At 39.1% G+C, this 122957-nt stretch overlaps 1 protein-coding gene and 2 long non-coding RNA genes across 8 annotated transcripts; 2 read left to right on the plus strand and 1 right to left on the minus strand.

Annotated features, from left to right (window-relative positions):
• Positions 1-53483: 53483 nt before the first annotated feature.
• PIK3R1 (phosphoinositide-3-kinase regulatory subunit 1) lies at positions 53484-112546 on the plus strand. Of its 6 annotated transcripts, XM_084504296.1 has the most exons (17): positions 53484-53795; positions 57980-58742; positions 67009-67056; positions 86542-86634; positions 87359-87433; positions 90315-90446; positions 91338-91539; positions 91664-91743; positions 101449-101551; positions 102271-102369; positions 102483-102663; positions 103142-103267; positions 104204-104346; positions 104614-104790; positions 104962-105030; positions 107300-107470; positions 107926-112546. In XM_084504296.1, exons 2-17 carry the CDS (start codon positions 58409-58411, stop codon positions 108113-108115), a joined length of 2223 nt encoding a protein of 740 aa, XP_084360422.1. In that variant the 5' UTR covers positions 53484-53795; positions 57980-58408; the 3' UTR covers positions 108116-112546. The 6 variants fall into 6 exon arrangements, with proteins under 6 accessions (XP_084360422.1, XP_084360423.1, XP_084360426.1 ...); XM_084504297.1 differs by lacking the exon at positions 67009-67056 and having other exon boundaries at positions 53486-53795; XM_084504300.1 differs by lacking the exons at positions 53484-53795; positions 57980-58742; positions 67009-67056; ... (1 more) ...; positions 87359-87433; positions 90315-90446 and adding an exon at positions 91129-91239.
• Positions 111769-116368, minus strand: LOC311427164. The gene is made up of 3 exons (XR_014687230.1): positions 116018-116368; positions 115225-115926; positions 111769-113122 (listed from the first exon to the last, which is right to left on the minus strand). It is a non-coding gene; the product is annotated as an uncharacterized lncRNA (long non-coding RNA).
• Positions 116264-118362, plus strand: LOC311427167. Its single transcript, XR_014687235.1, has 2 exons — positions 116264-117236; positions 117904-118362. It is a non-coding gene; the product is annotated as an uncharacterized lncRNA (long non-coding RNA).
• Positions 118363-122957: the final 4595 nt, after the last annotated feature.

The following is a 122957-nucleotide window of genomic DNA, read 5'->3' on the forward strand; positions in this document are numbered from 1 at the left end:
TCTTAATCTATACATAGCTGTTTTTTGTGCCTTTGTCTGGCAGTTCCTATTAAAATTTCAGACTGTTTTGGTTTAATAGGTAGTTCTTGTTCATGGATGTAATAATAATAATAATAATAATAATAATAATAACAATAACAACAATAACAACAATAACAACAATAACAATAACAATAAACAACCATTATGCCATATCTCAGCGCAAATTATTGTGATTATGAATCTGAAACGTATTCCCTCTGAATGTTCTCAATAATCCCTTAATATTTAATGCTTTCATGAGTATTTCTGTGTACAAGTTTACTTGCTAAAATATTCATGGAAAGTAGGTGGAAAAGAGATAAACTGAAGCACACAGTAACAATTTGAAAGATTACCTATGAATATTTTTTGTTGTTGTTACCGTTTTATTGATTGAACATTATGTATACTCAAATGTGTATTTGATCTAAATTGCCATCTAACATATTCATGGAATAATGTAATCTTTTACTTTTTTATCAAGTCACTAATATAAATCACTAGTAATGAATATCAAGGGAATATATCAATGACAATAAATTTATTTCATATAATGTGTGATTTTCTGTTCTCACAACATTTACCTTTTCCCGTTCCCAGATCACAATTGACTTTTGAACATATGGAGAAGCAGATGTGTCAGAAGTATCCCAGGGTACACTAAAAGAGAGGGAAAAAATTATGCAGTCCTGTGAGGTTTAATAAGGTTGATGTGAACATGAATATCCACTGGATTAATAGCTTTAACTAAAAGCTGAGCATCATAGTTCCTTTTGTCTCCTGTGCTGACTTGCCCTTTTGCACAGATTTACTGAAGTTGCACTAAGTTTTGTATTTCAGCACATTCCCACTGTGTATTAAATAAAGCGGAGATGTGCCACATGAAGATATCCGATATACAGAGAAATCTGGGCAAAACTTTTTGGCTAAAACATTATTCCTGTATGACAGTGATTCAATTATGGTCATTTTTGTGAGCTGCTTAAGGAGAAAATAAAGTCTTAACAGTGGAAAAATATCAGCTTTATAGTCTTGAGATACTTTGATTTTTATTTCAAAGCATTTGGAAATCAACTTTAGTTTTATGAAAGAATGAATAAGCAAACAAACAGTCCCTCCCAAACCCCAAACCTTGTTCTCAATATTTATTTTTTTTTTCCCTGCTCTTTATTTGGCTGAGTACTTCATTCCAGCTTGATGCAAAATGAATTCCTATGATCTGCCAGTGATCCCCCCAAACCAATTATTTACCCAGCTCTGGGTAAAAAAGTCTGCTTAGAAGCAATTCTTTGGCAAGAGTGCCAACAGTAATTTTTGTGTGAGTGTCGAACTCCTAGGTTATTTACAGATAAATGAATGGTATGCTTTCAAGTCACTATTCTTCCAAACATTCTCTGTTTGTTTGTACTTATTATGCATCAGTAGTTTTGCTTTCACATTGACAATGCACAAAGATACAACTTAAGGTCTTGAAGTTGTTCAAGAAAGATGCTAGCATGAAGCTAGAAAGGACTTTGGATATCAGGTTTTGAATTGACAGCAATGAAAGTATGAAGGCCTTGGTGTCTTAAGGGGGATGACAGAACTTTACGCTTCTATTTTGCTGTTTTGGATCCTGGATGTGGCTCCCCACAACAGAAGGGTGAATGGAGCATGTATCACATGAGGACAGGCTGAGAGAGCTGGGCCTGCTTAGCTTGGAGAAGAGAAGACTAAGGGGAGACCTCATTAATTTGAGGGGAGGGTGTTGAGAGGATGGGGCCAGATTCTTTTCAGTGGTGCCCAATGACAGAACAAGTGGCAATGGGCACAAACCAAAACACAGGAAATTCCAGATGAGTATGAGAAAACAAAGCACTTCCTTACTGTGAGGGTGACAGAGCACTGGAACAGGGAGGCTGTGGAGTCTTCTTCTCTGGAGATACTGAAAACCCGCCTGGATGCAACCCCGTACAATGTGCTCTGGCTGACCCTGCTTGGCATGGAGCTTGGACCAGATGATCTCCAGAGGTCCCTTCCAACCTCAGCCATCCTGTGACTGTGTAATTCTGTGAACAGAAGAATTTGTAAATAAAATTTGTGGAGACTACCATTATAATATCAGTTGAAATAAAAATCACAGACTATCAGGTGCCTGAAGCAAGATATGTACTAACATCTCAGTTACATAAAATCCTTGTTCTCCTAACAGATGTCAGCAGCAGATATGAGTGCCCTTCTCCTCTGAAAATCAGGACCAACCCTTGTTCACCGATACCAATCCAAGATGCCATGGGCCTACACAAAGCTGTTCCAGTTTTCCAGGGCAGTGCATGTTGTTCGTTAATAGTGATGGGGGAAATGCCACCTATCTATACAGCCAGAAAGTCAGCATGTGTGAGAGATGAGTCACTTTGTGAAAGGTAAGTGTGAGCATTTGTGAGAAGTGACAGGGGCCTGGACAATTTCCAAAGATACCTTTTCATGGAAGAGTGTTGCCAATAATGTTTTGAATATTACTCACTCTATGGAAGTGCTGTAGTGATTCTCCTCCCCTCTGCCCAGCTGGAGAATGTGGCAGAACCCAGCAAGATTCTAGGGGTGGAAGAAAAGAGATGAAAAGAAGTTCAGATGCAGGTTCTGCTATTCATTGCAGAGGGTGGCAGAAGTCCAGTCCCGCTGAATTCAAAGCCAAATGATTTCCCCATTGCAACAGAAAGTAAAGCACTGCACACAGACATGGACTGGAACACAAAACTCTGGACAAAACTATCTTCATGTTCCCAAAATATACTATTCTTTTGCCAAGGACAGAACAATCACTTAATCATTTGTAATGAAAGCCGTAGAAAATCTTCCTTGCTGCATAGTAAGTGTTTTTCACGCATACCGAGCAAGTTAAGTGCAGCCAAATAGAACTAACCAACAACAGCAAGTGTCATGCATGCCTTTCTGGGACCTCCCTGAATCCTCTATCAAAGGATGAAGAGAGTGCTAAAGTTACTTAAGAATAACTTTACTGTGTCAATATCAGGAGCAAAAAGATTAAATGTATTTTTTCTAGCAATGGGGCTGACTTTGTCAAAGCTATAAAGGTGCCAGGTTTACCCATTAATTGTGTTTGACCCATTGTTTGAAACTACTGGTATAATTTTTTATTTTTATTTTCTAATTCTCCTAAGTCCAGACAACACCTGCCAGGTGATGAAAGGAACTAGCTGCCCATTTTCATCTCTTCCTCAGAGGAAGATGAGTTCTTGCCAATCCTTCCCTCACCCCTCCCCGCACTCTCCTCCTTTCCCCCCAAAAAAAGGTTTGTGAGAGTAAATAGAACAAGATGTACAAATAACATGAACCCCACTTTGTAATCATCTGTAGCTTCAAAACCTCATAAAGGTAGTTCAAATGGCTATTGCCACCATGGGATGCAATATAGTAGAAAATCCACTGCAAGATCTGAGCTCTGATATCATCTATCCATCTAAAGAGAAGTGCAGTTTTGTCACCAGGATATTTCATTTGAAGGGCACCTGCCTGTTTTTCAGTGTCCTCAATGGGACATGCAAGTTTTCATGCAAGAATCTCAAAATTCTCTTGTGTTCATGTTGCCCAGAGAAGCTGTGGATGCCCCATCCCTGGAAGTGCTCAAGGCCAGGCTGGATGGGGCTTTGGGCAGTCTGGTCTGGTGGGAGGTGTCCCTGCCCATAGCAGGGGTGTTGAAACTTGGTGGGCTTTAAGGTCCCTTCCATCCTGAGCCATTCTGTGATTCTGTGATTCTGTAATCCTTTTTCTCCACTGAGGGAGGAGGGGGGAAGGTAGAAGCTTTGTAGTTATAGCTTCAAAATTCTGTATTTTTGGTGTGCACAAAATAAAATGAGCAGGATACGAAGTCATACGTGAAATTTAAATAAACTGAAACTGAAGTGTAAGGTGCCATTTATATGGTGTGCATGCTTGCTGTGTGCTCCCATTTATAGGAAAAGTTCATGGCTACATAATGTATCTCTGTGCCAGAGAAGCACCAGCATAATGGCAGTAATTGAAACAGAAGCACTCGTAGTAATTATTACAGGGCTAAAAGGGATGACATGTGAGGTGAGCTGAGAACAACTGGATGTGGATATGTCAAAAAAATGAGAGCTTAGTGCCTTAGGAGACTGCAGGTCAGAGCAGCCCATGCTTCATGGTGGGAAAAGGTTAAATGTGCTCTTCACAGCCAGCCCAGCTCTGCTGCCCCATGCTTGGGTCTTTCCCCAAGCCCAGGAAGAGCACAGAGGCTGAGCTTGGAGCTTGCCTTGCTCTTGTACCGTGCAAACTCTGTGAGTTTGTGCAAATGGTGACATTGAAAGGATCCTCATTCTTCTGGACCTCGTGCACAGGGCTGAGCAGGGGAATGTGTCCAATGCCTGATGTACCAGCCACAGGGACCCTACACTGCAATATATAATTCTGGTCCCTTCCCTGATAAATCACTTGGAGAAACTGCATGATGATTCTTTTTTCCCCTATCTTCCTACCATTTTTGTTTGCTTTTCGTTTTGTGAATTAATGGTAGATTTATTGCCTTGGGTGAGATTTTCAAAGCATTCACAGTTGGCCTAATCCTGTTTCTGTTGAAGCCACTGGGACTTTTGCCAATGCATTTAATGAGAACAGAGTCAGGCCAGTGCTGCAAGCTTTGAAGCCCCCGCTTTGTGTGTACTCATATGAAGGTGGGGAACAGTGTGCAGATAAAATGAGAACCAGTCTAAACTTGGATCCAGCAAGGGAAAATAATGCAAACAAAACCTTTCTTGTGGTTCAAAGGAATCTCTTCTGCCATTTCTTGTTCCATTCCCCAAAAGCATCAACCTGATGCTGTAATCAGCACCCCGTTCTGTGGGCATGCTCCCCTCTGTGGGGCCATAGCATGGTTTAACACTGATTTCATTCACTTGTTGAGGCTATCTGCTTTACACTGGGAGCAGCACCCACCTTTTTTCTTAAAGTGCACCAGTGAACAGTTTGTTAGCAATTAGTCAGGAATTTTAAAACCAGAATGGACCATCAGAGTCATATAGGTGGACCTTCAGCATAATACTGTTTATAGAGTTACAGTCAGAAATTTCAGTATTCACCCACAACTTCTGTTTGAGTTATAATAGCATATAGAATGTTTTGCTCTGTGTGTGTATTTTCAGTGCTATAAATAGGCAAATAAACATGTAATCTACCTGGGTTGGATGTGCCACAAAGAGAGAAAGTATTACCTAGTTTGAAACAGGCAAGCAGTTCAATTAAAAGACAAATTTAAACAAAACAGGGTGTTTTTTGTTGTTGTTGTTGCTACTTCTGAATTGCAGCAATATTTTCTTGTTGATTTTGAATACATAAAATTTATTGATTTTGATTGGCATTACCTTCTAGCATTGCTAGATTGAGCAAAGATTATACCTATTAGCACAAAATGTTTCCATAATTTCAATTTCTTCATCTGCATATGAGATTAATACTAAAAACAACATTTATCCAGAATACGTTACTACACTGTGCAGACTTAGGCGCTGCCAAGAGAGATGATAAACAGGCTTCAACTTGCTTCAAATGCTGTTGCCAGTATTAGCATTGCACTCAATAAAGCAATGACAGATTTCATAGATTATAGCATTTTTCATAAGCTATCAAAGGCAGTTGGTTATGAGATACTGTTTTAAAAACCCTCAAGCCCTAGAGAATCTTTGCTAAAAAAAAAAAAAAAAAAAAAAAAAAAAAAAAAAAAAAAAGTAGTGGAAAAGTACAGTGCTGGAATAAGAAAACTCTGAATTCAAACCCTGCCCCTATGATCAGATGCTCTGTGACCTGCTTAGTGTGTCCAATTTTCATGATAGCTCAGTTAACTTCCTAAAGCCTTTGCTTCCAGAGCCAACGGATTTCATGAGAAATATGGCTTTCAGTTCAAAAAAGTAAAAAGCCCTGGCCCTCATGGCAGTACAGAATATCTTAAAAATAAAAACTCAAGGCTCAATGTTCTATGAGGAGTTAAATCTTCTCTTGTTTTTTGAAATTGTTTTTCAAATTCCATTAACGGTGCAGAGTAGAACTGGTGCATCTCTTGCACATATTTAGGCAAATCACAGCTCATGCTCAGTTTCTTTTATGTATAGACAAGTACTCATGCTGCAGAAGCAATTAAAGAGAAGAAAATAATCTCTGCCTCAGAAAATCCTTAGGCACAAAGTGTTAGGGTATAAGAAGGGAAATAATGCTCTCTGATCAGTTTGCTAATTCTTACGCTCTTGCTCCTATGCTCTCAGCCTAAGAAGTTGGGTATAGTGGTGCTGGTGGATAAATACTGGGCTGTGTGGAACTTCACCTGATGCAGCTGATATGTGTGTGCAACTAAACACTGGGAGCACAGGGAACGATGACACAGTCTCTGGAAAGAGGGCCTGTGACTGATCAAAGTAATGCAAAGAAAATGCAGTGCCAGAGTAGATATTTATAGGCTGAAATTTGTGGTAATTGCTGCATGCCTTGGGGTGTAGAAAGAAGATATGAGAAAACACTAGAGGACACAAAGGCTGATAGGACTGCATTCAAGGACCGTGTGCTGTGGAGGGAATGAACTCTGATATAATGCCTCTACACTGATGTTCAGTCCCTCATAGCAGCTGACCCTAGAAGTACGAGTAGCTTTGCCTTGGACAGTGCTAGTCAGAATGGCTCAAACAGAACAAAGTGAATCCGTGTGAGCAATCATGAGGACAACACTCTTGCTTTCTTCCTTGGACCTTATTTATTTAGCAGAGCAAACATAGCCAATGTGGCTTTTCTTACAGGTGTGGGGAAAAACACTTAACTAGGAATTATATTGTGCTCTATCACCATAAAGAATTACTTAGTGTTATGCAAAACTAGAAAAGAAAAAAATAAGTTCTCTAAAAAATGGTTCTTAAAGGTATTCTTACAATGTTTGATTGTATTATGTTCAAGACCACTCTCTGCTCTGACTTGCAGATATCTTCCTTAGCTTCATTCAAAAGCCTAGAAGGGTGTCTCTTTGGAATGTGTTTTCTAGTCTATTTTAAACCATGTTTTCTTTTCTGCTTTAAATGTAATATTTGGCTGTGTTTCTTTAAAGATTTTTTTTTTTTTTAATGTACTCTTACTGTAAGGGCTTTGAATGCGCCTCTGAAAACCACGAAACAACAAAGTTGTTGTTGCCATTGCTGCTTGATCTTTCTGGGAGGCCAGTCCCACACAAACCTCCTTCTCTCTCCAGAATACTGCATATTGTAAATACAACAACAACTTTCAGTTTAGTCAGAGGAGAAAAATGTAGTTGCTTTCTCCTCTGTCGTATTATGAATTATTTTTTTGTTTCATGAATATCAGTTTCAATAGCTGCACAGCCATTTACGTTAACCAAAAGACAGATAACAAAAAGCACAAGTGGTGTTGTGAGATGCTTTTTCAAATTTGCTGTTCTGGGCCTGAACAAAGCATTATATTTAGACATGCTCTCAGATTCTCATTTCTTTTGACACTTTTAGAGCTCTTCATGTGCTCTAAATGTAATGACAGGTATTGAAGAGAAATGGTTGAGAAATTACATAAAAAGCTTATTCTCATCATATAGCCAGAAGATTTTTGCTTTCTGTCTGTGTGAGTCAGTGAACTCTTGACACTTCATGCTGTGATAGCTCTAGCCATAGTCATGTGACTGAAGAGAAACTAAGGGAAAGGCAAACTAAAATAAGAGTCAAGAATAATATTATTCATTTTATATCTGATAAATGCAGACAGAAAATTATTCTTCCATTCCACAAGAGTTTCTGACATTTTGCAGCTTTTCTCTGATGCTAAATGGGAGGAGGAATTGAAAAGGAGGAAAATATCATAAACTAATACACTAAAAATAATAATAATAAAAAAGGGCCAGATGAAGTATATCAGTTTATTTTGTCATGTTAAAAATCTTTCATCTTGACTGTGGCCTTTTATATGCAATTATGTATTGTTATAAACTAGTTCAAAGTTTTTAGGAAAAAAGTAAAATGAAGGGGTAAATAGCAAGTTGTGTGTGTTTGAAATGTCTGAGAATGGTGTTAACCACTTCCAATAGATTTGGAAATTCAGGGTAGTTTTTGAATCAGTAAACTTGTTGAAATAGCTCCTTTCTTCCTGGCAGCTTAATTTTAACTATCTGCCATGAAAAATCTTAGAAAGCTCTTCTCTGTCTCTACCAACATCTTCGTTCGGTCCACTTTTCTGCTATTTTCCACCTCTGGTCACCTTGCTTAAATAAAAGGTGATTATTTTAAAAACTGTGCTAAACCTTGCAGCTATGCTGTTCTTTTTCTCATCACCACTCTGCCTGTTGTGCTGCTGCACAGCCATTCCCCTGCTTTAGGCATACGCAACGCTTCCTGACAGCCGGGGAGAGGAAACACTGGCATGCAGCTGAGATCCGGACAAGCACAATGCTGAAAAAGGCCAGTAGCTGAACATGGAGAGACAGGGCAAGGAGAGAGCTGCAGGAAACATGTCTTCTGTTTCTCTGATGGCTGTTTAGATGCTCCATCCAAGTACAGATGAGGGAATTGAGGGCACAGGAGGAGACTAAAGCAGGTTGGAGATGCATGGCAAGTCACCTGGGACACCAAAAAAAAAATCAGGAAGCTGGATCAGAGGTTTGAAACAGTTTGAAGACAGCTAAGAACTAATCCAGATCTGTAAATAAAAAGGGCAGATGACTCCAACTGTATCTCATCTCCCATGTTTCTGCTCAGCTAACTGTGGCTTTCTGTCCTAATATACGTTTAAGAACTAACAATTTTTTTTAGGATGGAAGATGGATAACAACTATTGGTGCTGTTATTTCAGGCTTTTTAGCTCCAGTTCAACTAGACAATTAAGCATGTTATCATTATGTTAACGTTATCTGTACAAGCCAGAAGGGACTGCAAAACTCAGAGCAGAACTGCCCAATGGATTTGACTGAACAATGCAAGTAAAAATGCCTAGGAAGGAAGGAAGGAAGGAAAGAAGGAAGGAAGGACGGAAGGAAGGAAGGAAGGAAAGAAAGAAAATCTGGAAGAATTCCCTAGTTTGTGTAATGCACTGTTGCCTTTGGCTGCACTTGATGACTCTGATGTCCTTCCAGTCTCCAGTCAGGTGGGGAACTATCTTGGGAATTAAATCATTTTCAGAAGAGGTCTTCAGAGAAAACCTCCAAAAAGTTGGATTTTCTAAGAATCTCCTTCCAGCTCATTCAATCAGATTCTGAAGGCCTACTGCTGTTGGCAGTAGGGTGTACCATGCCCATTGCAGTGTGCCTCAGGACAGAGGCTCCAAGGCAGACAGGCAGCCCTGCCATGGAGCTGCCTTGGGATCAGCAACCTCAGGGCTTAGGGTTTCTGACACAGAGCCAAAAATTTAGAAATTCAGGGCTTCTAGGGTCAGCAGCTGTAGGGCAGCTCAACTGTTTGGACTGTGCACATGGCCAGCACTTCTCAAGTCTGGATTAGATCCATCCTGAACACTACCCCATTCATCACTGTTGGAAGGGTTCTTTGTTCTTTTGGACTACTATCGATTCAAATGGCTTTTAAAGCAAGGAAGAGGAGCGAGATCACCTGAATTAAACCACATTTTTTACCTCCCAAAAATGGCCCTTAGTGAAAACATTTTCAGTATCTTTTCGTTCATGAATGAGAGATAGTTTTTCCTTTCTGTAGGAAAATCTCTATACATGTTGCCTATCTTTCACTTTAAAGAAAGATTTCTAAACGTGTTAGGTTTATCAGCTACTGTGCTTCCAGTTTTAGCTATTTTCTGAAGGCTGAGTCTTGAATACCCTATCAACATTGATCAAAATTCATGTAATATGAATATGTTTTTTCATCTGATTTTTCCACAAGATTTGACTCAGAGTAAGAATGAGGTGGAAATGGTGTATTTGCTATTACAGAGGATACACAAAACAGTTCTGGGGCTACTGGGAAGTGGAATATATTGTAGAGCAAAGGGAATCATGGTGCAAATCACTGCCTCCCAGTCCTGTCAGGCAATATGTAAGTATGTTTGCTAACAAGTGCAAGTGCAAGGAATTTTTCCTTTCTCACATTTTCATTTTCTCACAAATGTTTATCCTCCAGTCTGGGCAAAGAATGAAATCTTAGGGAAAAGAATGTCTTGAAAGTTTCAGAATAAGAAGGAATTCCAATTTGGAATAGGGAAAATATTAATTGATAAGCTAGAATTTCCCACGAGAAACATATTACAGTGAAAAAAAAATAAAAATAAAATAGTTCTTGATTCTCAGTTTGGTTTCCACAGCAGGGCATGCTGGATTTGACCTCCTAAGTGCTCCTCCTAAGTGCTTCCACTACTGCATGGTACTGTTACTCCCAGAATTTAACTTATCACCAGTTTAAGGATTGCTTAGGTGGTTTGCTCCATAGCTTTGTTTGAAAGAACCTCTAAATTTAGTGGCTAGGAGCCATCTACTTCTGTTTGTGCCAATGTCATCCCTATTAGATACCACTCCTCTTCATCATTGCTACCTTTAAGAAATTATCATACTCCTTCATAGTTTGCATTTTACTACATGACACAAACAAGGCTCTTCCAGTGTCCTATAGCTTCCTGTAATCTCCCCTCTCCCCTCCATCTCTCCCTCATTATAATTTGACCTAATATATCTCAAATATGGTAAACCAACTTTGAATGTCCTTGTATAGATAACGTTTCACGAGTTCTTGGTACACTGACTATAAAAGTATTTCATATCTGTTCAAGGTATTTCTCCAGATCTAGTATCATGTTTGCCTTTTTTTCCTGATTGCATTGCATTGGCAGTTTACAGCTGCTATTTAATCAACTTCATACTAAACTCTTATTCTTCACAAGTCATTTCCAACTGATGTTTTTGCTATGAGTCACCACAAGGTCAGATTCTGAGATGTCTTCATAATCCAAGTTCAAATAATTTCCATAGGGAAAAAAAAATATTTTTTCTCCTAAAAATGTGGAGTAGTTTCATTGCAGTGTTCATGACAATATGATGTGCTAAGAATTTATAGCTTGGATTGATTTACAACGTTCCAAAAAGTACTCTGAGACTTTGCCATGCACAGAAAATGCCTAACAGTTGTGTCAATAAAAGGATGATTGCATATCAGAACTTTGCTATTACAAATTGTATATCATTCTTTGGATCTTTTCACATCTGAGTCAGCACCAAAAATATAAAAGATATTTTGAAAAGCATCCAACTTAAACTAACAATGAATTTAAAGAATTTCGTAAAACTCTCTTAAGGTTTAGTTCTCTAAGTGTAAGAACCTTAAGAAAGTATTGAAAATTAAAATTACCAAATCACTTCTTTGCCTTTATTTTTGGTTCCTCATCTTATTATGCTAGCACATGCACTATGGTCGTATCAATAAATTTTGCAAATTTTTAACTGTAGTACAGAGAAGTTATGGTGTATTACTTCTTCCACATTAAGGAACAACCTCATAGAAAAAAAACTGCCATTGTCTGGTATCATAGCACTGATACTCCACTTTTCCAAAGGAGAGTGACTGCAGTATTTGTCTAGTTTTCAGAAATGCCCATGGTAAAAAACTTTACATTGAACAATCCTAGGCAGTGGAAATGGCAGAACCCGTTATCATGTGTAAAAGAACATTTCAAACATCGATGTATTTTGTAAAAAGAAATTTGCATATTGTATTTTTTGTATTCATCTTGGAAACAACAAACTGCTTCTAATTATGTTTTATATCTTCTGTTGCAGGTATATGCAACCTTACATATTTATCAATTCCTTATATCTCCAAAATCACTTTTATTCACCAGCTTTGTCTCTCCATGAAACATAAAACAAAAATAACACTTGATAAGCAGCAAAATGTTTACACTTCTAGAAATACGTTTATGCAAGTTATATGGGCATCTAAATTTTACTACTGGATGACATTTTTTCATTGATAAATCCAGAGGGTTGGAATGTCATTAGAGTTCTTTGCCATGGAGCAAGTGGTGATTTTGCCATTCTTTTCAAAAACAAAAACAAAAATAAGAAAAAAGAATAAAAAGACAAGTGGTGGAGTTGATATGATAGAAGGAATCAATGCCATCCAAAGAGGCCTGGACAGGCTGGAGAAGTGGGACCATGTGAGCCTAATGAGGTTCAACAAGTCCAAGTGCAAGGTGCTGCACCTGGATCAGGGCAATCCCAGACATGAGCACAGACTGGAAGAAGAACTCATTGAGAGCAGCCCTGCAGAGGATTTTGGGGTTATGTTGGACAAAAAGCTTGACATGAACCAGCAGTGCACACCTGCAGCCCAGAAGGCCAACTGCATCCTGAGCTGCATCAAAAGAAGTGTGACCAGCAGGTGGAGGAAGGGGATTGTGCCCCTCTGCTCTTCCCTTGTGAGGCTCCATCTGGAGTGCTGCATCCACATATGGAGACCCCAGCACAAGAATGATGTGGGGCTGTTAGAGGAGAGCCACAAAGGTGATCAGAGTACTGGAACACCTCTCCTATGAAGAAAGGCTGAGGGAGCTGGGAATGCTCAGCCTGGAGATGAGAAGGCCCCAGGGAGATTTCATTCTGGTCTCTCAATACTTAAAGGTGTCTTACAAAAAAGGATGGAGAAGGACTCTTTACTCGGGTAGATAACGATAAGCGGAGGAATGGTTTTAAACTAAAAGAGGAGAGATTTAGCTTAGAAGTTAGAATGAAATTCTCCACTCATAGGGTGGTGAGGCACTGGCACAGGCTGCCCAGAGAAGCTGTGGATGCCCCATCCTTGGAGGTGTTCAAGGCCAGGCTGGACAAGGCACTGGGCAACCTGATCTATTGGGTGGCGTCCCTGCCCATGGCAGGGGGATTGGAGCTAGATGATCCTAGAGGTCCCTTCCAAGCTGAGCCGTTCTATCACTCTATGATTCTGATCTAGTTCACAAAATGCTAAAGATAATACTTTTAAAATAATAAGATTTTAAATAAAAATGCATGCAGGGACTTGCTTCTTTACCTAAAGATATTTGAACCTGCAATGTTCCTTTGTAAGGTTTTGTTGAAAAGACCAGTTTTATGGACTGTTATTTATATATTTATGTTAGTGGGAGGGGCTTTTTTATTTATTTTATTTTTTCCCCTTTTTCTTTTTTCTTTTAGCAAGAGCTGAGATTCTTATGTAGTTCTTAGCTCCTTAAAAGAGATGTTAAACTGAATGATGTCAGAATGGTGTGTAAGTCTCATTGATTTGAGAATATTTTATCTAGTCTTGGGACACTTGTGTCATTTAGAGAAGATTTTTGAAAGTACAGTAACAACTGTCTGTGCTTCTTGTCATGTCAGAACTAGGACAGGTACAAAAACATACCCACTAAGTAGCACACCGACATTGCTGTGGAATGCAAGCCTACTAGAGAATTATGCACATAGTGACTTATGTGATTCTGGGATTTTATTCGTGATAATAGTATGGGTATGTGGGTAACTGGCTTAGCATTAAAGCAGATGATCTCAGCTACTGACACAGAAGAATTAGTTACGGAAAGCAGTAATGGGAACGCTTGCCCTTTAAGAAAGCAGAGTCTCTGAAACAGAGTAGTCCAAGATGATCCAAGGTTATGAATCTTGCTGACAGAAAAGTTCATCAGCAGAACTGTTACCAACAGCAGCAATAGAATGCAAAAAGGAAATATTGAAGTTTGGCTGCTTCCTGATGGCCAGGTAGCTATTTGTCAAGAATGTCTTGCATTGTTTGTGGTAGGCAATGAGTCTGCCTGTTTACCCCTGAAATACTGGTCTTTTCACACTTTGGCATACATTTGTCACCTGGATTTGGATCCTGAATGCTGGCTAATGGGCTTGCAAGAGGGTCACAAACACCAGGTCAAAGTCCTGGGAGACTCCAGGAAATCATACTAGGTGCTGGAAGCTACCAGAAGGTACTTTTGCTAATAATGCTGATTGTAACTATGGAGCATGTGCCATGTTAGCCCGCTGATTTTAAGCAGTTATTTAAGGCATAAATTTGGTGCATACAGTCTTAAATTATTTATATACTTGCTCTACAAGTTCCTCATGTTGTTGAATTCATGTGATTTTATAGCCTGCTTGCCTGACAGTTTTGTTTCATTTCATCCTCTATCCCCTCTCTTTCCATATTGTATTTTGAAAATTCTGAAATGCAGAACAGTTTTAAACCAAACAACTGGTTTTAAACCACTTTCTTTTAACCTCATTCTGACAACAGAGGATGTTTTGACCAATTTTTGAATTGGGAGATTTTTAAAAAAACAGTTCTACTATCAGTTTTCCTTTGATTGAATGTGTATTTTGGCATATGAGCACCAAGGATTTCTCAAATAATTACTTTCTGTGAGATTTGTATTTTTATATCTGAAGCTACTGATCTGCAGTGTTGGTATAAATGTAGATAAACTGTAGTAAGTGACCAATTATAACCAATCAGCACTAATCAGTAATAGAGTGATTTTAGAAGTAGCCTGCTTGTAAGACTCACAAGACTGCTCAAAGATAGACATGGTTTGCATTTTTATTATACTGGACACTGGTGCAATAAGGCATACATAAATCTCTAGGCATGTTTTATCAATGCAAGGCAATAAAGAGGAAGCCAGTGTTGAGCTTTTTTCTTCTACAGCAGCATGGTTTGGTAAAGCCAAAATGTATTTCAAGTGATTCAGAGGCACACCAAGAAATGAGAATAGCTGCCTTCCTGAGTAATAGTAATTCATTCTGAAAATATTAGGTAAATTATGTCAGCTGGATCTACTCTGCTGCTTGGAACATGGGCACCTTAGATTCAAAACTTCATATTGTACCAAGAACTACTTACATCGGCAGTTAGACTGCTCGCAGACAAGCCACTGCATACTGCTGATAGCCCGGGATCTCCAAACCACCCCAGGCTCTGGTGCTTTGCCAATGCAGTAATTATGTCAGCTGCACACACAAGCGCACATAAGTTGTGCATGTTGTATACAGCCAATTCTATAGGTGGTTACATTAGTCCCACATGCAAAATACCCACAAATAAAGAAAGATTCGCTACCCGTGTTTCTCTGAACCCTGCCTTAGGGACAGAACAAGGAGTGGCACCCAGGCAAGCCACTTTCAGCCCCCACTCCCAAGCAAATTGACACTAATCAAGGAAGGGCACCAAGGAGGTAGACGATGAAAGCTGTTCCCAGGCTCTTTTGAGCTGATTTGGTTCAGCAGCCACTTCAAAGGATGTGGTCATGTGCATGCCTCTTGGTTTACATCTCGGGAGCTATACCTGCGAGTACTCCTCTCCTCCTCCTCCTCCTTCTCCTCCTTCTCCTCCTCATGCTGTCCTTAGGCTGCCAGGGCATGCTGTCACCTGGCTGCATGGCTTTTCACATGGAAAGACACAACTATACCCTACCTTTGTTCCAAGCATACCATTTTAGGAATATTCTAACCAACATTACACACAACAGCCAAAATCCTGACCCAGCCAATCATAGCAAATCATCTGAAACCTGCAGTACTAGTCTTTTATAAGGAAATTCCCATCTGTTGCAGCTCATGGGTGGGAACTACATTACAGTATTTTGATAGCTCAGTGGGCTGTATCTGGCTCCACTTGATAAACTCCCAATTTTTGGTAAACTCCTATTTGTTTACACTTACCTTCTGCAGTTGGAATAAAGAAGAAAGAAAGAAAGAAAAACAAAACAAAAAGAAATGAACAAACAGAAAAACAGAAAAAAAAAAAAGTATCAAGCTGAACATCTTAGCCGAGCCTTCAGGAAACGTAAGAGAGATTAAGTCACCTGCTGCCATTTCCCACTGTCTACATGGTCTGTGTTGCACACACTTTGAATTTTCAAAGTCTCTGACAGACCTGGAGACTTCAGGGTTGCTACTATTTCCAATTCAGCTGGAGCCTGATATAGCTCTGCAGTTAATGCTAAGAATTTTTGTCGGTCTATGGGAAGGGTGGGTCTGAGAATATTGACAGAGATGAGAAAGAATAAAATGTGGGTTCTTTTAAATACTTGTACTTAAATGATAGGCTGTAAGGACCCCAGATACCATCCTGTTCAGATTAGATCATTTCCAGGATGTGACAAATAACAAATAAGGCCTGAGTATCTGGGATCGTGCTCCTCTTCCAGCTGCTGAGTTTTGCCTGAGCAACAACAGCACGGCATGGTTCACAGTAACAAGAGATGCATCTGTGAGAACTGGCTATTTCACTGCACACATAGACATTAACCAAAATTATACATGCTTTTAACTGTTTTTAACTGTTGCTTTGCTGCATGGTAACAGCTGATATCACTCAGACCTTCCCCTCTCCTTTTGGGAAATTTCCCTCGAGTGCATGGTGCCTAATGCAATAGCCAAATATGGTTTAACTGTGTCTAACTCTGGTGTTGGTTGGTGACAGTAATATTCGAGATATAAATATCCTAATTCTGGCTTAACCTTGGGCCACCAGACAGCATGACAAATATGCAGGGGACCAAATATGTCCTCGGAGGACTATAACTTATAGCTGCCACAGTTGACAGGCATTCCTGTTCAGATGGCCCCTCAAGATTCACACAAAGCTAACACACTGCCCCCTGAAATATTTTTGGCAAGGACTTGCTTGGTTTTAGAACCACTGATCTTTTTCAGGCCACTTGCATGTCTGTCTTTTTCTTCCCACTCCCACCAGTAATTCCCTTTTTTATTGCATGGTCCTTGAAAGTGTCAGTATCAATAACCAGTTAAAGCTCATACATGATTTGTAGCTGAACAGAGGATTTTTGCATGGGATTAATGAATTGAAAACTGTTAATCGACCTCATTAATAATTATCTGGATAGTAACCCTGATATCACTGATTACTTGCTGAAGAAAGGAGAAATGATGCTTTGCTTTTTAGGAAGCCAGTTAAAACTAGCAAGGAAATTACTTAACTCCTTAAATATGTATGGTTTCCTATAAAGGGAAATATTAGAAGCACCCAGGTATCTATGGGGGAACCTAAGGTGTTGGAGCAGTGATTTAGAAAATGAATTACTTCTTCTGGACTACTTGCAACTAACTAACTAACTAACTCTCACTACATTTACAGCTAATAAAAGGCAGCAAGTGGGACTAAAACCCTGTGAGTGCTGGAGAGCAGGAACTGCTTTAGCACTAGGAAAAGAAGCTGCTGAGTTGCACTGCACGAATATGCCTAAGATATGAAAACCAAACATTACAAATCAGACTAAATTTAAATGGTGCTTACAAAATGACACACATACACAGACTCTTCACAAGTATTTCCCTAACACTGGAAACCCCTCAAGGACTTGCATAAAACACACACACTGAATGACTAATAAGAAAAACTCATCTGTCAATGGATTTATTTGCAAACATCATACTTCATTGTCTCTGTCTTACAAATCTACACATTACTTCATCCCACTAATATCATTATAAGGTTGCATGGTATTGACCAAGGTTAAACATCACTCATTTTATTTCGATCTATAAACTGAAGCCAATCAACGTGCCTTGATATCACTACTCAAAATTCTCAATAGGATTGAATAATAGAGAAGAGGTAAATCAAAGCTAACTACTTTAGCTCCAGCCAGTCTGTCTCCACTCAGAGCATCCATTCAGCTGGGAAGCACATCAAAATTTATAGCATAGACATTTACTGTGAAAGGCTTTAACACTATGAGGAATCCTACACTCGTGACTTGAAAGCCAATAACATGACGCAGAGCCTATATTTGCACTGTTCTACAGGAATGCTCAGTGGATGACAGCAACAGCAAACAAAAGCATTTATTAGCCTGTGAATTGTATTTCATCTATGTACAGTGATACTGGATTTGAAGCTGAAAACAACAAAAGATTAGAAGTCATAACAACTCCCAACCTTTTTTCTTGTACTTCTAACTGAAAGTCCAGAATCACAGAAGATTGATTCGATCCTCCATCACAAGCGTGGGCAACATAGCCCTGTTTTTCCTGCATCATAACTAAGCAGTACAGAACGTTAAAATTCTTCCACAGTGAATAGAGTAAATATATTTTCCTAGAGTGTAAAATTAATCTTCTTTCAGGCTCATGAAAAGAACCGAGATTACAGAATCACAGAATCACTGACACAGGATGGCTGCAAATACTTCAGTTGCCAGCAACTTCATGCCTTCATTCTTGATATTAGTAGTGATGATAGAAAATAGATGAGCATCTAAATTACACTCTCACTGTGGAACAGCAATCATCTTGTTTGGACAAAATCTCACATCTTTTAAGGAAGACCACTGAATGGATCTGAGATAGCAGGAAGATACCCTTGTTTTCTCTTTTGACTGTAAGTTTAATTTTGTTGCATATTCCTCATGCGAAACATACATGGCTAAAGAAATGTGCAGGATATGTCTGTTCCACTGGGTTTCCCTTTACATTTGGGCAAAATGAAATTAGGTGAATTAGTCCAACACCATTTTTCCAGATCAGGTCCCAGCCAGATGTCAAAAGTATTTGCACATTGGAGTGGAGTGAATGCCCTTTGCAACATCTGTGTTGCTTACAGTCTGTTTGACAAAGCCTGAATATTAGTAGAAGAGATTACTCTTTCCTTCATGAGTGTTACACAGTACAGTTTGGCAAACAGGAAGGACAGGAGACAGGCTGACATTGAAAGTCTCTTGATTTAATTAGTGATCTAGGTTTTCTTTTTACTTTGAAAAAGAAGAATTTATTTTAGACCCATAACCTTCAGCCCATGCTTCTAACATTCTTTACAGCCAAAAATGATGAAAAGCCATTACAGCTGTGATCTACATTTTGTACAGCAGTGAAATGCTTGTAGAACATCCATTGCTTAATATTGCATTACAATAGGAATTAAAATTGCAATATTGCAGAAGCAAAGATCTTTGCTGTCACTCTTTTATTTATCACTCAATAATATATGTATCAGATTTGTCAAGTCAGAAGTCTAACCTACCAGAGAGATGCTCAAAGAATAGGGATGTTCCCAGATGCTCAGTGTGCATACAAACAGGAAAATAACCTTGCTTTAATGAAGGAAGAACCTCCATACATTCATAACTAATCAGCTCACAACGTGTTATGATATGGATTGTATGATTTTGCCATAAAGAACTAATAGAGTTTGCAAAGGTTTCTGCTTTTCTAACCAAAATAGGACCATGTCATTGGTTATGTAAACAATTTAGGGGGGAGCTGCCAGTTGTAGCTATGTTCACATAGCATTTTACATTTCACTTGGTTTGTTTCCATATTTAAAGTGTCAGTATTTAAATCTGTGAGATTCTTCTGTGTTTGTTGTTGTTCTTGTAGTTATTAGTTTTTTAATCTGATTTAGTAATATTTAGTTCTCTTCCTCACTTCCCATCCAGAAAAGTTCAGTCATTGAATCCCCCCCCTTACTTTTTGTTCTCTAAATCTCCATAAACAAATCTAGGAAAAAAAGTTTTGCTTGAGACTTAAAAATACACTATCTGTTAATGGGTGAAAGATTTAAGTGAGTTAAACCATCAAAGCATACTTTCAAAAGCAACTTCTCTTCCTGGCTTACATTTATCCTGAACAATTCACATTTTTCCTATTCTGGTGCCTTTGTCTTTTCTTATGTTTACTAATTGCTTGCCAATGGTTCTGCATTCACTTCTCAGGAAGGTTTTAAATCTGACATTACCACTGCATATTAAGTAAAAAAAATTAAGTGAAAAGTGGAAACAAAATGCTACCGTACAATACAGGCAAGCTATGTGAAGTCAAGCAAGGCCTGTAGTGCTAACCCTGCCATGCTGATTTTCTGATACAACTCCATTTTGTTGCTAAAGAGAGTGAAGGAGCATTGGCAGTTCTGTTACACAAGTGCTAGAGCTGATGTACACAGGTGCTAGAGCTGATGAAATAATTTGTTTTCTATTGAATATCATAAAATGCAGAGGGAAAGATGTACTACCTGGTTCCAAAATGTCTTCAGAAATTCTAAAGCTTTTTGGAAAGGGGGAATTTCCATGGCATTTTATTTTGAAATCACACCAAGCATTTGATTTCAGATATCTCTAATCCACCTAGCAAATCTGAAACCCCTCGGCCTGCTGTTCACGAGGGCAGCACACAGGAAGGGCACTTCCAGGGGTGCCAACCCCTTTATACTTAGGTCATGAAGCTAAGGCTGCATTACAGGTGGGTGGCCAGGCATACAGTGAGGAAACTGTCAATCTTCTGAGAGAAATCTCTCCGTCAGGCAACTTTTGTAGCCTACCTTGTAGGAAAAGTTCATGGATTCCCAGACCAGTACTTTCGTATGAGATGATTTCATGCTCTAAATTTAATGTTTTTAAATAACAAAAGAAGATCATGTTGGAAACTTCTGAGAAGTTCTAGAAAAAATGTTACATAAAACCATACCTTATTCTCATTTCTTTTTATCTCAGATTGCCTTGCATGTTTTTAGGGTGATTTCATTTTCATTTCAGACAACCAATTAGATGACATTACCTCTCACATGACTTAGCATCTCATATTGATCTTGAGTTCTGAGACCAGTTCTTCATTTCTTATCTGTTTGCTCTGTCTTTAATGACCGATACTCCTTTCCTCACTAACCTTCAAACTAACTCAGCTATTTCCTAAAAATACTAACTTCCTTTACTGTTGTGAGGTCGTTAATATTCTCTATGAAAGAAGCAGAAGAAACACCTACCTCACAGTCATATGTCAGAACAGTTTGTGCTATATACATCTTGTTCAAGCAGTGCTGAAAAATATTCAGAGATATCAAACTGGGAAAGATCCATCTCCTAGCTGACCACAGTGCACTGTGCTATACAGGACTATGGTCTGAGCTGGCTAGCATTACTAAAAAACTGAGGTCCCTTTGAAGTCCTGACACAAACCATTTCTGGTTATCAATAAGTTGCCAATGAATGACAATGGTGTGTGTTGTTTTTCTGTGTTAATGCAGCTTTAATCCTCACCCTATATCAGTAATCTTACCACATGTGGGTGAAATTTTCTAGCTGTCTCTCAAAGCAGCTGTGGTGGTTTTAACCTTCTGGGCAGCCAGACTCCACCACAACTGCCTTCTCGCTGCCTGTCCTCAGAAGACGGGGCGGAGAAGAAAGTATGATGGAAAGAAAAAAAAAAAAGGCTCATGGGTCGAGATAAGGACACTGGAGTGATACCAATGCAGTTCTAGCTACAGGTGCAGAGCACAGAACTGTATGGCCACTGCAGGGAAAGTTAACTCCATCCCAGCCAGAACCAGTACAGCATCTCATACTGCATAAATGTGAAACACCAAACATTTATTGCTGTCAGATATACAGTTTGTTACATGATGAATATTTTGAGGTGAAAGTTTTACCTCTTGCTTGTTGAAACTCCTTTCTACTCTGAAATATATTTAGGACCACATGTGCACGGCTCCTATCATTAGTCACGGATGACCTCTGAAAGGCATTAAGTTTTGCTCAGACATAAGCTTCCTCAGAGGGTCCAGCATTTACACCACTTCTGTTCTCTGAAAATATTAACTGGACATACTTTCATGACTGCATTATTCTAGATATAGTACTTTCACTCAAGAAATGTGTCAGCCTTCACTCTTTTTGAAGGAAGCTGGCTGTCTATATGTACTCTCAGCATATTTGCATCATAGGTCAGACACCTGTAACTCAGATACTTCAGGGTTTTGGATAATCCCTTAATGAATTTGATTTCATAGGAAAAACATGAGCTACATGTAGTCTAACTTCCATATGCTGTCTGACTGCGTTACCTAAAGAGAAACTCTTCTCACATGTTTCAGATCAACATTTGATAAGCAGCTCCATGGGAATCCGTAAGATCAGAAGAATAATTTTGTGTCACCTTGAGAGCTGTCAAGCACAAAGGATGACCAAAATAGATACAGCTCTCTTCCAGCATGTTATGGTTACCACATGTGTTATAGGAAGTATACAATAATATTCCACGACAATGTCTAGTTTAGCACAAGCAACAGGAACCTTTATCATCAATGTATTGTACTCATACAATGTATTGTACTCATACACTAATTTCTCAGCAGCATTTGCAACATTTGCATGTTCTTGTTCCATGTGTAATCAGACTCTTGCCTTTAGAGACAAAGATATTAATTAAAAGTGAATCTGTGGCTCATTTACTGGAAGGCTGCTGGTGGTGGTGTTTTTAATGCTGTTATCTAATAGTAGGATTTCAAATATGGCACAGGGTGGATGAGTTCAGTTCTGTTGCCATGGCATAACCAGGGTGAAAGCTCTTAAGGCTACAGACCGAAGGGACAAGGGTCAGCTGGGAAAGGTCACAATCAGCTGGTGCTCATTAGCCTCCCAGAAAGCAGCCTGTGACATCAGAAAGTGAGAGAAAGTGGAAAGCTGCTCCTGGTGAAATTCAAAGGATATGGTTTTATCTTACACAGTAAAGACAGCGTTTCTATAGATTTTTATGTTTCCTATTTTTTCCTAGAAAAAAAAAATATCCATAAAGAGTGTTCTTAACTTGCTGTGACTTTCTGCTAACTCAGTAGGAAGGAACATGGACAACAGGTTTTTTTCTGTATGGATGGAAAAAATTATGGGATCTTACAGTTTTGTTATTCAGGAATATTACTACTCTTACCAAAGTGGATCAAGAAGAATACAAGGATATTTACATTTATGATTAAGCGGATAGGGGAGGTAGCATATAGCAATCATCTCTTCAACATGAGATTGTTACAGAGGAGATCCCATAACAAAGTCAGAACAATCAGTTTTTGTAATGAACTAGTCCTGCAGAAGCAGACTGCTAATTTCCCACAAAGACCAAAGATACTAGTGGACTATGATTAGACTGCTGTGTAGGATGTCTTCTGGGGGTGATTTCTTAAGAGGAGAATGGATGAAGACATTTCCTAAGAACAGTAGAAGAATGTTCCCTCTTCTACTCATGCATTGGGTAAAATGCACAAGTAGGTTTCTTCTTCTACTCATGGGTAAGATAAACAAAGATCAGAGATAACAGAGTCACGGAATGGTTGAGGCTGGAAAGAATTTGACTACTCAGCTGCAACTGGCTCTTAGCTGGTGTGCAGCACTGGTCCATAGCAAGTCACATCATGCTACAATTGCAAGCAACAGCCTGATAAACTTTTTAGGATGATGGTTCTGTTGGCAGCCTGCTTCAGATAGCTTTGTACCCAGCTGTAGAAGAGGTATGTCATGCTTTTCACCCAACCGTGCCATGCCACAAAGCAGATTAGAAAGCAAATGCTAACATTGATAAATTCCACAGGCTGGCATCTACCAGGAGCATAGCATAACTCCTGCCAGAGGTATATTGTAAGAGCTGGAATGGGAAAGAGAGGAATTGTGCTCATCACAGTCTGTGTTTGGCCTTGATATGGTGCTCATACAAGGCTCAGAGACATGGACTGGGAGATATTCACAACAGAGTGGATGCAGTTGCAAATGGTATCTGTAATTATTCCTGCAAAATTTATCATAATACTACTGGCATTTTGATTTTATTGCAGTTCTGCCTGGAACAATTACAGCAAGACCAGTGTGCAACCTCCCAATAAAATAAAAATAAAAAGTCCTGCATATGTGGCCTGCTCCCACCTCCACTAATAAGGGTCCTTCTTACTCACTCCCTTTGAGACCTAAGCTGTCTTTCTGGCTTCAAATATACTGTGGCTGAATAAACACTTCAGCAAAAGCTTCAGTGGCCACCGTGAGTCCTCAGCAAGTGCTTCTGCAGACACATGAAATGAGATCAGAGCCTACACATTCAGCAAGCTGGGGAACATAGGTAAAAGATGAAACGAACCAAAACTTTTCTATTATCTTGCTAGGAGACTAGGAAGGCTCATGAATAGCATGAGGCTGGACTGCCAGCCTTCAGCCTATGGCACAGACCATGTGGGTACCTGTCTGCATGCTGTGGTACTGGACAGTAGGGTGGTACAGAAAGACTCGGGTGGTTTATGTGAACGACAGCTTTTACTCAAGTGAGAAATCTGATCTCCACAACTGCCTTTAAAGACAATAAATGTTCTTATTTAAGACTGTTTTGGGAACTAATTACACTTCCTTATAGGACAGAGAGAAATACATCTAATCCTACAGAAAGCTTTAAAAGAACAAGCCCAGCAGAGGAAAAGGATCAAGCAACAATTCCTACCAGAGTGGAATAAGAGCAAAGAGCAGAAGAAGAGGGATGATCCAGAGGGTGGGTGCCAGGATCCAGTGTGGAGACCTGGGGAAGCAGCAGGAAATGTGGAAAGCAGGATGGAGCTCTAGGCCAGGGTTCACAACATTTCGGGAAAAATGGCCTTGCCCTGTGCCACAGCTACCACAGGGATTTAGAAAAAAGAAAAAAAAAAAAAAAAAGAAGAAGGAAAAAAAAAAAAAGCAGCATTTGTAGCATCCCCCAGCCATTAACTGCCATGTTCACTATTATAATACCTGATCAACGACCCGTTTGATTGCAGCTGGATTGGGAAACCAGCTGCCGTTGCAGCCAGTTGAGATAAGTACCAGGACTCAAGTGGAGCCGCGTGGCTGCCTGCTGCTGAGGTGTGCTCCGAGGCCAGTGGGCAGCTGCTGGCTGTCGATAGGAAACCCACAAAATGAGAAGTGTTGCATCTTGGGTATTGTCACAGCTGGCACACGAGGAGAACAAAACATCAAAATGCCTTGGGGAGGAGGGCATTGCTTTTGGCTCTGTGCAGTATGCTGCCAAACAGCAAACTGAAATTTAGCAGAAGTGATTACATCCAGAATTGCCTTAGCTTGATGCACGTGAGGCCAATTCCAGTTGGGAGCTCTCTGCAGAAATTTTCATCCTCCATGTCTGAGTACCCGATGAAGGAACTTTGTGTAATTTATCTACTCACGAGATGTAGAGCAGGGAGAGACCCCGTGAAACCATTCAATGGAGACTGACTCCTAGGTTTCTAGGTCCCAGCTCAAGTTGTCTGCTAAACTACACTGTTTGTAATAAACATTATCAGCTCCACAGCAGCAAGAAAAATTCCAGATAAAGTAAGGCACGGATCTAAAAAAAACCAGTGACTTGAGCATGGAAGGAAGTTGCTAGCACATGGCAAAAGCACTCACTGTGCATTATCAGTTGGGTTTGACACCTTGCTTTGCAAGTACTGCTGGGCACACTGCAGGCATGAAAAGCCTCACCTTGCAACAGGTTTCTGTTCAAACATGTGGACCTGTCACTTGGTGTGGTGAAGGAATTGATAGCTTTACGAGGTTAGGATTGGTTTGTTTTTTTGGGGAGGGGAGGGAAAGAGAAAGGGGGAGGGCATGGGAGAGGAGAGAATAAAGTGTACAGGGAAGAAGGAGAATGGAAGGTTACTTTACTATTCAGCTGAAAGTTCAGGATTAGGGCATGCTTTGTACTTTCTGAATTGTGTTCCGAGTTGGGTACTGGAGTCAACATTATGCAACACAAAATAGATCTGAGAACTTGGGTCATTCTACAAAGGAGGGAAATTCACTGTACCTGCAATCAACTGCTGGCACTATCCTCCTATTTTGACAGCTAAGAACCTTACTATGGACTACATAAAAGGAAAGCATTAGAAAAATATAATATCATTCTTGCATTAACAGGAGATGACTGAGAGAGAGAGAAATTTTTAGAAATGTTAATAATTTATGTGTGACATGAAGTGAGGAGGAACACTTTGTATTCCATCCATTTCTGCCTGAACAATTCTCACATGTTTATTCTTCTCCCTGCTAAAATGAATGCTAAGCACGTCTAATGGCTAATAAACCTCATTGCTTTGTTCTGTGCATTTCCAAAATCCATTTTGCACTTGTATCAAGAAGCGGTGGATAAAATTCTACACTCAGTGGGTTGTGAGGCCCTGGCATAGGTTGCCCAGAGAAGCTGTGGGTGTCCCATCTCTGGAAGTGTTCAGGGCCAGGCTGGATGGGGCTCTGGGCAACCTGGTCTGGTGGGAGGTGTCCCTGCCCATGGCAGGGGGGTGGAACAGGGTGTTATTTAAGGTCTTTCTAATGCAAACCATGCTGTGATTTTATTATGAACCCTTTTACAGGAAAAAAATCAATGATTTTCACAGAGAACACCCCAAAACCTGTGTAACTACTATTACTACAAAAACAAACAAATAAATAAATAAATAAGGAACATATGATGCTGATGAACTATATTGTAAGTCACCAAGAAATTATAAAGCAATGACTAGCTGAGGCAATGCATTATTCATGCTGTTTTTGCAATTCTGCATTAAGAAGTACATTAAACAGACAGGGAATGGTGAGAAGCTGACAATATTGGGTTACTAGATTTTTTGTAACATCTTGAAAATAAATAAAAATGAGTGAAATATTTGGAAGAAGGTAGGAAGAGCTATGTTGGTTTAGGAGTGTGATAAGCAAATTGTATTTTGGTTTGGGGGTTATTTTGTAATCAAAGATCTACTTAAAATGCCATCATATGAAAAACAAAGCAACTAAAAGTTTCAGATATACTCTTATTAGTCAGCTTTCAGAAGTTTCTTGAAGAAAAGAGGGGTTAATGACATTTGCCCAAATGTCATTTACATTACAGATGGTGAGAAGAGCATGTGAAAGCAATATGGATAGAAAACTTTCAATCAGGTCTTCTTTTGGTCAATATCTTTGGGCTTAGAAAACATAAAATATTTTTCTGGCAATAAGCAACTTAATTTGTTATCTCTAGTGAAAGATCTGAAGTGGTTTCAAAGTACTGTGAAGAAGTAACAAACTGAGTGTTAAACAAAAAATACTCACTTGATCTGCACTGGGTTAAAGGACAAATGTCTAAAAGAAAACACGCTATGAATCTCATACCTGAATCTCAAAGTTATTTTGGTGCTCAACTGCCATTACTTCTAACCACTGACAAAACAGTTAATGTGGATTTGACATGTGTTAACAACCTAATTCAGAAGTGATGCTGCTGGATTGATTCAGTTATCTCCATGCATATTAAAAAGGGTGTCTCTTCTGGTTTTGGTCAGGGTAGAGAAGGTATGCAAACACTAAAGTCAGCTGTACAAAGGATGCAAACTTAAATAACCTATTTGGCATAGGCTTTGTGCCTTACTCACATAAATGGATTTTGCTGCAACTCCCAGTTTGGTTGATTTAGGCCCAGAAACCCAGACCTGTAAGTAACTAAGTAATTTATGTAAGTATCTGCGATCTAGGATTTGTGTCAAGATACATACATTCATCCACTTAGCCATGTAGGTCCTGTAGATTCAAGCCCCAACGTGTCATTCATGGAGACTGAATTTGATGTAGCAGTTCCTTAGTTATCTATGGACAAGGTTGAGGAGCAAGCTAATTTGGGACATTACCTCAGAACTGACTAAGCTAGGGACTCAAGCCATTCATTGTTACTCATTCAGCTGGGAAAGTTAATAAGATACAAAGTGTACTGGATGGTGTCTAGCTGTACTGCCTCCAACAGCAATGGGATGCTCGCCAATGACTTCAGTGGGTGGGGACTGGACCCTGAACCTCCATTCTCCAGCTCCAACTTCTGTAGTTGCACTTAGAAGCTCTGCCTGCAAACAAACGAGTCAGGTTCTCTTTGACTATTTACACTTTCTGTCCACCATTCTGGTTAATTGCAAAGGGAAGACACACGTGTCACACCTTGCAGATAACGGGAGTTCTCTTGCCATTACAAACAGGGTTTTAGACACTGGAAACATCCACACTGCAGGGAGAGAGAGACTTATTTGTTGTAGAACATCTTAACCATTTTGTAAGAAATTAATTCTGATAACTGGTGCTACACAGGGCAAATACACCATTACAAAAATCACTGCAGTTGGGAAGCCTGGTGTTTGGTATTGCTGAGGGAACGTCTCTCCTTCTGCACCAATTTGCTGTGGTGTCAGTGATACCAGTGACAGTGAAGTGAAAGGTGAGCTTCTAAATACTCCTACAGTTTGACTTTAAAAAGTTACTCCAGCTAAGGTAGTAATCAATTTATAAAATGGAGGAAATTTTGCTTTTTGGAGCTTGTTATTTACAGATGCAAACACGTGTAAGTACTCTGATACAGGAAAAAAAAAAAAAAAAAAAAAAAAAAGAGAGAGAGAGATTGAGAGAGAGAGAGATGCTAAACAGCAGGCATATTCGTGCCTCTGGCTTTTAGGGTGCATAAGACAAAAATGACTACCAGTACAGTGGCTATTACAGAAGACATGAAACTTCTTCATGGATTTATTTGCTACCAAAACATGCTAACTCAATAAAAGCAAAACACTTCATTTGGAATTCATTATGTTTCTACAGTTTTCTATTGTAACAACTGGATTTCTTATTAAAAAATATCCTATTTTACATTTAGGAAAAAAATAATCCAAATTACAATTAAGTATTTTGATAATCCTGAAACTACCACAGTGATAAAAAAAAAAAGAAAAATCCTTTGGGGTTTAAGAAATCATTCCATAAGAAATTCTGCATGTTTTGTCTCATTTCATTCTAGAGTCTGATTCCCACCCTCTTGATTAGCTGTGCTGCTGGCCTCTGGCCATTGTATTTGTATTGGGAATGTTTCCAAACTCAATCGGAGAGTAAGCACATAAAAAGCCATCTTCTACTTGGTTGGTTAGTACATTTCATATTGCCATATGTGTCTCTAGTAGAGAAAACTCCATAAACTTCCAGTCGCTGTGTTGCAGAAAGGAAGAAGCATTGGTCTGCTTCGCTTTGAAATTCTAATTCTAAACTAATTTTATTTTTTAGTGCCAATAAAGCATAGATATTTTTCAAATAAAATTTTAAAATGCAAGCAACTTTTTTTATAAGTTGTATTTCTAGCATCTGTATAAACCTATCAAAGCCCCATTCTTCCACCTGACAAGTTTGATGGATTCACACATTCTACGTGTCCTGAAAGCTGAATGTGTTTTGAGGCAGCCTTCTGCTACGGACTGAAAATGGAAACTCCTGAAGACAGGATCAAAGCCAAAGTAAAAAAAAAAAATCTTAACACAAAAGTATCTGCTTATGAAACAGTAGCAAATCTGAGTCAGAAACACTGGCAGCAGTGGACTGAGCTGTAGGATGCCCTGCAGTGGGAGCTAAGATTCAGTCTTGTTCCATTGCTGCTGAAACGTGTTTGAAAGTGCACTGAGGTGTATTGATCAATTCAGATTAGAGAAAAATCTGTTTTTTGTAAAAATGCTTCCCTCTGAGCACAAGGGCTGGGTAAACAGGATTTACATCTTCCTGTACCCTGAAACCTGCCTGGCAGCACAGCCTGTACATGTGTCCAGCCCACCACACTCCCAGATCCAGTGGCTTGCCTATGCCCTGCAACAGGATCTTGAAGACTTTATAAAGTAGAATCTATAATCATGCTCAGAAAAGCAAAACAATTCAAGTAAACTGGTTGTATGACTTTTCTAGCTGAAAATTGTTTATTTGATTATTTTTTAAAAAGCTTTGGTACAAAATTAGGAAAAAAAAAAAAAGAAAGAAAGAAAAAAGTGGTCCTATAAGAAAGAGGCTTTCTCTTTATCCAACCTGTAGCACCATAAAAATCCCACTTATCATTCAGTGATTATTACATATGCAAATTGGCCTCTTTTTTCTATTTCCAAATCCATAAACTCTTCTTACAATGCTGAAATAGTTGTGGAATGGCAATTCACATACAAAGAGTAGCAGACCTGCTTCACTGTCAGAAAATTTGCAGATTTAGGTGAGAAGGCTCAATAGGAATTGGATATATGCATTTCTTTTACTTCTCTTTGAAATGCATTTAAAGCTGAACATAGGCAGTGAAAGTAACATGTACCAGAAAGATCTGTGGGAAAAACTGAAGTCTACTGTAAGCATTTTCTCACCTGTCTGGCTCCAGGCAGCATCTACAAATTGGATAAATATTTACTAAAATGCAGAACAATGAATGCTGTGAGCAGAGAAAGTTTTACAGCAGCAGCTTGGACTACAGGGGAATAGACTGTTTAAAGAAGTCACAGTGTCATAAAGAGATGGTAAGTGGTATATAACTGCATGCCTACAGTTAGTGTTGGCAAACATTAAGTCCTTCTAAGTATTTCAGATTAGAGTATTTTAATTTATTTATAAACCTCATATACTCTGAAATTTTATTAGTCTGCATTCCACTCCCAGGAACAAGTTCCAAAGAGCTGCAGGAGTACAGAAAAGGAAACTGATGTTTTTGGAGTGAGCACAGTGGCTGTAAAGTAATGCCACTGAATGAGGGGTGGTATCTTCTTAAAGAGGAGATGGTATCAGAGGCAGGACAGAACTGTTTGCTTTTCAGTTAGGGGCATAATGCAGCAAAATGTACATGAGAGGACACAGGCCTACACGAATGTTAAAACTAGGGTCTGAATATGAACAATGCACATCAAGAGTAGTCAGGTAATAAAAATCAATACCAAAAATTTAAGAAGTGGCATTTGTGGTTGCGCTTAGTATAGGATGAGGCTGATCACAGTTGAAACATAAATCTTCTGTTGTTTGTTTGTTTTGTTTGTTTGTTTTTTCTCTCTCACCTAATCCACCTAATAGTTCAAGAACAAAATGTTATGTTTCTCCTGTACCTTCAAGTCACAAAGGAAATATTTTCAGTCATTATCTACAGTCTCTCCCCTTTCACATTTCCAAGTGTGAGTTTCTCACAGGACTAACTATAAAATTTCCATACCTATATTTATGCCCCAGTGTGGAACTCCTTACCCAACAAGGAAGAATTAACCAGTGCTCATTTTACTCAGCTCAAATTTTAGGCTGCAGCATTATTTTCTTCTTCATATTTAAAGAGTGCGTATAACAGCCTATAGATCCTCACCTACCTTTCTTTGGGAGTTATCACATTTATCTCAGAACGTCATTCTTCCACACTTTACCACAAATGTAGTCCTGATACCTTCCTGAAGCCTTTAATAGCTACCTGTGAGTCAAAGAACTCAAATGCACGAAATCTGGATGGTAACTCTTTATCAAGGACCCCTGCCATTTCAAGAGCTGCCTATAAGAAACCCTGTGCTCAGAGGTGTGTGGAAAGGCTATACACACTGAAATGCTTCTGAAACTTCAGTGTTCATATAGCCACTATACGTATCAACAGCACTGGAAGGAGGAGGAATGGCCTTTGCTTTCTGAGAGCATGTCTGTGCAGAATGCTGCCTGCTTTGTGTCTACTACTGGTATTTAACATCCAGTAAATTTGGAAGTTTTTATGAAAACTGATCTTGGCATTTGGTGATTTCAAGAATAATTCGTGTTAACTTGTTGTCCCTTCTGAATAGCTGTCAGTTCTTGCATACAGTTCCATTTTTGTAGAGGCTTCACAAGAAGATGCCCATATTCTGTAAGCAAAAGGTGGACTAAAACATCTGAAATGAATCTCTTGCCTTGGAAATTAAATGTCCAGCACTGAATTAAGGCCTGCCACACTGTTCCACGTAATAACAGAAACTGGTCTTGAATTTACTTAGCAGCAAATATAAGTCAATTATTAATTCATCAGTCATCTATCACTGGCATGGCAGAGCAAAAGAAACCTAAAGTAGGATTTGAACTAGAGAAAGAAGAAGCAACATATTCACATCATGGAATAATTTTAACTATTTTTTTTTCCTCAAGAGTGTTATATTGATCCAAACAGAGACAGGGACAATTTTATTTCCAACTGTGTTTTTCTTTCTGACTAGTGAATTACTGAATGACGATTAAACAGGACTTTAATTCTAATTAAGCATAATTTTACTTTTCCATCATTTAAAGAAAACTGTGATTACTGTGACACTGCCTGCAATAATACAAAGAAAATGGGATAGGAAATGGATGTCAAGAGATTATCTAGTCCACTATTTTGTTTTAAAGCAGGAGAAACATGCCTTCACTGTTCATGGCAGAGGCTTGTCTTCCATGGTCAGTAAAAGGCACAGCAGGATAAGCCTTTAGGGAGAATGGCAGAGATAAATGTTACTCACAGGTGCTGAGAACTGAATTGCACTCACAACAAATTCCACTTTCTGGAGAGGATGATACAGTAAAACACAAAGTTCATCTCTTAACACTAACTGTCCTGCATTGTTCCTTTGGTCCATTTCTTACAAAAATTATAAATTACCCAAGGTTAGGCCCAGTTTCTCTACTTCTTTTCTGAGGATTACATGATACTCACTATACAGATGGCTACAGAAATTGAATGACAGGATAAACCAGCCTTGAGGATTTAAGTTCAAAGGGGAAGAAGAATATCCCAAGGCCTTCCCCTTCACCTCCCCCCCCCCCCCTTTTTTTTTTTGAATCTTTTTTTTGTGGGGAGTAGGACATGTTCATTTTGCTCGTTTCATTCCTTTCATTCAGAAGACAAACAGCTGTTTTAGCTGTCATTACATCCAGCCTGATAACCGTACACTTTGTTGGTTGTCACGTTACAACTAGGAAAACTTTGCTCACAGTGTGCTATTTCAGGCCTGCTGGTCTGTGACACTATCTTTTGAAGTTAGCCATGCACGCACAAAAAGCTAAATCTGGTAAAAATGATTGCATTGCCTTTACTCAGAAAACTACTGCTAATCTGAATTGTGTTTCTACTAAATCTAAATGAAAGTTGCACTTTTTTTTTTTTTTCTTCATGGGTGTTTATATATGTCCCTAACTGTATATATATAAATATATATGATTAATATATATATATATATACACACACACATACATATGGCTTACTAGTCAAACTGCAGTACTGTATCATTCAGCTCATCTCTTACTATAAGATTTACCTTTAACTAGAAAATCAAGTGTGTCACATCAAGTCCCCCAAAGTAATATCACTAGACTGGCAGAGAATTTGCTAATTTTTTTTTTTTTTTTGGAAATACAATACTTTTCATGAACTTTATTTCACCTGTGTTAACATTATTGGTGTCAAAGAGCCAGCAAATGAACTAAGACACAGTTAACTGAGTACCTTAAAAAAGACCAAGAATACTGAAGCAAGGCTAACAATAAATATCTATAATTAAGGAAAACTAAAATAATGTTCTGTGTCTCCCTTTTCTCATCACATTCAGAAAGAAGATATGGAAAGAGTTGTGCTTAGACAGAGAAAACATCTGTGACATTTTCCATTGAAATAAAAATACTGAGTAAAATCAGTCAGGCAAAAGGGAATTTCTTATGTTACCCATTTAAAGTGACACTATTTGAAGAACTGCAGCTACTCCCATAAGTAAGAGTGAAACCTCGCTACTTCTCTACTGCTCAGTGAAGCACTGATAAAACTTTCAATGTGATATCTGATGCATGTCCAGTTAACACATATGTGGTTGCACATCTATGTATAGCAGCCTATTAGCAGTTTAACACTATCCCAAATTATTCTGAGCCTCGATTAAGCTGTTTATTTTCAGTCTATGACTGAATATTCTGTATAGAAGTCAATGGAGCCAGTTTAGGCTTGCTGAGAATCTGGCCTAAAATTTCTCAGCCTTAGCTATTATGGTGGCTATTTTCAGCAATAAGTAGACTGAAAAAATAAGACTTGCATCCCACAGTAACTATATTTAATCAGAAACACAAATAAGGTAACTTCAGAAAGATGCATCATTAGTGATAGATACAAAGTCAAAGATAACTTTTTTTTTTTTTTTTTAAATAACCCAGGCTCCTAATATGGACCTAGTATATTTCCTTCCTGCCAAGCTTTTTGCAGAGGTAAGCAGGTAATTACTGGCTGCCCTCTCCAATAATAATTTAAAAATTGTCCAGCTTTCTGCTATGCAAAGCCTCACCAAAGTTTAGCAGATCTATGGAAAACAGAGTCGTAAGAGCATACCATGAGGAAGTAAAGGCTCTCTCCACAAAAATGTGTGGGAGTATCTCTGTTTACCTCAGCAGCACAGAGTTGCTGGGAGTAGACAAATCCGGAGACCACCTTTTTAAAGGGATTTGTAGCTTTGAACAAATGCAATTCACACCTTATCTGCCCATCTGTAGGATAATGCCCGAAGCTGATCTGCACTTGATGTGCAAATGCTAGGTCTAGCATTTGCATGCACAAGTGATATGCAGGGACCCATTTGCACTTACATATGTAGAAGATGACATTTGAAAAACTGGCTCCTAGAATCATTCCTTCTGTGAATGTTATGCAGCCATCTGTACAAAAGTTAGCAACCAAATACTTTGCCATCAGCAGAGTGTTAGCCTTTCAGAAATTACTGGTTGAGAGGAGTTGTGTTTTTTTTTTTTTTTTTTCAAAGTTCTTGTCAACAGAAAACTGGTTTTTGTTTTTGTTTTTTCCAACTAATAGATTTTTTCAACATAATGTAAATATGTTGTTGGTTTTCAGCTGAATCTTTCCTTTTCTCACTATTGCCAAATTTGATTGATCTGATAGATGTTAAGCATGTTCATGCCCTGGGATTTCAGTTTTCTCTGTGGTACGATGATCAGGAATTCTTGTGACATATCCTAGCAGCTCAGCAAGAGAAGTGTGATCTCACAAGGGGCTGTAGCATGTGAAAAGAAACATTACCTCAGACAGCAACAAAGCATTTTGCCAGGGTTGGGGATTCATGGGTGAGGGGGCAGAAATCAATGTTCTTTTTCTTAACCCACTTCCAAAAGAATAATTAAAAAAAAAAAAATACAAGGAAAAAATTATTTCTCCATTCATTTTCAATGATTCTGAAAATCCAAACTTGCCACAAAACAGTGCACCTTTCTTCCAGATGAGAACTATTCCAGGACAAAGATCTTTTCCAGAGAAAATTATTGTGACATATTGTCAAATAGATATCTTTACATTAAGATCTATGTAAAGGCAGCTGCTCAAACCAGTTATAAACTGGTCAGCACTCTGTTTTCAATGAAATATGCTGCCACTTGATCAATGACATGAATGGACTAAGGGTGAGATGAGAGAGGCATGAAGGCCAGGGCTATGGATTATGAGAACCACATGTGGAATCTGTGGTCATGGTCTATGCAAAATGCTCTGTATGTTAAATCTATCAGGAGCCACATTGTTGAGACTCTACAGTACACCCAGTTACAGATATTAAACACGCATGTTGTATGTTAGATTACATCTGACTCAAATAACCTAAGTGCAGGTGATAACCAATGAGACAACCCATCGCAGAGTCATGAAAACAACAGTGTGGCAATTGTCCAAAATCTCCTGAAATAGCACACATGCTAGGACAGGTGTTCTCTACCTCCATACTCTATGCCAGAGTAATTAATTAGAAAAGTGGAAGAGTGACTTTTATTTCTCTTTTATTAATCTGTGCAAATACTCATCCATTTTATCCTTTCTCGGTATTTATTTCATATGAGACCAAGGTCACATGTGCATGCATATAAATGGATCAGAGAGATGGACTTCAGTGAAGCATAATCAGTTTTAAAAGCTTCTTCTGGAATTATAAAAAAAATAGAAAAAGGAGAGAGGGAGGGGGATGAGAAGGCCTTTCACACTTTGTCTATACATTTAGGACCAATTTTGATTTCATTTACACAAGAGCAAAACTTGTGTCTGTTGAATCAAACAGAACCTCAACCACAAAACTGAACATAAATAAATAAATAAAATAAAATAAAGAAATATTGCTGGAAGCCAATGTCCTTTCCTTACTTGTAAAGCTTCTCTGGAGAGCCAAGGTGTCTAACAAAGCCTATGCTCCCTTTAGGAGCAGATATTTAAAAATTGCCATTTTTTCTTCCCCACCTTTCCTTCACATTTTGCCGTGTTCTTTACAGGAATACTTAAAGCAGGAGTGAAGTCATCTTATCTCACTTTGGTAGTGCTTCTCCTATCCTATTTCCACAGCATTTTATGCATACTTTCTTATAGAGTGAATTATTACACAGGATGCAAGACAATGACAAATCATGATCTAGAAGCCAGTGGACTTGGTATTTTGTTTTGCATTTGTTTGAAAAATGAGTTTGGTGCCCAGTCCTGCACTAACAGCTGAATCCAGTCAGCAGTGCTTTGTTGTTGCTACCAGAAACCTTTCTGAGTCAGATTTTAGGGAAAAAGGACATCAGGTACATGACAGCTTTTATGAAGTATATGTTTAAAATCATTTCCCCCTCACCAGACTGACATCCATTTCCATAGAAACAGAGGTGGAAATGGACCATTAATAGCCGCGAGTCAATTTAAGCTACTAGCGGTCAATTTCTATCACTGAAAGAGATGTTGAATTAGTGAAAATTGGAGCTCTAAAATGATACTTTAAACAATCTTTGCGTATGTTTTTCTTTGCTAGCCAGGTTCAGTCTCTAGGGAAGAGAGTCACAAAGTCACTTCAAGCCAGCAGGAAAGCAGAGGATGAGGATGACTACTCCAGATCACAAAGAACAGATGGAAGTAAAAAGCAAAACAAAAGGCAGATGAAACTTTGGGGTTCTAAAATCCCCAAATTAAAATGTTAATTTTAAATTGCACGGACTTGTTTTTTAAATAGTGATTTGTTTAAATCTTCCACTTTGTTTAAAAAACAAATACTCAAGTCCCTTTAGCAACTGCAGTACAGTTCTCAGGATTTCATTGTCCTTGGAAAGGTGCTATTGTAGCAGAAAAGCAGGCATCTAAGTCATGGGGATATTTATTTAATAATCATATATACTGTGACATGTTGTTTTACCAGTGCAATCTTCCTTGAAAGGCTTAAAAGAAACGATTCTGAAGTATCTTTTGCTATGTAATTGCAGAATGCTGAGCTGTAAGAATGCTAGACTTAAGGTCTCCTGAGATTATGGTTTAGCAGCATGGTACAGATACTGAACCTCACATTTCTTTTATTGTGGTGTAGCTCCATTGCCATTAATGACATTACTCCTGCTTTCTAAGCATGAGAAGCTTCCTTTGTGGGAAATCAAGGCAATCAAAACCAGTTTTGCAGTGGCTGCTTTCAAGCCTAAGTGTGCATGTGTTGTGCTCTCTTTGCACATTACATCAACCACAATATTCGACTGCCATTTTTGCTCTTGTGTCTATATGCAGTTAGCAGTCTACATTTTCTTTCTGGAGTTTGCAACCACTGCACAAGGCTTTAAAAAGCACCAGAAATGAGTTTGTGCCGCAAAATCAAACTTCTACTTGAAGACAGAACAGCAACAGTTCTGCATAGCAGTTTGGATGCCTGGGGCTTAGGAGCTTCCCCTCTCTTTGGATGAGTTTCACTCCCCCCACAGATGGTTAAAGGATGAAAATTACATGCTTAGTATTTTTTTTTCAGGAATTCTGCCTGATTTCTACAGTGCATTGATATAAAGGTCAAATTCCATCAGCTTCTGCCAGAAAATTCTCTGAATTTTGTTATTTTTTTCCAAGACACAGAATGAAGCGGAACACTTGCCTGTAAAGTAGTTCAATTTCGGAGGGGTTTGTTAGTTTCTTCCAAAAGAAGCATTACCTTTTCATATCATTTGTTAATTTCAGTATTTAGCTCCATTATTTCAGCATTTAGTCTTCAGCATTGGGTTGAGTCCTTTTTTTTCTGTCTCCATAGCTCTCAGAAGTGAGAAAGAACATCGTGTTCCTGAGGACTGCCCAGGACACATGCTTCACAGCTGTGCCAAGTTTGCAGCTGACCAATTGGCCTACGTTGCAAGAAGACTCATTTTCAAAATTTACAATCGTTTTTTTTAATGTGTGCCAGATAGGCCAATTCACTGTGAGACTTCTTTGATTTTATTGACGTTTAGAGCCTCATCCAGTTCCCAGTGAAGTCAATGGGTGCCTTTCCAGTCCTTATAGTAGGACTTGGATGAATCTCCAAGTGGGCAGAACTGTTTCCCGTCACCTTTTTTGCCCACTGCAATTCAAAGGATCTCTGACCGCCTCATTTTGTAACATCAGACAAAGGCAACTATCCTGGAATTTAAAGGACTTGCATGATCTCCAAAGGTAGCTACCAGATTAAAGGTTGCACCTGACTTAAATTAGCAAATTCCCCACCATTAAGCCTTTCATGGAAATGGCGACACTGATGTAGTTATTTTGTTTGATCTGTCATAGAAATAACATGTACCTTTCAGAATCGTAGGTCCTGTTCCCTGGAGATGGCAGCTTGTCCAGGTGAAGGAAGGTGAACAAGCAAACTTTAGGCATTTAGTCTAAAATATTAAAATCTAATTTTATTAGTACAAATTTTATAACAGTGGAAGCAGGCATAATTCAACCATAAAATGTTTTGATTAGAGTTTAAAGTCTGAAACTATTTCAGACTGAACATTTCAGTTTACAGAGCATATAAACAGACTTCTGAAACTCAGCATTTGCGAAGATGAAATCATAAGCTGGAAGAATCCAAACCCAGATGACATTTGAGTCTGTAGCCAACAATAGCATCCACTCTGCAAAGGAAAACCAGCAGGGGAGCAGCAATGTTAGTATATGTGCTTGTGTGCGGTACATGCTGGGATGCCACTTTCCAGGTAAGTGCAAGAAGAAAAAGAAGAAGAAAAAAAAAAAAAAAAAAAAAAAAAGCAGTTTAAGGCTTTTCATTTCCAATCAGACACCAAAGTTTTAGGAGGAAATGAAAGAAAATGAAGCTAAATAATTCCTTTCCCCATTTGCTAGGGAAATTTCCTTTAACAACTTGAAGCAGTTGCATATCACTATGGCATGTGTAGGGAGGAAGAGGGAGGCAAGATAGCTCATTTGCAATAAGAACTGGACTTTTTGTACTCTACTTTCTCTCCCTATCTGGATCTCATCCTCCTTTGCCTCTACAGCCATTATAAGGAAATCCACAGAATAGCTATATATTGAAATGATCAATTTTTACAAAAAAAATAAAATATTTGTCACATAGAAGAGTCAGCATACACCATTCCTCCTCCTGTACTTCTGCTGAAAGATCACAAACACCTAATAAATAATTTCTGCACAGTTCAAGTTGTCACTCTCAGTCTTTTGTGGTATCTGAATTCTGGCATGCTTAGGACCATACATTCCTTGAATTTATAGGTCTTCATGCATGTCCATTTGGCACAGCAGAAGTTCTTAGAGTAGCTCTCCTGAAAATAAAAACAAAATAAGAGAGAAAGTTTTCTGTTGCAGTCACAAAGGGGTGTGACTTGACTGAAATGAAGCTCAATTGGGGTGACATATCAAGAAAAGTTTTTAGTAATGTCTACAGGAGCATGAAATGTTACCACAAATATAAGCATGGAAGAAACACCTATTATACTGTTGTTTGAAGGCACTGAGAACACTCTATATGGATTCATTTTGGCATGAAGATCATTAACCAGAAGTATAATCCTTTTCATTCCCACTTTGTCTACAATCTACCATAACTGAAAGTGTATTAGAAAAAATGGCAAAGGTACTGAAGTGTTTTTCTACATTTCTGCAATGAAAATAGGAAATGCTATGAAATCAGTTAAGAGAAGGATTAAGTCTAAAGCCAAGTAATTATAGACCAAGAGGTATTTGACCACAAGAAGACAATAACAGATTTTCTCTCTCAGCCTTTCCCCTCCTTCCTCCCTCCCCCAAAGAAAACAAGTAAAGACAGGATAAAAATCTATGTCACTGCAATTGTTAGTATTTTCTCTCTGAAATGGTTTTAAATTCCAGTTGTATCATTTCCCAAAGAGAAACAAAAGAGTCAGTCATAACGAGATCGTTCTGTCTCAAATAAAATGACAAGGCCAAAAACAGGAAAAGCAATAGCCTAAGACCCCTGAACATATTTCTTCAAGACAGCTTATTGTCCCTTTATGTTACTTTGTCTTTGCGCTCCTTGCTTTTATCAATCTCCATTCCCACTCTTGCCCTCACCTAGACAAAAGAAGATGAATGTAAGGAAAAGGATCAAGAAATGACTTTTTATGAGCCACTACACCTGTGGATCTCAAAAGTCTACATTTTGTCACCATATCCAAAGTACAAAATACGAAAATAAAGGAAATCTTCCTCAACTACTGCAGTTATTCTATCAGTTAGCTAAAGTAGTAGTCATTGTTTACTTGTAATACAATACCATTCAGAAGGCTTGTCCAGACTGAAGTTTTGTAATCTTTGGTACTGTTTAAGCAGAAAGAAAGGCATCCTGTTCTTCGGGGCAGGAATTGTAAGGTAAAATTAGTGTCTTGAGATTTGGTAACCATTGAGGTAAAAGAGAAGAACAGGGAGGCAGCAGCTAAAACACGTGCTAAAAAAGGGGACTAATGGGACACAAGTCACTATTTCTGCCTAAGACAATGACCATTTCACTTTGATGAAGTTGATCAAAGCTGATACTGTCCATGGGTTCAACAGCACATTCAGTTGTTTTGTCTCCTTGTCTGAACAAAGGAGTGACTTACTCAATGGGAGGGTGTGAGAATGAAAACTGCCAAGTGTGAAGGCAATGCAGCGCTGCACCTGGGGAATGAGGTAGGTGCCAGGGCGGTACATGTGTGTAGCATGTGCGCGTGTGTGTGTGTGTGTGTACACGCATGCACAGTGGCGGGGAGGCCATGCCATCCTTCTTGTTTTCTGTTAGGAAGGTTTCTTTGCTGTACCATCATTTCTTTACTGATCACTGGTACATCAACAGTAGTAACAAAATAGTGTGGCACAGTACAGACCTTTAAATTCATTAGCCTCTACATACTATGTTTCACTGAGTTATTTGGGCAGTAGATACTACACCAACATGCTTTATTTATTTATTGGAAATACACATGTTGGAGAGGGGTTCTGGGCCACACGCCTGAAAACGAGAACCAAGACTGCTGGTGCTGACCAGGGTCTCCTGCCTCTTTTCTTTGTCTCAGCTACACCTACGCAAAGGAAGAGTACAGAAAAATATCCTTAGGATATTCCACCAAGGAGTGTTACTGGTGAGGACACAGCATCCATTTGACTCTGTAATCACCACTGTCTGTGCTTACATCCATGCTGCACATCTTTAAATGGAAGCACAAACTGAACTTCAGGACACAAGGAAATGGCCCTAGAAGGTGATAAGCACACAGGTCCTCTGAAATCCCAACTAGAAGAGCAGGGTTGCTTATTCTGATAATGAAATCCTGTTTTTATGAATATTAATGAAAAGATGAGCCAAAATATAATAGAATCATAGAATGGCTTGGGTTGGAAGGACCTTAAAGATCATATAGTTCCAACACCCCTGCCGTAGGCAGGGATGCCACCCATTAGACCAGGCTGGCCAAGGCCCCATTCAACCTGGCTTTGAACATCTCCAAGGATGGGACATCCACAAGTTCTCTAGGCAAAAGATTTGGGAAAAAAAAAAATCCCTCTGAGCTTATTTGTACCAATGGAATCTGTGAATCCTGTAACAGTTCAATCCTATAAATGTTCAAAGAATAAATGAATGGTTATGTTTCTGAAATGTTACTAGGTTCCATATGGGCTAATAATTTGCTTGGAAAGTGGCTGATAAAAATCCTAGACACAGAAGTGAAATTGTAACTAGCTCCTTGCTCAATTATTTTTACTTTCAACACTGCCTCAGATAATATTCATACATTTCCCACTGAAGAATTCCAGCTCTCTTTCTCATAGATAAGCATACCCGCAGCCAAGATGTTCTCATAAAAGATTAAAATTTCTTCCCATATCAACAACAAATTAGTCTTTCATTTTCACACTGTTGCACTCTGGAATCAGAAAAATATAAATTATTAAATATTCTTATACTCCATTTACAAAAGCAACTATTTTAGTTAATTGCTAATTTGAGCATGGCTTAAAAACAAATAAGAAAATGTACTGTAAATGTTAGCACTCAAATATATAAAGTGGATTCTACCAGGAGCATTATTAGAACTTAACAGGGAGATTTATTTGAGGGAATAATTCTTCTTAGAAATATCTCCTAATACAAAAAAAGGATTTGCTGAAGACTTCATTTTCCTATATGGTAGTATAAAAATGGATCAAGGTATTTAAGGTAATATTTCTGTGTTATATATGGCTTGTAACTAAGACCACATTTTCTCTCCTCATATAGAGCAGAGTATTTTTATTGGCAGACACAGGAATATGGCAATGTGCACTTGTGACTATTTAAGAAACATGTCCGGTAGCCCAATGATAAATGGCAATGAAATCTATTGACAAGATGAATAATTATGACAAGTCACTTGTCAAAGTAACACTTTAAATTCATAACATTGCAGAAAGGGAATCCTTTAAACAGACCCATCTGCATCACACCCTGTTACTAGCAATGAACCCAGATAAATAAATCACCCCATGGCATAAATACAAGTTTTTCCCCTGTACTCTGCTCTGGTGAGGCCACACCACAAGTGCTGTGTTCAGTTTTGGGCCCCTCACTACAAGAAGGACATCGAGGTCCTGGAGTGTGTCCAGAGCAGGGCTATGAAGCTGGCGAAGGGCCTGGAATGCAAGTCCCATCGGGAGCAGCTGAGGGAGCTGGGGGTGTTTAGTCTCGGAAAGAGAAGGCTCAGGGGAGACCTCATTGCTCTCTACAACTACCTGAAAAGAAGGTGTGGGGAGCTGGGGTTCAGCCTCTTCTCACAGATAACCAGTGATAGGACTAGAGGGAATGGCCTCAATGGTGTCAGGGGAGGTTCAGTTTGGGAATTAGGAGACACTTCTCCTCAGAAAGAGTAGTCAGGCATTGGAACAGGTTGCCCAGGACATCACCGTCCCTGGGGGTGTTTATGGAAAGGTTGGACATGGTGCTTAGGGACGTGGTTTAGTGAGTGACATTGGTGGTAAGGGTATGGTTGGACCAGATGGTCATTTCCAACCGTAATTATTCTATGATAAATAAATGCATGCTGGTTCACCTCAGGTGAGAATTTTCAAGTGGGCTTCATGAGGACTTGAAAGAAGGACATGGGACCATGGGATTTGGTTCTTTTGTGGGACTGGCTATTGCAGTGGTTATCTAAGGAACAGTATGTCTTCACATGTAGGTTATGTCCTGAAATTTTAAGTAATGTTCGCTGGAATGTATTCCACTCAAAGCTATCATCCAAAGCAGTGGACACATAAATAAAATACCAGTCAGCAACTTTGTGGCATGATGCAGAAGGCTGCATCTGCCTCTGAAAACAATCAGTTCTGTGAATTAAAAATTATATTCAAACATTAAAGCTATCACGTATAAAGCTCTTTTTTTCTTATTATTCATGAATCAGATTCCTACTGGATTGAGTTGGTGATCCATCACTGTACCACATCAGGATCTTGTCTGGCTCTTCTGCAGGTGAGAGGGCACACTGCTATGGCCAGGTGGGGTGGACAGAACAGATTGCATGCACGACTGTTTATACTCAGATTACAGAATAACCAAAGGCAGGTGAGAATCCAAGACTACTGAATTGGCAAAAACATTAGACTCACCACCCCAGATCTATATTCCACTGGCACCTATGGGAAGAAAGAATTTGTATGCTTATTCTGCTGCTATAGATCAGGTGAAGGATGAAGTTAGCATGCCAAGGGTGAGCTCAACTGCTACAGACCATGCAGACTCTTAGCAGGTCTCTCACCTTTGTTCTGCTCTTCTCCAGTGGACCTGTGTGTTGTTTAATGCAGCTTAATGCAGTTATGTAGCAGATATTACTCCCACTACCTGGAGTCTAATTGCAGGGAAAGCACTGAGTCTCAGGCTCTTCATCAAGGAAATCTGCAGCTTAGTCTTAAAACTGACTGCCTACACTTAGCAACAACTCTGAGAGCTACCACACTTCCCTGCTCTACCAAATTGCACCACTGATTCAAGGCCACTTTTGTTAGCCAAACCCTACATCATTTAACAGGGAGAACGAAGCCTCCAAAGGAAATTGCACAGCAACAGTTTCCAGGACAGGGCATGACATAGGCAGTTTCTGCGCTGGGCACAGAGGGGGAACTGGTTTTCCACAGTGCAATCACATTGATTATCAATATCATTGGAATGGAATCTGATTCAAGTCCTTTGCCCACCTCTTGCCACACAGCTCTCCAGCAGTAGACAGTTTTTTCAGTGTCTTCTCCAAAGACAAGTAGAGCTGGGGCTAAGATCTCACTGGTACATCTATCCACAGGGCACAAGACAATTTAAAGTCTTATGGTCACATCTGTTGCACTGAAGACAGCCCTACAGCAAAGCTACTGAAGGAAACTGTCTTTTTAGTTGGAAATGGTAATGAAGGAGAACTTCTCTCTTTTCCTAGACTCACAGTGCCTTCATCACTCAGCATAAGAAATCTTGAGTAGATCTCCTTTGACTTGAGATAGCCGGGGCAGCACACTGAAAATCCTGCTGTCTTTATAGAGGGAGATATGATTCTCGTGTGAATACTGAAGCTTCAGAAAGAATGCTGGCATAGGAAGTGAAATCTATTTCAGAATACCTCCAAAAATTATCTCTCTTCAGCTTTTTCTTGCCAAGACTCACTAAGATTCTATGCAGTGCTGATATTGTATGAAATATAGCACTGTGCAGGAAATAAGCTCACCGGGTTTACTGGAATTACTTAATTTCCATTTTAGCTGTTATACATGTATTATTATATGGGGCCCAGATACAGAGATCAGACATCTATCCAGACTGTCCTTGTTACCACTAGAAATGGTGGAATAAAATCAAATTTGTATTATATAGCCACAGACTTTATATGGAAATGCCACGCTTTATTAAAAATCCAGAATATGTGATATGTTCCAACTCAAAATAAGGTAGGACTCTCAGCGTGCAGTGTATCTGTAAACTCTTTGACTCTTCCTTTGGATGCTTTTTTTTTTTTTTTTCAGCTCACTATTCCATGGTAAAAGCTGAAATGCTATTTCTAATGTTCCCTGCATTATTCTGTAGACCAAGAGCAATCACAAATAAATAAATAAATAAATAAATAAATAAAAATAAAAAAATTAGACATAGGGGAAACTTTCAGTGATTGAAAACTGGGATGGATACTGGGCTGTGAATTCAGCAGGCCCTTTCTTCCCCTGGCCATGGAGCACAGCACCATCCTGCAGCACGTACGACACAACACACTGCTCACTCAAGCCCGCTCTGCCTTTCTCTGCTGAAAGCAGAAACACTAGAAGAGCAGCTGCTTACAGCTTCTCTCACAGGTGTATCTACCACACATGTTCCTATAACTCAGTTTCCATCTGGTTTGTATTAGCCACATTTTTGTGCTCCAGCTTCTTCCATGTTGCTTTTATTAACAGCAACCAAGACCCAGTTGTGTCTGTACCAAGGAAGCTAACTCAGCCAAGGCATATCGTAGGACCACCCAACCTGGAGTTTCTCTGGGTAACAATGCATTTGTGAATATCTAAATTACTGCGGCACATGAAAGGTCTCTGTGCAAGTGTACAAACACCAGGAGAAGCCTCTCCCTTGCAGAGATACAAGCCTCCATGGACCACAACTTTCTGCCTTCTGGCCTCAGGTTGGAGGGGACATAGTCCTCAGGTCCTGTGGGGCAAACTGAGATGTGGGATTTGCTTCCCGTAGTCTAGCCCTTGCATCCAGTCCCCAGTTTTCCATTGTCACAATCCAAGAACAGACTCCTACAACAGACTCTGGAACAGAGTTTCAGAACATGTCATGCTGTCCTAACAGCACTTCCTCTCGTGATCTCCCAAGAAAAGGTTTGCTGTACCAGCAATTCTTCCATGCTGCATTTAACCATTATGGCTCCTGCAGTGCACTTCACCATATCAAACTGTTCCCACAGCCAATACATTTTGGTTTTTATTTCCTATACCCAAACCATCATCATCTTCTGTTTCTTCTAAATCTCCAGCTCTACAAGAATTTATGAAAGTCAAACATTTTTTTGTGTGTCACATTCACAACTTTTTTATGTTGGCTGCTGTCTCAATCCATTTCTGTACTGACTTCAGGCTATTTCTTACATCTTCAAGGCTGTCACAAGATCCCTGTGAGATCTGACTTATGATATGACACAGCTGATGAAGTACAAGTTCCCCAAATTCCTTTGCTTTAAAAAGCAATGCTTCAGGAAACAAGCCAGAGGGCAGTCCCATCTCTTATGATGCTGGTGACCCTACCACAAACCACAGTTGAATCATATCAAGGGATCTCTTTTCAGCAGCAAGCTGCATGAATAAACTGCACTTCATAACATTGTTTCTGCTTCAAGGAACTGGCACAGACAAACAAGGACAGTGACAGAACAAACCCTCCTCCAGGCCACTTAACTGACTTCATCATGATCGGAGGGGATCCTGATATCTTGCACCAGCCACTGATTTTTGTTTGCAGTCCAAACCCTTTCCCATCCAAGAACAAACAAACAAAAACAACTAAACCCCAAGCCTCTACACTAGTTAACAAATACTGACAGAAATGACATGGCTCTGTTCTAAGTCCAGTTCACTTTCTTTTAAATGCTACTGGAAAGTTCTCCTTTTCCAAAATGCATTGCATTGCCAAAACTAGAAGTGAAATACTTGTTCTTACATGAAATGTGCAGCAACAATGTACAAATTGGTGGGTAATGAGCAGAAACTACCACCCTTATCTTTGAATTTCCATTCTTCTCCTTAGACCCCAAAACCTTATTTTAAAACTGTGGTATTCCCCCCCTTTTCTTTGTGGTTTAACAGATAAAGTCGGAATGGGAGGAGGTTTTACCACTTTTGCTAAATGTAAAAACATTACATTATTCTGTTACTCTGAGGCTTGTAGATAGGATGAAGATGACAACTGAACACCAAGGATAGCATTTTCTTGTTCAGCTAGTAACAGAGGACTTCTTTGGTTGGCTTTTTTTTTTTTTTTCAGTTTAGCAAATACCTGATGGAATTGTTTTGATATAAGCTCTTCAAGTTCTTAGCTCCACTCTGTTCCCAGAATAAATTTCTTATTTTTTCTATTATTTTTTTTTCAAAGAAAGTAATTCCTAAACTGTTAAGTTTATAATGAAATATACTAACTCAAATGTATTTGTCAAATCCTACATTTTATATTCTTAAAAAGGTGTCCTAATAGCATATAACAAATAATTGTCCTTATGGAAATAACTTTGAAAGTTAGGTCATGCAAACAAAAATGGGTTCCAAACACTAACTTATCATATAATTGCTTGTTTTACATTGATACTTATTTAATAGTTTTGTCACATTTTTACAATAAGACATATTTTCTTGTTGTGCAGAAACAATGCTGTTGCTATAAAACAACACAGGCAGATGACAAGCACAGAAAAGGAGCAATTGCATGTACATGTGTGTCGGTATGCATGTACACTGCGGAGACCCACGATGAATCACACTGCCCTGTAGCAGCAAGGTGGAACTGCCACTTTTAATATTGCTCTGCTGATCCTACTGGAGTAGTAGTAGGAAGCAAGTAGAAATATAAAGCAGTTTTCTGCCATGTATTCTCACTTGAAAAAAAAGTGAGAGGCAAATGTTCTCAGCCTTCTCAATTAATGGAGACTTAAAGGAGGCTCTCTTTCTGAGGTGCACTTCGCAGCACCTACGTGATCATTTGGGGCTTGCTAGAATGACAGCTGTCATGCTGTGCAGGCAGAAGCCTTGTTGCTGTGCAATTAGTTTGCTACAGAATACCATGATTTAGCTAATTAATCATATTGCAATTTCAAACCACACTTTAGAAAAATGATAGCTCTGGCCCATCAGATTAAACAATAGATTCATTTGTTTAATGCTACAATAAAAAAGAAGTACCTTCCTAGCATAACCAGCAAAAGGAAACTGAATATGCTTTTCTCCTGGCCCTAAACTCCTACTAGCTTCGCAGGATGAGCCCTAATTTTATATTTGCTTCCCAGTACTGTAATTGTTAAAGATGTCACTCAAGATGTATTTTATGTAGGAGCAACAGCACATGTTCCTGCCTGGCAGAATTTGGATTATTCATGCCCATATTGGAGTGAAATTTGCAGGCTCTACAACAACACGTTGAAATTGGCAAGCTTTCCAAGGCTTGGTCTTACATCTTCAGTTCTTTGCAAAAGAAAGGAGGGTGCCATCTATCAAGTACCCATACTGAGACTTACTGTGATCAGTGACTCTTATGAACAATTGATTTAAGGGTCCAGGATATCCCAGATGATTGGTAATAACATGTGATCTCTTCCACCTTGATGTTATTGGAAGAAACTAAGACAATTCTTACTCTGTAGAAGCTGATGCAGCATGACTAGATGGTCCCTGCCTAATTTAGACTCCATCTACTTCTCAGAATGAGCTCACTACTGCAGGATGCAAATTTCCCTAGGATATGATGTCAATGGTGAAACCTACAAAAGGCATCTTTAGGGAAACGGTCTCAACAGAAAACACATCTACAGATAGCCAGGGATATTTTGATACATTATTACTCACGGGGGTCTTATCACTCCTGGTGGTTGTATTTGGACAATGCTGATCAACATCAGGTGCACAAATGATACAGCGCACATGAAAACTTCCACGATTTCTGTTCATGCTGCAGCTCTTGTCTACACAGAAGACATGAGTCTTGCACGGCTGTCAAGGCTGCACTTTTCTATCACTTAGCGTACAAGCACTGAAAGAGCAGAGGAGGAATTACTCATAGATTTCATAAAAAGTAGAATCTATGTTTATGTAATTTTATATGGCTGAAAGATAAACACAGATGTTGCATTTGCAGATATGATATTTATAATGCTATTTTATCAATTATGTTCAGCTTCAAAGATGGAAAAACATTGTCTATTTATTTGTCTTAATAGCCTGTAGATCTGAAAAAATAATTCTGTTAGATTTAAAAAGGCTTCTCAGCAACATGAAAATTTTCATACCAGTCAAAATTATGAGACTAGAGAAAAATTTAAATACATTTTTAAATGTATTTAAATACATTTAAAATTAACTTTCAGATGATTAAAAATAGTGGCTATTTTAAGCAAAATATTTTGAAGACTTCTAATGAGCATAAAATACTTTCTGGCTGTGCTTTGTGCACAGAAATCTCATTTTTCACTAATTCTGTGTTTTAGAAATGTGTTCCAAAGCAGACTGGAGGAACTGCTTGCTAATAGATAAAATTGCAAAGGTATGACCTTCTGCTTTCACAGCTACAGTATTCTGGTTTTCGAATATCAAGTGGGGCCAAATGAGTGATTTTTGGGCCACATGGATTGCTGGTGGAAAAGTTTAATTAAGAGAAAGTATGATTTGTCAGGGTTTGTGTCTTCTTCAGAAAATTAATAGGTGCATGCACTTTCAGAATGATAAAAGTACTCCAGTGGTCATCTATTCCATCTCTCTGGCCAAGGCAGGACATCCAGAATCTAAGCCAGGAAGCTGTTTGACCAGACTGCCCCTAAAAACCTTCAGCAATGGAGATCTCTCCACCTCCTCAGTCACTCTGTATATTAAGAATGAACCAAACCTGTAGATGCCCACCATAGCACTCACCTCATAAATGAATCACAAACTGGAAATGTCTGTAAATGGAGATTTGGCTGATTAACTCACATACGGACGTTTATTGATGACGTCAGGTTTTTGGCCAAGTAGAACCCATTTTAACCTTCCCACAGAAATGAAATAAAATGCAAATCAAATTGCTCTGCTATGTCCAACATGACTGGCACGCTGTTAATCTGCTTCCTTCCCATTTTAATGTGAAGGCTGTCAGGCTTACTTCTCTGATTTTTAGTATTATAGCGAGCTTTGCCTCTCTCTTTCCTGGATTCCTGTGTCTTATTTTTAGCTCATTCTTTCCCTTTATATGCTAAAGTTCTCTTAAGCAGTGAAGTAACTTGTGTTTCATGCTACTGTTTCATCTTCTGAAACACAGTTAAAAACAGTTTTGGGCAGCAATGTTTTCTTTGTGCTAGCCATGACAGAAAACCAGCACAGTTTTCAGGCATTGGTACTTGTCCTTCCTGTGATCCATTTTATTTATTTTGTATTTAATTCATGCCTACACTAACTATGGTCACTCCTTTGGGAATCTTACATGAGTCACTTAGCAAAGTGTGCTAATAGAACTTCACACTTACACTGTGTGAATTCATTTTCATCTTGAGGAGCATGAAGGATTATAAACATTGATTCCTTTTCAACTTCACTGTTCAAATCAGCTAGCTGAAACCCCACTGCTACAAGATGGTATGGTGTTATCTCAGGAGTCACAGGACTGCTCTAATTTAGTAAATGACATATGTCATCAGCATTTGTCACACCTAAGGTAGATTCCAAAAGTCCCCTGCACTGTCTTGTCTACCCTTGCCCACACTATCCCAAGAGATCACATTCAGCACTGAGAAAAATCCACTAAACTAGGTATCTTACCTTACAAATGGATTTGCCTTCATATCTTAGAAGAAATAGAAGGAAATCTCCCTACTTAAAATGTGCAATCAGAGAAGAAAAATTGAGTTTGCCAGTTATGCTGACACAGATCTGATGCCCTGGGAAGTCTATTTTCCCCACAGATACTCTGTTGACTGCTTGCATTTTTTCCTCTCTTCTCAATCTCCATACTTCAGTATTTCTTAAGATTAAGCTGAACCCTCTTTTCTGGTACAGGAAAGTGAACATCCAGGGTAGATTCCCTACAGTGCTGCCTGACCTTTAATACAAAAAGCTTGCCCAGGGGTAAGATGTAAAGGCTCAAATCAACTGAAAAAAATTAAAAAAAAAAAAAATGCTCATTTTCATATTGCATTCTCAGATGCAGCCTCTGGCAGAAATGCTCTTTAGGTGATCTCCTGATGGATGGAGACTAAAGTTGTCTTCCTGAGCAAGCACAAGCCTTTATGGCTTGTACCTTCATAATCCTGTCCTCCACCTATATTTCACCTTTCTATTTTTTCTTCTTTCCACTGATTGACAAACAGTCATGGTTACATTTTGCCAGTAACTTCCAGTCAAGAAATATTTTTCTCAAGAAATCTGTATCTAATCAAGCATGTCTAGGTGCATTACTCCCACTATAAGCTTTACGTATAAAAGCTTTATGCAGTCCTCAAGACCTCCTGGAAAGCAGCTGACTGAAAAAGGACACAGGATTTGAACTTATGAATCCTCCTCCCATACATATCCAGCCTTACACCAAAGTACTGCTTTGTAACATTCTTAGTGCAAACCCCATTGCATAGCCTTCAGCTACCAAGATTACACTTGAGAAATGATCCCTGAAGACACTGGCATAATGCTGGGGTCTGTGGGGAAGGGGGTGAAAGAGAGCTGGAGTGACATTGGTAGAGAAGTCACACCAGGCCCAACAGTAAGCACTGCCTGCTTTCTCCCTTCTGGGTTCCTTTTTCTCCCTGCTTAACAAAGAAAAAGAAGCAAGCCAGGTGCCTCAGGTGAACTCAAGAGTCAAGTTCAGGGAGGAAATGTGGTAAGGAAAGCATGCTCTGCTGCTAGAGAAGGGAAGAAGGAGGGAGGCCCATTTGACCCTGCCCCGGAGGCTGAGGGATGCCATGCCAGCAGGGAGGGAGCACAGCCACCAACTCCAGCTCTGCCTTTCACCTGTGGGACAAGTCGAGCTGCATCAGTTGGGAACCATTACTCAAGAGGCTTTTCGTTCCCTTAAATACCCATTGTCAGGCCAGTGCCCGGGACTGGCATTCCAACCAGCCCGTCTGTCTAATCCCCTTCAAAATCCATGCTGTTTTTGCCCTCAGCAACAGCAAATGCCAGAGACAGGAGTCTGGACAGAAGAAACGGAACATTCTTTCTGAACTCTGCTTCTGCCTGCATTTTCAATCCCACGAAAAAAAATGTAAGAGAAGAGAGCTGTCACTTCCCTCAACAATCTTCCACTTTACTATTTAGTAATTAAATTACAGCAATGCTCTTGCTTACATGCAAACACCAGTCCATATTCCAAATGGACTGTTTAGTTTAAAACGTGTTCTGTGTGCTTTGATTGCCAGATAGGCTAATGAGAGCATTTTTACTGTTTCCCAGGGACTGGATCCTGCGACCCCGTGGCTGCAGCCTTGCAGTGCTGTCACACCCTTGTGTGGTCAGATCCGTGCTGCTATTCTGAGGGCTTAGGAGTTGTCATCTTCTCTCATCTGCAGATCTGAAGTGAACTGAGCCCTAATGAACTGATGCAGAAAGGATTAATAGGAGTCAGGAAATATTCCAGTGCCTCTTGGAAGAATGAAAAGTTAGGAACTCAATAGGGAAAAAAATCATAAAAATAAAAAATTGACTCCAAAACATAAAGAAGAGGCCACAGAGGAGTATGTTTTAAAGGAACTATAGCTGATAAGAGATTTCAATTTCTTCTCCACACTCAGTACAACCAAATTTCTTGGCTTAGAACATTTTCAGCAAAAATACCTCCAAAAGCAAGAAGATTTCAGAAATGCACACTACCTCTGCTGTACCTCACAAGAACTTGTCACAGTGTGTTGTAGTAAAACTGTTCTCACTTCTTTTCTAAGCTGCCTGTGATCAGACCATAAGCTAACTTGCCCAGTCGCTAAATGAAAGCCAGGCTCTCTTCCCTTCCCCCCTCGCCAATTCATACTTCTCTTTCCATCGTAAGACCTCGGGCTGGAGAAGACTTCACCAGTCTGTTTCCCACACATAAGGCCTGATCCCTGCAGTCTGTCCTGGCAAGTAAACCTCTTGCCTGTGTCCTCATGTCCTGCCTTCATACTCATGACCATCTTTATTCGCACCTCTTTAACACCCAGATTGTCTTCTTACAAGCCCCGGTGAGTACAGCTGCAAAAGCCATCTCTTCACGGAGTTGGCTGGTTCGAGCTCCATCCTTTACTGAACCCTTGACCACAGCAGTGCCCATTTGCACCACAGATGTCTTGTTTTTACTTTTGAAGGTCTGCACATCTCTCATGTTGCTGCTTTTGGTCGGGTCAAGCTGGGTACTTGTGTTTGCCATCCCATGGAACTGTTTTTGATGAAGCTGCCTCTTGCATGGCCGTCCTTGCACGCGGCTCCCTGCATGTGTTACCCCTGGGCCTAAATCACTTTCTCCCCTTTCACAGAGACACCTACAAGGCCTGACTCACGCTAACATATGTACGCATCTAGAGATAAACACAGGCCTGCCTGAACACAGTGCGCACACCCCAACAGCACCATTTCTGCTGCGGCAACCCCGCGGTGCCGTGTCACACCCTGGCGCTCTCAGATCCACTTCAGATTGTGAACTCCTTGGGGCAGGGAATATGTCATTTCGTTCTGCCCCGCACGGAGCCCGGCAGACTTTGGCACCGCGGCAGGGCAATTAACGCTATCACCCCCCAGATCTGGGCTGCTTCAGACAGCCGCCACCCCCGCCCATTCGCCTCTGCCCTCGCCAGGCCGGGGCTGCCGGGCGCTTGGCAAGGTCGCCGGGCCCCCGACGGCTCGGGGCGGCCGCAGGTTGGCGAGCGGCGGGCAGCGCAGAGCGGGAGGAGACCCTCGAGGGCGACACCCCGAGCCCCTCGGCGAGCCCCAGCCGGGCGGCAGCGGCTCCCGGGGGCCCGGCGGGCGGCGGCGAGGCAGCGGCACCGCCCCTCGGCCGCCGTCAGGCAGGGGGCGGCCGCCGGGCGGCTCGAAGGCGGAGCGGAGGCAGCGGCGGCGGCGGGCAGCGCGCAGCCCGGCACTGGGTCGGCGAGCGCGGCCGGGGGAAGCGGGGAGCGGCTCGGCTCGGCTCGGCTCGGCACGGGACGGGACGGGACGGAGCAGACGGGCTGCGGAGGAGCGGAGCGACGCGGCGGCGGCTGCCCCGGAGAAGGGAGGGAGGCGCCGCCGCCGCTGTTGCTGCTTCTGCTGCTGCTGCGAGGTAAAGCGGAGCGGGGTGCCGCCGCCTCGCCCGCCGCCTGCCCCCCCGCCCCGTGTGGCCGTGCGGGCGGCGCCGAGCCCCGGCGGTGGCGGTGGCGGCGGCGGAGCTGCTCCCGGCGGCGGGGCCCGGCCCGGCGCTTCCTGCTTGGGCTTCGCCGGCGGTGCCGGGGCGCGGGGTGAGGCCGGCAGGCGGCGGGGCTGCCCCCCGGCGGGGCGCTGCCGGCGCTCTCCCGGGGCGGCTCCGTCCCCGAGCCGCGAGCGGGGCCGTAGCTGGAGCCCCCCCGCTCGCCTGGCCGTGCAGCCCCTGTGAGGGGTTGGGAGCGGGACGTGCGCTGTGTTGCGGCCGAGGAAACGCGCTTCTTGCTTCGGGCTTGCTGAGTTCAGAGAGCCCACGGGCTTAGAAACTCCCTCTCTAAGGCTGGAAGTTGTATAAGGGCTTAAACAATGAAGCGTTAGGCATACTGATACCGCGGACCTCGCTGTCCTGCAGAGCATCGCGCGCCCGGGTGGTGCTCGCCCCTCGGGTTGTCGCCTCTCGGAGCACGGCAACATCGCAGTGGAGGGGCAGCCGAGGCTGGAGTTGCAGAGTTACAGGTGTGCGGACACCTAGCGGGGAGAGCAGCCCGCCGGCCAGCCGGCTCCCCCTCTGGCACGCAGGTTCCCGTTGCTTCAGTGCCGCCCCGACGTGCGGTACCTGAACTTCCAAATCGCCAAACCCCACGGTACCTGTGCGAGGGGAGTTACTGGAAATCTTTGGAGTAAGCGTTAGAGGGATCACAAGTGCGAGAGAGAGGTGACAATACAAAAAGCTGCGGTTATTAAATTCACTAATTAAAGAAAATCTTCGCTGTCTGATCCAGGGGTGCAGGACTGGTAACACCCACAAATGCCCCTCTGGTTGGGCTGGCAGTGGCGTGGGTTCACTGAGTAGTAGCTGGTTTTCTTCTCAGTCCCCAAAGGAATGCCAGTGGGGTTGAAGCCAGCCATCGTTCTTAACAGGGACAGAAAGAGGGGTAGAGGGGACACTTTCACGTCCCCTTCCTTTTCTACTTAAATTTACATGAACCTCTTGCAACTTTCTGGTGAATGTCAAAGTTCGTAGCTGCTGATATGAAACCATTCTGTTGAGAGACCAGAATTCTGCCTGAAGTTGGGAATCTTTCATTGGGATCAAGCTCTTAGACAGTAAATAAAAAACAAATGAGCATTTGATTCTCTTACAATGCTTCTTCCTCCTTTTCCATTCCACCCGCCAGCTGGAAATCCAGTAATGCATCATCTCAAATACAACAATGTTTCTTGCCTAAAGTGTTTGGTTTGTTTTTTTCCCATCTACTTAAGATGTCTCCGAGCTATTTATTTTAAGAGTAATCAGCTTAAATCAGTTTGACTCAAAATGTCTGAGGGTAGAGACCATGTTAGTCCACTTGGAGTAAAGGGAGTCTGTTTATACAGAATCTTAACAGAGCAGAAAATGAAGAACTATCAAAGAGGGCTGTTTGGAGACACTGCAGTGTTACCAGGCTGCTATGGAGAAAATACAACTTGCTCATCCATGTGCCTTAGGGCTGTCTGCAAGGTTCGCAGGGTCTGAGCCACACTCCATCCCCAGACTTGAGAGGTATTGAGAATATAAAAAGGTACGTGCACAGTAGGTCAGTCAGGAGACAGATGTGGGGGACACTGTACCAAGAGTGGTGCCGGGCGCTTTGTACACACCAGTGCTGCAGCTCTGCGTCCCGGGGAGGATGGGTTTTGGGAAGCTTTGCTGCCAACACTGCATTGAGTTGTTCTAGCATGCAACTAAATTGCACCTTTTGTTCTCTCCGATCTAGGTTTTGAGTTATTTTTAAAGATATGCTTCAAAACTGTCACAGACATTTTCTTACAGCATGACAAATTCTGCATTGTCAGATCAAGTGAAAGATGTACAAGTATTCATCTTAAATATCTGGCCATAAAGTTGCTATGATACATTTGATAATAAAAGATCAGAGGACTAGGTCAAGTCAGTTAAATTATGCAGTGTTTAGAAGACTTATTTGGTTAACAGCCAAAATGCCTGTAGGCAGTAGGAGTAAAATGAGTAGTTGTAGCAGAGCACTTGTTGAACCTTTCTTAAAAAGAATAAATATTTCGGAATATTTAATGTAGTAGAAGTGGTAATTTTCTAGCAGGTTTTGCTGTGCATTCTTGGTTTTGATTGGGAACATTTAGATTAGCCCCAACATTGAAATCCAAGGTGTGAAAGTGTCTTTTGTTTCCTTGCTCTATGAGAAGAACCCATGCTTTTGAAAAGACTTCTGTACAATTTAATCGATACTTGTGCTGTAGATTTGTCATCGTCCCCTGTCCTCCCTCCCCCCCTTTTTTTTTTCCTTTCAATTTAATGTCTGTGCACTTTCTTCTGATAGAAAAAGCGAAATAAATATCGGTGAAATTCTCTTTGTGTTAATTTTTGTTAAGTCTGTGATGCTTGGTAGTATGTGTGCTAAGGCACATAGTTTGGGTGTTCAGAAGTGGCTACAGAAATTTCTCATTAAAATTTTGGTGGTAGCTGGATGCCTAGTTCTTGTGGATAGATTGGAAAAATTTTTGAATAAATACGTGTGTGTAGGCTTTTTTTTTTTTTTAATGAGAAGTCTAATTCAGACTCAGAATATTCTTTCCTACAGCAAAACTGGTTGCAGTGAATGATAAGGAAGTTCTTCAAGAACTTGCAAGACTTTCTTATGTCTTCTGTTACAAGAGATGTTGCGTAACAACCTGCAGGGAATTATATTTAGACCTGATGGACTGAAGAGGAGCCCCATACAAACTAGGGATCAGGCCATGCACTGAAAAGGGAAGCCCATATAAGTTCTTATAAGCGCTTTTTAGCTTTTTGAATAGCGCTTTTCCAGTGGCTTGATGATTGAGACATTAGAGAAAACGGTGTGGAAAATAGCTGTCAGAGGTTCACTATTCCAGCCCTGTCTTCTCTTGTCCCTTTACAGTGTGAAAGAGAGTGCTACTTAAAAAAAAATAAAATAAAAAAATCTGCCTTCTGTGGCATTAAGTATACAGTGTGCAGTTAATATTTTACCTACTGGTATTACGTAGCCCCCTCAGGTCTTTTATTCAGCTGCAGTTCAGGAGTTTCAATGCACTTTTGAATAGTTAGCACTTTCTGGTTCCCAGGGTGGTGTTTCGAGTTATGATTGGGCTTGACTTTTTAAGTAGATGAAAATGAGTAACAGTTGAAGTAATGTTTAGAAAACTTTCACTGTTCTATATGTCTTTAAACTACTGTTTTCTAAATTTAATTTTTTTTAATCATGTTTTCCCTTTATAGTCAGGCAACCTTGAGTCAAATGCTTAGGCCTGTAGTCTCTTGCCTGTAGTGTAATTTAAGCATACACCCTGATACCTTCCTCCTGCTAGCGCTGCTTAGGTGGTCTGGGTGTGCCCATTTCAGTTGCTGGTTGCTTTTTCAGTGTTTTACTGTAAACACATTAAATAACACCTGGATGGTGGGGGAGTGGAGAAGCGCCCCTTTTTTAAGAAGACAGGGATGGTACCCATCTAGCAAAGGCATTTCAGACATTTTGTTTCTCTCGCATGTTACAAAAAGACCCCTCCCTCCGATAGCTTTTGGGGATACAGTTTTTGAGTTGGAGGTTGTTGCATGGTTTCTACCTTGGCAGCAGGAGTTCGAGTACCCCAGCACCGGGTGCATCAGCACTAATTACAGCAAGCTCCACCTCTGTCCTGGCAGATCTTTTGTGGGCAGGGGTTGCGGCTGTGTGTCTTTGGGGAGATTACGAGTGAAACCTTCCTGCCAGGTTAGATACTGCTCTGGCAGGGATACCTCGAGGGTTTAGCCCTCTTGCTCTCAGAGCCTGCAGTAGCAATAAGCCACCAAGAAGGAAGCAGGCAGTATGAAGCAGCATGCCTCGTACTGCAGGGATGGAAATTTGGTTCAAGTCATTAGGCATATCCCTTATGAAATCGTGAACATTAGTTGACGGATTTGTGTGTGTGTGTGTGATGTTGCATTTTTTTTTGAGTGTTGTTCTGGGCTCTTTTGGTGGACACACAATCCCTGCCAGGGTTACAGAAAGCTTAAAACATGAGCAGAATCTTAAGTTTGCAAGCATCTAGAGAATTTGAAATGACTATACCAGTTTTCTCTTCTCTTCACAGGAAGAGCATGCATGCAGAGTTCCGTGGCAGAATATTTAAGGTACGTGTGCAGTCTATGGCAAGTTCATCAGAAGAAGGTGTAAGTGGCTGCAACAATCAGCTGAACTTGAGTATGGAGACCCAGAATTGCCAGCAAGCTGAGAAAAGGAACTAACTGGAAGAATTCTGCTAGACATAGAAGAAGTGGAACCCATTCTTCTGCAACAGACATTGACTTATAATAAATGCATGAATTAGAACCATCAGTAGTGAAATGGTAGATCCTGGTGCTTTTTGATTCTCTGGTGGATTTTATTACTTAGACATTGCTATTGACATTTTTATTATCACATTTAGTACATCTTGAATCTACCTGTACATAAAAATAACTGGACAATTGCATTTTGATACTGTTTAGTAACACTTTTGAATGTTAAACCATTTGCCAAGATGAGTGCTGAAGGATATCAATACAGAGCTTTATATGACTACAAGAAAGAGAGAGAAGAAGACATTGACTTGCACTTAGGAGATATATTAACTGTGAATAAAGGTACCTTACTAGCACTTGGATTCAGTGAAGGGGAAGAAGCCAAGCCTGATGAGATTGGTTGGTTAAATGGCTTTAATGAAACCACAGGGGAGAGGGGGGATTTCCCAGGAACTTACGTAGAGTACATTGGAAGAAAAAAAATATCTCCCCCAACTCCAAAGCCTCGTCCTCCTCGACCCCTTCCTGTCGCGCCAAGTCCTGCAAAAGCTGAAGCAGAGAGTGAGCAACAAGGTTAGTACTGTTCTCAGAAGGTGTGTGTGTGTGTGTTTGTCTTTCACATTTTTCAGATATTCTTGTTTCATTGCCTTATATGACTGTATGTATGTGTGTACAGCACGTGCTCATCAGGCTTTTTTAGTGCCTGCCTCATTTCAGTCAATGAAGAATTATGCGTGCTTTTAATACATAGCTCATATACTTTGTGATCTCATGTGCTTTGCCTCAGTTACTGGTTGCTGCAGTGCCTTACTGTGAGCTACATCTTACAGGTGTAAAGGTGTACGTAACATTCACAACTGCAAAGGCTTAAATGGAGAATGAGCAGTTACTGTTGATTTTATGTTTCCAAGAAGCTGATGGACGTGTTTCCTTCAGTGGTTCATCAAACTCACTGCTAAGAAATTTCTTGGTGAATCTGGTGGTAAAAAATTGCACATCACTCTCTTGCCAACAGCAGAAGATTTGATAGGCACATGCTGTTTATGTACTTTGTCACAGAGGTTTTCATGTGGCATTAAAAGTAAGAGTAGGTATTTAAAAATGAACAATAGAGTGATGATAAAGAGAAATTCATATTTAATTTTGTCTGTTTCAGGGTAGGGCATGCAGTATTAAAATAGCACTTATACAAACAAAGGAAATATCTTCCTTTGTTTAAACATAAATTGCATTCTAACCTACATTTGCAGCAGTATGTTGGACAGAGCACAGACAGAACTTGATTAGAATTCTTATGCTAGTAGAAAAAAGACATAACAGGAATTGGAAAAGCTGTAGATTTAAAAACAAAATGAAAAACCCCTCATCAGAGTGATTTGTCTGCATTATTGACTGATGCTGAGATATTAGAGTTTTACATACAAACAAGCCACATTTGGCTTAGAATGGATTTTACGTTGGCCTTTCACTTCTCAAAAATCTAGAGTGATTCATATTACTTCAACATTTAATGCTTTAAATTCTCGGTATTTCTAGCTATAGGAAATACAAGTGACAATGTGTGGCTTATTCTCACAGCGACACCATGGTCCTGAATAGTATCGTCACTACTTGCCTCAATAAAAACGTTTGCAACATCACCTGTTAAAATCTTGTATTTAGCTGTGTTGATAATCAACAGAGATAAGAGCAGAAATACAGAAAACTGTATGTGGCAACAAAGTAGAAACCTAGAAGAAGTGTTTCCATGTTGGTAGGGACTTAATAAGGAATAGACATGAACTGTTTAGCACAGCAATATCCTCAAACACTTGAGAATAGCTTGTAAGTCTATAATGCCTTCATTCTAACAATGGTGTATGTACACCCGGACAGGAGCTAGAAGGGTGTGTGGTGGCATTTTAGGTCATACTGTCCTCGAACCCTCAGCCTCTGGCCACACAAGTCTCACGGTTTCTTACTTGATTGCTTCAGAAAATGGGATATTTGCATTTGAAAGAAAACTTCTTTGATAATTCCCTGATTTAGATATTAGCATGTGCTGATCAGATAAGGTTTGCTTTCTCTCTTAACCCACCTGCTGAGGTGGTTGCCTCCATCACATGTAGCTGCAGGATAATCATTGCTGTATGGATAGACAGCTCAGCACAGCCAGGTCATTTGGAGAGGCAGAGGGTGGAAAGAAATTCTGATTTCTTCACATGTGCCTGCTGCAGTGAGGTAACCATCACCTGAGGCTTTGATGCATTCAATGCCTTGAACTTCCAGTAGTGCTTTGTAACTCGCCTGGGCTCTGTGCTCATGCTTGCTTGGTGCTCCTGTTGTCACCTCCATGCTGTGAACTGGCCGAAGCACTGCAATGAGAAGTCCTGGTGTTAATCTCAATTTCTGAGCCTGCCTTGGGTTTGTGTTCATAACAGGTATTTCTAGAAGCTTTGGCTGCTGGGAGTCGCTCCCCTGTGAAACCCTGCTGCAGGTTTTGGGGAGCTCTGCTGAAATGTACCCTCTTCTGCTTCCATGGGATTAGACACTGCCCAAAGCCTCAGTGACTAGTTCTCTCCTAATCTGAATTTTATTGCCTTGAGAACAGAGCACTATTTACATGTGCTTGTTCTTAATATTTTGGGACTGTGGGGATTTGAAACAAGAAAATGTGCTAATTTAACTGGGAACCTTAACCTCAGATAAAGTCTGCATGCATGATCCTGCCATGTTCCAACATTTTTAAGAATGAGTTTACAACCATGTATTTTTCTAATTAATATATATATATAAATTCCCATACCTTCTTTGAATTTAAGATTCTGAACTCCATGTAAATGGCTAGGCACACTTGCTAATACTTTAGCAGCAGGGATTAGACCTTCCTCAACAAGAAGTAGGGGAAACACAGAAATTTTAACTCAAGATGGCTCAAGAGATAGGTGTAATTATTTTTAAAATCATGTATTTAATTTTAAAGTCATTTAAAAGAAATTGGGAAAACTTATTTGAAGTGTCTTCACAGCTCTTTTTGTAGTAAAGAACTAAGGCAGAGAATGCTTCAAATATTAGAACAAATATGAAAAGCGCAGAGAGAGAATGTTACTAAAAATAAATAAAGAAGGTAGAATTTTTAATTGAGCAAATTAATACAAAAAAATGATGTTTATGATGAAATCAGAGGTGCAGAAGGAATTGTAGTTCAGTTAAAGACAATAATAATAGATCAATGTACATCTGACTTTCAGGGTGCTATGCTGTTTCTGCATATAAAATATGGTGCAGGGAATAGCGCAGTTAATATTGTCCGGCAGCCAATGTCATGGGCAGTGGGCCAAAAGATTCTTCCCAGGATGATACTTGTCTCTACACCCTGGGAGCGTATTTCAAATAAATTAATGCGTAGTATGAAACTTGCTTGACCAAATACAGTCAAGTTTATATTTTCAGTGCTTGATGATTTGAAACTGTTGTGTATCAAAATGACAAATTAATGGGGAACTGGAAACAGACTTCTTAAATGTATCTTAGTTATTTGTAATCTGTATACTTTTGTCAGTCTGTGAAGAGTCAATTCTGTACATACCTATGTGTGTATGTGGTGGATAAGAATATCAGAAACTGAACTGGAGATTTTAAGAATTTATATTTAATCGTGCAAGTTCTTTTAATTTTACCGAATGCGTATATATTTTCAAAAGAAATTACTTTCTAATAATTTCATTAATCTTTAATACTTCAATATTTATTCTGAATGTTTTTTTCCCAGCCTTTTCAGGTGTGATCAGCTGCTCACCAGTGTTCAAATTCTTTTGTTGTAGATCAAACTTGCAATATTTAGGCAAAATGCTGCCAGTGTTCACAGTGCTGCAAGCACTCAGATGCAAGTAACTGCAGGCACCTAAACAAGCATAGGCATTAATGTGGCTGGTAACATGGGCAGAGCTGTTCATCAGGCTTGTCTTATGCTGTCAGTCTCTATTATAAATAGAAAGATCTTTTAAATATTAGAAGCTAATTTGAAAGCAAATGAAACTACTGATGGTGTCAAATTCTGCTAAAACATTAACTTACTTATTCTAACACCTAGGTCAAATCTTTCTCCAGATTTTTATTTTATCAAGAACCCATTTAAATTGCTGGAACAAACTGATCAAACCAGAAGTCAGGATACTAGAAGGAAATTCTAGGACCATTGAATTTTTGTCTGCCTTCCCCTTAAGTTTGTCAATGAAGAGGTACATTTAGTCTGAGTTTGTTTTTGTTGGTGGGTTGGGTTTTTTTTTAATTGCATCTGAAAAGATATGAAAATAAGGGGGCCCAGGAAGTCTCTAGCACCTTTCAGTTTTAGGCTTGGTGCGGGTCAGAGCTACCAAAAGGCAGACTTAATTTGTGTGGTTGGTGTGAGGCTCTCGATTTTCTCCCTGGCTCCATCTCCCACCAAGGCAGGGTGAATGGCTGCCACTGGGAGGGGTCAAGGCACTTCAAGTGTGGAAACCCAGCACAGGGTTGCCTTCACACCCTCCTCCAGAGCCCCTGAAGTTGATGTGACTGAGACTTGATATGACAAATTCTTCTTTTTGTCTTGAGGTTCTTTTCTTTCCCTTTTTTTTTTTTTTTTTTTTTTTTTTTACATGGCAGCTCCATAGGGCTGATTTTTCTTACTTAGCCCCATTTCACAGAACAACTTTTGAAAACAAAAAATGCATAATTTGTTCCAAGTCCAGCTGAGTTTTCTGAACTTTTATTCAGGCTGATATGGCTGTGTACTTTGTTTCTTAGTGTTGCTTCTCTACCACATTTCTGAAAGCTGATTTTAAACAGACTTTGGTGTATAAAGCTTTGATTAATTGACCTAAATACTTTCAGATTTCACTTGGAATGTTCAATTCTCACTTTTAAATGAAGGCCAGTTTGCAGAAGGCTAAAGAGAGCTTCATGTGAAGTTTTTCTATTTTGATGTTTTGGAGCTTCCTGTGACTTCCTGTGTAACTTAAAAGGGTTGTGTTTGCTGACACTTCATACCATTTGAGCTGTTTTAGAGCCTAAAAATAATCAGAAGCTCTTCCTCCTTATGATGAAACTATACCATAAATTTAAAACAAACAAACAAACAAAAAACCAGCAGCCCTCCTTACTTTTCTCCTTGAACAGATACTGATCAGTGACTTAGACAAAGATAATGACAGAACATTTGGAAACTCTTTCTTTCAAAGACCGGGTTATGCAATGTCTGACAAGGATCCAAACTGACAGAGAGCAGAAAACCGTTTGTGCACAGTTGAATTGAACATGCTGTAGAATTTGTTTCTGCATTTAATTTTGCTATAGAGCCAGCAGAGAGATTGAATTTCTGAAAATTATTTACATTTGTAAAGTAGGGGGACAATAGTAAGTGGAGCGCAGCGAACCTGGAGCCTCAGCTGGGAAGAGAAGAGTCATCTCTTCTGATTCAGGCACATGGAAAAAGGAAATTATGGGGTGAAGTGATGAGTCACTATCTCGTTTGGTAAATGTATTTGCCACTCAATCCAGAGCCCTTGGACTCAGCCTAAAAAGCTCAGTTAGAGAGCAAGCCTTTGTTTGGCTGCAGTCATCGGAATGCCCTATGGTCACAAACTTGCAAAGCCTGTTGATTTTCCACTTGCAGTGAGAAATGGGGCAAGTTCCTTCCAGAAAAATTCAGCAGCTTCTTTGTGGTCACGTTTCTCAGTATATGAGGCAAATTTCAAACTGCTAGATTGGTGCATCTCTGAAAACAGAGCTCTCGCCACCTGGTTTTACCACTAATGAAAACAAATATTTTGCAAGCTGTATTGAACTGAGACAAAGCTTTTTTTTTTTTTTTTTTTTTTTTTTTTTTTTTTTTTTTTTTCTTAGTGGTAAGAGCAGGGTGATAGTAAACAAAATAGTTTTTGTGAGCACCACAGTGAGCCCAGAGCTGGACTTAAAAACGCTAGTTAGTGTTCACATTGAGACCTGGGCAAGTTCATGGTTGATGCTTGGCCCCACCTGCTGGTAGAGGAGGAAGGAAGCAAGAGGAAGGAAGGAGCTTCACAACCACTGTCTTCCATGTTGTGTGGGAAAAAAAATGTTTTATTTACTTACCAATTGCTATTTCTGGAGAAAAATTATATTACTTGGGGCACACAGAAGCTCCTCATGTTCCTCGGGGATGACTTCAGATCTGAATAGGCTTGTGTGGCTGAAATGTCTTTTTTTTTTTTTTTTTTTTTTCTCCCCAGCTGTATCAATTACTTTAAAAATACTGCCTTTCCTCACATATTTTAAGAAACTGGAAGCAATACAGTACTATTTTGTTGCTATAAGAAATTCATCTGTTTTTTATTGCACTCATTTTGATACACCTTTCTATAGTTACAAAAGGGGCGTCTTGCTGAGTGATTCTGCTGGAATTTTTTACCTTCTATAATACAGATTGAGTATTTTAATACCTCTCGAGGACATGAATCTTCCTGGGGCAAGATACAAAACAAGGCAAAGGTGAAGTAGCCTACTCCTCTCAACTGGAATTATCTCAATCTGTTCTTTTAGCTGTGATCCAGGAACATCTGAAAAAAAAACACCACTGCTTAGGAAATAGTTCTTACTTAGGTTTGCATATGATAATATCAGTTTGTAAGTTTCAGCAACACATGCTGCTATATATTTGCCAAGAATGGATCATTCTGCACCCTGAGCAAACAGCCATGCCCACTTAAATAGTTGTGTGATGCCATATACACATCCAGATTTTCTTGTGTGAAAGAACACAGGTGTTGTAACTACAGCTGGCTGTGCACTCTTTCACATCTGTGTCTTGCTCCAAGGCTACTTTCCATGATGAACATCCATGAAATCAATCTGAAGGCTACCATACAAAGAACTGCTTTATTTTAATAGCTAAGAATGATGAGGGGAATTACAGGATTTTAAAAAGGAATTCAACTGGAGAAGGATTTTAAGTCCTGAGAGTAATTTGGTGAGACTCTTAAGTACTTAAGAGAACTTAAAGAGAAAATTGTTTTTTGTTTTTTTTGAAGCAGTAACTGTGGTTAAAACTTAATAACTTCTGTTCATGCTTTTAGCAAAGTATATGTCTAAAAACAATCCTACTTTTTATTTTCATCAGTGACAATATTTATTTTTGTTTTTATTTTGTTTTTCTTTATGGTTAGGTATGTGTTTCTTTTTTGCACTTTGCTACAGAAATTTTCGCATTCTTTAACATTGCCTGGAGTCTCTTGGTAAAGCGTTTGCTGGTATAAATTTCTGTACTAACTTCACTGCTTTTTGTTCAGTCTTAATTGAATGCTGTATGCAACAGTCTAGGAGAGCAGCATTCAAACAGTATTCTTTATTTATTTTCTATTTTTTAAAAGGATTGCATAGTTTACATTTAAGACAACATGTGAAAATGATATTTAGGCTGATACCTTATTAGATAATAAAGATCCAAAATCAAAAGTCCCTAGGACAGTGTTTCCAAAGCATGCAACTACCATGCGCTAGGGGAAGATGTGATTGCGTATGGTTTGTACTCTTCAGAATATCTCTTAGGACTATCTTGTACTTCAAAACTACTGTGGCATGCTATGGCATGAAAGGTGGAAAAGGTCTTTAACAGTTCAGCTAGCAGTCGAACAATTTGCTTGTATAATTCACTGGATGCATTCATATGTGCTTGGCATCATTTGCTGGGCTAGAGCATTTCCCAGAGGCTAATGTCTGAGGTTGCTTTTTCAGTAGAGACCATGGATATCGAGGACAAGAAGGGAGATCTACCCATTTTAGATCTAAACATGCAGGTTTCCATCCATGCTGGCAGGTCACTCAGTAGTGTCCAGGAGGGGAAGACATTCCTGTAGCAGGCAGACCTGCTGAAGGAAGGCAGATAGTTCTGTTCTGTGCCATTCAGCTCTGGGCAACAGAGGAGCAAGGCTTAAACTAGACTGATACTTTTTTTTTGAATTGTGTTACTCTATTCTGGAAGACCAGATGTGCATTTAACCCTTCCTACCATTTGATGTTTCCTTCTAAAAAAAACATGCATACTCAAAAATGTAAAGGTACTGCCAGGTAGCCAGATATTTCAGTTGAGCACATCAGATTGATGTAGTTCATGAGCCTCTTCCTTGCTCCTTCTCTCCTGTAGGACTGAATACATCTGATGCAGCACGATCCAGCACTCCTGTGCTAGATGGGAAAGGAGGTAGTATAGTGCAAAGTGATCTCTGTAGTCCAAGGAGGAAACATACCTCCCAGGAGGCATGGCTGTATGAGTTCTTTATGTCTTGTTTACAAATATAACAGTGAAATTTATTTGCTAGGGTACAAGAGAGTGCTGTCACTGATTTCATCCTCGATCTCCTCATCCCACTTGGACAACATTTTGTAGGGGACTGATGAGCATGGAGGATTAGTCTTGGTGAAGGACATCTAAATAGTATCAAACAGGATAGACCCATGTTTCAAAGAGTATTATGCCTTCCTCTCAAAGTCTGTGTCAAGGGCAGGCCTTTTAGTTTGTGAAGTTACTATTTCATTTCCAAGCCTCTCTTCCTGAGCTGCTTTTGGCTGGAGGTAGACCAAAGCACTTTAATTAGGGAATTAATGAAAGAAACCACTAATTATACACAGTGATAGATAAGGTTGCACAGCTGCGTCTGGTTTCATTATCCTTCTACCCAGAAACATTCCAGAAATAAGCAGTTAAGGGCAAAGATTTGCAGTCCTTTTCCTACTTTCACATGGTGTGTAACACCATGATGACACATTCAAGTCCTCTGTTGCTAATTCTTAATTTTTAATGTGCTGCATTTGAATGGAGAAGTGAAAATGTCTGTTTTGCTTGCAGATGTAGCCACGAATTGTTTCCTCACCGTGATACAGCTGCTTGGTGCAGGTGAGGACTCACAGAGGCAATTGCAAAGCCTTCTGTGATTTCCTGCTTTCCTCCTACTTGATGGTGTATGCCTGAGGAGTCTCTAACCTGCCTTGGTCTGCAAAGAGCTGCAAGCCCTCAGGATATGGGTGGGATGCAGTGAGGTGTGCTCTGCTCCCATGGTCTGCTGGCTCCGTGAAGCACAGGTCCCAGAGCTGTCCGTGTGTGGGTGATATATAGCTCTTCTGTGATGGGCTGGTGCCATTTGGGAGCTCCACGGAAACATCAAGTTCTTGGCTTCGGATTTGGTTGCTCTGTGCCTCTGACTGTAATGCAGTCTTTCATTCTTTGTTTCACATTTATTGCATTATTTGCAATATACTCTTTCCCCTGAGAGAAACATCAGAAAAAGTCATCCCTTGACATTTTGAAATGAGTTATCTTGGGTACTTTGGAGTTGAATCTGTACAGATGTTTGAGTATAATGTAGACTATATTCTTGCCAGTCCAAATCTATTCAGTTGTTCCAAAGCCAGAATAACATAGTTGCTCGTTAGCCTACATAAGCAATTTTCTTATGGAAAGAAAGATTTAGGGAGGCCTTTTGTTCCAGTGTAAGCCAGTTCTGAGAACAAAGGTCCCCACAGTCTGGCCTGTTCAATAGAGAAAGTGTTAAGGAAGTCATATTCAAAACAGTCAGTAGCAAAACTTTCATATCAAATATCTGGGGATAAAGGACCTCTGTTCACTTAGTTAGGGGTCCTCAAGGGCACAGAGGTATGAATTCTCTTTGCTTTGCTGAATTTATAATTTATTACCGTTGGTTGAAAGATCAATGTGCATTCCCCACCACTTTCATGCTTTTCTAACTTCCTCTTGGGTTCAGACTTAGTGCTGAAAACTCCAAGACCCTTTTGTTAGCCTGTCTAAGCTGCAGTCTTATATGTAAAATTAGAGATTTTCACAATCCCATTAGTATCAGGACACTTTTTTGTTTGTTTGTTTTGCTTTCTTATAGTAAGTCACAACTTTTAACAGTGTTTACTACAGGGCACCTAGCATGAAGTCCTGCTTCTTTCAGCTGTGCTCTGGCTTCTGGGAGGATTCTGACTGTCCAATAGAGGAACATTTGGCACTCATCTGTTGTACATAACTGACCACTGCTTGGGACTGTACTAGTCTCCTAGAGCTAGTGAAAAGTCCCTTCTGTCCCTGATACTAAAACTTGCACTGAAAAGGGTAGCACGTTGGGGTGCTTCCCCCCAGTGACTTAAGACACAGGACATTGAGTTGCATGTGCAGTTCAGCAAAAAAGGGGAAGACAGTTACCAACTGTTGTGCTTCTTCTCCAGATGTTTCCTCTAAGACAAATATCTAGGGTTTTATTATGACACAGAAAGAACACACCAATAGGATGAGAATGTTTTTTTATTTTTTTTCTGTTCATTGTCTGTCTGATCTAAACACCCAGTCAATCAAATGCTGTGGTAGATTGGTAGTTTAGATGTAACATGCCCATGCTTGTTAATGAGAGCTGTTCTCTTCTAAGCAGAGTATTAAAGAGTTTTATTCAAAATCCCTTTGGATGCAAACTAAAAATGAGATTATTTTAAAGTACTGCTGTTCTTGTAAATATTATATTTTTTTATTTACTTAAAAGACTTGTTCTTACAAGAAGCAGCAGGCTCCTACTTTGCTTTCCTTTAAATTGGTGGCAAAACCAATTTTGACTTCAGAAGGCAGAGGGTCAGACCTACAGTCAGGATTTAGTAGCAGTGGGACAAATCCCACAGTTCTGTCTCTCATTTCTCTTGGACAAAATTCTCATTGCCTTTAGGGTTTGGAGTACAATTGCTATAATTATGCTAGCTCTGTTCTGCAGAAATTCTCTTTTCTCAGTATACCAAATTGCATATAATATGAACGTGCATGCAATACTACACAGTGAGCACTGCTGTAAAGAAGGACATTCTCTGACTGTACTTTCACGGATTTTGAAGAGATGGAACCGAAACACTACTATGATCATCTTGTCTGAGCTCCTCTACTAACACAGGGCATTGAATTTCACTAGTAGTTCCTGCATCAAGCTTGTAATTTCTAGATAATTTTAAGCATGCTCCTAACGTGTCCAGACTCCTCCCTTTAGTGCATACTTAATAGAGGTGATATTAGTTTAGATATTTACTTTTTATAATGGACATACTCTTTGTATGGACATACTCTTTGTATGTCCATTATAAAAAGAGTTGCAAATTTAGTAGTAAAAATGTCTTAATTTGGAGGGAGGACAGGGGATGGACACTTAGTAGTATTTGGTGATGACAGTGTAGAGATTTTTTTCACCCGGCTATCTTCTTCCGTTATATTCAGTCATCTTCCCTAATACAAGTGAAAAATTTGTTCCATGCTGCTTTGGCAAGGCTATTTTTTTCTCAGGGCTGCTTGTTTGGGTAACTAGTGTGACAGTAATGAGGGTTTCTTAAAAGCAAGAAAATGGTATGGTGACATTTTTAATTCAATATCCTGTTATTGTAACAAATTCTTACATTTAAAATAAATTCGGAGTTTTATTACCGTGGTGCATGTGCATGTATACAGTGAATTGCACACTGTATGAGGAGATCATTAAGATTGCAGAACTATGCATTTAAAACTTGTAATTACAGCTCATTAGAGTGTGTGAAGTCTGATACAGTTTTTAATTGCATATCTCCTTGATCCCTTTTCCCTCTCATGCTTGCTCTGCTCATTTTAGAGGTCTTCACTGGAAGAGAATTGCTTCATTCTGGTTGTTAGTTTGTGGTCTTAAGCCCCCTTTTCTTCACAGTATTCTCCTCTCTAGATACAGATTTCTTCATTGCCTTGTGTGCTGATAATACCTTCAAAGAGCTTCACAGATACTAAGGCACCTTCAAGACACTGTTGTGAGTAAAAGTAGCATCATAATTCCTGTGAGGAATAAGGCAGCCCAAAAATAAGGAGGAATAAATAACTACCGTTTTAAGATATTTTAAGGTTTTAAGTGTAGTCTTCTCATAATAGGGAGTCATTGCAAGAAGCTGATTCTGGGGACAGAACTCAAATAAAATTTAGGTTAAATGTTCATTAAGGTAACTAAAACCAAGAACCAGAACTGTTTTAGGTTTGATAGTGTAAGGCTTAATTTGTCAAAAGGAACAAGTACTGTCTACTCGCTCCACTGCTGGCTTCAGCTGCCGAGTACTGGGAGTCTGAGAGGATTTCTTCAGAGCAATCAAATTTTACTGGCATACCTCTCCCTGCATCATCCAGCTTCACCAGCTGGAATCCAAGCATAAGCATCAAAAGCAAAAAAAATTACTAGAATGTGAGCGCTCACACTGAACAGATGTGGTGACATTTAGTGGTATCTCAATTTTTTCCTGATTCTGAGAATTTCTAGTTTCAAATTCTCAGCACTTCACTGTAAATGTAGAGCATGTTTTGTAACTGAAATATGTACATTAGAGCCTTGCACATTTTAAATACCTTTTGCTTTACATTTTTATGATGTATGTCCAGTAGTTTTGCTTTTTTTCATTGTATTGTAGTTGTGATTAATGGAAACAATGTAGGAATTTTTCCAAATTATGCCAAGAGTTGTATGGGAAATTATAGTACTTGAAAGCTAATACTACTTTTCTAATACGAGTCAATAACTTGAATACTTGAAAGATATTTTTGCTAACTTCGTTATTCTGCCATGCTGTAAACTGCGGCCTTATTTAATCAAGAAGCATGGCAATGCAACTTCATCCCAGTGTGACAAAGTTTTTTTCCTGGATAACTCTATTACTAGCAACATATATTAGATTTCTCTTGGGGAAATGCTAGTTTAGAAGGTGGAAATTAAGAGAGTGTCAATGCAGATGATAAATGAGCAATTCGGGAGGTAGGTAACATATTCTTGACTGGTTGTTCATTAATTCACCAGACACACAAAAGACATGGAAAGAGTGTTCTGCTGTGGAGGAATCTGTGATATGTTGTACAAGACCTCTATACCAAGATGAAAAAATTGAAAATATGCATATTTCATAGGAAGTTGCCTGCACATCCTTTATTCTTACTTTTTTCGTATCTCGCGTGCCTTGTAGATAGTGATATGTAATCTGCAGGCCATTACATTTGTATGTACAAACAAGACACAGGACTGTGAAGAACCACTCCATTTGATCTTTGAAAACCAAGGGTATATGAAAGCATGCTCCTATGAAAACCCCGTATTGCAAAAATCGTTTGTAGTGGGCTATAGAGGTATTTGACAGATTACGTGCAAGTACATACATGTGTGTTTCATTATTTGATTGCCTTAGGAGACTGGTGTTTAAGTTGGCAGATCTACTTATTAAAAGCAAAGCTCGTTGGTTGGCAGGATTACAGAATGCCAGAAGGAAAAAGAGACCAAATGCTGAGAGAGAAAGAGAGAACATGTAATATGCATAAAGCATGGTGAAGCTATAAAGCAAGCAGGAAAAGTAGACTTCAATGTGGTTCCAATTTGTTCTATTGGGCTCAAGTTGATAGCCATTCAGAAGTAAAAGCATGAAGTTCTCTCATTTTAGGACAAATGTAATATTTTAGGAAATCTAGAATTTTCTGTCACGTTAAATGTGATTTGGTCAGCTGTTTGTGGCCTGTCAGAAATCTTTAGTCCACGCTTATCTTGTTTCAAATTAAAGAAGTGAAAAAAAAATAATAATAAAGAAAGAAAAGAAAAAGGTAGCTTCCTTTACAAAGCCCAGTCAGATGATGGCATTAGTCGACATTTCAGCACCCAGGTGATTTGCTCTTAGTCTTGATAGGCTTGATGTATGGATACAGTATTGACTCTCAGTATATGTAAATTTGTGCCTGCAATTTTATGATACGTAACTTGCAGCTCTTTTGCAAGGGGGGAAAAAAAAAATCTTTACATAGCTCTTTGGAATCCTCCAGGGTTTTGGAAACAGAAACCTGGCAAGTTGAGTATATGTGCATCCAGAAGAGTCTACACCTATGGCTTCACACTTTCTCCCTCCAGTCAGGTCCCTTTGCAACCTCTGGCAGCACATATCAGAGTGCTTTGCATTATTTACTTAGTGCTTTGCATTATTTTTTCCCGACTGAATACCATGAGAATAACTAGTTGCTTTGCTTTGTCTCCTAAGACTTCCCAGTTTGAGAACAGTGTTTGAGATGTGGGAAGCTGACTGGTGGAAGGTTGACTGATGTACTGAAATGCAAGAAAAAGAGAAGCTGCAGGGCTGGCTCCCCTGAGAAATCAAGAAATATGCTGCTTAGGACAAAAAAAAAAAAAAAAAAAAAGTGTTTCCCTTTAAACAAGACCTAGATTTAGATGATTGCTCAAACTGATCTCTCTTAAACAGGCTATTAATGGCACATTCATGGCACGTTTAGCATGAAATATTAGAACCCTCTGGGAGGTGACGGGCTCCTGTGAAGGGATTCTTAGTCCTGCAGGAATTACATACTTGGTGGTAGTAAGGCTTAGGTGAGTTACACCAGCTGTCTGCTGCACTTACTATTTTTGAGGAGCTTTGTCTTGTAGCTGCCTCTGTAAAGAAGATACCATGGCTGAGCTAATTATGATGCAAGTTTTTAGAGATGCATACCCAAGTTTGCAAGGGTAAAACTAGAAAGAGGAATAGGTAGAAAGATGCTTGTTCGGATGTAGCAGGCAAGTCGTGTGAAGTACCCTCAAAAACAGGGAGTCATAAGCCTGTTAAAAAAATCAGGTCAGTTTAAAATGTATGCATTCCTCTTCCTTCTGCTCTCGACAGGGAACTAGTTTTCTGGAAGGATTCTCCATCTGGGAATCAAGTGAGCCATCCTTTTGCTTATTGGCATGGCCCACATTTTACAAAAAAAAAATCATTGATATTCTTTCCTTTAAAAATGTAAAATAAAAAGGGGAAGATGTGTATTTTTCTGTTTAGGGTCAAATAAAGGTAACTGGTTCTTTCTTTGGCAAGATGACGATGAAGGGATTCCTCTGGAGCACAGTAACAGAAACAGACGTGTAAGAGTTCCTTTTTATTTTTGTTACTTTTTTTTCGTTTCAACTTGGTAGGATAGCAGGAAAACAACCCAGGTAAGCCTGGCCTTTTGGCAGAATGGTTCCCAGTCTTTGCTGGCCAGTGTGGAAGAAGGCATATTCCGTCCAGCCAAAAGACTTTCAGATTCACAAACCTCCACCCGTTTCTTATGAGTGATTGTTGCTTTAATGGCTCTCTGTACCTATATGAGAATGCAGATAGAAGTATTGATAGTGCTATTATATTTTCAGATATGGATGTGTCAGAAGAGCAGTTAACTTCATGGCCAGGATCAGGATGGTGGAAAAACTTTTTTTTACTTTTTTTTCTTTGTGTGTGTGTGTGACTCATAGAAACATGGTATACTTGCAGCACTTAGCTATGCAGCATATTAGTGTAGCGCTGATATGCTCGGTACTCCCCTAAGTTCAGTGACAGCGTAAGGCCTGATCCTGCTCCCCATGAAGTTTCTCTAGAGAAAATAGAAAATGTCCAGTGGCAGCAGTGAGGAAGGGAAGGGAAGCAGGGGGTCAGAGTGCTGCTTGAGTCTTTGCAGAGGACATAAAGTGAGCTTCTGCCTCCCTGGCGTCTTCTCTGGAACAGCAGCTTTCATTTAAGCACATGAGTTAAAATCATAGGAGACATGTCAGCTTGTAACCAGATGTATTTATTTATTTATTTTTCTTTGCTCAGCTCTTCTCCAGTTTAGGCTTTCCAAGACCATATAGAGATTGTTTTTGCAGTTATTTCAGCCTGATCTACTCCTCCTTCATCCTCGCTCCTTCCCATGATACTACTTATTTTCAAAAGAGACACATTTCTTTGATTTAGACCTTAAGAAATGCTTTAATGCTGTGGGCTTTCATGGAGGTTGCACAAGGTTTTATCAGAGTTCAATGTGTAGCTCATTCTAAGGGTTTTCTTAAAGACAGGCTTTGCCTATTTATTTATTTATTTATTTATTTATTTATTTATTTTTCTCCAAAGGAAAACTACCAATGCAATCTGAAATCCTTTTCCATGCCTTCTTACCCTTGACTTCAATCTTTGCAGATAATGTAAAATGTAATGTAAAATAGCATGGACAGTTTTTCATGCTAGCTTTTCATTTACACTATCTTTGTTGTTCTTATCAATTTTTTAACACTTCCCATAAATAAATTTTACACTGTATGAATTTCTGCAACATCATGTGCTAGACAGTACACAAATAAAGTTCTTTGTCCTGTTGCAGTTAACCAGCCAGTTGAGACCCTGACTGCTTTGTAAAGATCCGTGAAATTACTTCACAGCTTTAACTGCTAAGATCTAAATTAAAGTTAGTGCAGTGGGAACAAACAGTGATTTATGAAAAAGAGGTCTTTAAGTTCATTCAGTAAGTGCTTGTACTTCATATTCCATGACATCCATTTTGTATAGCATCTCAACTGTGTAACATATAGTGGGGATGAGAAATCAACATTAACATTGCTATGGAGAGAAACCTAGACAGGTGTATGATATGGGTCAGAGAATCTATTATTATAAAGCCTGAGAATTTTCTTCTTCATCTGAAATTAAAGACAAATGTGGCATTAACTCTCTGTAGATACAGTTCAGGAATAAAGTTGTTGTTTCTGTGTCTGTGTCAGATCAGCAAATAGTTTAATGTCTGTAAGGATTAACCCAGTTTTACTTTCTTAAAAGATTGCCTTTCAGATAGAGCCCTAAACTTTTTTTTTCTTTTTTTTTTTTTTTTTTAAGGAGGGAAAAGACTTGATTTGAAATATGTTCATTTCCAGAATAAAAAAAAAAAAAAAAGCTTTTGATGCTGGATTACTTTTACCATTGTTTGCTTTTTCTTCTGTGTGACTGCTGTACACTCATTATTTTTAACTTTCTGTGTACTTATGTTTCCCATAATTCCCAAGATGAAGGAACTGTTTTGGCTTTTATCTGTCAGCAGTTTCTGCCAGTACTTTTATGTAAATCTTCCAGATCTAAACAACTTGACTTCTCAAACACAGTAATACACATTATCTTTTTCTTTCAGTAATGAAGAGCTTATTCTTTTCCTCTACATTGCTTGCCTATAGATAGAGAGTGATTTATTGTGTCCTCCTACCTTAGTTTCTTCACAGAAAAAAAAGGTGGCAAAATATTCTTTCAGAGCAAAATAAAATGCTGTCCTGAAGTTTAATGTATTCTGATTACTGAATAGAAAGAGTATTTTAAAATATGCTTCTCAGGTAGAGTCATTACCACAAACCAGTGATAGCCTTGCATAAATAAATAAATAAATAAATCATGGTAGTAAAACCAAAAAATATGAAAGAAACAGCAGTAAGGAACAAGGATCCGTTACAGGTGAGACAGATCATTCTGGAGAGAGTTCCAGTTCCCCTAGTATCTCATACTGAATGTCCATCCAGCAGTCTTGCTCCTGTTATAAAGAGGAGATGCTGCTGGAGCACCACTACTAACCATCATGATTATGTGGGAAGAGAATTTAGTAGGTAACTGCCCAGCCATTTTGAAGGAAACATATCTGCTTTTTTAGGTGAAAAGGGCCAAATGTCTGAGAAGACCAGCATGGGAATTTGGCATTATCTGTAAAGCTTTTTGTCGTGGAGGTCACTGAAGTCATCTTACCATCACACTCTCCACAGCCTTGCCCAGAAAAGGTAGAAGATGGTGGTGGCTGGCCAGAACCAATATTTTCAAGTGCTTCTGGACATGGCCCTCAGCATTCCTTCCCTTAAAAGATAGGCAGCTGTCTCTCTCTTGTGAATGACAAAAGTTTCCAGGAACCGAGTATGTATTTCCTTCCTCACTTGCTCTGAAGAGTTAGAAAACAAGTTGTGGAACAAAGTACTCTTTCATGGAAAGCTGAGTTGGACATGAAATAATAGAGGACTTGCATTTGATGGGGGAAGTAAATGGGAGAATATGAGCCTACTAGAAGACCAAGTGTTCTTTCACAATCTGGATAATACTCAAGGTAATAAGTACCTCAGCTATTCAGCTGGGTTCTATCCCTTGCACACTAAACATTGTGTGCTGAAATAAGCAAAGTAATTTCATGGGAAAAAGGTTAACATAATGTCAAAAGAAGAACTGAAATGGCACATACTACCTTACGTCATAGCTGTCCTATGTTTTTAGTGCTTGATGTTGTGATCTCAGTACTTTTTAAATTTAGCTATCTTTCTGTCTGTGAAGTATAACAGGCAGCAGATGGAACTTTTTTGTAGAGCAAAATACTGTGTAAATGTATTAACTTACATATACCCTATTTAAAATACACTTTTGCAAGGATTTCACTGTCTATTAAAAAAAAAAAAAAAAAAAAAAAAAAAAAAAAAAAGGGACCAAAATGCAGAAGTTAGTAGAACTCCGGGGCTTTATTATCTTTGGGAAAGAGGAGGTAGAGTTTGCAGGAAGGTTAGTAGAGCAACTGGTATGAATTCTAAGAGATTGCTTAGCTAATCATAAGGGAGGCTTTGTTTGAACAGAACTATCACAGGTTTGTTCCGATTCTGATAAGGACTTCTAGGTCTTACTGCTGCAATTTGGATGTTTAATGACAATAATAACCCTGCAAGTTGCACAGGGAACCAGTTAAGTAGGTCACGAGATGCAGATGTTGGTGGAACACACTTCATCCTCACACCCATGCTTAGACACAGTATGCTTGCATATTCAGTGTCATAGCTTTTCCTTCATGGTGTTGTGTTAGGTTTCAAACAAAAGCACTGACAGAAGCTGGAATGCACAGTTTTTCATTGGCAGTGAGTATCTCTGAGGAGAATTGGGCAGAATTGCTGATTTTATATATATATATATATATATATATATATATATATATATATATATATGTTTTGTTTTGTTTTGTTTTGTTTTTTCCAGAGCTCAGCTCTGTTCTAGCCATGGAACTGCCATCCTGAAGGAGGAGGAAATGTACAGGATCCTCTCTTGTTGAAAAAGGCAGTGTTTTGTACTTCGCTGGTCCTCCCTGTACCTTGCTCTCATTACTGTCACCTCTGTGATCTTAAACCTTGCTTATCGGGGTGTGGTAACTGGGTACTCACACCATATTTTAACTCTAATCTGCCAGTATCTCTCCAACTGCAAACTACCAGTGGGGAACCTGCAGGCATCAACAGGACATGAAGAGTAGGTGTTTACTCCTTAAAATGTTTTCTTTTGCTGTGTTCAGAATAACACTCAGAGGACTGCTGGCTTGCTCGGTTTAGAAGTATTAGAAAGCTCCTTCACTTATACAGCTGATAGTTAGGGGCTGTGAGAACCCTGCTACCTGCTGTGCTCCTGTGAGTCACAGGGTAATCTGAGAGAAATAAGGGTAAGATGGAAATAGTCATCAGCCTGCAAGCCCTGGGAGAGGTGTGGGAAGCCTTTAGCCATGTTTTGTGCTCTGTAGGGATGGAAGGAGGCGAGATGCACCTCTCCCAAACTGGCAGTGAGGGACCCCACTCCTTGCCCACGTGGTGCATACCTCCAGCGGTGCTTGGCGTGGGCTTTTCAGCTCACTGTGTGCCTTCCTCTACTTAGAAGCAGAAAGACATCTTATTTTACGGCATTCTTGGTTATTTCTTATTTTACTGTTTCTGCTTGCCTGGCAACACTTTGAAAGACAGTTGAATAAACAAGTACTTTTCCCATTTCCTTCAGTTTGTAAGGAGTTTTCTTTTGCAAAGCAGTTCAAGCATTGTATATGACATTACAGTGCAGTGAACTGCAGGACAGAATATGTTCTACGTACTATTTTTTTCTTAAGCTGTGTAGTTTTTCCCTAGAACAGGGCTTCCTGTTTTTCTAATTTTGCTAATACTAATTGGAAATAGTTGCAGCCATTTCAAATGCTCAGTTATAGTTTAAAAAGGAGTACTACAAAAATTCACCCATAGAGGGAAGCAAAATACTGTTTTTACAGGTCCTAACTACGGTCTGCTTTTTAAAAATTATCTGTGCTTCAGTTGAAGCCAACAAAGAACATCTGTTGTCTTATTTATAGCTCCTATTTCTAAGAAGTATATTCTGCCGCAGATGAGAAAAGTGCCTGACAGCTCATAATTCATAAAGTTACTGAGGTTTAATCTGATGGAATATTATGTACAGAATTCCTGCCCAGTACAGACAGTATCACTTCCCTTTCAACAGATCATACAAGTAGGGCTTTATGAAACATTAAATTAATAGGTGTGAAACATGATTAGCAGTCACTATTAGAAGTATTAAACTATTATGAAGGAATATAGTATTCTACACTGCTGTTACTTGGTGGCTTTATATTTTCTGCACATTTGTGCAGCTGAGTTTTCCTCAAGTCAGACACAGCCTGTCCTTTCTTTCTTTTTGTCTGAACTTTCATTCTGTTTTGTCTTAGATGTGTTTTTTTTTTTTTTAATGATTAACGCAACAGCTCTCTGACAAGTATTGATTTTCTTGTGTCAGAGAAGGGTAAGGAGACCCCAGATTTCTTTCTAGAGAATTGGTAAATTATAAAACATGGCTTCCTATGTCAAATCAAAGTTTTATTCTGTCTAGTTCTGCCATCTACTGTTTATAGATGAGTTTCTTGTACTAATCTGTATGTGCCCTGGGTTGTTTCTTTTCCCAACAGTTGCCCCTTATTCTCTTTAGTGCAGCTGCTGTGACATTATAAAAGGGGATGAAGGAGGAGTTTGTTCTCCCAGCTCCCCAAACTTCCTGCGTAATCACCATGCACATGATTTTTTATCGATCAGATCATTGCTTGCATATATGTGCTGATAACCCTGGAAAGTATCTAAGCAAAGTATGTGACTTGTCTCAGTTACAGCATTGATTTATACAGGTAACTATGTCTTTTTCCATATATTATGTGTAGCCAGGAAAAAATGAAGTAACACTCAGTTTTTATTCTAACCCTTGTAGATTCAGTGGGTTGGACTATAAATGCCCCTGTCATGCTATACATATAATTGTTTTCCTGAAGAAGTGACTGGATGGCCTTATTCTGTTAAGTACCATATATTACAACTTACACATTTTTTCTACAAGTATCAGTCTGAAATGCCCTGAATTTTCAAGCTTATAAGGGGTGTTTGTTGGTACATACCTCACATTAGGTTTCTGTAAATTCTGGCTTTGTGATTGATCAGTGTGTAGGGATGGATTGAAGTTCAGAAGGTCACGTTGGTAAGAATTACAGCAGTTATCTTTTGGAATAAACTCCTTCAAAAAATTCTTGTCCCCCTACGTGTCTGATGTAGGATCACAGAAGAAATACAAATGCTTTAAAAAGTGACTGAAGTCCAAAAGAATATTAAGAGAGTATTGTTTATCCATGAGTTAATTGTTACCATTGAGATGCCCTAGAAAAGGCATTCTGCTTTATTTGACTGTTTATCCATTGTAGATGAAGGAAAAAGAGGACTGACCACTGATATGGTAAACTGTTTTTCCTGTACAGCTCTTTATTTTCACTGAGGCTAATATCTTCAACATACCATTAGCAGACAACATCTGAATTAAGTTGTCACTGTCTTCTAGCATGTAGTCAACACCTGCTGACAAATGGAAGAAGTAAACTGGGCTGGCTGCATATTATAGAAGAATTTTCTGATGGGGCTTTAGAATCAGCAGTATTTCCATCAAGCTTCCCAGCTGTAATTCAGTCACGTAAGGTCACCAGCAGGCACTATTTCTTCATTTCTTTTCAGAGCTTTGAGATCATTCATACGGTAATAAATCTTGACTTGCAGACATTTTTCAGCCTACATTAAGATGGGCTTCTTGTGAGCCTGAAGGCTGATAGCGTTAGTGGGACAGACCTTTTCTTTTTCTAGTACTCAGATAATCTTCGTCTCTCTTCATTTCTCTTGGATGTAGTCTCCTCTATCAGCCATGGCTTCTGTGGTATTCTGAGTTCACAGAGTCTGCCTGATTGACGACATCTGATAAAAATAAAAGGCAAGTAATAGTAGACAGATTTACTAAGCCACTCATAATGATGTGTCAAATTCACTGAAGTTTAAAACTCTCATATTTTCCCATTAATATTTTTGAAATAGTTCTAATTAAATGAGTACTGGAAAAGGTGGTTGAGCACTCCTGCCATTTTCAATGGTGTTTTCAGCCCCTAGGAGAATTTAATTGCAGTCAAACCTGAATCATCCTAGGTCAGAAGGGGCACAAGGAGAGGTCTTTTATTCTTCCAACAGTTGCAGCTGAATTTACTGTCTATTGTAGTGCTTGATTTATCTATGACACACAATGACATAAACTTCTTTGTCTTCACTCTCACCTTCTTGTCTTTCATCGCTGTCCAGTCAAAACCTTTTTCTAATAACAGGTGGGCAGTTCTAAATACTGTATTTGTTTGTTCTTTTGGTAAATGTCATTAAGCTCTCTAAAAATACAGGTGCTGAGGCAAGGTTACTGTCCTCAGAGTGAATTTCTCTGTGGTATTTATTTGTAATGCCAGACTAGTCTTTTTCTGTCTTGCTTGAACTTAAAGCACAGATCCCTCATACTTGTTCTACCAAATGTTTCTACAGAAACTGTTGCTTCCTAAGACTGTAACAAAACGTACAAGGGGCCATGAAATGCCCCCACACTAAAAGTTATGGCTTTTGTGTCAGTCAGGCTGATTTCGTTCCCTGATGGGCTGTGAGGTTCACATAGCCTTGCGTCCCCTGCTGATGGAGGTGGGTGCTGAGGGACAGAGAAGGCCAAGTGAGGCTCTGTCTGGAGCAACCACTACCAAGGTCTCTGAGAAGCACCAGGCCACCTGACCAGCCTTGCAGAGGCACTCCTGGTGCTTCCCAGTGTTACAGGACCTGCACTCTGGTTTCCACAGACGGGGCTTTTCATGAGAGCCCTTAATACACTGCTGTCTCTCCACCCTTGGGACTGCTAGCAGGAAGGACACACAGTACACCAAGTACACCAGGCTGCCTTAATACATGCCACTGCCTGAACAGCTCTGCAGCAATGCCAGGCTGCCAGGATCCTCACTGAAATTCAGATTCTCTTTCAGGGAAAATATCTGATAATGGTGAAGTACTTTTCCCATGCACAGTACTTAGTGCTGGTTAAAGCATTCATGTTTGGACATACTGAATGACTTTCAAACATGGATATGTGAAAATCTTGTGACTGCATACTTCACTATGTAGGTGGATACACATATAAAGAATGTATCTGCACACACATAAACCAGTTATGATCATCTTAAGACCTGTGCTGTCAAATACTATGCTTTTATGTACAGTCATGTTGTCATCAAATGCAGTATGTATAAACAACTTTAAATGCCATTTCTGAAAAAAAAAAAAAAAAAGAAAAAAAAGAAAGTGCATGGAGTAATCTTGATTCAAAGCTAAATTCAAGTAATGTTAGTATATAATTCCTGTAAAATATCCAGAAATTGAACTTCCTTCCATGGTTTGTGTTGTTACATTTTAATGTAACTTTTTTTTTAATGTAACTTTTTTAGTTTTTTTTTTTTTTTAATGTATTCATTTTCATTCTTCTTCCAACAGTACCGAAAGATTTGGCTCAGAAACTTCTGAAGCCAAATTCCAGCTTTAAATTTCCACTTGTCGTTGCCAGGTACTAACTCTAAAATATCTCTTTTTACTGAGAAGCCTTCCAAAAGGTGCAGCTGCGGGCTGGTTTCATCTTGCACTTTGTAGCTGTGTTGGCAACCCTTGAACGTAAGGTATGCTCTCATCTCCCACACGTTGCGGTTGCCTTAGTGCTGTTCAGGCCTGTCTGTATCAGGGAGAGTGAAGAGTTCACAGATTGGAGAGAACCCTGACTTGTGGTTCCTCTCATTGGTTCTCACTGTGGCAAGGTAAAAATAGAGCTAGTGGAAAATCCAGCTTTTATTGTGTGTCATCAGAAGCTTCCTTACTATCTGGAGACCTACTACCAGGCTTGTGACTAGAAAGAAGACACGAAAACTGTATGACAGCTTTTCAGAATCTTATTATTTTGGAGACAGTGGGATTTCCAAAAAAATAAAGCACAGGATTTTGGGGAAAAAAATGATTGCTCTAAGCGAAAAACTGATACTGGATTGTAGTAAAGGGATCTACAAAGTTGCTCAGATTCTTAAGACTGGATTTGGTTCTCCAAACCTCTGTGCTGTGCTACAGCATGCTTCAAAGCAAAAGATACTTTTGAAATCAGGTACTAAATGAAGATTGCATGTCAGAATTTATTATCTTCCTCTTTTACTAAACGTGACCTATCTGGAAAGTTTTCCTTTTCCTCTGGAAATATCTGAATATGCATGCTATATTTTCTTCTAGAACATCTAACCTTGAATTAGGACTTCTTTAAGGATGCCTTGTGTTTTGGCTACAGTATTCAAATTGTTTTTCCAAAACTAGCTGTGGTTTTCTTCAGGTTAGCCTCTGCCATTTCTTATAATCATTTTGAAAATGAAGGGCACTTCCCAAATTTGGCTGTCCTTTGTGTAGATGTTGCAAACTGGCTTCAGTTCTGCAAATACTGCCGAGTCTTCTTTTTTTCTAACAGATGTGTGTTTTGCGAGATCTTCGGCTTAAAATGGACATAATTTTCTATTTTGTGCAAAATTTTGGGAATTTAAAGTACAAGACAATATGATGCTATAATGTGGGAAATATGATGCTATAATATGGGAAATGACAGCAATGAGTAGGAAATACTAGAATATGTGGAGGGGTAAGTAATATTCATTTGTTAATATCTCCTCCATGCTTATAAAGTGAGGATTTATTCAATGTTGTTGAGCACTATAACTGTATTGTTTAGATGTATTGTTCTGTCATTACTGTGCTGAAAGTAACTTTTTTCTCATGTTCATGTGTGTCTTTTTGCTATTGAGCTTGTACTCACTAATGTATTCGTAGCATTAACAGAGAGGTGATTATCCTGGATTTTTAGTCAAATTCATAAGTATTCTGTAGCTTATGTATTTATGGAGTAGATTTTCATTATTTTAAAGGCTCTCTTCATATTTAAAAGTTCAGCAATGTCTCTAATGGATAAAAAATTCTGCTTTTGGAGAATTGGCATGGGATATAGGGAAGAAGAGAAGAGATCAGAAATCCTGGTTTCTATTTTTATATTTTATTACTATTTTTGATATTTTTCCAGTGTAGGAAATATTTTATTTTAACCAATGCAATGTTTTCTCTATGTACACATGTTCTGTAGACTTATTGTAGATTTTACATAATGGTAAAGGTAAGTGCTTCCAAAAGCTTTTCATTATCATCATCTAAGAATATTATTGATCTAAGGATACCGTGAAACAAAGAGATTCAGTAACAGATTAGGAAAGAAATTTAGTTTATAAGCTAAGACCCTCTTTAAAGTGTAGATGAAAAGCGTGGAGATGCAGAGGCATTCCCTGTTCAAGTAATCTGGTTAAGGTATACATCCACCCTATTCTTTATGTCCCTTGGGGACAAACTGTGTTCCATAGTCTTTCTTCACTGCAGTGTCTTCCTATGAACTGAAATCTTCCCTTGACATTAGATTTTCCCTTTTTGTTTGCTTGGATTTTACTTCAATGTTTGAGCTTTGTTTATCAATCCTAATTCATCTGTCCTGTACAAAAATCTAAATCTACTGAGAAATAGAATTATTTTTCTAAATACGCCTTGTTTATAGCCATTTGCAGTATATCCCTTGCGATCATTTCAAGGCACATTTTGGTTAGTGTGAGAAAGCATAGTCATCTCTGCTGCCTGAAACAAGGGATAACAGCTGAATAGTGTCTGTCAGACTGACTTCCTTCTGTCTCTTTCTCCCTATTCATCTCTCCTTTTCTTGCTCAATTTCAGTTTAGACAGAACTGCTGCCTCCAGCTGGAGTTATGAGATATTATCTTTGTTCAGAGATGATGCAATTACTCTGATGTTACTTAAGAAGGAGTGAGGTAACTGGCTATCTAAGGGAGCAAAAAATTATTTTTGTAATTAAAACTATGCAAACTCTGTTCTTAAAACCTACCTCTGTTTTGCTACCATGTTAAGGATGCATTTTATGCCCTTAGCTTTCTGTGACACTATTAGTATGTCATACTTGGAGTGTTTTTGTAGAACACCCATTGATACATTTCTGATCTAGTAATTCGTTTATTCTTTCAGTAGATTTGCCTTTACTATAAGATGGACTCGTAGTTTAGGATTGAAAAGAATTATTTGATATCAGTTTTACAAATCAGATGGCCTTTATTTCAGCATGACTCAGCAGAGGCTGCTTGGACTGTGAAGTCTTGCATTTGAACCCAACTTGGGTTTGATAAAGCAGACATGATGTTAAGATAAAGGATGTGTTCGAAAAGGCACCTGGAAGTGGTTTAACAATGTGAAGAGATGAAGATATCTGTGCCTCCACGAGTAGTTTGTTCTACATTAATAACTACACCTGGAGATATGCTGGTTGGCTTCACCTATAGAGCCAACTATTCACTTTGTATGTAGGCTTTAATTGCAGGGTTGTTCTAAGTCTGCTATCTGACAAAACTTTAGAGTTTGTCAACTCATTTGCATTTTTTTTTCTATGATGCCATCAAGGAAGGAAGTAATGTGTGTGTTTTTTAATAAAACCTATCCTCTAAAAGGTATGCAGACAGTCCTTATTTACAGTGCAGCCTTTTATTGTTTTATCATTATAATCTCATATCAAGTGTTCCTCTATTTTGCCCAAGATTTGCCCAATTTAATTAGTGTGTAGTCATCAGGGTCATCTTGTCTTTTCAGGGTACGGGTAGAGCATTAGAACTCCTTTGATCCCCAGGAGTTGTTTTGATGTTCCAGGAGTCATGAAAAAGTAACATCAGGCCAGAAATCTGCTGAGGCAACTCTTTGGGACTCCTGAATGCTCATTTTCTGGGCATCCTAAATTAAGCTGTTTAAACTAGAAGATATTTTTCTAATGTCCTTTTCAGTTATGAATGGACTGGAAAGTATTTCATCATTTTCATACAATAATTCTGATTCCTTTTGTAAGTAGCATGTCTCAGTGTACCAGTACGATCTACTTCTACTCCTAGTTTGTAAATATTATGTAAATTGTCTTTCATTCTTCTATTTTCTTCACTTCCAGATTTCTTCTGTAACTTACTTCCTGTCTTTTGCACTTCTAAATTGTTTGCATTTTTAAAAAGATATGTCATTGATGCTTCCAAACTAGGGTAAGGTCTCAGCCAGAATTGCCTGCTCTCTCAGTTGTGGTGTATTTAATTTTTTGCTTATCTAAAATATTTTCAATAAAAACTCGGTATTCATATTCTCCTATTGTTTCTTCTTCTTTTTTTTTTTTTTTTTTTTTTTCCTTCTCCTATTTAATTATTATAACAATTCAGTTCAGTTTCAGGCTTCTAGAAATATGGTGTGTTAATGTGCATGCACACGTAGGTGTATGTGTGTTTAAGTATTGTTCTCAATCAGTCCATGATGAATTTAATTGTCCAGAGATCACCATCACTTAGGCAACTGGCAACTTTTACTTCAACTATTAAGCTTTGTTTATTAATCATCAAAGAATGCCAGATGTTTCTGGCAGCTGTTTAATAATATCTTTATGTAAATGTTTTTGCTTTCCAGAAATTCACCAGGACCTGTCTAAAACATTGAAAATATTCTTTTGGTTAAAATTATGCATTTAGAGATAGATCATCCCTTACATCATAGCACCAGAACATTAATTTGTATGTTGTCTTAGTGAAGAAATCACGTTGCATGAAAACTGACTCTGTACAGAATTAGTATGCAGGTTTATTTGAATTGACAAAATGTTTCTTTCTGATTAGACTGCTCCTTATTCTTAACTGGTTATTGTAGAAAAGAAAATTCCTGCTTCAGTAAAACTATGCTGTTAATACAATTAAGCTTGAAAAATGAAATATATATATATATATATACATACATAATATATACATACACATATCACTTAGCTTTTATACGAATATGAACTTTTGTTTCTCCTGCTATTTCATGCTTTTGCATGTTTACCTAGTGGATCAGCAGCTCCCAAATGGTGATGTGTTTAGCTCCCTCATCTGGTGCACAGTGGATGTAAATGCTTCAGGAACAAATTTTTTCTTTTTTTTCCCACATTGTATTTCTGTCCTTCCATAAGTGGCAAGCTTTTATTATATTTTCTTTTCTTGTGTAATACGGAAGGTGAATCTAGCACTGATTGAAATCTCTGAAAGAAAATGCTGTAAAAATACAGTCGTCATCATTTTTACAGCTTTCTGGTAAATTGTGGAGTGTTCTCATTTAGGCCTGACAAGTGGGATGTTTGCACAGTCTTTTACAGCTGATAAGACGAATGTGTTCCATGCTTAAATATTAGCAGGTTTCATTATGCGTCATTATTTTCATAAATAGAAATTGAATTCAGCTGTACCTTGGCTTATTTTTCTTTTTTTTTCTTCTTCTTTTTTCTTTTGCAGCTTTTTCACTTCCAGATCTTACAGAGCAGTTTTCACCTCCTGATGTTGCTCCACCAATCCTCATCAAGATAGTGGAGACAATTGAAAAGAAAGGTAGGCTGAATAGTGATATACCAATGCTTTTTGTTACTTGTGTAAGCCAGACATATTATGGGGCATATACAGACATTTTCTCTCACCAGTGACGTACCTCTTTATACACTGTGAAGTTTCAGGCTCTACAAATAGTCAACAGCAGCCTAAGACTTGCCTGTTCCATACTGTCTGTCACTGCTAACCACATAGGGTGGCAAAAGTTGAGCATGCTTTTAAGTCTCAGTTAAGTCTTTGACATTAACTTGAAAATGTCAGAACTTTTGTCATGTCCATGTCCCATTCCTGCAGTGGCATAACTTGGGCTTCTTACTTCTATCTACCTAAAAGACCTAGTGTTTCGATGAGTAGATACGTTCATGTGGAGTATAAAAGAAGATCTGGCTCCCATGCTGCTCCTGCAGGCTGTTTTCTTCCCTGGGATATGTGCCTCTGTTTCCTAGTCCTGGCCTTCTGTGGTCATCTTGTGGAGCATTATGCCAAGAATGGGGGTCTGTTGGGATCTCTGAGCTTCAACGTCCAGCTCTGTCTGCAGATCCAGCAGTTAGCATGTGTAAAGAAGTGTTTTAGAGCCTTGAAAAGCAATCACATTCAGTAGGAGGGTGGTGGTGGGAGAATGTTGCTAATTTATACTGTAGGCATTTATTTGAAGAAAACAGAAGTATGTTGTCTCATGGCAACAGTCACTGGAATATTTATGTATCCCATCGATTTTGTTTTGAAGGTCTGGAGTGCTCAACTTTGTATGTAACACAAGGCTCAAGCAGCTCAGCAGAATTAAGACAAATTCTTGAATGTGGTAAGTACAGCTTTCTTCCTTAAAGCACTAGATGGATTTTGTGGTCACACTGATACCATTTTATTTGGTCCCCTACTCAGCTTATGTATGATCTGATTCTGGATAATATAATACTAATCAGGCAAATATCAGTTAAAAAATAAATAAATTAGTAAAGTTTACACTTAATATGAAAAGTATTTATTTGCTTTTGTGGGTTGTCTTTTTTTTATTGTATGGTTCTTTTCTCAATAATAGTGATTTTAATAATTTCTTGACCACTTGCTTATTCAAGGACTAAAAGTCTAGCTGCTCAGAAAAAAAAAAAAAAAAAAAAAAAGTAGGGGGGGGTGACGGTGAGGGTGGGGAGTTGTTTGTTTGTTTTAAGAGGCAAGGGAAAGATGCACTATTCCTGTAAGGCTACAGGTTAATATTTTGTAAACAAATGGCCAATTGTTTACATGCAGTCCTGTGCATGCTTTTTTTTTTTTTTGGTGTGGTGAGAGGCAATAGCTGAATGTTGCTTGCCTGGTACAGAGATGATGCTGGAAGGGAAATCGAGAATTGATCTGATGTTGCTGCAGTAGCCTGGGTTCTCAGGCTTTGGACAGTAAAATGCAGTTACACCACTAACATCACATACCCATTCAACTTCTCTGAAATATACTTCCTTCTCTTTGGTATTATTTTTTTTTTCATGCCAGAATATACTGGCATGACAAAAGTCAGTTGCACTGTGAGAGATGAGGAGCTATTGTAGCAGGAGTGCTTGACCGTGCCTTTGCAAGCTGGGGTGCAACGTGTGTTGTGAGCTTCCTCTTGCATGAAAGAGCACAGAAATACAAGAGCTAGGAAAGGAAACTGGCTACATGCCGTATTGGCAAACAGTGTAAGCAAGCAACTCATACTGTAAATTAGCTCTCATCAGTTTTAGTAATTACAACTATTAGTAAAATGAACAAGAGATGATACTATGAGTTGACCATTCCTTCACATCAAAAGAGCATCTAGTACTCTACTGATTGTGGAGGGAGAGAAGTACATGCATGAAAGCAGAGACAGGAGATCTGCTTGTGGTGCTAGCTGCCTAAACCTTATTTTTACTATTCTAATTATATTATTTACAGTAACAAAATTGGTACATTTCTTAATTTATTTGGATCCCTTGTTAAGCCTTGAAACTAATGTGCACTTTTATGAAAGGTTTGTCTATCTCCTAAGATCAAAAACTTGTGGTTTACGTGTATTCTTTAAAATGTAATTAGGTTTAGGAAGGGAGATCAGGACTTTACCCTTCAGTAGCAGTCTCTTTCTCTGTTCTCTTTAACATACTATCAGAGTCTTCCAGGACAGAGACAGTGCAGTAGGCGTCCAGATACATGGATACAAGCAGACCCGATCTCCTCTGCCTGCTCTCTTGATCAATCAGTGTGCAAGTCAGCTTTGTTTTCTGAACCATGAACAGCATTAATGTGCTGTTCTGCTTATGGTTAAAATGCTCTGCATATTAATTTGGATAACTGCCTGGTAGCTTCAACACAGTGCTACTTAGCTCTAAAATCAAAACTGATTTGCATCTGGCCAGCTCAGCAGACAGAATAGTTAAGATCTGTTTATGACTTCACACCCAAAGAGTTGCAGAGTACCACAAGTTTATTTTTACTCGTGTATTCATTATAATAATTTGGGATGTACTTCAGAGAATGGGTCAACACTGAGAGAATCAGGACTTAACTTGAATTATGAAATAAACATCCTGTGAGCAACAGACCTATTGAAAACTGTTTTGTAGAAATTTGTGGTTGGATTCTCTGATGCTTCATTGCATTTGTGGAATTCATAGCCACGTTACAAGTTTTTCCATCATAATTTTCTCAAGTGGATTCTTTGGTGTCTGACAAAGATTGAGCTCCTACTGCAAGCTTTCCTTTGGGGAAAAAAAAGAAGGGGAAGGAGGACCACTAAGTGTTTCACTACTCTCTCGGATGCCTTATTTTACAGTATGTGTAGACACACTTTGTAACTGTGTCCTCTACCTTCCTGCTGAGTTTGGTTTAATCTGGCCAAATAGGCTCAAGAGTTATTTTACAAGGGATTTGGCTACTCTGGAAAGTCAGTCAGCACTGGTATATTTAAATTCTTGTACCAAACATGCAAACATTTGGGACTTTACTGCAGCAGATTTTCATGTTTTAGGAGGAAAGCCAATCTTGCTCACACTAAGCATTTCTGTGTTTTCCTATTTTTATTTTTGCTGTTGATATTCCTTGCTTCAGTGCTAAGAATTAGTGGCACTCTCAGACCTCAGCTCAAGTCATAACTATGCTGGAAGGATACCAGGTTTTACAAGATAAATCCCAACTGATGGTGCACCAAGCACCAAGTTTTGCACGTGTCTATTTGTTTCCACTTACTCACATAAATATTTACAGACATGGGGCCCCAAGTTGTTAATCAAGCTTCCAGTCATAATAGAAGGAGCTGCCAGCAGAGAACCTGCATTTGAGCAAAGCCTTGATTAATACTTACTTCTTACACAAAATATTTACAGGTAAAACAGAGACCTGTTAAAAATATTCTGATGTTCCACAACATTGCCAACATCCAGCAAGTCACTACCATTATTATGAGGTCAGTCCTGCACTGTACATGACAGAAGGCTACACAAGCTGTGATAGTCATTTGGTTCATCGGATGCCAAAGGCCTGGACATAGTGTTGAGCACTGTATATTCCTCATGTCAAAGATGCATATTGGTGTCTTCCATTATGTCTTTTGAGTTGTTCTCCATAAACCAGATATTAATTAGCAGTTTTGGCTTGGTATAAAGAGTTCATATCACAAACCTGTACATTTCTTCCAATTTCTAATGTCTAAAAAGTATGTTGCTCTTTCCCTTTAGATGCCTCTTCATTGGATTTAGAGTCTTTTGATGTACACACTTTATCAGACGCTCTCAAGAGATATCTCCTGGACCTGCCAAATCCCATCGTTCCAGCAGCTGTTTACAGTGACATGATTTCTGTAGCTCAAGGTATGAACACTGAATTATTTCAAATGTCAAACAAAGGAGCTTTTGTTAGGATTGTGAGCACCCAGTGATCCAGCTGTCCCCCACAGAACACGGAAGATTCTGAACAACCTGGCAGCATCTCAAAAAAAAAAAAAAGATACCTTCATTGCTTTTGGTGGAAGCTGTTTCAGTTCAGATCTAGACATGCATTATTTACTTACCCGTTTAAGTTAACATAATGCAAAATATAGGGATAGCCCAGTTCTCTGCATTTTAGGAGGTAGAATGACTATAGAAAAACTGTGGGGGAAAAATCAAGGACTTATCTGTGTGCAGAAAGCTAATTTTTAACTTTTTATCAGTGCTGACAAAGTAAATGTATTAGAGGTCATGGTGTTCTGCAGTATGTTGGGAGTTAACAGATTATGAAGTGACAAATGCAGGCGTGTAAGAGTCATCATCCATAGTGGTCGTTTCAAACAATCACAACTTACAGGCTTTCAGCTCGTGGGCCTAGTATTCTGTTATATGTCCCAGGACAGGATATTGCTACTGGTAACCTTCAAAGTTAGAACAGCACCTGTGAGACTTATCTTGTGCATCTCAGAATTACCCAATCATGTGTGACGCTAAACACAAGACAGACTTCTACCAGTACACTCTGAACACATTGTGGTTTTTACCAAAATGCATATCTGTTTCCATTTGACTTTTAAATACTTGTGCTTTACTTTTCCCTGAGCATTTCACTTTTTTCAAAAGAAGAAACAAGTCTTGCAGCACTCACAAAGGACATAATTTTTATTATTTTTCTGTAAGATTGATGCTTGCAAAAGAGTCATATATAGTTACATTTTACTTGTTAAATTTTCTTGTTCTGATATCAAGAGCTTTTTGTCTGTTTGCTTGCAGAAGTCCAGAGCTCAGAGGAATATGCTCAGTTGCTGAAGAAACTCATCAGATCTCCAAATATACCTCCCCAGTATTGGCTCACACTCCAATATTTGCTCAAACATTTCCTCAGACTTTGTCAAGCCTCCAGCAAAAACCTCCTAAATGCAAGGTCTCTAGCTGAAATTTTCAGCCCTCTGCTTTTCAAATTCCAGATAGCAAGGTACGTTGTTATTTTACATTACGTTATTTTTTACTAGCGTTACTGTATTTTTTCCGATTCTTTTGAATAACACTAAAGTAAACTTCTTTTTCCTGTTTCTTACTGTCTAATCCATCTCTTGCAGCTCTGATAATACTGAACACCACATAAAGATCCTAGAGGTTTTAATCACAAGTGAATGGAATGAGAGACAGCCTGTACCAGGTAAAAATTCCTAATTTTAAAAGTTTTATGGTGTTATTTTCTTTAATATTAAAGTTTATGTTTAGGGACAGTAAGTGTTTACTGTTTTTCAAATCAAGCAATGCAAGAGTAGATAATTGCAGAACCAACTTATTTATATTTTCTGTAGTGATGTGCAACATTTGTTTTATAAGAAACTCTTTTTCATTAACATCAGTTTAGTATCCATGTTTTCTACAGCCTCATGGTATTCCTTTCTTTTTAATTAAAAAATAGGAATTTTTTGTAAACCAATAGAATGTGTATCATACAGTGGTAGGGGTGGGAGGTGTATATTCTGAAGATTTTAGTTAACTGCCACTCTACTCCCAGACAAATTTTCTTGAACAGTACCCCAAAGAGATCATCTGAAGAAACTGAAATTTTCCCCTTTATTTACATATATTTATTATTTTAATCCAGAGACTCAAAAGATTTATTAATCAGTATCAATAAACTGTGCAGAAAATATTAAAACCCCATTCAAGAAAATTAGATTGCACTTGTTTTGATTCCATGAGTTAGCATCTAATTTAGTTGACAAACAGTAAAACACACTGCTAACTTATGCAAAAATCCCTGATTTTAAATCAAATATTTGGTAGGAGGAAGGCAGAGTTGCTTACTGTGTGCAAAGGAAATTATTAATGCATGGGGACTTAGTATGTTAGCTTGAGGTAATTCCTTTTACAGCTTATTAACAAAGAATATCTAAGCAAAGGATGGGGCCATAGTGAATAGCACCCTGGGCATGCTATAGCTCTCCCACCCCTATTGACAGTACAAGGTAAAGTTCATGGCAGTAGGATTTGTAGGCCTGCTTATGTTTTGAAGAGCTGGGACACAGCAGCAGAAAGACAGCAACAACAACAAAAAAGCATTATCGCTACTATGTCTGGTAGGTTCATTGTATAAGCCCCTTCCTCAACTAATAAAGGTTAATTTTAAGTGGTTAAAACAAAGACTTCTGTTCCTACTGCTTTGATTGAAAGGTTTTTCCAACCTTCCTAGCTCAGTTAGGAACCTTCCCTTAACAGTTAATGTACATGTCTTTTCAGCTAATTTATAGTTCCTTGGTTTTCTTCATTTTTCTCAAAATAGTTGAGGAGACATTTCTAGAGACACTGTATTTCCCTTCCTAATGTTTCATAACAACCAGCAGAGTCCAAACTTTTAATGACTACTTGTCTTACCTTATTAAGCAGCAAATAACTGCTTATTGTTAAAGAATGAGCATATCTTTGCCATGTGTTATAAGCCTTAAAAAGCAAAATGCATTCTTGAAACCTCTATATTCTACAGAGCTTGATAAAAGCATTTTTTGAAATGATGTGTTTGCAAATACTTTTGGATATGTAAATTTACATGGCTTGAGGCAGTGGTTGGGTGGGGCATTATAAAGTTGGGGTCAGTAGTGAGAGTTTCTTAAGTTGCACTTAAGAGATCACTTAGTTGCATAAAGCTCTGAAACACTTCCTATGAGGAAAATATAAAACTGAAAGGTGTTGATGTTAGAGCTACTAATGAGGACATGAAGTGTAGTCATCCTGAGAGTATCGTTAGAGTACTTGAAGAAATGTGGCTGTATCAATCAGATTTATAGGGTTTGACATTTCATTAACCATTAAAATCATGACACTGCATTAATCATTAAAAACAAATGTTTGTTTTTAATATTTCATCTGAATTAATTAATGTTTTGTAATACAATTGTCTATTTTGAGGGTCCTTCTGGGATTTTTCATATGATCTGTTACAAAAATAGATCTCCTTATGTGTGTGTTTCACAGTCCATCCCCGGCAATGGAATGTTTTTTAGTAGAACATTTGCATATCTATTAATACGCTGAAAAAAAATTACAAATTTTCAAACTTTGTGGTTAACTAGTCTCTGCTCTTAGACCTGTAAAGTGCTCAAATACTTTCCAAAACTTGAATCTTTACAGAATGCTTCATAAGCCTACAGAATTAGGACACAAGACTGCATTCAGCACCTTAATTGTTCAGTGACCTGATCATCTGAAATGTTGTGTTTTTTATAGTTCTTATAGAGGATTATAAGATGTATTTTTCAAAATTGTCAGCTTCAAGATTATTGACTGCAGTGTCTTGAATTTCCATGTAGAGACATTGTAATAATTGAAGATGCTTAGGAAGGAGATTTTTTTTTTTCATGTAAGTGTTATGAGAATGATAATCTGTAATAGAAATTGAGAAATACAGAACTTAAGAGGTTTTAAACAGAAACTATTTTGTTGAAAATGGTGTAATGAGGATTGGGCAATTACAGGTAAACAGATGTAGCCAGGTGTCTTTTATTTTTCACAGACTGAAGTGATAGCATCCTCCTTTATTTTTTCTTTTTTCTTTTTTCTTTTTTCTTTTTCTTTTTTCTCTTTCTTTTTTCTTTTTCTTCCTGTTATTCTTAGGCCTGCATGAAAACATTCAGTCTAAAATGAATTGTGCATGAAGTTCTAGTGGTGTCTTAAGCAGTGAATAGGTACATTATATGCAAGGCTGGAGATGTCTGAATAGGGAAGAGACTTCTGCACAGCTGCGGGCCTTTTTCTTATCACATCACTCACTTATTATCCTTCTTGCCTCAACACAATAGAAAGTATGTAGATTGGACCAGCATCTTAAATTGGACATCTTATAGCTACTAACGTGGTGCTATGCACACCATAGCACAAAAGCGGGAGTTAATGTTAGGCCATTACTTGATTTTTATTTTTTTCTATTGCACAAAGCCAGACTGATTTTTTTTGTTCCCTGTTACAGTGTTCATCACAAACTCAGTATTTTTTTTTTTTTTTTTTTTTTTTTTGTGAATTACAATAACATTAAGCACTCTGCAAAGTGAAAACACCAAAGTTAAAATACATGCCGTTCTTTTGTGTGCAGTATATGAAGACATGGTAGAGTTGCTGGCATGGCATTCTGACCAGCTAGTGCCTGGATGGTCAGGTAGCCAGCCAGCTACCCTCTGGTTGGCAGAGACAGGTAGCGCTATGGGAGATTTACTGGAGGTTCTTGGGAAGAACATGGGTTGATCAGGGTCCTGCTGGGGTGGAGGGACACTAAGGAATCTGCAGTGGCTGTTAGGAGCTGCTTGCTGTCTGGTACACATGATTTGGAGCCTGTAATGGCCTGCACGCCTACTGACCTCAAGCTGCTTTGTCCAGACTGCCTGTCCTCTTTTATTGCTGTAAAATACTGCAGGTTTTAAGCATGAAGTAGGTTTTACTACTTGCTGTGTCACAGGTAAGAGGTGAGGTAATGAGACCACCTAATGGCTCACTTGCTGGGGACTGAGTGAGGATCCTGGCAGCACTGCCAAAAAGCTGGCACTTTGCTTTCAGCTAAACAAAATATCAGCAAGTTTGGCAGCACAATAACCAGAGCAGGGGAGTATCAGTGCTGGTCCTGCTCCCCTGGAATTTTGTCTCAAAGCTGCCCTGGCCTGTGGTGGTCAGGCTTAGCCCGTAGTCCTGTCTGTAGCATCTCGGGGCTCAGTGGAGGAGGATGTGCAAATACTATCCCTTGCCAGAACCTTTCTTCATCATGTCAGGACTTTTCTGCATCATACCACAGGCTTGGCTGTGCTGTTGGCAGTGCAGAGCGTGTTTTGCAGTGTGTGCAAGGCAGTCCATCCCTGGGAGAACTGATTTCACACTGGCTATTGCGCATTGGCTCCTCACCCGGCAGAGGGCTCCCCTTCTAAGCTAATAAAAGTCAGGCTTCATACTTGGTCTAACGGACAGCAAAATGTATCGGTAATTGCCAGCCCTAGCTATTCTGAATTCTTGCTTTAGACTTTGACATTGGGGCATACGTTACATTTCTCACTACCAAGTTGAAAGTATTTGGTTAAATGTGTGGGATTATCACAACTGTTTATATATTAATACCTGTGTGCATGTATATTTGTATGTTTGCATGTATATTTGTATATACAGAGTTGTGGAATCTGATCAGTTCTTCTGCTTCACACATTGTTTTGTAGAAACAAATTTCTTTACTGATAGAAGAACTTTTTTTTTGCTTAAGAGTGTAAAAAGTAATACACTGCTGCCTTTCTGCAAATGCAAATCTATACATTCAATGGGTACATTTCAAGTTGTTGAAATTTAAATGCAAATAAAAGTTAAGATGGTGCAATTATATGAAAATGCAGGTGCGTGGATGTCGAGATCTAATTTTTTTGACAAAACACATGATTCTTTCTGCAGGATGATTAGGCACTCATTTTTGCACAAGGCACTAGGATCAAAAAGCAAATGGACTTAGGAACAAAGTCTTATCTTTTGTCTCAGCCTGTGTAACTGTGTGTTTTGAAATGATAAGCAATTAAGTGACCCCGGCTTTGGAATGTCTTATGTTCTTTGAGAATATGCATCTGTGCTGCAGTCCTATAAAAAAAAAAAAAAAAAAAAAAAAAAAAAGTTATTGAGCCCATCTGTAGCTTTTAACAGTAAATAGGAGGTGTATCAGTTACTGTCAGAAGTTGGATTTTACCTCTTCTCTTGCTGTGTGCTGTCATGAGTTCAGAAACACAGGTTACTGCCTGCATTTGAAGTAGGCTATTCTTTTATGAGTGTGCTACTTTAAATTGCATATAGACTTGACAATTGTTCAGGTAGGCACAGGCTAAGACTAGGAAAGTGAGGGATTTATATTAGGTGAAGCTAATCCATCAACGGCAAAACATCAAAATTGTACTGAAGATATTTGTGATTTCATTGTGAACTACAAGTGGCTTTCGGTAGGTGTGGTATTTTGTAGCATGTGGGGATTTTGCTAGGTGGAGAGTTTGGGGGTGAAACTTCAGTGCTGTTTGACTGCCATAAAGAGCATGAGCTAAGCTCAAGGACCGCTGGTACTAGCAGTGCTCACTGTTACCAACAAGTGGGAAGAAAATATTAATCCCCTTCACTCCTTTCTCTGAATCTGTGGTCTCATGGTCTGCTTGTCCTTTCACTTTGGATTTATTTCCTTGTAAAACTATAGCTGGCAAAGAAATTAACTTCTGTAGGCAAAGGGGAGCAGTCTTTTGCTGCTCCATTCCTTTAGCAAGTCAGATCTAAGGCAAGGATCTAAGATCTAAGGCATATTTTACCTAGGCTGCTCCCTCCCTGGACAGTTACTTTTCCCACCGGCCTGTGGGAAATGAACAAACCTGACGTACTGGCAAACACTATGAATAAGGACAGGTGCTTTCGCTACTATTTTCAGGTTTCAGGATATGGGTAAAATGCTTCACAGCCTTGTTCTAGGGGGTCTTCAAGCAACACATGTATTTGTGATCCAGTGTAGGAGGTGATGCTGTGTTTGCAAGCAGGCTATTTTGCTTGCACATGGCTGATCTGAGAGATGCAGCTCTTTTCAAGGAAGATTTTGAATCTTTTTTTTTTTTTTTTTTTTTTTTTTTCTGCAGAAAGCTAGCCACTTCCTGCATTTAGCTGTTCTTGGTGCTTTTCTTGACTTTAAAACTGTATTCACCAGCCAGTTACACAGACTATTTTAAGGCCGCTTACAATGGTCTTCTCATTTACTTAGCTAAAATGAGAAAGTTAGCCTTGCATTGGCCACTTGTTGGCTGATGACAACTTTTACTGTGAATCTGGCTCCCCCTCCCCCACTTGAAATCCCTGGCTCAGCAAATATTTGAACCTGCCCAAGTTAATCATGAAACTGAGATCTTTATCTCTGAGAGACGTGCAAGCTACCGAGGGTGGTGATTTTTTTTTTTTGTTACAGTACTAAAGTCAGGTTCACTTTTTAATGATGAAACAGAGTAAGTGGATACGTTCTGCACAGCACAGAGCTGTCAGCAGTTAAGAAGAGAGAGAAGGCTGGGGTTTTCTCATTGCACATTGCAGCTTTTTAGAGATTTTTGTGGAACGTTGGTTGGAAAACAGTCTTCTTCAGAATTATCTTTTGCTTAGTTGTTTCAGCAAAGCTTCCTAGTAAAAGAAGTTTTGTGGTTTTTTTTGCTTGTTTGTTTGTTTGGTTGGTTGGTTGTTTTTTTTTGTTTCTTAAAGATTTTTATAAGAGGAAGCCAATTAATTTTTCAGGTTATTGGATTATGTTTTCAGGCTGTATAACAAGGGCGACCGTTTGCGATGCATAATGTACAAAGTAAGTGATTTTGAATTTCTCTTGAATTTCTTTCTGTTTTGTTTGTCACCTTGTGGAGGTATTTCACTATAACCCATTACCAGGTAGAGGTTTCACGGTCTTAAAATAGGTGAGTGAAGGTCAAGTGCCTGCAGATTACTCAGGGAGTGGGGAAATGCCTATCTGCCGCCTGTCTTTTCCTGCCCGCAAGCTAGGCTAGTCCGCGCCGAGCACTAACCTGGTTATACGAGCACGGGCAGCCCAGAACTCAGCCACCACTGAAACCCGGGAGAAGTAATTTCTCCTGAAAGACCTTATTCAACAGAATAAAGAAAATCTTACCGATCCCACATTAGACCTAAATGCAGCAATATAGTCTCGGTAGGAAATCTTTATAACCTAATTTAAATAATTACCTTGGCAACTCAACTGTTTAGGTAGCAGGTGGGCTAAACCTCCAAGCTCAGTGTTTGGACTTGTGTCTGGGATGAGTTCAAGTATCCTGTTTCATTTTGGAAATGGAAGGAATCTTTGGAGCATGTCTACCTAAACAGGGACAGGAGTCTATTTCAAAATGAATTTCAGCTTGTTAATACAGAGAGCAAACTAGCATGTATTTTTTTGTTAACCGTTGGTTCTCCAGACATGTTGTTATATGTTAGTGCTCGTCTAATGGGGTGAGCTGGTGAGTAGCACAGCGGGAGGGTAGATACATGTGAAATATTTGGGACGGGTATAAACTGTGTTAATTTTTTAATGGGTGTTTGTGAGATAGAGCACACTTCAGCTGCACCAGGATTCCTCCTGATGTAGGCACAGATAGTTGCTACAGTTACTCTTTGTTGTGGTTATTTTTGGTATCTGGTTTTCTGCCCCCTTAGATTATAGCAAGTATAAAGCATTTAGATTGCTTTACATAGCATTCTGCTCTGGAATCAATAGTCTGTTCTGTGCATGCTTCTTCCAAGAGGTCTGAGAGCGGTGCAGCCAGTAATCGGGGGGCTTAGAGAGACAGATTCCGAATAGTACAAGTATGCTGGTGGCATAAAGTCAAGTTCAGAAGAAGACACTGAGAAGGACTCTTATTTTTTAAAACAATTAACTTGATAAATATCTTGATGAGAGCAGGGTAGAGAAACAGTGTGAAAAGGCAGACTGAATCTCGTGTCCTGACAGACTGGCTTTTTATGTTCAGCAAAATCATTTTTCAAGATCTTGCTCAGTTTTGACTTTCTTGCATGGTGCAGAAAAGTCTGGTGAATGTAAGACTACAATATTTGATTTTTAGATTTCAAAATGAGTTAATCCAGATCAATTGGAATTGTATTTTATTACAGAATGAAACGGGGCTGGCATCTCTGCAGTAAGCACAATTTATATAATAACATTAGGTATATCAGATCTGTGTGCATATTAAAATATAGAACTCTATACCGTTTAAAAACCTAACCCATATTTCATTCTGTGGATAAATAATGTATGCATTGTAATTTATGTAATGTATGTAGCCTAAGTATGTATGTGTGTAATGGGTATATAATGGCTATTCTCTTTTTCTCTTTTGCATCTTTAACATGCACACAAGCCTTTTAAAGCTTTTTCAGTGGTAAACTACAGGCATCTGAGTAGGAGAATGAATCTGAGAAGTGACCTACCTCTCTGCAAAGGGAGCTGCACTGTGTGTGAGCATGCATGTGTTGTGTGCGCGTGTGTGTAAGAGCTACGTGCTGCAGCATATCAGCCTTTTGTCATCCTGCCAGGATTGGACTGTACCATGCTGCAAAGTCAGGAAAATGAAATGGAAATAAGGGTGCACAAGGAGAGCCTGCTCCGGCTTTTTGCTTGTAAAACCGGGTTTATATTGCTATTCTGCTAAATGCAGACTCTTTCTGAAACTGAAATTGTTCTAAGATTAATGTAGAACAAAATGATGAAACAGGAGTGGTCTGGTGACATTATTTTGACATGATTGGCTGAGGATTATGATGTAATAGGTTACAGTGCAGCCCCTTATAGGTTTTAAAATGAATTCCAAGACACCATTACAAAGAGAGCCTGACTCTTTTCTTGTATCTGAGCTTACTCAGTGAAACTCATACAAATGTACAATACTGTTTGGAATATGGAAGAACTGGATATAGAATATCCTAAGACAGATATAAATTGTGGCACAGACTTGATGTTTTACATAGAAATGGATCCACCAGGTAAAACTGCAGTCTTATTACGGAAGACTTAATTCCTCTTGGTCTTTACGATATCTGATGAAAAATACTTAATGGATATGTAGGATTTATTTACTTTGTCATTGATACAAATTAGAATTAAATCGTGTTTTTGTGCATGGTTATAGCAATTAGAATCATAACCTGTAGAAATACCTGTCTGCTTACTTAAATGTTTTTTTTTTACTGAATCAACCTGTTTCTGTTTTGATTTTTTTTTCTGTCATATGTAGTTCTATCTCTACTATTATATCATTTAAAAATATCGTTTCTTTTATTTTGCTATTTTGCTGTCTTCCACACTGTAGCTAAAAAGAGGTGCTGTAATAACACTTATGTTTCCTGAATCAGTGGTTACAATTCAATGGTTTGAATTGCTTTAGGAAAAACAGATTTTAAAATCTAACAGTATTAACTGCATACCTGATAGCACATAATATTTTTTTTCATAGTGTATAAAAATGTTATGCTCTCTTTATATTCATTGCAGCTTTAAAAACATTGTATTTTGTAGCTGGTCATTATATACGTATAGGGATGTTCATAAGGAATGTTGTACTTACTAGAGAACTAAAGAGCTGGGTTGATTTTTAATCCTGATCCCAATGTAGTCCCCCTTTCTAGTAAGTCAGGAGTGCTGCAGTATCTTCCTCTGGCACCCACTGGCATACGTATGCAGCTTTGACATTGAGAAAAGGGGATGTGTTTTTTAATCAGTCCTGGCATTTGGAAGACAATTTATTCTGTAGAATACTAAGATTAACACAAAGGATATTTGGGTCACAGATGGGTTTCTCAAAGTGAGTGTTTGTTTTTTTTTGCAAACGATTGCACAGAATGCAGAGGATCATGGAAACGTAATTCTTTGTATTAAAACATACAGTATTGCTGTGGGTTTGCGTCTTTTATTACTCAGCTTATAGGTGAGAAAACAGCAATATTAGTGTAAAATCGTCACATAGGAGAAAACAAAATGAAATCTTACCTGTTTTATTATTTATAGTTACCTGAAGATAGTCAAAGAAGGTAATAGCAAACTTTAGATTTTTTTTTCCCAAATGCTTTCCTCACAGGGAGAGGAGATGACTAAAGTGTTATATTTTGCTTAAAATATATTATTGCAAAATTAACATACTTTCTTGAAGCAATACATCCTTTTTGTTGAATTGTATTTTTTTCAGTAAAATTCTTGATTCCTCATTTAAATACTGTCAGAGGTAGAAAATACTGTTTTGTAACTATTCCTTTTTTTTTCTCATTCATATAGTAATGTGTGATTTCAAGGAATATATGGTCATGTTTTCAATGACTTATGCTCAACTTTTTCTCCCTTTATCTGCAGCACTGCCTCCTAAGCCACCGAAACCTAATACTGTAACTAACAACGGCATGAATAACAACATGTCACTACAAGATGCTGAATGGTACTGGGGAGATATCTCAAGGTAAAACATCTCAAGACATGTATTTCTCATGTATGACTTTATATTCTTGCTCTGTTTTTCTCTGTATGTATTCTGCTTAAGTATAGAAAAATTATAGCTCTAAGAGCAATTTTTAGGATATTTTCCAACGGAAACATATCATAGTTGTTTTTATTCCAAACGTGACTAAAAAGTTACTGGCAGTCCATTAGAATGTAATATGTAAATGATTTGGTGATTGTTCTGTTGTTTTAAGGCAGCTATATGAAATGGCTAGCATGAAATAGTAGTATGAAAAGACAACACCAAGAAATAAGTATTTTTTTTTTCTTGTCTTTCATCCAGATCCTCAACTGTAGGCACAACAGTTAACAAGCCAGACTAACAAGTGCTATGTATTAGCAACATTTTTAACGTACTATATATAGGTACATTAGACCAGTACTGGCTGCTCCAATTGTGCAGGCTTGTATGAACAAGCAGAAGACCTCTGCATGAATATAATTTCGTTCCAGCAGTGAGAAGACATAGAATATATCGGTTTTGTATCCCAGTTGTTCACTAGTAATTCTAAATAAGTTATTAAATAACTGTGTTTATTTATGTGGAGATCAAGAAGGCTTACAAAAAAAAAAAAAAAAAAAAAAAAAGCTATTTTAAAACAAGAATTTAGAGCACGGTGAAAGGATAAATGAGTGAGAAGGAGCTGAAATGATTAGTTACTTTTGCTTTCATTTTAGAGAAGAAGTGAATGAGAAGCTTCGAGACACTGCAGATGGTACCTTTTTGGTACGAGATGCTTCAACCAAAATGCATGGAGACTACACGCTTACACTAAGGTAAGACAGTTACAGTAGGTCTGTAATACCTACAATACTGCCTTTAAAATACCACCTTCTTTCGGAAATAGTAGTAGAAGTCTGCCTAACTTTTCAACAAACTTTACTTGCAGGAAAGGAGGAAATAACAAATTAATCAAAATATTTCACCGAGATGGGAAGTACGGCTTTTCTGACCCGTTAACTTTCAACTCTGTGGTTGAGCTAATAAACCACTACAGGAATGAATCTCTAGCCCAGTACAATCCTAAACTGGATGTAAAATTACTGTATCCAGTGTCTAAGTACCAGCAGGTAATTTAGTCTATTTTCTTTGTGTTCCACTTAATTACAAAGAAATTATCGCAGACTGGGGAGACATTTATTACAAAGAATTTCAGCTCTGTTAATATTTGAAAACATAGAGTGGGTATAAAAGTGGATATTTTTGTTTAAAACCAACAGCATAAATTGTATATAAATAATTAAAATTTTAAATACTGCAGAAGCATTATTAAGAAATAAATTTAAGTTACTAAATACCCCACTCAGTGCTGATGAAATATATAATTTTTATTATAAAGCTGCACACTTGCAATGGAAAATTGCTTTTTGTCATTTAGTTTTATTTTGACTTGCATATTGTGCATATAATATATCATACCTCTATATTGATAAAAGAGATGTCACGTTTACCATGTAAATATCTGGGCATTTTTAAGCAGTCTGGAAATCTGTTCAGTGTATTGTTTTTTTTTTCACAAAGTATCTTTTCTTCTGTTCACCATACCAGGATCAAGTGGTAAAAGAGGACAGCATTGAAGCAGTGGGAAAGAAATTACATGAATATAATACCCAGTTCCAAGAAAAAAGCCGAGAATATGACAGACTCTATGAAGACTACACAAGAACATCTCAGGTAAAATAGATTTGAAGCCAAAAGGGGAATGGAAGACTAATGTGGATTTAGAAGACTGTTATTAAATTCATGTTGCTATTTTCTGCTTGCTCAGTATAGTGGAATTGCTTACTCATGTTTTAACAATCACCACCTACAACCTAACTCTGTGCTCAAGATCGACACATACATCCAAAGCAAGCACCTTGATTTACAAACACATCTGCATACTGACCTCATCAGAGCGAGTTAAGGTTTCCAAGACACCTCTGTAAGGAAGCATTCTGTTTTAATACTAGTTTTGTAAAGGTCTGGTTTCACTGATGTAGGGTGGAGTGATGACATGTAGATACTCTGCAGGAATGAAAAGCTCCCACTGTCCTTCTTTCACCTCATCCAATTATTAGCCAAGTCTTGAGGTTTTGGTGAATTTGTGCAGTTTTACACCCCTACAACCTGAACATAATTGAAGAAAGGTAGAGGTGTGTAGGCAACTTGAAGTTAATAGTTTCAAAGACTTAGCCCTGGACTAGCCATGTGGGGACAGGAAGATGGACTAAATGACCTCTGGAGACCAGTCCAGCCCAGTAACTTAAAATTTTATTTCAGAGAGTCAACTGAACTTCTAAGGACATTAGCTGGTACAAAGCGCAAAGTGCATTGCCATAAGGGTAATCTTCAGAAAAAGAATTTATAAAAAACTTATTTATACAAAAGAGAGCTTGTAGCTAGTTCTTTTTCTAGCAGTTTTTCTTTCCCAGAAAGCCTCATCATGGTTGTCTTTTGCAGAGGCCTGTTTCCTCTGTTTTGTAAAGCTCTGCAGACAGGATGCATTCTGGTAATGGGATATTGAAGTCATTCTGTTAGAATATACTGAAATGTCTCCATGATACAAGCCAATAAATCATCCACTCTGTTTGATAACAACTGTAATTTAAACAACTATTTTATTTTCAGGAAATTCAAATGAAAAGAACAGCTATTGAAGCATTTAATGAAACAATAAAAATATTTGAAGAGCAGTGCCAGACGCAGGAGAGATACAGTAAGGAATACATTGAAAAATTTAAACGCGAAGGAAATGAAAAAGAAATACAAAGGTCAGTATGTGTATTTCAAGTTGTATGATTTTGAAGAAAGAAATAATGCCAAGTATAAATCTGCCTAAAATTAAAGCAAGATGTCAAGGTTAAAGTTGTTCAGTTGTAAGCAAAGCAAACTTCAAACGGGGTTGATGTGAACTTGTAAAGCATGAAGCTACATTTAGAGAAATAATCTGTTCTCTTAAAAGTCTATATGAGAAAACAGCAGACAAAGTTATGAATACAACATTATCAGAGTATAACATACCACATTGTTCCATTCAGAATTATGCACAACTATGAAAAACTGAAGTCTCGAATAAGTGAAATTGTGGACAGCAGGCGTAGATTAGAAGAGGATTTAAAGAAGCAAGCCGCTGAATATAGAGAGATAGACAAGCGTATGAACAGCATTAAGCCAGACCTCATACAGCTGAGGAAGACAAGAGACCAGTACTTGATGTAAGTATCATTATGAATTCACAAATATATATATATATATAAACATATATATAATAATATATAATAAAATATATAGTAATAGTATAATATAATAATAATATAGTACAAATATATTTATTTATTGGCACCAAACTTCTGAAACTAATAATTTTATTTGGTATTATTATCCAGGTGGCTGACTCAGAAAGGTGTTCGGCAAAAGAAGCTAAATGAATGGCTTGGAAATGAAAATACAGAAGAGTGAGTATTAAGAGATTTAAATATTCCTGGTATTTCCTATCAGCTTGCACAAAAGTGAGATTGAGCATATTTAATTCTATATCCACCCAGAGGGAATCTCTTCTAGGTCTCTTGTAACAATGTTCACTGTTAACGCAGGGCAGCCTACGTAACACGGGTATCAAAAAGGACTCCCTCTCATCCCCTACTCTGCCATTACTCAAGGAAGTGTGTAATCAGGTTACTATAGCAAAGCACTGGAACTTAACCTGTGTCTTTATTCTTACCAGCAATATGAAGATTATAAGGTGTTGGTATCTTGGAGGGATGTCATAGGAATAAATAAATTGTTCAGAAGGTCTCTTAGGCATAGGTGGGCTGTTTCCCAATTACATATGTTGACACCATGGTGCTATCTAGTATAGTGGTGCCCACATCAGTGTATCACATTGCTATTGGAGGTGATAAAATTGTGTATGCTGAAGAGTGGTCCTTCTCCATTTTTATGGTCTAGTCAGTCTTTCTGGGAAATGGCAGGATAGTATTCCATCATTTCAGCAATTCAGTTTTAGTACAGGTTCTAGCTGGGGCCTGGCCACTGAATAGGTTTTGCTTTTTGCTTCATTCCGGAAAAAAAAAATAAAAAGAAAAAAAAAATGAAAAGAAAAAAAAAAGCAGCAAAAAGCAAATATAAACCAAATTTTAAACAGAAGCAAGCTGCAAAATAGTATCAAAGTGCCTTAAATTCACAGTTAAAAATAGTAAGCAGTGAAGAGTGAACAAGTAGAAAAACCAAGTGGTCTGAGTAATATTTGTATCAACATTTTCTGCTTGTATAGTCTCCTGTGCATGCCTTCTACACTGCATGACTGAACATATAGCAAAAACAGCAGATTGACAATGACTGTTTTCTGGTTTTACATTCTAGTTTTGTCCACATTAGTGGTCTATTTTAATTTGGCTTGGTTTGCTTAGTCTCCTGCTGTTTTCCTGGAAATTGTGCAACTGCTGCGGCTACATTGGTAGAAGAAGGGAATAAATATGGCATACACATTTTAAAGCCATGTTGTTCACTCAGTCTTAGCTCTGCTCAGAGAAGATATAATGGAGAATACGTAGGCACTTGTTTCCACTGGCACCCTCATCAGTTAGACAGAAAGAGCAATGCCAGGCTGTGGTTATAACATAGCATCAAAATAGTAAGTGAAACTGTTGTCTCTCTGACTCTCCCTGTCAGTGAATCTGTTAAGTGCTCAGGTTTCTGCAGGCAAATTAAATTTTGAGAATTTGACTTTTTCTCTAAGGTAAAACAGAAAAAAAAATGAGTATAATAAGCAGCAGTAAAAATAGGAGTCTCTTTCTCTAGGTGCTGAAAATAGAGCCAAAACTGAATGCATTAGAATATCTTACAGGGCAAAGAAGTACGATGGGATAAAGGAGCTGGATAGCAGGTCATCTGAAACAAAAGAACCCTTTTTTTTCCTGAAAAATTAAAATGTGTGAAATTGCTGATCATGGTAGACCACTCTGATACTCTTCAGAACAACTGATTGTAAGTAGAGCAGCAAAGGCAAAGCTGACCGGTGCAGGCTGCTGGGCAAATAGGGAGCTTTGGAACTGTAGAGTATCAAAGTGGTGTCCCCATAGCTGAACCAAAGACATCTTCTTTCACAGTGGGTTTAACTCAGAGGGTTCTATGAAACTCTGAATCAGCTTTGTAGTTGGTGGCAGCTTTGGTAAAGAAGGTCCTATATAACATGCTTTTTTCATAATCTCATAAGGAAGGAGAACACTACTATTCCAACCTTTTCACAAAGCCATCTACCATATGAATAATTTATCTATCTACCTGTACAACTGCTCATAGCTCTCCCAAGCAGCAGATGCAATCAATACATTGCATGATTTTTCACTGCTGACCAAGTGTTCTGATCTTTAGAAATGAAGCTGTCTCAAAGGATATTGATTTTGGTGGGTTTGCAGTATACCAGAACAGTGAGCAATGGTAGAAGTGCTGAAATCCTCACAGCAGATTCTGTTAGATAAAACAGCATCCTTTTATGTCCATCTTCACATCTACATGAGTATTTTTAAAAGAAACAAGGACCAGAACTTTTATTTCTGTTCAGCAGGTGAAATGTTGTAGTATTACATGGTTTACGCCTCTAGTTCTACCAGGGAGACAACCTACTAACCAAGTTTTTCCAAGTGATATGAAAGGGGGACCAGCATATTCATGGTTTTTGCTCTGCAACGTGTTTCACAAACATCTTTTGTCATATTTTGACAGCCAATACTCTATGGTAGATGATGATGAAGACTTGCCCCATCATGATGAGAGAACATGGAATGTGGGAAATATCAACAGAAGCCAAGCTGAAAATCTTCTGCGGGGAAAGCGAGATGGAACATTCCTGGTTCGAGAGAGCAGCAAGCAAGGCTGCTATGCCTGCTCTGTTGTGTACGTACCCTAAATGCGAATGATGCATTTGAGGCACCCACCTTGAGAAAGGGGTACATGCACACTTGCACGTGTGTGGATCCCCTTGGATCTTTCTGCTTAGAAGCAGACAACAAGTCATGAGGCCATTCTTATTGCAGCTCCATTTTCTACACAGCTCAAACCTGTGCTGCTCACATAGATGAGGCTCATTGAAAACAAGGGAAAGTAGAGCATGGAGTAACTCATTTATCTACAGCTACTAAGTCCTGCCTAACTCCTGCATCCTTAAGCAACACCTGGGAATTTGGGTTAAACCTAGGCTGTTACCATTTTTCCACCACAGAAGACTATAGAAGGAATCCTATGTAGTGACTAGTGTTTTAAGATTTATTGCCAGTACCTTATTTTCTAGCTTAATTTTACTGTACTGACAAACTAAAAACTGTTGTTTGTTTGTTTGTTTTTTTCTTTAGGGTGGATGGAGAAGTTAAGCACTGTGTGATAAACAAAACACCTACTGGGTATGGATTTGCAGAGCCATATAACTTGTACAACTCTCTCAAAGAACTGGTGCTACATTATCAACACACATCACTTGTGCAGCACAATGACTCTCTCAATGTCACACTAGCCTACCCAGTATATGCACAGCAGAGGCGATGAAGATCTTAATACTCTGGGTGTTTGGTTTTTTTCTAAAGAAAAGATTTGACAACATTGAGGCCTCTGGAGAGAGCAGGCTCCTTTCAGCCTTACTCAAGAATTTGAGCTGCAGTGTCAAAGCTATCTGTCTTCAGAGATGGGACTAGAGCTTTCCTTCACAACTGCAGTCGGAAAGATCACAGTATTAAGCTGTGAATGTATGTTTCTAATCTGAAGTGCTTTTTTTTTAATTGAGAAAAGAAAAACACAAGAGAGAGAAATCCTAACCTGATCTCCCAGCAGGGACATAGAGGCCTTTAACCATGGTGCTTGTTTACGACCACTTCTGAAGCTTTACCAGCTAGAACATTGGATTCTGCAGACACAAGGTGTAAGAGGTCTTTGTCATTTGGTTATTGGAATTTCTTGGTCACAACCTGGCTTGGATTTGATGTTGCTGCACTCAGTGGATCCAGACACACAGCATTGTGGATTTTTTGGTTTCTGGTGAATGATATGTAGCAGAATGGCACTTTCATTTATAAGGGACACTTTAAAAGGACTTCAGTTACAGTATGTTGTTTGGAGGAATTGTAACAGTGAAGTGCCAGGAAGTGTTTTGCTTAGACGTTTAAAAATCCTGTTTTAAGAATATATTTAAGACTGAAGAAAACAGGACTTTCAATGGCATACAGTCTTTAATAATGTACATATTGAATGACTAACTATCATTGATGGAAACTATCAATACCAAACTGCTTCTCTTTTCCCCTTTCTGTTTGCTGGAAGCTGAATTCTTAGACCATGCTATGCAATACTGAATTTTCTTTAGGCTGTAGTCTTCTCTTGAGCATGTCTACAGGTTAAGCTTGTTTTTCTTTCTTCATTCCTTGCCTTCTTTTGTCTTTCTTTCTTTTGCCTGAGAATACTTTTCTTAATGATTACTTTTTGTTATTCTTTTGACATTTTCTGTTTTTTCTTTTTCTTTTTTTTTTTAAATGTACAGGAAGCCAGCAAGAGTTGGCTTCAGAATTAAAACTATGAAATATTTTACAATTTTCTTTGTATAGAATATTGAGCTACTAGCTCAAAGTTTAAAAAGTTCATCTTTTTTTTTTTTTGACTAAATATTTTGTTGGGCAGTGCCTGATAAGCTTCAAAGCTGCTTTATTCAATAAAAATATATGAACATTACAAAATATCATTGAGTCCAACAATATTGTTTCAGAGATACCTTTAGAGTACGGTACCTTGCTATGTTTGCTTTTGAAGCATTTTGAACTTCTGTCATGATTGTCTTTGTATTTGGAAGATGAAAAAATTGTGTATCCTTCTCTGATAATGACTGCAGAAAAACAGAAAAATTTAGCTACTGGAGTAGATAGGTTGGATTTCAGAATGAATCCACACTTCACAGTAAATAAATGACATCTTGACCTACTGTGGCAGAATTTTTGTCAGCATGTCAAGGTATTTTCATTTCATATGAAGGAAGTTTCTCTAAACTGTTGCCTGGATTTGTTTATCATACTAGTATTTTTAAAGAAATCTCCCACCTGTACTCAGAACAATTGGATACAACATAGGGCTAAGTAAGACTGGAAAACCTCTGTTCTGAAAAATGATTAGGCTTTCATAGTTAATATTTTGGATTTATTTTCATAAGTTTGTAGACTGAGGGAGTATCAAAGTGAACATTTTCATAGTTTCAGGCACTAGAGACTTACAGAATTATGGTTTGTTTAAAGGAAACAAATACATGAATCCCACTAAAGCAAACTTAGTAGTAATTCTGGGACAATTCATTGTGGGTGGCTTGCAGTGGTTATTGTTGTTATATATTTTTTGCCATGACCATTGCAGAAATTCGTGCATTGCAAATTGATAAAGTAATGAAGTTCATATAAATATTGGACAAGTTGTGACGAAATTAAGATGAATTTATTCTTCCCCACAGATGCACAGGGAAAACCCATTACTATTTAAGGGACTTGCACACACAATCAAAACAGTAGGTCCCATGGAGTTGTCTCATAACTCTGCTTTAGAGATACATGTATTTTGATTCCAAGCATTCAGTACTTACTAAGCTATTGGAAATAATGAGGAATTTGCCTGTCTCCAGTAGTTTTTATATTATCTTCTATTTTTTACATTATCCCTTCATTTCTGAGACTGTAAAGCTTTGTTTTTTTCTTTAATTATGTGGATTTTGTGCTTTTTTGGTGGGTTGTCTTTGCTTTCCTATAGATGTATTTTCTCTGTAGAATCTATATCAGGAAACAAGATACAACCAACATAAATGTTTCAGGATAGTCATCATTTTCAAAATTATTCAGATTTTTTAATTTTCTAAATAGAAGTTTAGTCTTCATCCCTTCCATTCCTTGTTCCACCCTCCTTTCAGGCCTCTCAGAATAGGACCATTTAAATTTGGTTTTCTAATAACTGTTTTTTACTATGAAAAGCAACAATTACTCTAGCATGACAGTCATACTACTGGGCTTGACATTACAAATTAGCTCAATATACAACAATTTAAAACTTGTAGCAATCCAAGGTATTCTTCAGACATATATTAATTTTTGAATGTTAAATACTTTAAGGGTAAAATTGTATTTTTTTCTCTATAGGCGAAATATATGTAATCTGAATGGATGTTTCACTTAGTATTTCTCAAGAAATTTCATCGTAGTTAAGGCATTTGGATCTAATTTTCCTCATATTAAGAAAACCTCTGCTATGTCAGTGGGCCATATCCTTAGCATGCCCAGCCCAGTACGGGATATCATTTGTTCCTGTTGTGCTGTACTACTTCACTTCATCTGTGGTTGTAGCAGAGAAAAAATAGTGTGCGTGCAAATTTGGCACTTGCTTTTATTGCACAAGCAACAATGAGAAATAAGCACTATGTTATGGGGATAAATGCTTTTAGGGCTTCGTTAGGGGAAGTTCTGCCTACACAGGGTCTGTGCAATTCACAAGGATCACTTACGCCCCCAAAGTGGGCATGAGTGGGGTTTCTTTGGTACCTGGGTATTGTGTGGCCTCTGCATTTCCCTCCCTCCTTAATGCACAGAGCTGCATCCTGCCAAAGGCCCTATTCACTGCAGAGTTGTTTGTCCTTAATGTACCATATTGTTCACTCCAGTTTTGATTTGATCTCAAACAGACTAATATATACAGAAAAAAAAAAAAAGGCATGTGGATATAACTGAAGAAACGCAATGCTTTTCTGTGTTTCTATTGACGTATACTTTTTCCACCTAATATGATACAAGGGTGGAAATTGTTTTGGTATGTTTTTTTGGTTTGGGGAATTTTTTATTTTAAATCCCTGAGTTATGCTGCACTGCAGCAGCACTTTTGCAAGGCTTTTGTAAAGTATGAGGCATAACACAGAGAACCAACACCCACAGGGAAAATTAGGAGCTTCTGATTTCCGTAAGTTGAAATTGGGATTTCCAGTTTTGGGGATATTCATGTGTGCATCAGTGCATATGCGCACACACTTGCTGTGTTTATGTATGAATAGATCTCAGTATAGGTGCATTTTCACCAAACGTGATCATTTTGCTGAATTCAGTAAGTGATATTAATTTTGTGTAAAGACACACACATGCACTAGACCTTTGTGGGTGCAGCATGTTTCCAAATACAGTTAGAAGACTGAGTTTCTGTGTTGTTGTTGTTTTTTTTTTCTAAAAAAAAAAAAAAAAAAAAAAAAAAAAAAAAAAAAAAAGCTTGTCTGTATGGTTCATTTATCTAGAAAAATCTTATCAAACTGTAAAACCAAATCTTAAAATTTTCTATTTGGTGTCAACTGTTCTGTAGTAAAGAAATGGCTTTGTCTTGTAATTGGCAATGAAATAATAATGCTTGGGAAAACATGCAAATGCTTCTAATGGGGAAAACTTCTGCCGATTTTCACACAGTGCTTTTGCTATGCATGGTATTAAGTTGGGAAAGTGAATCCTGATAGTATTTTTTTTCAGGGTCACTTTAGAAATGGGCAGCACAAAGCACAATGCCTCCCATAGGACAAGGTTCCAAAATGCAACATTTTATGTGGAATCATGTTGTATTTACTGCCGTGGAAAACTAAACTGGACTGGAGGAGTGGGTAACGTTACATTGCACTTGTCCTAATGAGACTGCATTAGCTGCCCAAGATGCTGCTATTTTTTTTTTTATTATTATTATTGTTTTTAAAAATAAAGCTCTGTTCTGTTAAATGTCTTTAAAACATTTAGATTACTTTGTTTTAAAATGGTCATTGAGGAGGTGGAGGGTAAAGTCGGTTGTAAATTGCCTTCACAAGGCAACAGTGAAAACATGCCTCCTTGAGATTTTGTTCAAGCTATAGAGTTGATGGAGCTGTGTCTTGTTTTTAAGTTGCTTTAAAAATTGTAATAAGTCTTCAAGCAGAATAAAGGTTGTTTTGAAACTGCATTTCAGTTTCTGAGGCTTCAGTGAGGACTGAGATGTCCATTTACCAGAATCCTTTGCTGATGCTTCCTGTCTCTATATGTGAACTACTTTGAAAATGAGACCCAAGTGTTCGTATTATTAAAGGGAACTAGGGAGAAAATGATTTCAGCTTACTCTCAGCCATCTTATGGATTGAACTGAAGAAGCAGCTGAGTAGCTCCAAAATAGTCTTGTAGCAAATATTGCCAAAATGACAGTTCTGCTAATCTTATACTCTTGCAAAAGCAGTGCATTTGTGTTTTATACTGCAGATGAAGTGCTGTTTCATCTGAAATTAGAATGAGTTTTGTCATTGATTTCCATGAAGCCAGCCTGTCAACCTTTGTAGCCAGAGGTAATTTACCAGCTTCATGACTACCCCTGATATTGAAAACCAAGGTAACAATGAAGAAGGGGGAGAATGGAGAGGCAGATCGGGCAAGGCTGATTCCGAGCATTGTTTTCTTTCACCCATTGCTGGCATACAGTATTTTCATGTTTCAGGCACATCCATATCTTGCCCCAGAAGAGGTCCTCCAAGGAAACCAGCGAGTCCCTCTAAAAGCAGAAAGAGATTCCTGTTCACAAGGTTTCCATTCCAAAATCTGCCCACGTGTTGCTCACTGTAGTCACATAATACTCCAAGATTGAGGTACCCAGGTACCACAGGCTTAAAGCAATTACTAAAATTACGTCATCACTGGCCTTTCTTGCAAGAAGCACAGACTAAAGGCTATTACAATATTTTTAGTTCACTTGATAGAAAGTGCGGTTAGATCATGATTAACATATGCATTGCAATTCTTCTCAATTAGTAAGCTGATTCTTTTAAATAGACACCACATTTATCTTGTTCCTGCTCTCAGGGCATATGCTAAGCAACACAAGATCCTGTAGCCAGAGAGGTCTACATCTAAAAATACGGTTATGGTCATGAATCACACATCTTCCAGCTACTCATCAGCTACTGAGAGAAATTATGATTGATTGATCATAATCTGCAGAAATCCACGGACCAGCGGCTTTCTGGCCTATATCATACATTGTATAGAAATCACACTTGGCAGACTGGAAAAAAATAGTTTGCAAAAATGTCATTCTATTTTTGTTGTCTGCAGACAAACACACTCCTACTTTTTCTCTCTGCTTTCTTCCTGAGGCTTGATGGCCATTTTTCATAAGGAATGTGAAAAACTGTTTGAATCTATCTCTGCAGCTACACGTGGCTGACTTTTTTTAAAGGCTTAGGAATACTTTTCATCCTCTTTTTCCTGTGGAGCTGCTTGACTCACGTGAAGTCCTATGTATGAGTAACTTCTCACAGGTCTCTTTGATTCAAAATTGGAAAAGTAAATTTTAGGCTTCTCACTCTAGGCTACTACAGGCCTCTGAAGGACACAGGCAATGCCTCCTCTCCACACAGGTGGAACACAAGACAAATGCAGGCACCACTTAGCTGCCTGTGGGCAGCCAGGCACAAAATGGGTGGCACAGGCTTTCTCTGCCTTGAGGGCTACTCAGGATGGCGGCCCTCCTTTACACCCGCACACCAGAAGGGCCATTCTGGTTCACAGGAGTCCTCTGAAGGCTCCTGACAGCCATGGGGTGTATTAGCATGTTCCTGGAGAGGATTACATTTCAGAGACACCCAACACAGCCCACCATGTCCCACCAAGCCCAAACATGGCCACCTCTGCCTTCACCCAGGAGATGTGGCAGCCACCTTCCTCTTCCTCCCCTCCATGTTCTGCACATCCAAAGCTGAGACTGGCCCCAGCCAGCATGGCAGCAAGGCCAGCACCTCTGCAAGGGCCCTTGTTTAGAGGGTGGAAACTAAGGAAGTTGTAAATGGTGGTGTCCTGCCTGCACCACAGGCTGGAAACGAGGCAAAAAAACAACTAATTCTGCTTTGCCTGCAGGGACATGGTGTCAGACACACTTTCCAGTCAGACCTGGGTTGTACGAAAGGCACAGAGCTTTTCCTTAATGCATTTGAAACAAGAAAAAGCATTAACTGTGGGAGCTGTACTGAGAACATGGTTCCGGTGTGTCCTTTTTTTTTTTTTTTTTTTTTTTTTTTTAAGTCTTGCTGAGGACTTATGTCCTCAAATACATAGACTGCCAAAAATAGAAGCTCTGTAGGGACTTTTTGGGTAAACAGGTATCAATCAATCAGCAGCTATTCAAACTTTGGATAATCTTTGTGGGGACCAGCACTTTAACCTCTGAACAGCAATCAGATGACCAGAAACGTCCTGATAATTCTTTGAAAAAGCAGCATTTTTATCCACAGCTGTGCCAGGCTCTATTCCCTACCTGAATACTATTACATGAATATATCTTCTCAGTCCATTCTTTCTAGCACGAAGAAATCACCCTTGCATACTAAGAAAGGAGTTTAAGCCACCAATTTAAACATGTGCAAATATTGATAGAAGAAAAATTTAACAGGTAACGCACAAAAGGATCTAAAACCTCCTGTCCTCAAGTCCTTGAACAAACAATATTGACAAAACCAGGCACGAATATAGTTGTCAGATGATGATTTCACTTTCATATATCTGGTATTCCTAAATCCTTAGAAAACTCTGGCCTGAGAAGAAACATAATGAATTCACTCCTGAGAACATTTCCTCCTCTATAAATGTTCATTGCCTTACCCAGGTTACTTTTTTTTTTCCCCCACGAATCTTGTTCTTGGTGTAACACAAATGCTATGTGAAAGGTGCTAGCTAGATGAATCCTTCCCTCTTTTCGTCATCTGGCAACCACTCTACGTACTTCAGCAGATTTCTCCACACGGTGTTGGGTAGAAGAGCCATGCTGAGTCCATGTTTTGTGACTTGTTGGAAGGGAAACGCGTGGCTGTTTTGTGTGGCAGGGTGGTACACCACACTCACCTGTCCAGTGCTTCATACTGATGAAGGTTTTCATTGTGCCCTCAGGCCTATTGCTTTACCTATTTAAAAGACAGGTAAAGCAGCTCTTGGCAGCTTGTACGTTGTGAAGCTGGATGCGAGTGAAGACCTGAGAGAGCATGATATGAAAATATGATAGGAATGCAAGTCCAGCAGCTGTAGCCAGCCACACCATACTAGAAGGCAGAGGCGAAGGAAACAGCCTTGTGCCTCTCACCATGTCCTCTGGGCAGGATGCCAACTGCACTGTGCTGGGGCACAGATGCCTTTCACCTTCCCTTTAAAATCCATGCAGGGTTATTTTTCTGTGGGGTGAAGGCTGCCACTTAAAAACAGTGGCAAATTTGCATGCTCGCTTGCAGCTCTATCTCTGGCTCTTCTCTGTTTCAAGAAGGCATGGAGGTTGAACATTTTGAGGTGGGATTCATCTCTAATTTTAAGCACCTAAAAGAAAGAGTTGTCATCAAAGCCATCTGGCAAAGCTCTCTTCACAGAGAGAGACAGGCAATTCCCGAGGGTGATTCACCCCACCTACCTCAGGCTCTATTCTTAGGCTGTGGTGAATCATGCTCTGGAGTCACTCCATTGACTGGAGGGGGAGCCCAGGCAAATGGCTGACGTGAGAGATGCAGCTTGGAGGAGGCTAAAGTTAGATGAACTCAATCTCTTCTCTGCAGTTCAATTTCAATCTTTCCAGTACCAGCTGTGGTATCTTCTGCTCCTAGGCGTAATGATAAGGAACAACTAATTTGGGATGAGAAGTTCAGTTGGTTTGCAGAATTAGGGTCTTTCATAATAATTATGAAAGTAACAGGGTCAAAACCATGCTGGGCAGCATCCTTCCTAATGCTGGGTTACACACAGAGGAAGGTGGATGAGAAGTAATGCCAGAATACTTCCAGCTTCTCTGCCAGATTCAGAGCAAGCCCTGACTCTGCCTGCAGTCTGTCTTACTGAGGCCTGCCCTTGGCATCCGCAGGCCCAACTGACCACCAGTCTGCCTAAAAGCCGGAGACCTATCTTCTAGGGAATAATTTGATTTCTTGCCAGCCATGTGATCAGCTGAAAAGGCATGGATGGAGAGGCTGCTGGTTTTTCCAAGTGAGATCAGTTTGTTAGTCACCAGATTTGCATTTCCTTTCTTATCCAGGGGAAATTTATGGAACTTGACGATCTTTCCTTCCATTTGTTCCACAGCCAGGATCACAGGGTGGGATATTTTGACAAGAAAACTAAGATAGGAATGATTTCAGGCAAGTTACTTCCCAGGCACGCTGAGCTCTGCAGCAAGGCAGGAGAGCTGGTGGGATTCCCCATTCATCTACTATATAGAAAAATCGAAAAGACAGCAGGCCCTATGGTACTTTTTTGGCTGTAGCACTACATGCATGCATGCCCCAGGTCAGTTAAACCAAACCTTTCATCGGCAAGTGATCTGCCAAGAAAGTTCTGGCATAGAGAGTGTCCCTATCCAGTGAAATGGGAGACCTGGCCTTGCAAAGCCCCATCGGTTTCAGCAGGTGCAGTGACATGTGGGATTATGTTCTGAGGCAGGAACAACATTTGGGAAAGAAGCTTCAGGAGACTTGAGATGAAAGAGGAGAAGCTGTTATGCAAACTGCTGTTGTTCTACTGATAACAGGCAATGTAAACAAGAAAGTCCTGGATTGTCAGGCAACCCATGAGCACCAGGAGTCCTCAGGGCATGTGAACAAGACCCTCAGAACGGGTTCAGAGCATTGCACCTGTTTATGGTAAGCACTTCAGGTTTCTGGACAAGAGAACAATCCTACATGAGTACAGATCGAGTTGGCAGGTGAATACATCTACACAGCCACCTTCCTGCAGGGCTGTGAGTATTTCATAGGGAGAGAGGGAATAAAGTGATTTAAAAAATGCCAACTGGTGCACAAAGACACACAACTAAATGACGCTGCTGTTTCAAAATGTCTTGATGTGTCTCACTGCTAACACCGTTACTGAAACCGAAATCTTGTCATGGTCAATTTCCCGCAGTATTCCTGGCAGGCACAGCCAAGCAAGACCTTGCCTTGGAGAAAATGCCTCTTATCTGGCTGGGCCACATGGGCTTCCAGCAGGGTGTGGCCAGGGGCTGGGCTCATGCTGTTGCCTGTTAGAGCAAGGCACTCACAAGGGCGCTTGTGCACGCTCTTGGCTTGCTCTGTGTAGCAGTTCCTCGGTAATGCTTGTTCAAAATAGCTGATTTCAGAAGAGGGGAGGAAATTGCCATTAATGTCCCTGTACGAACTTGTTTTCACAATAATCTTCCTTTCGCTGTCACATGCAGAAGAGCACACCCTCTAACAGAATGCTTCATGGGAGCTCTTTTTATTGATTATAACTGGGGAATGCTGTAGCTGTGGCTACTCAAAAACCTGGTTTTTCCCCCTTGCTTTTTAGAACATCTATTGTAATGTGAATGCACATGCTCCCGTACTATGTCGACACTGCGACCGCAGGATCTGTGGGCACACCTGGGCGTGCTTGGCATTGCGCATAGCTAAACACAACCAGTAACATGGCCTTGGCTCTGAAGACAAGCTGACTACTTGAGTACATAGTCAGCTTCTTAGCCAGGCTGCACCAATGAACAGTCCTCATTTCAAAACGCTACCTCCCCATGTTTTCAAATTTAATTTGTCCATTAAAAATGGTGTAAAATTAGTGAAAAAAATAGGGGGAAAAAAAAGTGTAAAGATGGTGTAAAAACAGTGAAAAGTGGCAACTGCCCCAGACGTTGTAATGAGCCTAGGAAATCCATGCTTCTGTAAAGTAACAAGTGGAAATGACACTAACTGCTGTAGGAGTTTCCCAGAAAAGATGTTCTGGATTTTGGAAAATAAATCTACCACAACTCTATCACCGTGTCCCATCCTTCTTGCAAGTATCTGGAATTTCTGGATTAGGTTTTCTTGTTTCATCTCCAACCAAAAGCAAAGAGTAGTGTCTTTTTAACTGTATTCAGATCTTGATATTCCAGACACTCACAGGTGAACTAGCCAAAGCAGACCAAAGCTGTGCCCCCCATGCACATACACAGACAACTAGGTTGTGTTCTGTGGCAGTGTGGCTGCAAGGGAACCTAGTTGTTAACTTTTGCCCTCACACACAATCAGAACACACCTGAAGAACGTTCTCAAACTCAGAAACTCAAAAAAGTACTGCCGGATTTGGTAATATGCATGTAGCCCTTGCTACAAAAAATAAAAAATAAAAAGAAGCTAGGCAGATGGCTTCTTCTGATTTATTTATTTATTTATTTATTTTTTAGTGTCAGCTCAATCTCTACAGTCATGAAGCTGAACTAGCTGACTGTAGGCTCCCCACCAAAAAATAATGGGTACCTGTGCCTATCAGTCCCAGCAGATACTTTATATCTGATGTCTCTCTGCAAGCTTTCACCTCTGTAACTTCTGAAACAAACCTGGCTCTGGAGTTTTGAGAACTGGCTCCCACTGAGAGAGAGGGACTGTGAGATATATATATAAAAAAAAAGCTTTTCTTCCAACATTTTCCTGAGCTGCCAGTTTTTGGAGGATCAAATTCCTAGACCTATGTGAACACAAAGGGAAGGAGACAAGGTGTAGAAATATGACAACATTGTTAATGATTAGGTTTTCTATTCAAACAGTCATCTAAAACCTTGGATTTATTTATCTTTTTAATTTTGCTCTACAGATCATTAAGAGCCTAATTTTCCAGCCCAGCATCTTTATCAGTACGAAGTTATTGGTGTATTTGTTAGTACTGACACAGCTGATAATACATAGCTACATTCCTATGTCAGATAAATGGCCCACTCTGCAATGGGATACTGTCATTCTCCATCCATTCCTTACAAATAATCTAATCTTGGCCCTTGAAAGAGGCCAGGAATGTAAGGCTCAGCATGCACATATACTATGGTTGATCAAGGATAGTCCAGCAAGGACAGTTCTCCTTAAAAACCCTGACTTGTTTGATATGAAACCCTGACAAGAATTATAATTTCAGCAGACCTTCTCCAGTGTTCAAAATGAAAGGCAGGACTCCATTTTCCATCTAATACAGCATGTTGGCCAACAATGATCATGCTTGCTGTCGCTTAGCATATGTGAGCTTTAGGAGACTCTCCATTGAGCACTGGCTAAAGTCAGACATCAGGCATCCTAGGTGAATGCTTTCTCCACCTGACTAAAGAATTAGCTTCAATCCACTGGTGGTTTGACTCTGTAGGAACAAAAATATTCACTGACATTAATAAATAAATAAATAAAATTTAGTAAGCCCAGTCATTATGGTACTCACCAGAAGCAAGTGAAGACTGAGTTTACGTCCTTACTTCAATTGTTAACCCATGTATACAGCATCAAGCTTCTTGAAAACTGAACAGACTTAAGATGAGATAGGTAATTGTGTAGCAGTAAAGATAGTGTTGTTTTTCCTCTAAGCAGTTTGATTTCGTGGTCCTTTACCAAGTATTACAGCTCAGAAATTGACATCTAGATCAGAACTACTTTTAGGTCAACACTCACCTTTCAAGGCCTAATTGGTCTGTGATGCGAGTCTGGCTTGGGATTCTAAAAGACCAAAGTCTGGGAGGATTTTTAGCCATGAGAAACCATCTCATGCATTTACAGAAATCACAGATTCTGCTTTGAACAGATACAACTTAAAAACAGAACAGGAAACCAAACCCATCCAGATCTGACTGTAACGCAGAAACCAGACTGGACTGGTGTTTTCATAACTGCTTTATCCACACAGATCTCAAAGGTATGTTAGATCTTCATTTTTATTTTGGCTCATTTTTACTGAAAAGTTCAATATTGCCTGGCTTTTTGGATCAGAAAAAAGGAGCATTTGAACACAGCAGCAATGAAAATGCCAACAAATATGTTAGAAGCTTTTATGTCTCTAAAAACATGCCACGGCTTAACTAACTTTTAACAGATTGGAAGTTGCAAAACAGAAAAGAAAGACCCTTGGGTCTTCTGTTTCAAACCCCCTCCTTCCAGCATACTCCAACCCCAGTACAAATTTCTGTGAACTAGAAATGGACTAATACATATGATGGCGCAGCATGTGCCTAAAATCTCCTTAGGTTCACTGGCTCATCTAATCCCAGCACAGGAATCTCACCAGAATTATCTCCAGTTCCTATGGGTAGATTTGGCTGGCATTCAGGTTTGCCACTCACTGATTAGCCCACCCCTACTTGCTAAGCTGAAATATTTCAAAATTGTTTCTGAAGGCATACATAGCCCAGAATAGGAGAGTTTTCTCCTATCATTTACTTGGAAGTAGAAGTAAAAATCCTGAGGGGGTAATAGAATTATACCAAGGGTATACGTTAAAGAAAGTTAAGTGAAAGAAGAGTCACATTAAAACTTCTCTCAAATAATCCCTTTTGGAGGGCACTGAAGGAACAGCTGTTTAAATGCTGTTCAACCAGCAAAATGGTGATCATATCCATGAGGCAATTTATTTGACAACTTTTTCAATAATTTATCTAGTACTGATGATACTGCATTTGTAAGTGAGAAAGTGTAAATTATCAGCCTCATTTAATTGTGCTGCCACAAGCTCCCATGGAGAGTTTTTGTGCTGGTGTCATAGAAATCTGTTTCCTTTGTGTGCCTGACTGCATGCACCCAGTACATCTGAATGGTACTTACAGTGGAAAATAGAACTTGCATCTCCCACTTAAAGAGCCTGACAATTCTTACAGATGCCTGAGTTTCTTGATCTCTTTGTCCATTGTATTTGAGCTATAAACTTTGATTAAATATTGTTCTCACAATGATGTCCTTAGCTTTTTTTTTTTTTTTTTTTTTTTTTTTTTTTTTAATCATTCTTCTGCATGTTCATTTGCCTGTCTAAAAAATCAGCTTGGGGCAAGGAGGCACAGTGCAAACTGGCAGTCAAATTGGATGCTTGGTTTGCCTTGTCATCAGCAGTCAGTTTCAGGGTAGGACGAACAGTTGATATGAAAGCACATTCACTGAGTCTGGAGAAAAGAAAATACACGCTTGTGATGGTCACCTGAATCAGGAAAGTTCATCTCTTTCTGTTGCTGTTTCATTGTGTAGACAAGTGGGAGTTGGCAGGGAGGAAGCAGTTTCTTCGTTAGTGGTAAGGGCAAAGGGAGGTGTACATTTCCTCTTCTAAAACTGCAATGTATAAAGTTGTTTTTTTTTTTTTTTTTTTTTTTTTCTTTCTTGTTTTTTTTTTCTTTCTTTCTTCCTTTCTTTATTTTTTAATTGTAGACAGATATATAGGATGAGTCACTAACTGCTACTGCCACAGCGCAGAAGTCCTGTACCTACCTATTTTTCTCATGTTGGCAATGGAGATTCACACCTAAGCCTGTTGCTTTATCACACAGTAATCTGTTAGAAGCCTTTGTATAATGCCCAGCCCAAAGCAGAGTGATTCAGAATTTGGTGAGCAACTTGGCTGTTTCAGCATAGTGGAAATCTTAGATTACATGTGGTTGTGGTCTCCCTCATCCTGGAACGCAGATAATAAAACTAGCAAAGCTACCAAAATAGGATGACAAAGGTGGCTGAAGGTGTGTACCGGTTTTGCAGAGTGGGGAAATTAGTGGGACTGCTATACTTCAGTGTGGAGACGAGGATGAGGAAGAGATGTGACAGAGGTACAACTGTTTCTGAAAGACAGAGAAGGCAAACAGAAAGTTTAGTTACTGCTTCTCAAAGCGCAAGGTCCATGGGCATCAAACTGACTTAACAGGTGTTTGGTTTAAAACAAATGACTATGAATACATAGCTGAACTGTGAAATTCTTTGACCCAGGGAACTGTGAACACCAGTGATTGATTAGACAAATTCATGGCAAACAGATCCATTAGGAGTACTGAGCAAAAAATGCTGCTACAACTGCCAGGCAGTGAAATCCTTAAACTGTGGCTAGCTGAAAGCTGAAATACGGTCAAGACAAGTGCTAGTGTACACTATATTTATACTCGTTTTCAAATAATCTGCTACAGGTCATAGCTGCAAATAGGTATTAAGACACATTTACCACTGATTCAATATGTATACTGCCTGCCCTGTGTTTTTATATTGTGTTTTCTTGTGCTTTTTGAGAATGGAAGCAATGATAACCAAGGAAGCTATTATTAAGGGAACTATAAGATCATTTAAAAAAAAGTTATTGAAATAATTCAGACCTGAATTCCAAATTTTTTAAGTATTTGAGGATTAGGCTTATTACAGCTTCAGCTGCAATGGTCAGCTCCACATCCCTATTTAGGCTCCTGCCTTCAAAAACGTGGGGTGTTGTTCTGCTTTGGCTTTTTTCCAGAATTTTGATTCTTACTCATGCCTCATGTATATTATTTTTCTATTTTTTAAGTGTCCCAGATCTCATAACTGATCTAATAAAAGTTTTAGACAATCTGGCAGAATTCCATCTCCACAGGAGGATGTGAGCCTCACATTTAAACTCTG

The sequence above is a fragment of the Aythya ferina genome (genome assembly GCF_964211825.1).
Source record: "Aythya ferina genome assembly, chromosome: Z".
Classification (NCBI taxonomy): Eukaryota; Metazoa; Chordata; class Aves; order Anseriformes; family Anatidae; genus Aythya; species Aythya ferina.

Bases quoted from the DNA above. Each gene is read 5' to 3' on its own strand.
- PIK3R1 (XM_084504296.1), top strand. From the start codon at position 58,409: ATGAGTGCTGAAGGATATCAATACAGAGCTTTATATGACTACAAGAAA. The intron at 67,057-86,541 runs GTGAGGACTCAC...TTTCTTTTGCAG, and splicing joins GATACAGCTGCTTGGTGCAG to CTTTTTCACTTCCAGATCTT. The intron at 105,031-107,299 runs GTGAGTATTAAG...ATATTTTGACAG, and splicing joins GGAAATGAAAATACAGAAGA to CCAATACTCTATGGTAGATG.